This window comes from Hemiscyllium ocellatum, chromosome 32 (assembly GCF_020745735.1).
Source record: "Hemiscyllium ocellatum isolate sHemOce1 chromosome 32, sHemOce1.pat.X.cur, whole genome shotgun sequence".
NCBI classification, from domain to species: Eukaryota; Metazoa; Chordata; class Chondrichthyes; order Orectolobiformes; family Hemiscylliidae; genus Hemiscyllium; species Hemiscyllium ocellatum.
The window spans coordinates 32,039,079-32,160,974 of NC_083432.1; the positions used below are offsets into that span (position 1 = coordinate 32,039,079).

At 41.1% G+C, this 121,896-nt stretch overlaps 3 protein-coding genes across 5 annotated transcripts; 2 read left to right on the forward strand and 1 right to left on the reverse strand.

Moving 5' to 3' along the window:
• Positions 1 to 5,666: 5,666 nt before the first annotated feature.
• Positions 5,667 to 6,626, forward strand: LOC132830764 (galactoside alpha-(1,2)-fucosyltransferase 2-like). Its single transcript, XM_060848603.1, has one exon. The coding sequence runs from the start codon at positions 5,667 to 5,669 to the stop codon at positions 6,624 to 6,626; it is 960 nt and encodes a 319-aa protein (XP_060704586.1).
• Positions 6,627 to 18,930: 12,304 nt separating this feature from the next.
• LOC132830765 (all-trans-retinol 13,14-reductase-like) lies at positions 18,931 to 63,455 on the forward strand. The gene is made up of 11 exons (XM_060848604.1): positions 18,931 to 19,087; positions 26,674 to 26,856; positions 34,081 to 34,322; positions 41,327 to 41,522; positions 42,879 to 43,076; positions 43,669 to 43,788; positions 44,870 to 45,008; positions 48,615 to 48,724; positions 53,303 to 53,469; positions 53,862 to 54,021; positions 63,310 to 63,455. Exons 1-11 carry the CDS (start codon positions 18,931 to 18,933, stop codon positions 63,453 to 63,455), a joined length of 1,818 nt encoding a protein of 605 aa, XP_060704587.1.
• An 8,711-nt stretch (positions 63,456 to 72,166) lies between these two features.
• Positions 72,167 to 118,708, reverse strand: LOC132830694 (abl interactor 1-like). 3 transcript variants are annotated; one of them, XM_060848505.1, is made up of 9 exons: positions 118,559 to 118,708; positions 115,565 to 115,732; positions 98,516 to 98,692; positions 91,581 to 91,672; positions 90,314 to 90,418; positions 90,065 to 90,183; positions 88,432 to 88,566; positions 77,402 to 77,533; positions 72,167 to 74,093 (listed from the first exon to the last, which is right to left on the reverse strand). In XM_060848505.1, exons 1-9 carry the CDS (start codon positions 118,673 to 118,675, stop codon positions 73,930 to 73,932), a joined length of 1,209 nt encoding a protein of 402 aa, XP_060704488.1. In that variant the 5' UTR covers positions 118,676 to 118,708; the 3' UTR covers positions 72,167 to 73,929. The 3 variants fall into 3 exon arrangements, with proteins under 3 accessions (XP_060704488.1, XP_060704487.1, XP_060704489.1); XM_060848504.1 differs by having other exon boundaries at positions 90,065 to 90,186; XM_060848506.1 differs by lacking the exon at positions 115,565 to 115,732 and having other exon boundaries at positions 90,065 to 90,186.
• Positions 118,709 to 121,896: the final 3,188 nt, after the last annotated feature.

Consider the following 121,896-nt stretch of genomic DNA (forward strand, 5'->3'; position numbering starts at 1 on the left):
TAACACCATTTTGCAATTTTGAAATCAGGCAACGGCTAATCTTTATTGTCAAATTTTGGAACTTGACCTGGAGTAACATTCAATACTGCACTCTCTCACCTCAGATAGGAAATCCATTATAACAAATGCACAATTAAAATTATGTTTCCTGTTCCAGTCCATTTTAACTATGGGATCATTCTGATTTATGTTAAGAGTTTCATATGTCATTTATAAATTATTGAATTAAAAAAGAAACTATGTCCCAATTTTTTTCCCTGTATTTCTTGAATGCTTCCTATTGCTGGATAGCTTCATGCCCAGAGATATGTATTTCTACTTTGGATTGAAAGAGGTGGAGAAATGCTCTCAATCATGTTCCTCAATTCAAAGATTCTAAGACCCTTTAATTGGATCCTGTGGCCAATTGAAATTATGGCTGAGTGAAACGGTTACAGAACTAGAAATTCATCGGCCTGAACCAATGTTTGAGTCTTGAGTTAAATTGTTTAAACTCCATGTTTTTTAGAATTGTAGAGATTCATTTTCTTTATAATTCTCTAATCTTTAACAAAAGAACGACTTTCTGCTAGTAGGCCTTTGCTCCATGCTAACTTTGCTCAATGTGTTTCTCTTTCCTACTTTGATTTCACACTTGCTCAGCTTTTTATTTTGGTGATTACAAACTGGAAATCTGAAACAAACACGGAGTTTGCTGGAGACATTCCCTAGTCTGGAAATATTTGTGGAGAAAGAAAGTGGGTTAATGGACAGAGTGGGGGGTTCAGTTATCGGGGAAATTACAAAACTCAAAATAAAGGAGGTGGGACGAGTACTTTACTCTGGAGAGGTTATTAAAATCTACAGCACAGACGTAAATAGTTCAGTGTGTTTGGAAAGGGTTAACGATCAAACTTCAAGCACACTGGACAAACGAATGACAATGAGAAGAGGGATGATTAATGTAGGATTGAAGGTTTTATATCTGAATGAACACAGTATAAGGAGCTGGTGGCACAGCATGAAATTGGCAGGTATGACGTGATGGGCGTCATGGAGGCATGGCTGCAAGGGAATCAGGACTGGGAGCTGAATACTCAAGGAAATACATCCTAACAAAAAGATAGGCAGGTGGGCAGAGGGTGGGGTTGCCTTATTAGTAAGAAATGAAAGTAAATCAATAGTAAGAAACTAAGGAGGGTCGGATGGTATAGACTTTTTCTGGGTAGAATTGAGGAACTGCAAAAGTTGAAAAACCATACTTGGAGTTATGTACAGGCCTCCAAAATGTAGTCAGGAGCTGGGGCACAAGATATACCCAGAGATAGAAAAGATGTGCAGGAAAGGCAAAGTTACAGTGATCATGGGCGGTTTCAATATGCAGGTGGACTAGGAAAACCAGGTTGGCAACGGATTGCAAGAAAAGGAATTTGTGCAATGTCTACAAGATGACTTTTTGGAGCAGCTTGTGGTGGAGCCCACTAGGGAACAGGCAATACTGGATTTAGTGTTGTGCAGTGAGGCAGACTTGATAAGGAAACTTCAAGTGAAGGAACCTAGAGGAGGCAGTGATAATTATATGATTGAAATTACTCTACAATTTGAGAGGAAGAAGATATAATCAGAGGTAATCGTATTCTAGCTGAATAAAGGCAAACAGAGCCACAAGGGAGGAGCTGGGTAGAATTGACTGGGAGAGAGCCAAACAGGAACCACAGCGGAACAGCAATGGGAGGAGTTTCTGGGAGTAATTCAGTAGACACAACTGAGATTCATCCGAAGAAAAAAGAAGCATGGTACAGAGAAGATGTGGCAACTATAGCTGACTAGGGAAGTCAGGCATAGCATAAATGCAAAAGAGAAAGCATATCATATGGTGAAGGGCAATAAGAAACCAAAGGATTGGGAAGGCTATAAAGACCAACAGAGGACATCAACAAAAAAGGAGGGAGAAGATTAAATGAGGGTAAGTCAACCAGTAATATAAAGGAAGACTGTAGAAATATACGGGGCAAAAGAGACGCACAAGTGACTATTGGGCCACTGGAGAATGATGCTGGAGAGGTAGTAGTAGGGAATAAGGAAATGGCTGGGGAACTGAATAATTACTTCATGTCAGTCTTCACATAAGTAATATGCCAAAAATTCAAGAGAGTGAGGGGGCAGAGATGATTGAGGTGCCCATCACCAAGGAGAAGGTGCTGGTAAAACTGACTGGCCTGAAGATGGATAAATCACCTGGACCAGATGATCTAGGTAATTCTCTGAAGAAGTAACGAGCAGATTAGACCGAGGAGAGCAAATGGATGTTATCTACCTGGATTTAAAGAAGACCTTTAACAAGGTCTTGCACAGGAGGTTACTGAGTAGAATAAGAGCCCATGGTGTCAGAGGTAAGGAGTTAGCATGGATAGAAGTCGAGTTGTCTGGCAGAAAGCAGAGAGTGCGGATAAAAGGGTCCTTCTCAGGGTGGCAATCGATGACAAGTAGTGTTCTGCAAGGCTTAGTTTTGGGACTATTACTTTTACCTTTATACATTAACAATCTAAATGAAGGAAGCGAAGGCATTCTGGCTCAGTTTGCAGATGAGACAAAGATAGATAGAGGGACAGGTAGCATTGAGCAGGCAAGGAGGCTGCAGAATGATTTGGAAAGGTTAGGAGAGTGGACAAAGAAGTGGCAGATGGAGTACAATGTGGGAAAGTGTGAGGTCATGCACTTTGCTTGGAAGAATAGAGGTGTGGACTATTTTTTAATTGGGGAGAAAATTCAGAAGTTTGAACTGCAAACAAACTTGGGAGCTTTAGTCCAGGATTTTCTCAAGGTTGAGTCAGTAGTTAGGAAGGCAAATGCAATGATGGCATTTATTTAGAACGGACATGAATAAAAAAGCAGGTCAAGCCACATTTGGAGTATTGTGCTCAATTTTGAACCACATGTCTCAGGAAGGATATACTGGCCCTGGAGTGTTCAGAGGAGGTTCACGGGAATTGTCCCAGGAATTAGATTACTTACACTGTGGAAACAGGAAAAACTTTTTATATGAGGACTATTTGAGGATTCTGGATCTGTTCTCAATGGAGTTTAGAAGGAAGAGTGGAGATCTAATTAAAACTTACAGAATACTGAATGGCCTGGACAGAGTGGACGTTGAGTAGATGTTTCCATTGATAGGAGAGACGAGGACATGAGGGCACAGTCTTAGAGTAAAGGGAAGACTTTTTAGAATGGAGATAAGGAGAAACTTCTTCAGCCAGAGAGTGGGAATCTGTGGAATTCTTTGCCACAGAAGGTCTTCAGACTGAAATAGATAGATTTTGGATTGTAAAGGAAGGATCAAGGGTTATGGAGAGAAAGTGGGAGAATTGGTTTGAGAAACCTATCAGCCATGATTGAATGGCAGAGCAGATTCGTTGGGCTGAATGGCCTAATTTCTTCTCCTATGTGTTATTTTATGGACTTCTGGTCTAATATTTTGAGTCTGCTGTGATTCTGATTTTGTTTGTATAAAAATGAGAAGAGTAAATTGTAAGTTCTGTTTCTGGAAAGGGATTCTGCTGATTGTGAAAGTAGCCAAATCTCTGAATTGCTCCTTCTTGAAAACAATGGAGCAATCATAAACTCCTTCATCTCAAACTCAGAGAAATGAGATTGGAAGAAATTATTATAAATTTGGAGATAATATAGTGTCATTACTTCCCAAGCTGGTAAACTGAAATATTAAGTCCAGTTGACAAATAACCTTTTGAGCTGTGGGAAGAAATAAATGGCAAATCTGTTCAGTCAAAGCTACGAATCTTCATTTTCAGTGGGGAGAATATGGCCAAATGGTATTGTCATTGGATTGTTCATCCAGAGAACCAGGCAATGTTCTGGGGACTCGGGTTCAAGTCGGGTCGATGATGGAATTTGAATTAAAAGAAAAGCTGAAATTAAGAGTCTTATGATGGCCATGAACCAATTGTTGTGAAAAATCCATCTGATTCATTAATGTCCTTCAGGGAAGTAAACTACTGGTCTAATGTACAAAATCTGACCTATGGGCGGCATGGTGGCTCAGTGGTTAGCACTACTGCCTCACAGCACCAGGGTCTCAGGTTCAATCCCAGTCTCGGATGACTGTCTGTGTGGAGTTTGCACATTCTACGCGTGGGTTTCCTTTGGTTTCCTCCCACAGTCCAAAGATGTGCAGTTCAGGTGAATTGGCCATGTTAAATTGCCCATTGTGTTAGGCGCATTAGTTAGGGGGATATGGGTTTGGGTGGGTTACTCTTCAGAGGGTCGGTGTGGAGTTGTTGGGGGCTGTTACCACAGTGTACGGAATCTCATCTAATGTAATCATCTGATTTCACTCCCACAGCTATGTGGTTGACTCTCTACTGTCCCCTGAGCAACTGGGGATTAGCAATAAACGCTGACCTGATGAGTAATGCCTTCATCCTGTGAATGAATAAAATGGCTTTGAGAATATAGCATCACTATAATTAATTTTAAAACAATTTAGCATCGATATTGTATACATGCTGTGTCATGGTATTACTGCCTACATACAGATCCATTGCTTGCAGTTTCCATTAATTTTGCTCCTTAGAACATAACTACAGCTTTATGTTTTCAGTGCTGGCACTTGTGTGTTGAAATGACGTGACCACAAAGCTGGAGAATACAAACAGGGACACCGGATGCCTCAAGCAGGGAATTTGGTAAGTGAAGGAATTTGGTGCAATGAAAGTAGAGATGCCACCTGATTATTTCCACATGAAATGTGGCCCAAGAGGAAGCAAGGGACATCGAGGTTCCAAGAGAGGGAATCACAGGCCGTAAGACCTGAAGGTTTACGTGTGGAGGCATTGGTTAGGAGTACAGTGTTTCAAGTTTGTCCCCAAATGAAACTGAATGCAGTAACTTAACCAAGCACTGAACAAATTTAACTTATTATAAATTTCAAGTGTAACTCATTAATTTTAAATTGTAACTGTGGGAAACTGAGAGATATTGTAAACTCCAAATTGATCAGTAACATTTTAAAATGGCAGGGAACTGCAAGTTGATACTGCAAAGGCTGTGGGCCCTGGCAACATTCTGGCAATAGTACCAAAGATTTGTTCTGCCCTCCACTGGATTGCCCATATCTGTCCTTCTGTACCTTGACCATTCAGCAAATAGAAGATAAAACCAATTCTCCTCCACAGGACTCCTTTTTTTTTACCAAATCAATCGATCTGAAACAGTAAAAAGCTGGAGAATACAACTCATGCCAGATGTCACATCTATCATTTAAGTGATTTGCCAAGTTTTCATGCACTAATTGTGCAACTACATTTTCATTCCCTATCTATCCTGTCACTTTCTATCAATTTGCAGAAAGATGTTAAACCCTCAATTTTATCAATTATGCGTCATATTTATTTCTCAAAAGGAGCTTTGTTAAATAAATAATCCGACAGCAATATTTGGAAACTTGTCCTTCATCATTGTTATTGTATTAATAAATGATTTCTTGATTTTCAGATACTCCACTTGAGGAAATCATAAACTGCGACTCACAACGTGAAGAATCTCTGGATATGGCTCTTTTGAACAAACGTTGTGCTGATCCAGCCATGAAAGTGATAGCCTTTCTAACATTCTTTTATTTCATAATGACAGTTTCTGTAATGTATAAATATCATTTAAAATATCACGCAATGTTCAAATATGTCCAATCTTTGGAAAATACATCCATAATATTGGAAAGTGAAGCAGAGAAGAATTCTTCAAAGGTGGTGATTTCTTCAAAGGGATTTTGGACAATTAACTCCATTGGACGACTTGGCAACCAGATGGGGGAGTATGCAACACTATATGCATTGGCAAAATTGAATGGTTATCAAGCATATATTTTGCCTTCCATGGCCAATTACCTGTCCCCTATCTTCAAAATTACCCTTCCAACCCTCCATGATAGTGTGAGAAAGAAAATACATTGGAAGAATTATAATCTTAATGACTGGATGGAGGATCGGTACTGTAGTATTCAAGGAAATTATGTCAGCCTCTCAGGATACACGTGTTCCTGGACATTCTATCATCATATCCGTTCAGAAATTCTTCGTGAGTTAACTATGCATGATTTTATTGTAGAAGAGGCTAATGCATTCCTAAGACACATTAGAGGTGAGCGAAAGAATGTGACGTATGTTGGTGTTCATGTTCGAAGGGGAGATTATATACATGTCATGCCAAATATTTGGAAAGGAGTTATAGCTGATAAGAAATATTTAGACACAGCAATGGCCTACTTCAGAAATAAATACAAAAATGTGGTTTTTGCAGTGACAAGCAATGGAATGGACTGGTGTAAGCAAAACATTAATAACTCCAAAGGAGATGTTTACTTTTCAGATGATCCCAAGCAGGCTACTGTCACTTTTGACTTTTCTATCCTTGCACATTGTAACCACACAATAATGACAATCGGGACATTTGGTTTCTGGGCTGGCTACTTGGCAGGTGGGGAGACAATTTACCTCACAAACTTTACTTTGCCTGAGTCACCTTTCCTAAAGGTGTTTAAATATGAAGCAGCTTTCTTACCTGAATGGATTGGGATTCCTGCTGATCTCTCACCTCTTCTGCATGAAAATGCTTCAGACTTAGTCCATTAGCTGCATGTCCCAATATTCTTCGAAGCTTGTTGATTTCATGCCTCTTGAATTCAATCCATTTTCATTGATCAAGAAATTAAACTAAATACCTCAAACACATTGAGTTTCCAGAGAATAAGTTCGGAAATCAATATGTCCAAAAACATACATTGAAATTTTTAGAAAGTGTAGTTGTCTTTGCTTTGTCAAAGCCATTGCTAAATATATTTCAGTTAGTAACAGTTATGTTGCTGGAGTTCTTTAATGGGCAGCATTAACTGAGTTCACAATATATACATCACATCTAACTAGACAGTACAGCAGTGGAATTAACAATTAAAAACATCTGTACAGGAGGCTCTCTTCAAGAAACCTGTAAATATGGCTCTATGTGTTCCTTTATTTTTTTTTATGAGTCTACAATTCCACAAGGCTGCCATTATCTCACTATCACTAATAGCAAGTTAATATATCCAGAGTCTAGGAACCTACATTCTTTAATATAGAAAGAATATTTCAGATCATTGCATTTATCAGTACAGAAGCATATGACTGTTGGTGCTGGCAATCTGGAATAAAGAGAAAATGTTGCAGAACTTATTTCCCATATTTACAGCTTTTACAAGTCTGTCTTATACTGCTCTAATCTTCAGCACACAGCAGGACTAGAGTAGGTCCTGACTCCACCTCAGCCAGGATGGGGATCAAGCCCTGTGCTATTGGCACCCACCTAATCCACACCAACGTAGCCAAAAGCGTCATCACCCCCAAGGAGTCAGTATTGTTGTGGGAACATACACTTTTCCATATTGGATGTAGGTTTGCTCGCTGAGCTGGAAGGTTCATTTCCAGACATGTCTTTGTTTGGCTTGTCTTAGGATGGATGTGTTGTCCCAGTCGAAGTGGTGTCCTTCCTCATCCATATGTGAGGATACTAGTGAGAAAGGGTCATGTCTTTTTGTGGCTAGTTGGTGTTCATGTATCCTGGTGGCTAGTTTTCTGCCTGCTTGTCCAATGTAGTGTTTGTTATAGTGCTTGCATGGTATTTTGTAAATGACATTAGTTTTGCTTGTTGTCTGTATTATTTCCTTTCGCCGTTAAGTCCCAGTGTGGGACTTGTTCGAGGAAATAGCTAAACAGGAATCACTCCCAATTTTGCTGCCTCTTTTAGGGAATTAATGGAAAGAGTTACAGGTTCATACCCAACATTTCTGGCCACCTCATGAATACATTGCTGTTAACCTTCAAGTCCTTGGGTTGAACTTAAACCAGACCTTCTGCTGCAAGGCAGGAATACTACCTCCTGTTCAGCAAAACCTCCAATCATTTAAACTAATATACCCATTGATTGCTGGTCTACCGAACAGCATTAGCCTGAATACCACAAAACCAGAAGTGTTTTAGTCATGCTACAACGATACAAAGCCTTGGTTAGACCACAGATAGACACATGTCTGTCACAAGGTGGCACTACCTTTGTGTACAGTACATTAGCTTTAGAGGGAATGCAGATTCGATTTGCTTGAACGCTATCTGGACACACAAGGAATGAATTACAAGGTGAGACTAAACAAACCATGGTCAGAAGGTTTTGAACTTAGAAATTAGAAGATTAATAGATGATTTGATTGGAGCTCTCAAGATATTTGGGCTACTGATTAGCAAAGAAAATTTCTCCTGCTGGTTTAGGAATAAAGAACTAGGGCATACAGTCTAAATATTCAAGATTTGGAAGTGCCAGTGTTGGAGTAGAGTGGACAAAGTTAAAATCAGACAAAACATTTATTTGGAAGCATTAGGTTTTGAAGTGCTGTTTCTTCATCAGGTGATTGTTGAGCAGAATCATAAGACACAGATTTTATAGCAACAGGATTGCAGTGTCATGGAATGTGACATTAAACAAACTTAGATTAAGTCTTTCATCTTTTAGAATGACCACGTTAGCTTCAGTTCCTTCATATGTAAATCACAGAGCTTTTTCAAAGTTACATTTTCTACATAGCCTTTAGCAATAGGTGTCATCTCAGCTTAGATAGTGCATTGAAGATGTGAAGTTAAAGTCTGTCTGTTTCCCAAAGTTAGGTCAGGCTGGTTCTATTTCTAAAGTGGGAGTTACAGAAACTTATTTGGATTTATACAGCTTTTGAGCAAAATAAAATGTAATTCTGCAAGTACTTGTGAGACAAATCAAACCAAGGTCATTAGGTTTTGAACTTAGAAATTAAAAGATTAAAAAGTGATTTGATTGGAGCCTTCAAGATGTAATGGGCTACTGATTAGCAAAGAAAATTATTTCTGTTAGTTTACGAATCAGGAATTAGGGCATCCAGCCTAAGTCTTCAAAGTAGACCTTTCAGGAGTGACATCAGAAACAAACTTCTATGTGAAAGAACGGTACAGGTTTAGTACTCCCGTTTTCAGATGGTCATTCTGGTCTCATTGAAAGGTGGAGCAGACTTGAGAGGCTAAATGACCGACTATTTTCTATAATGAATCAAAAGGAACATAAAGCTTGGTCTGTTTCCATGAGCACTGCTATCTCACTAACTGCAATGAATATCGTGAATATTTTCAAAGGGAAATGCTAATCAAGAACATTGCTGTACTTTGACAATGTTGGGTGTACATTGACTCATATATTTGCAATAGCATTGTGTGGAGAAACTGAGGTGATTCTGTGACTTGATGTTACAAGCAAAGTGCAACGCATATTAAGTACATTGAGGAAATATCGCTGATAATTGTTTTGTCCATTTATTCTGAAGTGTCAGATTTAAATTGATCAATTGTACAGATGTTTTTAATATACTTAGAAAGTTCAAGCCTGACTGGACATACATTCCATTTTTGTCACAAATACTGACAACATTTCAAATAAAGCTCCCAACTCACATGGAAAATGTAAGACATTGATCTACAAATCCTGTGGTTTATGGTAACAGTTTTATCATAATTCGTGCTGTCAGAAATTGTTCACATTTACATTGTCAAACAAATGTTCAATCATTTGATCTTTGTCACAATTGCTAACTGCTAATAATGTGTAAGTCTTTTTCTGTAAATGATTAAGGGTGTTATTTACATAATACTGCATGAGACGATCCAAGACGGAATAGAAAATTCCAACTTATTTATAATCAGTCTCTTAAAGTACTGATAATGCTTTCCAATCACTCATGCTTGGTAGAAATAGTTTCCTAAAAATAAATAAATTTCTGAAAGTATGTTAAAGATTGATAATAATTTTATTCAGGTGTATAACCAGTACTGTACATGTGACACTGACATTGACGTGAATTGACTTGAGAAGAATTCCTGTTGTATTCATGACAGTAATTGGACAGCAAATGAGCACAGTGACAGACTGCATTGTATTTTTGCTGAAAATAGGAACCTAAGGTTCAACACAACAATCTCCTTGTGTCAGTCTATCTATGTCTCTCAAATGTTCCTACCAGAGCTGCTGGGAGATGAAAAAGGAAGCCCAGCTCGTCTTCCTCTAAGGCATCAGTGCTCGCTTCCTCAGAAGTGGAAAGCAGTTTGTCTTGAGCAGCTGCCCTGTTGAGAACAGAGGCTGTGAACTTGCTGCTTTTACCCACAGGAGACCAAAGAAAGAAACTGTTCACAACCAAGAAGTAGATGTTGTGGCAATGATAATCGTGCAATCCCAGTGGGGGAAATGGGAGAGTAACACAACAAGGAACAATGCTTCTTGATTGGTGCAAGAACATGGAGGTTTAGGTATCTCCACTGAAGGGATCTGAGACAGGGCCAATATCGTCTCCTCAGAGTGGATGAAGAGACATTGTGGGTACCTCTGGTAGGAGTGAGTGGGAGAATTGTGCTAGCAAAGAGTCATGTTATGGTGTTACTGAGGTAGGTTTGGGGCAATCATTGGTGAAACTCGCTCGACCCCTCAGTGAGGAACCTTCTATGAAACTTGACAAAACTGACACTTAATCAATTTCTGGTAAGATTGAGCCCTGTATTCTGTAATGTTAAATGGTAATTATTTCCAATAGTTATATGCTTCTCATGCAGTTTTACATATCTCCTGTTCAATCTGTTCAGACATATCGGTATATACCTCTGGATCGGTTGGGGGGAGGGGGGGCACTTGACCTGAAGCATTCATGGCTCAAAGACTAGGGGCACTGCCAATGCTCTACCACAAGAGTCCCACCCCCAATTCATTTTAATTTTCTTCTTTATGTTTGCAAAAGATCTCTTACAAACAAATGACTGTTTTTGTTCCCCATGAACAAATCATCGCAGAAATTGTTCTCGTCGATTAACCACAACCAGTAAATCTACTGTATTTCCAATGGATTCATTTATTGGGCAAACTCATTGAGAGCAATGCAGGCCTCAAAACTGAAGCAGAGTTAGAGAGAGGGGAAAGGATCAAAATCAAATGGAGTTATAGATTCCTCTACAGGGTGGAAGCAGGCCCTTCGGCCCAACAAGTCCACACCTACTCTCTGAAGAGTAGCCCACCTAGATCCATTTCCCTCTGACTAATGCACCTAACACATGGCCAATTCACCTGAGCTGCACATCTTTGGACTGTGGGTGGAAACCCACGCAGACACAGGGAAAATGTGCAGACACCACACAGACAGTCAGCTGAGGCTGGAATCAAACCTGTGTCCCTGGTGCTGTGAGGCAGCAGTGCTAACCACTGAGCCACTGTGCTGCCCTTATAGTGTCATAGAGTTTTAGAGCACAGAAACAGACCCTTCAATCCAACTCAGCCAAGACGACCAAATTCCCCAAACTAAACTCGCCCCACTTACCTGCATTTGGCCCACATCCCTCTCAGCCTTTCCTTTTCATTTACCTGTCTAAATGTCTTTTACATGTTGTAATTGTACCTGCATATACCACTTTCTCTGCCAGTTCATTCCACATACGAACCACACTCTGTGTGAGGAAATTGCCCCTCATGTCCCTTTTAAATCTATCTCCTCTCACCTTAAAAATACGCCCTCTTGTTTTGAGCCTCTTCTGCCCCCCTCCCACCATAGGGAAAATACTTTTGCTATTCACCATATCCATGCCTTTCATGATCTTACAAACCTTTAATTGATCATCCCTTAATCTCCTTCTCTCCAGTGAAAAATGTCCTGACCTACCCAACCTCTCTTTATAACTCAAACCCTGCTGTCCTGGCAAGATCTTGATAAATCTTTTCTGAACCTGCTACATTTTAATAAACTGCTTCCTATAAGATGCTTTTATGGATAATTATACTAATTACAAATTCATTACTACTGATTATAATTTGACTTTTAATTTTATTTCAGAAACAGAAATTGCTGGAGATACTCCAAAAGTATGGCAGCATCTCTGGAGAGAAAACAGAGATCATGTTTTGAGTCTAGTGGTCCTTGTTCATTTCTAGACCAGGAGGAGAGCTGGGGCCAATCCCAAACTGCTCAAGAAGTATTCAATAGCATCGCTGAACAGAATTAATTAGAAAATAAATGCAAAGTGTCTCTGATCCCATTGGGAGTCAGCTGTTTTGGAGGGTTCTGTGAGAGTGTCCCTATCTCTGAACCAAAAGGCCAGGGCTCAAATCCCATCTGCTCCAGAAGAATATTCTAGCATTTTTGAATAAGTTGAATAGGAAATATAATTGCAGGCTTCTGGATAAGTTCCAACAAGGAACTGTCATATTGAATTGATGTTGCAATACAGCGATACCTAGTAATCATTATGTAAATGCACTCTAATAGCAACTGTAGGCAACGAAACACCTGACCAGTTTTAATTAAAAATGCCAGCATGTTGCAATCTATTAGGGATTAACCATTCAGTGAAAATTAAACTAACCCTTCATCTCCGGGAGCAATCTAGTGAACCTCCTCCAGACTGCCTACAGTGCAACTATATCCCTCCTCAAGCAAAGGGACCAAACTTTATGCAATACTTGAGGTGCAGTCTCACTAATACCCTGTACAGTTACAGCAGCACCACCGTACTTCTTTACTTTATTCTTTGAGCAATGAATACCAAAATTTTATTTGCCTTCATTAAACTAGACACTTATACAGCATGAGAAGAGAATAATGATTGGTTTGACTATGCTTGACATGAGGTGCAGCAGAAACTATTGATTGCCTAAGTTTCCACATTGAACTCAAACCGTGTCAGATCAACTCTGATTGGTCAGAATATTACAGTGGGGTTGAAACAGCTATGAGCAGTTCCCATTGACCCATAAATCATAGAATAATGTGCAGAAATATATTCCATTTGCCGCTCAAGAAGAGGGACCTAGCTGTGAATTATATCATAGCTTCTGGCATCTACAAATTAGTCACATTGCAAACTCAACTGCTCTCAAATTGATTTCCAGTACAATTCCTAACGCAGTCAGGATTATTTCACAAATGTTTTCCATTCCTGGTTGGACAATTTGGTCCAGATATTTCTAGCCAGACAGGTATTGGAAAAATATGTTGGGATCCTGCTGAATACCAGATACAGCAGACCCCACGAGAATTGTCTGGAAAATTCTTCTGCATCGTGAGTGGCACGGTGGCACAGTGGTTAGCACTGCTGTTGGACCCAGCGCCTGAGACCCGGGTTCAATTCCTGACTCAGGCGACTGACTGTGTGGAGTTTGCACGTTCTCCCCGTGTCTGCGTGGGTTTCCTCTGGGTGCTCCGGTATCCTCCCACAGTCCAGAGATGTGCGGGTCAGGTGAATTGGCCATGCTAAATTGCCCGTAGTGTTAGATAAGGGGTAAATGTAGGGGTATGGGTGGGTTGCGCTTCGGCGGGTGGGTGTGGACTTGTTGGGCCGAAGGGCCAGTTTCCACACTGTAAGTAATCTAATCTAATCTAATCATCTGGAAGACTCAACAAAACCCTTAACATTGGAGAATTTGGAGGAGCCTGTTTCCTTTAAGTTAATAGTAAACCAGGACAAGTTGAGAAATTCAAAGATTGCACAAAATTCCCAGCTATTAGACTGACCTCCATCCAAGGTACCACAAACCATCCACAGCCACCTCATCTCACCACCCCCACACACACACTTCATCTCCCCAGCCTTCTTACAACACTACAACCCCTGACAAACAACCTCCCCAAATGCCAGCCAGATGCTTCCCAATGCAACACAATTCCAAACCCATCCTGAGACCTGAGAACATCACTTCACTGACCCTGACACTACCACACTGCTGCCCACACACACACACTCTGTATCCACCAGCCATAAAACATAACACATGTTCCCCAGCCCCCACATTTAACAGATGCACAGCATCCCCAACATCCCATCTACACCACATCTCCACTGATTCCAACTTCCCCATTCCATCACTGGAACTATGAATTCTCCCCACTCCAGAGCCAACAGTCTCAATACCTCCACATCTCCAAACCTATTGTAAGCTCTACCTCACCCATATTCACTCAGCACCCTATCCACTTGGCATCTTTCACCCTACCCATCTGGCAACTTAATTCTCTGGTATCCTACCTACCTGGTACATTAACACCCTACCTACCTGGCATCTCAATCCCTTAACCAACTGTCAACCCAACTCAGCATTTGCCTTCCATATCTATCCTATCACAAAAGTTGTCAAAGTGGCTGTGTTTGACCAGAGCACACTGACAGCTGCAAAAGGGCTGATGGCTTGACCTTCCCTGACTATCCAGCATTACTGGGGATCTGTGTGATTTCAACTAGTCTCCACATTTCTAAAGAAGCCAGGATCTGAACTTGAGACTAGAAATGAGGGCTTCAGTGTGAACATTAAACAAAAGAATAGAAGGACAATCTGACTATGATTGGGCTGGTGAGCAAAGTTAGTATGTTGGCTGCTGCAGATGGGTGTTTGATACAGTCTGTCACACATTGGGATGTATTGCCTATATTCCTAGCATCACAACAGCAATAATATGCATAGAGCACATTTCTCATCTGCTAGGCAGAACATCTCTGTGTCGAATATTTACATCATACTCAAACAATGGAAGACTGCAAGGAAGCGAGTGGAACATATGAGAACACTTGGGAAGTTATAAGCAAAACATTCAACCTCCAATTTTTTTCACTTCTTCATTAACTAAAATCACTTCCTCCCCTAAACAGCCACCGCCTCTGTTCAAGTGTAGAATTCTGCAAAAATACAGATGAATTTGCCAATATAAGAGATAGCAACATCTTCCATTATTATTGCATGAATCCCCTTGCTACGAGGCAGCACTTGATCACTGCCATGGATGAGAGTATTGGAATGAGTGAAGCATGTCTCTGCTGATATTTCAGCTTGTCCCCTAAAAAGCATTGGTTGAGTCCAGAACCTGGGTAACTTGAGCTGTGTTTCTTCCTGTCCCATTGAAGGTAGTGACATTAACCAGCCATGATCAAACAATCTCTGAGCCACTTACAACAATGCATCAGGATAGCTTGGAAACCATCACACAGAAAGCTGATGGGAAATTAAACTTACTTCATCTGAGGAACAAACACCTAATATTTACTGTAACTCTGTCATAATCAGTCCATTTACCCCCTCAAACAGATCATCTTCATTTTAAATAATTGCAGGGAAATCATCATTAGCTGTTCATAAGAAGTTGGTAAGACAAAGGAAAATGACAAGGCCATTGTCCCCCCCCCCCCCCCCCGCCCCCAATCTGGGATTCATCATTTAATACAGTTATGACTGAACTGCTACCTCAATTCTACCTCTTATACTATCTCCATAACCCTTACTAACATAGTGCCCAAAAATCTATCAACCTCAGTCTTGAATATATCCAAGGATGAAAGATCACAGCTGCTGGTATATCGAATTCCCAGGAGTCACAATCTTTCAAATGAAGAAATTTCTCCTCTTCTCAGTCCTAAACAGCCAACCTCTTTCCCTGAGCCACTATGTTTTGTTGATCCTGGTTCATGTTGAACTCAGAGGATGATTCTGTAATCCAATGTAGTAGTGGGAAGCAGAACACATGAAGCACATTGACAATGTACATTCTGTTTCTATGAATTAGTTCAACACTTTAACGTTGAGATTGATTTATCATAGCTCTTTGAATAGATTTAAAAATAGAAGCATGATTGCCAAGCATTTTAGTTTTGGCATAAATAATGGCAGATTATTTGACACAATAACATAATGACACAATAATAAACACACCCAAGACACAAACAAATAAAAGGAAAATCCTGGATATTGAGCAATAGTTGCTGCCATAAATTCTTTCTTAGTATTTACACACCTAAATTTTGATTACACCCTGCCCTTACTTTCATCAGGTGTAGCCTATCTATCCAATAATGCAATGTCTGGCACAATTGATAAAATGATTGTTCAATAATGTTAATGTGTTACCTTTCTGTTTGGAAAATTAAACAAACATTTTTAATTCCAATGCTATTAGGCAGGAACTGTGGAGCATAAGCTGGGAACAGATATTCTCAGGGAAATGCATGACAGAAACGTGGAAGTTGTTTCGGGAGCACTTGCTGCAAGTGCTGGATAGGTTTGTCCCACTGAGGCAAGGAAGGGATGGTCAGTTGAAGGAACCTTGGGTGACAGGAAATATGGAACATCTTGTCAAGAGGAAGAATGAAGCTTACTTAAGGTTGACGATGCAAGGATCAGACAAAGGTTTGCAGATTTACCATGTCGCCAGGAAGGAACTGAAGAATGGACTGAGGAGAGCTGGAAGGCAGCATGAAAAGCCTTGGCTGGTAGAATTAGGGAAAACCTTAAGGCATTCAACACTTGCGTGAGGAACAAGAAGATGGCCAGAGTGAGGGTAGGCCCAGTCTGGAATAGTGAAGGAAACCTGTGCCTGGAGTGGGAGCAGGTCTGGAATATCCTTAATGAATACTTTGCTTCCGTATTCACTACTGAGAGGGATCTTGTCATTTGTGAGCACAATGTGAAACTGTCTGATATGCTTGAACAGGTTGACTTTAAAAGGTGGATGCGCTGGAAAGTTTGGAAAATTTTGAGGCTAGATAGGTCCCTGGACCAGACGGTTTATACCCAAGGTTCATTTGGGAAGCGAGGGAAGAGATTGATGTGCCTTTGGCGATGACCTTTGCAGCTTCACAGTTGTACTAGACGATTGGAGAGTTCCAAATGTTATTCCCTTTTTCAAGAAAGGGACGAGGGATAACTCTGGGAATTATAAACCAGTTCAGTCTTACATCAGTAGTAAAATTGTTGGAGAGGATTCTGAGAGGCAGGATTTATGATTGCTTGGAAAAGCATAGTTTGATTAGAGATAGTCAGCGTGGCTTTATGAGGGGCAGGTCATGCTTCACAATCTTTATTGAGGATGTGACAAAACGCATTGATGAAGGTAGAGTAGTAGATGTGCTCTGTATGGATGTTAGCAAGGCGTTTGATAAGGTTTCCCATGGTAGGCTCATTCAGAAAGTAAGGAGGCATAGGAAACATGGAAATTTAGCTGTCTGGATACAGAATTGGCTTGCCCATTGAAGACAGAGAATGGTAGTAGATGGAAAGTATTCAGCCAACAGCTTGGTGACCAGTGGTGTTCTGCAGGGATCTGTTCTGGGACCTCTGTTCTTTGAAAGTTTTATAAATTACTTGGATGAGGAAGTGGAAGTGTGGGCTAGTAAGTTTGCTGTTGACATAAAAGTTGGTGGAGTTGTGGATAGTGTGGAGGGCTGTTGTAGGTTGCAACAGGACATTGACAGGATGCAGAGCTGAGCTGATAAGTGGTAGATGGAGTTCAAAATGGAAAAGTGTGAAGTGATTCATTTTGGAAGATCAAATTTGAATGCAGAATACAGGGTTACAGGCAAGATTGTTCGCAGTGTGGAGGAACAGATGGATCTTGGGGTCCATGTCCATAGATCCCTTGAAGTTGCCATCCAAGATGCGAGGGTTGTTAAGAAGATGCATGGTGTGTTGGCTTTCATGAGCAGGGGGATTTAGTTTAAGAGCTGTGAGTTTATGCTGCAGCTCTATAGAGCCCTAGTTAGATCACATTTGGAATATTGTGTCCACTTCTGGTCACCTCATTATAGGAAGAATGTGAAAGCTTTAGAGTGGATGCAGAGGAGATTTACCTGGATGCTGTCTGAAATGGAGGGCATGTCTTATGAAGAAAGGTGAAGAGAGCTAGGGCTTTTCTCATTGGAGTGAAGAAGGATGAGAGGTGACTTGACAGAGCTGTACAAGATGATGAGAGGCATAGATAGAGTGAAGAGTCAGCCTCTTTTTTCCCAGGGCAGAAATAGCTATCACAAGGGGGCATAATTTTAAAGTGATTGGTGGAAGGTTTAGGGATATGTCAGAGGTTGGTCCTTTACATAGAGAGAGGTGGGCTTGTGGAATGCACTGCCAGCAGCGATAGTAGAATCAGATACATTAGGGGCATTTAAGTGACTTATGGATAGGTAAATGAAGGGTATATAGGTTAGTTTGATCTTAGAGTAGGACAAAAGGTCAGTACATCAAGGGCCAAAGAGCCTGTACTTTACTGGATTGTTCTATGCTCGATTCAGTTCCCATTCCTGGTCACCCTGCAGCCAAGTCTCCATAATCCAAATTATATCGTACCACTTTACATCTATCTGCAGAATTATTTCATCCACTATATTGCAAATGCTCTGAACATTTCTTCAATGCACTTTTCCTCTACAATATATAGATCCCTAAATGTGGTTAACCATTGGTTGATTTGGTGGCCAGTAAAGTTACCTCATAGTGCCAGAGACCCGGGCTTGATTCTAGCCTCGGGCAAAAGTCTGTATGGAGTTTGCACTTTCTCCACTGTCTAATTGGGTTTCCTCCAGGTATTCTGGTTTCCTCGCAATCCAAAGATATGTAGGTTACATGAATTGGCCGTGCTAAACTGCCCATACTGTTTCGGGATGTGTAGTTAGTTGCATTAGTCGGGGTAGATATAGGTTAGGATAATGGGTCTGGGTGGGTTACTCTTCAGAGGGTCTGTGTGGACTTGTTGGGCCAAATGGCCTGTTTCCACACTGTCGGAACTTCTGAATAAAGAAGTGGCAGCATTGAGACCTTGTTTATTAGAATTGTTGATGATAATGTTATTGATTTTGTCAACAAAACACTAGTTGTTTTCAAGTCATGCTTTGATGTTATAGCCTTTGGCAGGGAAGGAATGACATTAAAATGATCTAAAAAGATTTCTTTATTTTAAATTTTATTTACAGATTGCAAAAAATGTGCATGAGATTCTGCTTTCACTCTATGTCCTTATCTCGCTTCAGCTGGCCCTTGCTCATTATGTATGTTTGACTTTGACTCCTTGCTGTTTTGCTGTCAACATTTAGTTCAATCAGCATGTTGCTGTTTCTGTTTCTCGTGTTTCTTTTACTTCTAGTTATTTCAGTCTATTTGTTTCTCACTACAAGTGCAAATCCTTTCGCTGTTGATGTCAGAAAACCCCCTCAACCTTTGGTAGTGGACAGAGCTGCCAGGAACAAAATCCTTAAGCAAGGTACGTCATTTAACTTTGATTAGTATCTTCCATATCCACAAGACCATGTAGGTTCATGACACAGAGTACAGAGCCTGAACAAAAATAATTTTGTGTTATAATTGTGGTCAAACTAAGACTGTATAACCTTTAAGAACATTAGGTAATTGATGGTTAAAACTATTTGGCTGATTGATTTGTTTCTCAATAGTTTTACTAACTTTGACTGATAAATATATGGAATACAAAGCTGGCTGTAACACACTAACAAGCGTAGACAGAATTTAACTACTTTCAATTCTCATTGACAAATATAGGTCACAATAATGTGAGAAGTGGCCATTACATTCTTGTTTCAGCTGTCTTTATGCTTCAGTTGTGACATGCATTGCCTGCTGTAGAACTGAGTCTAACTCGCTCTGAAACCGGGGAGTCCAGGGTTTGGGATTGGGATTGAGGCCTCAGACCTAATTCATTGATGGAATGTGAGTGTCTTTGGTGAGGTCAGCCCATTCCTAATTGCCCAAAGGGCAGCTAAGAGTCAACTGTGAATCTGCAGTCACATGGAAGCTAGACTATTTAAGGGCAAAAGATTCCTTCCTTAAGGGACACAAGTAAACCAGATGGGTTTTTTCTTGACAATCAACAGTGGTTTCACAATCATCATTAAAGACTTATTCAAGATTTCTTCTAATTGAATTACAAATTCCGCTACGTGTCATGGCAGGATTTGAACCTGGGTCTCCAGGACATTACCTGAGGCTCTTTTCAACTTCAATTTAGAATCCCTACAGTGCAGAAACAGGCCATTCAGCTCAACAAGTCCATACCAACCCTCCGAAGAGCAACCCACCCAGACCAGTTCCCCTACTGCATTACTCCACATTTACCCCTGATTAATGCACCTAACCTATACTTCCCTGAACACTATGGGCAATTTAGCATGGCCAATTCACCTAACTTCTACATCTTTGGATTGTGGGAGGAAACCCACACAGACACAGGGAGAATGTGCAAACTCCACACAGACAGACGCCCTAGGTGGCAATTGAACCCGGGTCCCTGGCACTGTGAGGCAGCAGTGCTAACCACTGAGTCAACCTGCCGCCCATGAATGGAAGGAATGCTACCACATTAATATTTAAGTAAACTTGCAATCGTTCTTTTGCCTTTGACTACAACTGCCAGTAATGTAAAGGCAGGCAGCAGTAAAAGTTGGAGACATGTCTCTGTTAGTTAGTGATGAAATTAGTAAAATGAATAGAGATGACCTAAATTCCACTATCTGCCATGGCAGGATTTGAACCTGGGTCTCCAGAATCTTATCTAAGTCTCTAGGTTAATAATACCACTAGGCTGCCACCTCCCTGATTAGGGGCCATTGATTAGAATGAACAATTCTGAGAAGAGAGAAAATGGGTCAACCTGGTGTTGAAAACTGTCAAGTGTGGTCTCGATGGAAAGACTGATATATCTACAGTGCTCACTAACTGAAGAATGTGTAAAGCTAGATAAGGAGGCTCATTTAATGAAGAACCAAGAGGATTAGGAATCATGTGCAAGGTCTCCATAATCTCTTTTCCATTATAGCCAAGTATAGCATGCTACAATCTCTTATTCTAATTCTCCTACTTGACAAGCTCCAAAAAAATGACTGGAGGATGGCCCGATGGATCGGGACCTCAGCAATGGCACATCATCCAGAGGGATTGATACGTCCAATCCAGGTTGTAGCTGTTTATTTTAACTTCTGTTTGCAAAAGTATGGCCTGGGGGTGTGTACCAAGAGGAAATGATAATTAACTGTGGACATGTCACATTCTCAGGAAGAATATGACATCCTGACTTTGTGCATCCCATCTTGCAGAGACTCCCACGGTCTGCCGTGGTCTGTGTTTAATTTTCTGTGTTTCCACTGCATTACCCCGCCTCTCTCTTTGCAGTTACAACTCTATGAAATCAAGTCACTGTGAAGTTTCTCTGTGGACTGAAAGAAACTGTTCCTTCTTGCACTGACTCTCAGTATATTTGTTGAGTCCTCCTTTCTGCCTTACTTCTGTGAATGTTTTCACTTCTGCTTTAGTTTTCGTAATGTGACTCATAGATTTCTACCTGTTCCTAACTGTGTACTCTATCTTGAGCCTTTTCCCTACAATTTCTTCAATTTCTGTGCTGTTTTAGCCATTCTTCAGATCACTGCTTAGGTCTCCCTCCAGGTCTATTGCTAGCCACACCCTGTCACTGCTGAGTTTCACTTTCCCCATCTCTGGGATGGCTATGTGGTTTATTGCCCCCATGTTTCACTTGGGTCTTTTTCCACTAGTTCTGTGGATCCAGTTATCATTGCCACTGTATAGCAATCTGAGAGCTACACTCCTGTGAGTGCATAATGACAGGCTAGATTGAACATTACTCAATACAGAGGGGTTCTGCAGACCAAGCATCCACTTCTATGAAGTCACTATATGGCATAGCTCAGTAAGTATACCCTGAATGAAAATGGAATCACTGCAGTGTGGAAAAGAGCCATTCAGCCCATCATGTCTGCACTCACCCTCCAAAGAGCATCCCACCCAGACCCAACACCCTACACCCAAAACCCCACATTTACTATGGATAACCCACCAAGTTGCACATCGCTGGCCACCAAGGGGCAATTTAGCATGGCCCTTGCTATCCAACCTGCACACCTTTGAGGTTGGGAAGAAACCAGAGGAGGAAACCCATTCAGACACAAGGAGAATATTGCAAATTCCACTCAGGCATTCACTCAATGTTGGAATCAAATCCAGGTCCCTGGCACTGTAAGGCAGCAGAGAAACCTTTGAGACACCATGTCACCCTAGAAACTAAGTACCAGGTCCTGATGAAGGACTTTTGTCCAAAACATTGATTTTCCTGCTCCTCGGATGCTGCCTGACCTGCTGTGCATTTCCTACACCACTCTAATCTAGACTCTGATTTCCAGCATCTGCAGTCCTCACTTTTGCCTGCCTGACAGGTTCTAGGTACAACCTAGGACTTTTAAAACTGACTTCCTGCCCACCGTTAAAATAATTAACACTACTTTGCAATTTTGAAATCAGACAAAGGTTAATGTTTATCTTTAGATTTTGGAATTTGACCTGCAGTAAAATTCACATACTGTACTCTCTCATCTCAAGTAGTAACAAATTAGATTAGACTTACAGTGTGGAAACAGGCCCTTTGGCCCAACAAGCCCACACCGACTCGCCGAAGCGCAACCCACCCATACCCCTACATTTACCCCTTACCTAACACTACGGGCAATTTAGCTTGACCAATTCACCTGACCCGCACATCTTTGTGACTGTGGGAGGAAACCGGAGCACCCGGAGGAAACCCACGCAGACACGGGGAGAACGTGCAAACTCCACACAGTCAGTCGCTTGAGTCGGGAATTGAACCCGGGTCTACAGGCGCTGTGAGGCAGCAGTGCTAACCACTGTGCCACCGTGCCGCCCACAAACGATAACTCACCCAGACCCAATCCCCAACCCTATATTTACTCCTGACTAATGCACATCCCTGAACACTATGGACCATTTAGCATGGCCAATCCACCCTAACCTGCCCATCTTTGGATTGTGGAATCCTTAATTAAAATTATGTTTCCTGATCCAGTCCTTTTTACCTATAAGATCATTCTGATTTATGTTAAAAATTCCATATGGCATTTATAAATTATTGAATTACAAAAGGAACTATGTCCCAATTTTCTCTCTTTATTTCCTGAAGATTTCCTATTGCTGTATAGCAGCAAGTCCAGAGATATGTATTTCTGCTTTGGATTGAAAGAGGTGGAGAAATGCTCTCAATCATGTTCCTCAATTCACGGACCCTAAGAGGGTTCAATTAGATCCTGAGACCAATTGGAATTGTGGCTGAGTGATACTGTTATGAACTAGAAATCTATCAGTCTGAACCAATGTTCCAGTATTGAGTTCAATTATTAAACTCCAATTATTTTGTAGTATTGTAGAGGTTAATTTTCTTTATAATTCTTTAATCTTCAGATTTTTTTCCTTGAAATGTGACTATTACTGCCAGCATTGACTGTCCATCCCTAATTGCCCTGGAGAAAGAGCTGGTTAGTCTGTGGAAAGCTGCCAGTTCAATGAAGTGCTCCAGCGGCAATTAATTAATAATATCGGAATTGAACAAGGCAGTGGCATATTTGTACAGTCATTGCGTTAGTAATCCAGAGAGACAGTCTAATGCCCTGGACACAAAGGACTGCGAATGCTGGAAATCTGCAGCTAAAACAGAAGTTGCTGGAGAAACTCAGCAGGTCTGGCAGAATCTGAAGAGAGAGAGGGCAGAGTTAACGTCTTGTGTCCAGTGACCTTTCTTCGGAAATAGGATAGGATCTGTATATAAATGCCGAAGGAGGGATGTATAAAGTTGGGAAGGAGTGAGCAAATAGGTAGAGACGGAGCCCAGAGAGAGTCAAAGATAGGCAGACAAAGGGGTAGATAATGATAAACCAGGGAGGAAGAGAAGCTGACAATGGAGACCATAAGTAGGTGAAAATGAGTTGGCTGTGCTGAAAGCATCCCATGTCATGACAGGGCCAGTGGTTGTGTATGGGGGGCAGGGGGTAGGGTTTGGGGTTGGGTAAATGACAATTTATTGGGCATGGGAGTTCAAATCCCACTGAGGCAAATGGTGAAATTTACACTCAATACAAGTCTGGAATTAAAAAGCCAGCCTGATGGAGATCACCGTTGATGGCCATTAAAAACCCATCCGATTCACGAATGGCCTGTCGGGTGGAAAATTTGTCAACCTAATCTGGTCTGGCCTACAGTAATTGTGGTCAAATCTTAACTGTACTCTGTGCAATGAGGAATGGGCAATAAACATTTACACAACCAACAACACCAACATCCCAAGATCAAATTTAAAGAAGCATAAACTACTATAGGACTGTCTTTAAAATTCAATTTTTAAAATATAAATCACATTGGAACATTCCCACCCTTCCTTGTTCAATACATCTGTGACTCCATACCCACAGCAAAGTGATCGCCGTCTGTTATGGTTCAGATAATATTCAGATATATCAGGAAAGTCCTGCTACAGGAAAGTCCAACACTGTGGCTAGACCTACATTAGTTGGACTGCAGCTATTCAGAAAGATAACTCACCATCACCTTCCCAGGGAACTTGGGATGAGCGGGAAATGCTGGTCTTGCCAGCAATGGTCACATCTCGGGAAAAAAATCTAAAACCTGAAGGAACTAAAAAGAAATAAATGTCGACAATCCAAAAAAAAATCTGGAGTTCAGAAGCGCAGATTGATTTTCAAAGGTCTATGGGGGATTTGGATATGACATTGTCACCCATTGAACTATTGGACAAATCTGCATCTTTATATACTTGTTATTAATTGGCAAAAATATCAAAACTTTTAAGGTCTTCTCAGTATCATTAAGGAAATTCTTAGTGCTGAATTGCTCATGAAAGAAGATCTCCTGAAGGTAAAGCTGATATATGATACTGAAACATCAGCAAGCTTCAAACATAATATAAATTACTTTGTGTTTAATTAAAAACCAATTTGCTGGGGTCCTGCTGAGGAACTCAAAGCCATATATCTCCTGGCTGTGACAGAGTTCATGCTAAATACATCTAATATTCAACTAATCTGTTTTTTGCGACTGCATCTGAATTAAATGCATCTGTTTACTCAGCAGAATGCTGCCATTGGAAAATTCCATTAAATGGTTAGAAATGGCATCTCTCGCGGGAGATCCAAGATGGCGGTGACTCAGCAAGTCTGAGTTTACAGAGCTCTTCCCAAAACCTGGGTAAAGTGAGTTACTCACCCCCACCACACTTACCAAACCACCCAAAAAAATTTTCTAACCTTAATTAGCTGCTTACTATTATATTTAAGCAGTTTAATATTAAGTGGATAATGAGTAAACCAAAGGGATCCCGCAGCTCTCAGAAAACAAAGACCCCTCCCCCACCCTCCTCTCCTCCTCCGGCTGCAGCTGATGTAAAAACAGGCCTTGAAGAGATGATTGCCAGGCTGGAAACGACACTCGTCAATTTCATCGCAGAATCCAGACAGAGATGGAACTCATTCGAAGAAAAGCTACAAAAGCACAGCCAGGCTATTGAGGAGCTACAGGGCCGAGTGAAGGGGGCGGAGCTAAAGGCCACGACCTCCGAGGCTGCAGCACAAACAGTTGCAGAACAGGTGCGAGCTCTGGAGCAGAGAGTCCGGGCCTTTGAAATCTACATGGATGACCTGGATAATAGAAATCGGAGAAAGAATATCCGTCTTCTGGGCCTCCCTGAACAAGAAGAGAAGGGACAGTTAGCAGTATTTCTGGAGCGATGGCTGCCCCAGCTTTTAAACCTGGGGGCTGAAACTGACCGGGTAAGGGTGGAGTGGGCCTACCGGGTCGCAGCACGCGGATCTGGCCCAAACCAGCGCCCACGCCCGGTCCTGTTCCGGCTGCAGAGTTATAGGGAGAGGCAGATACTCCTGGATGCCTCCAGAAATCTTGGAAAGGATCCTAAAGCCATGATCCATGAAGGATCCAAGATTATGTTATTTCAGGACTTCTCCCCGGCTTTGGCACGAAGGAGGAAGGCGTTTGATGAGGTGAAGAAATGTCTAAGGAACTTAAATATTCAATACACCTTACGCTACCCAGCGACGTTATGCTTTAACCACGAAGGATCCGAGTATAATTTTAGATCACCAGAAGAGGCTAAGGAACTTTTAGACTCGTTTAAATAAATCGTAAGAGACAATTTATGTTGGCTTGCCTCTTCCACACTCCATGGGGAGAAGTGGATACTTTACTCTACTTTACTTTTGCTTCTGGGAGCAGGGTTGTCTTCCCTTGCTATTTTATGTTATTACACTTAACTGTAATTTGTTGGAGTTGTAATTTTATAGTTATGTGTGTTTGTACGTGGCATTGATGCTATCAGATATACTCAGGTATGGGTGGGGAGGGGTGGGGGTGGGGCGCTCACTGTTAACTCTAGCTCGGTATTATATCTAAATCCTATTAAGGAGCGCCCGGGTCAAGGGTGGGACACTGTTTGGGAGAGGATATGGTGGACCTTTAGAAAGGAAGTAAGGCCCCCTGAGAACAAGGGGGAGGATCTCCATTCAAACATTTTTTTTTGTTCTTATTGTTTGGAAATAGTTTCCTTTTTATTATACAGTTATGAGTGTATTAGAGAACATTTTCTCTTGTTTGAAGGATGTAAGTGACTCAACTATACACTCTGGATAATTGTGGATTAGATTAGTAGTTAACTGAGTTTCATTGTTTTTCTTTCTTCTTTAGTATCATTCCTTTGAATTTTGATGATTATATATTTAAGATCTATTTTTATATTAATGTTTGTGCTTGAAAGTTCTGTTTATTTTTGTAAATCTGTCAAAATATTAAATTTCTAATAAAAATATCTTTAAAAAAAAAGAAATGGCATCTCTCAACTTAGAAATCTTCAGGAAGGGCCTGTACATTTGCTTGTTTTAATCCAATATAAAATGTGTGCAGCAAATATTGTCACAAGTACTACAGCAGTACCTTTGCCTGTCTTTCCAGGTTTTTCCACAGGCAAAGTGCCCGATCATCTTGATGCCATTGTGATTGGCAGTGGAATTGGAGGACTGACAGTGGCTGCAGTTCTGGCCAAAGCAGGCAAGCGTGTTCTAGTGTTGGAGCAACATGACCAGGCTGGAGGCTGTTGTCATACCTTCAGTGAAAAAGGATTTGAGTTTGATGTTGGTAAGACATTTCTAAAATAGTGTATTCTCTGAATCCAATGTGGTAGAGTCAACACAGTCCCAGAGGGCCACTCTCACATAAGAGAGAGAGAGAGAGAGAGAGAGAGAGACAACTGTTGGTGGTTTAAGTTGACCTTTTACCATGCCCCAGGTAAAGGTCAATGTTAAGAAGGCAAGGCCTTCAGTGTGATCTCAACCAGTGCTATTGGTGTTACCCAGCCACGCAACCAACTGAGCGAACTGACCTGCTATCTCTGGTAACTTCATGATCTTTCATTATAGTCATGGAATTAGATGAGCTCTTAATAACGTAAGCTAATTCCTTATGAAAATAGTTTAGACACACTACCTCTTGACCTCCATCCATTGTTACCTTGTTTCATTCAGTTAAAGTCAAATATCTCATGACACCGGGTTATAGTCCAACAGATTTATTTGAAACCATAAGTTTTCAGAGCATGAGGAAGGAGGTGGAGCTCCAAAAGTTTGTGGTTTCAAATGAACCAGTTGGACTACAACCTGGTGTCATGTGATTTTTGGCTTTGTCCCACCCCAGTCCAAAAACAACACAGCCACATCATTTACTTGAAGATTAACCTCCGTCCTTTCAATGAATCAGTTATCTTCTTTGATCTGATTGTTAATCTTATTCCTATTGTGTGAAGCAGCAATGACTAAGAATAAGTTCTTATAATTAGATTCTCTATAGTGTGGGAACAGGCCCTTCGGCCCAATGAGTCCACACTGACCTGCCAAAGCGCAACCCACACATACCCCTACATTTACCCCTTACCTAACACTATGGGCAACTTAGCATGGCCAATTCACCTGACCTGCACATCTTTGGACTGTGGGAGGAAACCGGAGCACCCGGAGGAAACCCACACAGACACAGGGCGAACGTTCAAACTCCACACAGTCAGTTGCCTGAGGCGGGAATTGAACCCAGTTCTCTGGCGCTGTGAGGCAACAGTGCTAACCACTGTGCCACCATGCCACCCACAACGTACTAAAGCATTCCACAGACTGCACAATAAAAGGAGCAGACAAGAAGTAGAAGGGAAAGAAAAGATTGCGAACATCATTGAGAAGATTGCTGCTGAGGCCATTTTAATAGGATGGGCAAGTGCTTCAGTAAAATGTTCAGAAGAGCACTGTCATGATACTATGGCTTTAAGATGTGAATTGTATATTAGAGACCCTTCGGTCCATGCCGACCAGATATCCTAAATCTGGCCTCATCCCATTTGCCAGCATTTGACCCAGATCTAGAGAGATATGCCCATCCAGTTGCCTTTTAAGTGTTGTAATTTCACCAGCCTCCACCACTTCCTTTGGCAGCTCATTCCATACACGTACCACTCTCTGTGTGAAAAAGTTGCTCCTTAGGTCACTTTTAAATCTTTTCCCTCTAGTTTTGGACTCCCCTACCCTCCAAAAAAAAACCTTGGCTACATACCTTATCCTTGCCCCTCGAGATTTTATAAACCTTTATAGGGTCACCCCTCAGCCTCCGGCACTAAAGGGAAATCAGCCTCAGCCTTTTCAGCCTCTCCCTAGAGCTTAAACGCTCCAGCCCTGACAACATCCTTGGAAATCTTTTCTGCACCTTTTTAAGTTGAACAACATCCTTCCTACAGCAGGGACAGCAGAATTGATTGAGTACTGCAAAAGTGACCTAACTAATTTCCTGTATAGCTGTAACATAACATTCCCAAATGGTAATGTCAAGATCTCCCAGAGGCAGGATTTTTAATTTCAGTTTTTCAGGAGCAGTTGCGGGGGTCTTGAAGCTGGATTTGGAAGCTGCAGTATATCTCTTCCTGCTTCTTTCTCTCTCTCTCTCTCTCTCTCTCTCTCTCTCTCTCTCTCTCTCCCCAAGAGCCCTGTCTTGATGTTTTTTCCTCCTGGACTGGGGAATTGCCGACAAGACTATCTAGTTTACTGAATTTGCCTTTGCCAAGGGTGTGTTTATGGGATGTTACTACATTGAAACAGTTAATTAGTAATAGTTAATATGCCTACATTTTAACATCATTTTGACAGTTTAGTCAATTCTTTTCTTTTTAATCTTAATCTTGTCTATATTTTAACTGTAGTATAAAAATAAATGATGTTTTGCTTAACAATGAGTAGTTTGACCAATCGAATTGCAACTGGAACACAACATCTTACATTTAACATTAAATTAAGAAAAAGTTAGGGTCCAGACTATCTTCTGAATATATCTGGAGGGTATTTGGTCTGGTCCATAGCAGTAGGATCAAGACAACTGAAGTCTCTACCTCTAAAACATGGGATACGGATGTACAGAAGATCAAGCTCCAAGAACAACAGACCTGGAGATTAAGGGTGGAGGTGGCTGCAGTGATAGAAATATTCAGGATCATTAAGGGATTTGTAAACCAGAATAAATAATTTGAAATCAGTGTGTCACAGAACAGAAGCACACGTCTAGGATGCAGGTGGCAAGGGCTTGTGTAGGACTGGCAGTGAAAGTACTGAAGGCCTTGAGATAAAGATTTGTATAACAGTTCATAGTGATGGATGGTGTCTGTGAATGGATGAACAAAATAACCAAGGAGGAACCAAATGGCATTTGGACTTCAGGACAGCTGGCCCATCCTCCTGAAGGCTTGCATCTATTTAATATCTTATCTTCTTTCTGAAGTAGTAAATTTTGTTTGTGATTGTGGCAAGTGAGATAGTTCAAAGACATTTCTTCCAATTTTTTCCACAATAGGCCACACTATGAAATTTTTGTCCAACACTCTAGTATATCCAGGAGACCTTAGAATATCCACTGAAGATTGTTAAATCTGTAGGGTTCTAGTTTGCACGCAGTAATTTGCTGATTTTAGGTGGTTCGAATCAGCCCCAGATCCCTGGTTCTAGACACTGGACGTATTTAGAGAATGTGAAATGAAGACAGCAGTAACCAAGTGTTTCGGGGCGGAAGAATCTCTGCATTTATTTGCAATGCAAAAAGTAAGTATAACACAAGAAATAAAGGCGAATGTAATAAACAATGAAATTAACACAATTATACAGAGATCAGTAATACTATTACATATACTATTTACTAGATAAAACACTATTAGAAATTAAAACAAGGGTTTTAATCACAGAAACTTTAATCAGGCTTCCTACCTTTGGGGTCCCATGCACTGTCACCATCCCCCTTCCACTCCCTGCTGGCTAGATTGGAGACTTTGAGTTCTTGGGTGTTTAAGCTCACCATGGAGGAAAACGCGGCATGGAAGTATTGCTGGCTGTTCCTGCTTGCCGTACCCAGGACCTGGATGAGGACTTCGGGCTGAAAGGCCTTCAGTCAGAGTTGAGTCGACTGATGCGATGGGATGGGTAGTGGATCTGTCGAGTAAGTTCTTGGTTTTCCTTATTTTCTGCTGGTTTTGCAGGCCCAATGTTTACCTCAGGATGTGTCTGATGCTTATGGTGTCGTTTGGGTAAGTGGTTTTCGGAGTTTGTTGTTTCTTAGATGTGCTGGTCGTGATCTTTTGCCGTGGGTTCCCCTGGTTCACAATAGGCCTGTGTCAATCTCCCAGATCTCCCTTCTGGAGGTAGCTCTGGGAAATAGCCATTGGTGTCAGCTGTTGGAATTCTTCTCCTGGCGATAGTTCTTTGGAACACTCCTCCAGAAAAAGCTCTTGGGATCTCTCCTGGGGATTGCCCTCGGGATAGCTGCATGGGATCTCTCCTAGAGGTAGCTCTGGGGATTGCTGCCTCAGGTAAGACCGGGCCTTGCAATTACACTGATTGTAGGCCTCTGACCTTTGCGCCAAATCTATTCTTGTCATTGTGTTACTGGTGTTCTTTTTGAAATCAATTGGTTTCCTGATCATAAAGCATGTGTACAAAAGGATTTTTATTGAAGATGTACGTTTGGTATCTCTGTAGGCCCCAAACCTGTTGTGTCAGTCATTCACTGTCACCATCTGTTTTCGATGAGACCTTAAAGGAGATTTTGTCCTTAACAAAAAGGGATGTAATCAGGCTGCTCAAGTCTAAGCTGCTGATAAAGCTGCCTTTCCAAATGAAATTCTGCTCACTATTTACAACTGTAAGCTTAACCTGAGGCTGTACATAAAATCTCTCCAGAGTTTGCTGTCATCTCTTGCATTAGTACTGCAGTACTATTTACCCAGCTGAGTATTAACCCTGTACTCTAAATGGCCTGCTCGCAGACAGAGTGATGCTTTCAGTCCTAATGTCAGTAAAGGATCTCAATGTCCAAGTAGCAATCATATAGAATGAAGAATGTTATGTTACACCTCCTTTACAGTCAATTGTTTAAATATTGCCTGTCTTGACAGATTGTGAAGGAAGATAGTTATATGCCATTATATAAACTAGAGACCACGCTTTATTTTCTGAAGAAAGTTATTGTGAACAAAACGTCCACAAATTGAGCATTTTCCTGACATAACACTGGTTGGATGATTACCATAGCAAATCTACCCCACTGTCCTGTATATTTTCTCAATTTTAAGTTAACACTGCCAATAAAGGCCTTCTCTAGGCTGAGGAAACTCTCTCTTTTCAAATGATCAATGTACTGAAGCAGCATGAGAATAAACAATTTAACCATGTATTATTTGCAGCTAAAATACATATCTTCAAGCCATTTAAAAACCAAAATGAACAAAAAACCTAATCGAAAGAGATTGTGCCAAATCCCTATCCTATATGTCTATCTCTTTAACAATGGGGTGTCATGGGTTTTGGGGGTTTTCAACAAAGATGATCAAAATTGTGAAGGCTTTCAAGATTTTGATGGAATAAATAAGAAGGCGTTCTTTCCAATGTCAGTCAAAACTGGAGCACAAAGATTTGGGAAAAGAGCCAGAAGTGAGATAGAAGGTAAAAGCAGGGACAGGAGGAGGTCATTCAGCTCATCGAGACTGCTTCACACCCAACATGGTTATAGCTGTTATAGACCAGGCCAGAACACCCAGATAGCCTAGACCTTAAGTTATATATTGTTTAAAATATAAGTGTAAGGCTCCTGTGTTCCAGATATAATCCAATTAGTCCACCACTAAGCTTTAACCAAAATACACTTTATTCCTGCAACACTGTTAAAACAGAGCAAAAAGGAGAATCAGCATAACTGTACTCTATTTAAATACTGAACAAGGTTGTGTATTTTTAACCGCTAATCAACAACTGTTCGAATCCAGGCGGCATCCCATAAACACATCCTTGGCAACGGCAGTTCCGCTGCTATGCCTGAAAATAATCTGGTAACCCTTTGGGTAATGATTGTAACAAGGTCAGCCAGGTGGATCCCATAGAATTGTACCTGGTCCAATCAGGGAGTCCTGGCTGACAGATAAAAACAGGAGTGTCAGACATCCTGTTCATGCTGACAGCTGGCTCTCAGGGAGCTGGATCAGTGTCAAGGACTCTGCACATGTAAGTAAAGGGTGACTTGGTGATAGGATACCAGTCTCTGTGGAGTTATTTCACTTTGCTTCAATCCTTCTAGGCTAGTACATCTTTTCTTAGTTAAGGAGGCAAAAGTTATACCTGTAATCTAGGTATGGTCTCACCAAGCCATGTTCAGCTGCAGGAGGGTATCCTTGTTCCTGTACTCCAACTCTCCTTCATTGAAGGCCAACATACTATTTGCCTTCCTGTTTGCTACTCATGTATGTTTGCTTTCAATGATTGGGACACCCAGATGCCTTTCTTCCTCAACATTTCCCAATCTATCACCATTTAAATAATACTCTGCCATTCTGTTTTTCCTACCAACATTGATAACTTCATGCTTTTCCACGTTACACTGCCCCTGTAATGCATTTGTCTACTCATTCAACTTGCCTAAATCACCTTGAAATCTCTTCACTTCCTCCTCACCACTCTCAATCTGATCTAGGTTTGTGCCATCAGCAAAGTTGGAAATATTATATTGGATTCCCTCATCCAAGTTGTTGATTTACATTGTGATTAGCTGACGCCACTGTGCTATCTCATTATTTTTTCTTCTAAGTGGGCCATGACATGTGCATAGCAGGGAATTCTAGACCTACATGTGATCCATGTCAACACAGCAATCATCATGTGTGGATTAATCTACCACAGTATTATTGCACTGTGGTTTTCCCAGTCTAAATGTAGATTAACATCATCCCTAAGTAATGGATCATCCCTATGGCCTGCATCTATAATTTCCTGTTTAATGCCATCTACTAATCATCAGCGGCAGTATAGACAACTCGCACAAATGCTTTCCGCCCTTGTTCATTCTTAATTCCATACAAGCTGAATTTTCATCTAGATCTTCTGAGCCAATGTCTTTCCTCATGGCTTCACTCATTTCCCACTTTACAATTAATACCATCCCACCTCCTTTTCATTTATGTCAATCCTTCCTTTGTATTGAATAACCTTGTAATTTTACTTTCCAAACTTGGTCACCTTGTAGCCATGTTTCCATAACCATAATGATATTGTACCCATTCATAACTATTTGCAGTGACATTTCCTCAATCTATTGCAAATGTTCCAAACATTCAGATATATTAGCTTAATATTTATCTTAAGATTTGTTGTCTGTCATCAGCTCACCCATGTTTCACCTGCCTTCTAAATTTACTTTCTACTTTTCATATTCGTTTGACTCTTATTTCTCCACTCAGGTTCCCACCCCTTGCTTTTCTTGCTTCAAGCCTCCAGCATTCTCAAATCGCCCTGTGAGAATATTTATTCTGGAAGATGAAGCCTTTTTTTTAATGTAGAAAAGCACATAGAATACAAGACAAGGAGGTGATGTTAAACTTGTATCAGACTCTCATTAGAACTCAGCTGGAATATTGTGCACAGTTGTGGGTGGCACCTTATGGGGTGGATGTGAACGCACTGGACAGAATACAAAAGCAATTTACAGTAATAATTCTAAGAACAATAAAGTTCTGTTTTGAGAATAGATTGAGAAAGTTGAGACAGTTCTCCTTGGACAGAAGGACGTTAACAAAATATTTGATGGAGTAAGTCATGAGTGGGTTGGATGGAGTATATCGGGAGAAAGTGTTTCCATTGGTAAAAGGGACAAAAACAAGATGGCTGGACGAGCATTGTAATTTTCAAATTCTGTCGATGGCTGTTCCAATCCTTGGTGCGTCCAAAGATTCAAACTCTCTGACCTTTATGGTAAATATCAGATATCATTTCTATTGATGCAAATCTCTTGTGTTTTCAGGTATTCATTATGTAGGGCAAATGCATGAATGTGGACTCCTGAGAGTAATTATGGACCAAATCACTGAAGGACAACTGGAATGGATTCAAATGGACAATCAATATGATACTATCATCCTGGGTAAAAATGAGAACTTTCGTAAGTACGAGCTCCACAGAGGGAAACAAGAGTTTATTGATGCATTAAAGAGGCAGTTTCCTCAGGAGGAACAAGCGATAGACCAATTTATGAAACTTGTGAAGGTAATGTTGTGACATATTCATTAATTTTGTATCACTAAAACATTGATGATAAAACCATAGGAAATAGGTACAGGAGTGGGCTATTGAGCCCCTGAAGTCTGCTCCACCATTCAACAGGATCATGGCTGATCTGACATTCCTTGCATCCACATTCCTATATTAGCAATTTGTGAGAAGTTTTGTAGCTCAGGTTGGTGATAAATATGTAATTTAGCTCACTGAGCTGGAAGGTTTGTTTTCAGAAGTTTCATCACTATACTAGGTAACATCATTAATGAGAGTCTGGTGGTTCAAATAGAGAGGCGGAACCTACCACCAGCCCTTCACTGGAGACTCTCACTGATGATGTCAGCTTGTATGGTGACAAAACGTCTGGAAACAAATCTTTCAGCTCAGCGAGCTAACTTAAGTATTTACTTTCCTATATTTTCCTCATCACCCTTGACCAACCGATGAACAATCTCTCTACCTGATCCTTAAATATACAGACATTGTCCTTAAGAACACTGAGATTTAATTAGTATGAAAATATACAGCCTCGTCAGAGTTTTTATTTACACATTTCTGGACTGTTTCTCTCACACAAAGTTTATTTAATCATGTCAACATCATTGATTTTTTGGTGATAACACATATCGTATGTATAATTCATTTAAGTTTAAGTTGTTGGAGTCTGGGAAAGTTCAGTTGAAAAAATGCTAGAACTTAATTCTTTAAATAACTTTAAAAATAAATTATCTGAAGATAAGAAACTTAAATGGTAATGGACAAAAATGTAGGAAAATTGGTCTAAGCATGATTAGTCTTTCAAAAGGCCAGCACAGGTACATTTGGCTAAGTGGCCTCCTCTGCACTGGAGGATACTGTGATTCTGAGTGGATTTAATTTACAGCACATCCTGAAGTAATCTTATTTCCTGAGGGATTGAATATTAGCATAATATTGACCTTAGAATTAGCATAATATCTATTTCTCATTAATGTAATCTAAACAAAAGCACAAAATCTAAATAATGTGAATATTTACTGCCTGTTTTGTTACTTGTATTCTATTCTAAGATTATTTTGTCTCAAAAACAGTTAGCAAAAAAGCAAAATATTCTGAGCCTGACCTAGTAGTCTTCCCTCCGGTAGCCCATCAATGCCATCTGGTGGCCACTTACTGTGCTTCAGAGTTTTCTGAACTGAAAAATTGGAGCATTTTTTTGAATAGTTCAGAATATGATATTAAATTTAAAATGCAGATGAAATGAAATGACTAAGTGCATAAGTATTAACATACCAAAATAGTTTGGCAGAATATTACTATTTAAGCTATTTCAAAATATTTGTACTGTTTGTAGCATACAGAGTTTTATACATCAATAAACTCCTTAAACATCATGATGCAGGTGAGAGAATAAAATTGAGTGTTCCTTGAAATTAAAATGAAGGGAAACCTGCTATCTGAATTCGTGTTGCTGTAATTCACAATTTGGTGCCCAACACTGATTTTTGATGAATGTCAGCAAAGGCTATTTGGGAGTATGCAAAACTGAAATTTATCTCTTTGCATTTTAGTATGGTTTACTGCAAGCTTAGGCTCTTTGCATTCTGAGTGAAATACATGGGCTCGCCTGTGTGTTTTGAGTTAACCATTACCTTTTAAAACTGCAATACATAGGTGAAAGGAAGTTACCCAGAGTTCCCAGGAAACTAGGCAGAATGCTTGGGGGAGAACCTTCCAGAGTCTGATGTTAATTTTTGAGTCTGTGATGAGAAGTTGTTTGGGAGAGAAACATGTATCAAACAACGAGAAAACTTGTGCTAAGCAGCATTCCTAAGAAAATAAGTTTAAAGTAGTGAAATTATTTTAGAATAAGAAGTTATTATTTTTCCCAGACTGGAGTGTTGGGATGCTGGAGTGATGGAAAAGAAGTGAAGTGCTTGATTTCTTAAAACAAAATACAGGTTTTGATGCTCCATCAAGAGTAATATGGCAATGGATGGAAGAAAGCGAAGTCTGGAGATAATAATAATAACTAAAAAAAGGAGTTGCCTACAGTTCCTGCAGATGAGATGTAATTTTAATTTCTTCAAGTATTAAAATTTGGGAATGAGCTGAACTGGACCTTCCTAGAGATACCAAATGCTCTCAGAATTTTGGTTTGCAGGAACAAGGGGGCCTGGATGGGTATGTGCACTGATCATTGAAAATGTTAGGACAATTAGAGAGCAGTAAATGAAGCATCCACAGTGAAATAATTCCAAAGGCCAGTATCTGGCACCAAGTCACCCTTGATTTACACGTGGAGAGTTCTGGGCACTGAACCATATCCCTCAGAGGCAGCTTGCAGAGTGAACAGAACCTCTGACATGCTATTTATATCTGTCAGCCAGGGCTCCCTGATTCAACCAGATTAACAGCCCAATCTGGGAACTCATATTCTATGAGGCCCACCTGGCAGACCTCATTACAATTACCGCACACGGTTTTATGAATAGGGACATGGAGTATAAGAGTAAAGAGATGGTACAAAACTTGAGTAAGTCACTTGTTGAAACCTCAGCTAGGCAATTCTATACAGTTTTGAGCATTTCATTCTAGGAAGAATGCAATAGAGAGAGTGCAGAAACAGTTTGCAAGAATGGTTCCAGGGATGAGGAACTTCCTTTATAAAGATAGATTGAAGAAGTTGGGACTGTTGTCCTTGGAGGGAAGATGACAAAGACAGAGTTCTGATTGAGGTTTACAAAATCATGATCATGTTGGACAAATTAGATGGGAAGAAACCATGTCCACTCATAAAAAGGACAAAAACAAAAGAACACAGGTTTAGAGTGATGTGCTAAAGGAGCAAGAATGAAGAGAGGAAAAGCTTTTTCAGTTAACAATTAGTTAGGGCGTGGAATGCATTGTCTGAAAGTATGGTGGAGTAGACAAGCAGGAGGCTGGAAGCCAGGTAGCATCGGGAGGTGGAGAAGTCAAAGGTTCGGGTATAACCCTTCTTCAGGACTCAGGTTTAGTTGAAGCATTCAAGCAGCCATTGAATTATTATTCTGGTAGAAATAATATGCAAGGGTGTGGGCAAGAAACAAGACATTGGCCCTCGGTAATCATACTCATTTAACAGCCAATACAGGCACAATGGGCCAAATGGCCTCCACTGCCTCATAATTCAACTGCACTTCTGCAGCACTGTTTGTGACTTGTACCATTCTCCCTCCACTCTGTCTGTTGGTCCCTGTTAGGACATTATACATTTTGATCAGATCTCCTCTCAACCTTCTAAACGCTAATGAATACAGGGCCACACACTTCCCATTTCATCCCATTCTCAGGATGGCAATGCATTGGTTCTTGCACCATCTTCTCAACTAGGACCAGCTAGTGGCACTGCCATAGGCACTGTCACATCCTGAAGGACTGGAGCTTCTGCAGTCAAATAAAAATCATTGATTGCTTGATTTATCTGAGGTTCATCTAAGTAGCCTTCCACCTCCCTCTCCATTACCACTGAGAAATATCCTCCTGACAGGACCATAGTAGACAATCAGATACCTACAGTTAAAAACTGGGTTTGCAAAGGGTGATTGTTAGTTCCCAACACCAATGAAAATGCATTTCCATTGGAGTGTAATCAACCAGCTTGTTACGTCGTTTTATTTACTTCGTATTAAGTTCAAGACTAAAACATGACTCAGCTCAGTGGTTGTGAAGGTTGTAGGGCCTGTTATTGGCATTGGAGGGTGAGATGAGACGAGTCATTTCATTCATTAGTTTCTTTCACAGGATTGTGAAGTCTGGCATCATTGCTCGGCTTGTTCTCTCTCCTGATCCTCAGCTGCCTAGTAGCCCATTTTAACCTACTCCTCCACATCTTCTCAGCAAGATGGGGAGGTGACAGCCTAGTGGTATTATTGCTGGACTATTAATCTAAAGACTGAGATAATGTTCTGGAGACCTGGGTCCAAATCCTGATGTGGCAGGTGGGAGAATTTGAATCCACTAAAAACCAGAATTTTTAAACAAGTTCTAGTGTGAAAACTGTCAGGAAAACCACCAACTGGTCCCTGATATCCTATACGGAGGGAATCTATCATTTTTACATGGACTGGCCTACATATGACTCCAGACCAAGTCAATGTGGTTGACTCTCAACTGCCCGCTGAGTAATGAATACTGGCCTAGCCAACAATGCCCTCATCTTGTGAATGAATAAAATAGTGTCTCCAAGTTCAAGTTGTTGAGGATGTATCACACTAAGTTGAGTTTAGAGGTCCTTTGGGGGTTACTTAAGGCATCTGACCTCCAGACATTGGAACCTTTACTTTGGAATGATAATGGCTTGCTCTCGCAGAGCTCTGGTTTCTAGTAAGTTTGACGTGATTAGTTTTCTGACACAATCCACAAGCCAGGAGTCAGGGGAGAGTTCTTGCCCCCACATGGCCAACCTTTCTTCTGACGAGGTATGCAGTTGATTCTCAACTACCCTCTTGTTTCATAGAACAACAAGGAAGTTCTCCATTGTATCCTCACCAATATTTATCTCTCAACTAACATCACTGAAAAGCAAATAATCTGGTTATGGCCACATTGCTGATTTGTGAGCATTTCTGAAGCTTGGAGCCAAGAATTATTAAGTGAAGTAAGGAAAAGATGAAATGTTGTTTCCACATTTCGAACTGAATCATTGAAGGACCTTTATTTGTGTTTTTAATTTAACACTCCTTTCAGCTAATCACCTGGGACAATCAAGGATGATCCAAGCCAATACAGTGAGATTCTGGGGGAAGATGCTATGTCCTTTATTTGAAATATTTATTGTCCACCTCCAATTATCCTTCAGAAGGTGGTGGTGAGCTGTCTTCCTGAACCACTGCAGTCCATTTAGTGTAGATAGACCCACAAAGCTGTGAGGAAAAGAACTCCAGCATTTTAACACAGTGACATTGAAGGAACAGTGCTATACTGCAGCTGGTGGTGTTCTGATACACCTGCTGCCCTTGTCTTTCTAGATGTTAGGGGTCATGGGTTTGGAAAGTCTGTCTCAGGAACCAAGGTGAATTTCTACATACATCTTGTAGATGGCACACACTGCTGCTACTGTGCATTGGAGGTGGAGGGTGTGAATGTTTGGAATGTAGTGCTAATCAAGTGGGTACTTTGTCTTGGATGATGTCAAGCTTTATGCCACTTGTCTGGATATTGACGAGGCCTTTCTGCATTTGGACATGGTCTGTTCAGTATCTGAGGAGTCACAAATCATGCTGAACATTGTGCAATTATCAGCGAACGTCTCTATTTCTGAACTTATGATGGAGGGAAGGTCATTGATAAAGTAGTTGAAGATGGCTGGGCCTTGGACACTACACTGAGGAACTTTTGCAGAGATTTTTTGTAGTTGGGAGGTCTAACCCTGCTCATTACAACAACCATTATCCTTTGTATAAGTGGGGAGTTTTCCCCATGATCCCCATTGAGTCTAGTTTTGCTAGGGGCCTTCACTGCAGCATTGGGTCAAGTGTGGCTTTGACGTCAAGGATAGTCACTCTCACCTCACCTCTGGAACCAAAGCTGGGAAGACATCAAAAGCTGTGTGGAACTGGCAGAATCCAAACTGAGCATCAGTGAAAAGGTTATTCCTTTGCACCGTTGGTGTCCCCTTTACTGATGAGCAAGAGTAGACTGATGGCCAGGTAAGAGTTTTCCTACTTCTTGCATACAGGACATACCTGGGAAAATGTTCACATTATCAGATAGATGCCAGTATTGCTGTTGTCCTGAATCAGCTTGTCGATGGTGTGACAAGTTCTGGAGCACAAGTCTTCAGTATAATTCTGGAATGTTGTCAGGCCCATACACTTTGTAGAATCCGATGCCTCCAACAAATGTTTCATGGTCGGTGTTAAACTTTTACTTCCAGGTTCTTGCCCTTTTGAATTCAGATTCCATATATGGACTTTAACCCAGAATATTAGCTGGGTCTCTGGATTATTAGACTTCTGATAACACCCCTACACCATCACACTCTGAGATTGGACATGATACAGACCAATTTATCTGCCCACATTTGGTGTGACAAACTGAGAAAAGGCCAAAATCATTACTGTCTCACTTTGTTTTCATTTTGCACATGTTAAAGTAATTACTGCACATCGTCCTATCTGATTGTCAATAAGAGATTTGTTCTTGCGTAATCATTTTTAAATCAGCACAGTCAGTTGAAAGTATGCTTTGACCTTGTTTGAATGTTTTGGGGTACTGGCTGATAACTTTTTTTTAAAATTGGAAGTCTGTGTTAACTGCCGATATTAAAAACAAAATTGACGATGCAAATTCTGATAAAGTTAAAAATCAAAAAACTCAATGCCTTCAGATGATGAACAATGGGAAAAGACAAACAACAGCATTACTATCAACAGCAGAGATTGATAGATTCTTGTTGTCTCAAGGAATTAAGGACTACGGGGAGAACGCTGGTAAGTGGAGTTGAAATGCCCATCAGCCATGATTGAATGGCGGAGTGGACTCGATGGGCCGAATGGCCTTATTTCCACTCCTATGTCTTATGTTCTTATGGTCTATTTCCCTTTTAATGACTTTTTCTCAGTTGCTGTTTCTTCAATTGCCTGAACATAGCTGGAACAAGGAATCTGGCAAACCTAGCTCTCCTTCAATCTTATATTGAAGCACAGTGAATGCATTCAAATCAAGTAATGTTAGATTTCACGTTTAAAAGTAGGTTGACCTCTTGACTGCTCTCTTGAGACCTGAGACAACTCCGCACAGACCTGAAATATAACAGTGATACATGATGAAGAAACATGTTTGTTTCCTGTTTTGTTGACATTCGTAGTGAAAGGTAACCTAACTTAAGAACGCTGTGGGTATTGCAGTTGTAAATTCCTTTGGTAAATATTCTTCATGGGGAGTTTTTTTCTAAATAATTGAAATATACTTTAGAAGTCACCTTACAGAATGCTAAATGGGAAGAATTTTGTTATCTCTGTTCCATTTTACAGCAAGTTTCAAAACAAGTACCTCTGATGGCTGTACTCAAGATGATCCCCTTTCCCATAGCCAAATTTCTCGTCAGGACAGGCATTATTCATTGGATTTCTACAATATTTAAGGTTGCAAGCACTAGCCTTACAAAAGTGGTTAGTGAACTAACAGATAACCAGGATCTCCAAGCAGTCTTTTGTTACATGTTTACTGGTAAGAGGAATCTTTTACTTGCCTTGTTATCCTTCTCTCCCACACTAACAGATGAATAAAGATAAAGCCCTTTGTGTTTATGATATACTAATCAATGAATGTGTTACAGATACTGGTGTGTGTGTGTGTGTGTGTGTGTGTGTGTGTGTGTGTGTGTGTGTGTGTGTGTGTGTGTGTAAATATCCTACCTTATCCTATCACTGACCAAATATTTATTTTCTTATCAGTTTCTTCCTGATCATTATGCCTAATTCGAAAATGACATACACAAGCTGTTCAACATCACCCAAGATACAGCAGCTCACTTGATCTCTGCCCGTTATCACCTTAAACATTTATTTCCACTGTACCTGTTTACTGTATCTGCAGAATGTTACATTCCTGAACATTGACAAAACCTCTTTATTGCCTCTTTCTATTTGCCTGGGGAAGATTGCAGTGAGTCTGGGTGGGTTGCTCTTCGGAGGGTCGGTGTGGACTTTTGGGCCGAAGGGCCTGTTTCCACACTGTAACTAATCTAATAGCCTATCTGAAAACCCAATTGACTCGATCACAACTTAATGATGATGTTCCAAAAACTCGCAACATCCCTATAAACACACCCTTGGCAAAAAAGGTAAAATCAAACGCAAGTTCTTACAGGAGCGAAGTCAGAGAGACAGTCGGCCAGAAAAGCTTGGTTGAATCCAGCTAAGACCAGCAGCTGCAAACAGACTGCTTGCTAAAACCAAATCAAAATAAACCCTGAACTGAGAGAACTGGCCTCTCCCCTTTCATTGTGCAAATGTTTTAAAAGAATGACTTAACAGCCTTCTCAAGTAGAATATTTCCAGACATATTGGAACTTCTGCCTTTACAACCCCTTTTGATAAAACCAAGGACAACATAACTTTGTTAAAAGAGCAGCATCATCGCAGTATATCACACTCCTAACTTGTGCATTATCGAGAGTCAGGAGATGAGTTACTCACTGCAGACTCCCGGACTCTTACCTACTCTTTTAGCCTTTATATGGCTAGTTCAGTTCAGTCTGGTGAATACAGGATTTTCAAGGTGATTATCCTACTGAATGACAAAGGAAGTAAATTAGGTTATCTTTTGTTGGAGATGAACGTTACAGAGCTCTGACACGGCGCGATGTTCATAAAATTGAAAGTGTGCACAATTTAACACATGCATGCAAGGTAATTATTATAGTGTTGATCACAGAAGCATGAAAACAACTGTATGACTGTATACATTCTACATTTGTAGCAAATATTATAGTTTTCTTATACTTTGTGATGACTCCGAAAAGATTAGTACAGTGGTTACAATGCATTTGGAAATTTTTTTAAAAATGATTTGCCTTATCAGGTGTTGCTCCCAAAGACACCAGCTTTGTAATGAATGCATTACTGGTACATCACTATAGACGTGGCGCATGGTATCCAAAAGGCGGGGCCAGCGAGATCGCCTTCCATATTATCCCGGTCATACAGAGGTCAGGTGGTGCTGTTCTAGTGCGTGCTCCTGTTCAACGGATATTGATAAACAAGGATGGGAAAGCCATTGGTGAGTTTAAATTCTCAGTACCTTACTTTGGTTAATCTTCAGTTTCTATCCTGTGCCACCTCTTAGTCAGAAAGGTAGTGGGCAGCACGGTGGCACAATGGTTAGCACTGCTGCCTCACAGCACCAGAGACCTGGGTTCAATTCCCACCTCAGGCAACTGACTGTGTGGAGTTTGCACATTCTCCCCATGTCTGCGTGGGTTTCCTCCGGATGCTCCGGTTTCCTCCCATAGTCCAAGGATGTGCAGGTCAGGCGAATTGGCCATGCTAAATTGCCCGTAGTGTTAGGTAAGAGGTAAATGCAGGGGTATGGGTGGGTTGAGCTTCGGCAGGTTGGTGTGGACTTGTTGGGCTTTCCACACTGTAAGTAATCTAATCTAATCTAATCAGTAGGCCATTCTTGCTTTCACCAATCACCAAAGGCTATTCATCGGTCAACTCACCTTCTGTGGAACAGCCTTCAACAGGCCAATGTATTCTGCTTCTCAATGAGGTGTTCATTCACTTCATGAAAACAATATTTGTTCCAATCATTTTTATGACACAGTTTACTGCATTTGAAATATCTTCACAGTAAGTATTTCTCCCTGTAGGAGTAGCTGTAACAAAAGGACAGGAAGAAGAATGTATATATGCCCCTTCAGTGATCTCTGATGCTGGAATATTCAACACTTATGAACACCTTTTACCAAAAGAAATTCAAGCAAAACCTGGTGAGAAGATGTCTGCTTTTCTAATTATACAACTTCAGGAGCTTGCTTCCTGTGGTTAATCAATATATTGTGATCTCCAGTATGTGAGATTGCCAAACAAGTGATCTTTATTGGCTATGTATCACTTGATATAAATAGAACAATATTCATGTTTCTCTGCCATTTGAAAACCATCAAATGGCCTTACCAATAACAGGCCTTTGCCACAAATATATGAACAAGGAGCAGAAGTAGGTTATCCCCAGAACGTGTTGTTCCAACAAACGACCCTAAATACATTTGATGAATTCTTCTCCTCAGCTATGTTTACCCAACAAACTTTTACAGTTAATGTATAGATTAAAATCTCTCATGATTTTCATCAGGTATTTCTGACAATCTTCTATTATTTCTTCCTTTATGCTCCACACCACCATCTTTAATTTCTTGTCTATATCATTTCTCATCTTGACCCAACTATTTACCTTCTGGCTTCCTGAACTTAGGCCATCCCTTTTTATTTTATTAATTTCATTATTAACTAACAAAGACACTCCTCCATCATTTACTGGCCGCCTGGCCTTACTTTCCTGAATGTTGCTAATATTACTGAAGGCATAAGAGAGATTGCAAGGTTATCTAAATGTTAATATGGTAGCATTCCTCCCATTCATAGGCAGCATGTTGGCTCAGTGGTTAGCATTGCTGCCTCACAGCGCCAGGGACCCAGTTTGATTCCAGCCTTGAGTGACTCACTGTGTGGAGTTTGCACATTCTTTCCATGTCTGCAAGGGTTTTCTTTGGGTGCTCCAGTTTCTTCCCATAATCCAAAGATGCCCAGGTTAGGTGAATTGGCCATGCTAAATTGTCCAGAGTGCTCAGGAATGTGTAGGCTAGGTGCATTAATCAGAGGGAAATGTAGAGTAATAGGGTTAGGGGAATGGGTGTGGATGGGATGCTCATCGGAGGGTCAGTGTGAACCTATTGGGCCAAATGGCCTGTTTCCACACTGTAGGATTCTATGAATATGAAGTGTGTGTATGGTTTGTCATGCAGTAGAACACAGCAGTAATTATGCTAAGTGGTGTCTTTTCTCTTGCAGCCATTCAATCCCAGCTTGACATGGTCCAACATAGCATGGGATCATTCCTTGTCTTTGTTGGTCTCAAAGGCACAACAGAAGACTTAGGACTGAAGGCAACCAACTATTGGATTTATCTACACAACAATCTGGATGAGCTGTAAGTTACTGCAGGCCATCTCAGTGTTAATTCCAACAATTAAATGCTGCTTGTGGTGAGGGATGACAGTGATGGGAACTGGAATATACTTTTGCCACTGTAGATAGTAGCCTATAAGTCAACCTCTGAAGGCTTTAAATATCATTCCAGAAAATGGAGTCAACTTCTATGTTGAGTATAAAATATGAATTGCTGGTGTTGATGGTTACCATTTTAACACAAGAATTGATTCTGCAGACATACCTTTTCTCATGTTCAAAACATTTTGAAAGCCATTCGGTTGATTTGTCTTTGGTGTCTAATGGAAAGGGTTAATCAAATTCATTCGGAGTCACATTGGCCACAGCAACATTAAGTCTCTCCCTCTGAACTTGATGCTTTCAGTTTCAGGGTCATCCTCACCAACGCATCTTCCTATCCATCTATTCTATTGGATACTCTGCATTGACCTGATGCATTAATACTAGACCATGACTGGATGATAATTTCAGACTTTGTGAAGGTTATTTTTTCTCCTCCAATAATCCACCTGTTCTATTTGTCACGAACATAATCCTTGAATGGATTCGATAATGTGGAGATGCGGGTGTTGGACTGGGGTGGACAAAGTTAAAAATCACCCAACACCAGATTATAGTCCAACAGGTTTATTTAAAAGTACAAGCTTTCAGAGCTCTGTTCCTTCATCAGGTAGCGAGTGGGGCAGGATCATAGAATACAGAGTTTATATAACTGGACTTTGTGAGTTTTAACCTTGAATGGATTGTTGAAGCACATTTCCAAAGGTTAAATTACAGTGATTGAAGCCCCTGTGTAACAGTATTGTGGGTGCTGCTTCTTTTCAGGTGCTTCCTGATTGTACTGGTTACATGGGATCTGGACACGTCCCTCATGAATACACTGCCAGAGGCCCAGTCTAAATGTCTGGGGATACAGGTTTAATTCCCACCACAGCAGCAGATGCTATTTAAATTCTGCTAATAAATCTTGGAGATCAAAGCTAGTTTCAGTAAAAGTACCATGGAAATTAACATCAGTTGATGTAAAATCTCATCTGGTTCATGAATGTCCCTCAGAGAGGGAAATCTGCCATCCTTACCTGGTCTGTCCTACATGTGACTCTTGAACTATGGCAATGCCATTGACTCACAATTGCTTTCTGAAAGATCTGAACAAACCATTCACGACAAGTGTAACTAGAGAGGGTTGACAAATACTGACCTTGTCAGCAATCCTCATATTTAGTGAAAGGAAACATTTTTTAAAACTCTCATCTTTTTCAGTTTCTCTGCCCATGCAATGCAGCCTTGTAGTCTTTCAAAATAAAATGTTAATTTATTGAAATATAGATTATTTCTTGTGGGGATGCACTCCCATTACAAACCGATTATTAGATTACTGACAGTGTGGAAACAGGCCCTTCAGCCCAACAAGTCCACACCAACCCACCGAAGCGCAACCCACCCATACACCCCTTACCTAACACTACAGGCAATTTAGCATGGCCAATTCACCTGACCCGCACATCTTTGGACTGTGGGAGGAAACCGGAGCACCCGGAGGAAACCCACGCAGACACGGTCAGTCGCCTGAGTCGGGAATTGAACCCAGGTCCCTGGCGCTGTGAGGCAGCAGTGCTAACCACTGTGCCACCGATTATGGTTTGCACTAACTTCATTCACTCAAAATCTTTAAAACCATGAGAGAGAGGATTCTATCCCCGTTTGCCTGTGCCATTGGTGAAGCTGATTCCCAGTTTGAAACAATATTCTTCAAACCCATTGCATCAAGTTACATTCTACTTCAATCCACTAAAATATTTGCATTCCAGCTTGTTTTTTCCAGCCATTTTAATTAGACAGATTCTTTTATCCACAAACATTGAAGAGGCGATAGCCTGGTTGTATTATCACTGTTAATGCAAAGACCCAGGTAATGTTCTGGGTTTGAATCCTGTCAAGGCATATGGTGGAATTTGAATTTAATAAGCATCTGGAATTAACATTCTCATGGTGACCAAGAATCCATTGTGGATTTTTGGTAAAACTAATGTCCTTTAGGGAAGGAAACTACCATCCTCATCTGGTCTGGCCTACATGTGACTCCAGACAGACAGCAATGTGGTTAACTCTTAGCTGCCCTCTGGGCAATTAGTGATGGGCAATAAATGCTGGCCTAGCCAGCAATGCTATCATCCTATAAATCAATTTTTTTTAAAACCCACCTTTTTTAGGATACTGTTTCAATTTTTTTTATTCTGTTGCAGGATGTGAGTGAAGTTGACTAAGCTGTTTCCCAACTAATCCCTAATTGCCCTCGTACTTAAAGGCTTGTCGGGCAGTTCAGAATCAGTCTGAACCATATTACATTGTAGATATTCAATGGAATTTAATGGAAGGTGCTGTTTGATATCTGGGAAAGAAGTGGACCTAGGCAATAAAATTGTAATGTGCACAACCAAGAGCTTTATAGCACTTTGCAGAGGAGGTGAGGATGTCATTCCAATTTAGACCCAATACACATTCAGGCTAATTCCAGTGAACAAAGGCACAATATATTCACAAATACAATCATAAGCTAAATATAGTTTAATAGATCATGACCTTGGCAGGGTGCAAAATATAATCTGCCAAATGGCAGCACAATAGAATGAAGTTAACAAAATCAGTGGGTACATAGATTCCCTACAGTGTGGAAACAGGCCCTTCAGCCCAACCCAACTCTCCAAACAGTAACCCACCCAGACCCATTTCCCTCTAAATTGCCCAAGCACTATGGGCAACTTAGCACAGCAAATTCACCTGACCTGCAGGTCTTTGGACTGTGGGAGGAAACCTACACAGACACAGGGAGAATATGCAAACTCCACACAAACAGTCACCCAAGGCTGGGATCAAACCTGGAACCCTGGTGCTGTGAGGCAGCAGTGCTAACCACTGAGCCACCAAGCCACCCACACATTTTACTGATTTTTCTTCATATTGAATGCAGCAACAATAATTTGCATAAAACAAACTTACAGAACCGCGCTCATTATTAATTCACCTCTTCATTGTTATTTGTCAGTTGCAGTGAAAATGCTTCAGGATAGATAGGTTGCAAGAGGAAAGCTTTTAATCAGTGTGACACAACACAATATCTTTACCGAGCTGCAGCCAAATTAATTAATAGTTAATTAACAATTGGCTATTTCCCTTATAGCTTCTTTGCAATTAAACTGTTATATAATGACTTTTTAAAATTCTTTCAAATGCTGTGGACATCACTGGCTGGATTAGCATTTATGGCCCATACCTTGTGGTGAACTGTCTACTTGAACTGTTGTAATCCATGGTGTGTAGGATGACTCACGGTGTTAGTTGAAGGTGAGCTCCCTGTAGTAAAGCAATTCAAGGAGGAAAAGGTGAATGCCTGGTTTATAGCAGGAATGTTGTGCTTATTAAATTAAATTTAATTAAAGAGAAAATGGGAACTTATATTAGACTTCTACCTGTCAGTTTTGTAAACATTTCACTGCATATTCTATTAAGCTTCTCCTTTGAGCCATTCAAAAAGGTGGAAAAGGAATTTGGAGAGAAGAACTCTTTCCTATAACTTTTGTTTCAGAATGAACTACACCGTTTCTGCAACCAGAGAGGAATTTACAGAAACAATTCCAATGTTATTTGTTACCTTCCCATCAGCCAAAGATTTCACCTGGAAAGAACGCTATCCAGGTAACACCATAAGTCTATTCACCAGAACAACTAAAACAGCTTTTGTGGTATGTGCTATTGTCTTATTGGATAGAATCTGATTCATATTGTAAGTTTTTTTTCATGGTGCAGTGTTTTCATGTAGCCATTGAATATTAACATACTTGTTTCCCAAGTTTTTGGGTTTTTTCTTACATGCTTAGAATGTCTGTTTGGGCACAGAACCACTGGTGCTCCCAGCGACGTCTTTTCTCCCCTGTATCATGCGTCAGCAAAGCCTTAATCTAGAGATTAGAATTAGTGAAGCATAGTTAGTTAATTATCAAAAAACTGCCAGCAACTAATTTAATTAGCAAAGGATCTAAATAGTATGCAACGCTCTACTGATGTACCAGTATTGCTGCAGGCTACAGTTGGTCTCTGGGATCTCACTCAAGTGACTATTACTTGCATTTGTACGTAGTTACTTAGAGATGACATCGTACCCACCAGCAGTAGCTGTTCCCAGATTGAAGTCAATAACAGGAATGGTGCCTTATTATTTCCCTGGTTTAATAACTCTGAGGCTCATACTAGTGATCCTCTGGTGCATTGATTAGATTCCCTACAGTGTGGAAACAGGCCCTTCAGCCCAACCAACCCACACCCCCTCTAATGCACCTAAGACTATGGGCAATTTAGCATAGCCAATTCACCTAAGCTGCACACCAGAGCAAACCCACACAGGTGGGGAGAATGTGCAAACTCCACAGACAGTCTCCTGAGGCTAGAATTGAACCTAGGACCCTGGTGCTGTGAGGCAGTAGGGCTAACCACTGAGCCACCATGCCGCACTATCAGCTAGTTTAGCTGAAAAACGTGGGCTCAAACTTGGGACCTACTGGTTTGTATAGCTTAGTGGCATAATGACTCCACCAAGACCACTTAATTATGTTGCTTTTCATGCACCGTTTGGAAAAGCAGAATGCAGGATTGAACAGGACACATGCAACCTTTCGGGGTTTGACAAGAATACAAGGAAGGTAATGATAGTTCTAGTATATGGCCACAGGAACTGCTTGGATAATGTTAAAATAAGTGAAGCATGCATTAAAATGTATGTATGAATTACCAAAACTATTTTGTATGTAATTATAAATAGCACCTGTATCACCTGCAATGGCAAATTAATAATAATTATTGTAATGTATTAAATTCAGAAGAATACAGCTCAGGGCAAATCCATCAGACACGCTGGTTGTGTATCCTCTCCCAAAAAATTACCAGTCAGATTTTGCTATTAAACATTCTGTTGTGTTTTATGCCTTGGCAGTCTCTATAGATGACACACCAGGTTATATATGTATTCACTTTGATTTAAAAGATCTGCTCTTTCCTGCTTCTAGCAACTTGCTACCAGCTATCTTCACTTTTCTCTGAGTTCACACCCAGACTTAGCCAATCAAATGAGCATCAATAGTAAACAGGCTCACTTAATCAAACAAAGGTCAATTGAACATTACATCTTAACCCCTTTGTTAAGATAAGAGCTTATTTTAAGTTAAACCATCCTATATTTTCAGATTCAACGGCATTGTCACAAATGTTTTTCTTGGGGGTGGACGGGGAGGTGATTGTGCAGCAGTCTCCATCTTACTATTAAACGTGAATTTAATTCACTTCAATGAAACAAGGCAAATTAATGATTGTAATGTTTCAAGTTAAACACACTTGCAGGAAAAGGGGGTCAAAGGCATAAATGGTTGAAGCCACATTCAGGACTGATGTTAGGAACCATTTCTTCATGCAAAATGATTACAACCCAGAAACATCTTGTTGATAGGATAAACAGAGTCCAAATTCTTGGAATGATACATGGGGCACGTGGTTGATGGGTTTTTCTATGGAAAAGAAAGTGAGATTGAATGAATGATGTCCCTTAATTGTGCTTATTGTATTTTAATACCTTGTGATGAAGCACACAGATTGAGATGAAGTGGAATTTTTTCTCAGAGGATTGAGAGGCTTTGGAACTACTTACCACATAGAGCTGTGGGGGTAGAGTCCCTGTGTATATTTAAGGTTAAGATAGATTGATTCTTGATCAATCTGGGAATCGAGAGTTATGAAACAAGAATACAAAAGTGGACATGAGGAGTGTAGGAGTGTTGGACCAGTCCTATTGACTGGTGGAGCAGACACAATGGGCCAAATAGCCGACTCCTGTTCCCATTTCTTATAATCTAGGTGCATAAGGATAACTTGAAACCACACTTTTAAAGATGGGGACTGTTTCCACTGCATAGATGGGAGTATTAGAACACTGCCAGTAATTGAAAGCAACTGTAGAATGGTGGAGTTATTAATTTACTGTCACTGGTTGAAGACTAGCTGAAGAGGGAAGGACTTAGAATGAAGAAGAGGTCACAATAACATTAAAATCGATGGATTTTTAAAAATAATTCAAATCAAAATACTATTGCTCATTGTCTGTGTAAAAGAGAAAAGTTATTACCTCTTTAAATCAACCATGTTTTATTCAGACAATCTTAATGGAGTATGCAAGGATGAAAATGTCTTCATTCTTTGACCTTTTATACCTCCTGTGACACCAATCTATAACAGTCCATCTTCCACAGCTACACTGGCACCACCCCCCACCTTTTCCTCCGCTACATCGATAACTGTATCGGCGCTACCTCGTGCTCCCACGAGGAGGTTGAACAGTTCATCTACTTTACTAACATCTTCCACCTCAACCTCAAATTTACTTGGACCGTCTCAGACTCCTCCTTCCCCTTCCTAGACCCCTCCATTTCTACCTCGGACGACCGACTCAACACAGACGTTTACTATAAACCGACTGTCTCCCACAGCAACCTAGATTACACCTCCTCCCACACTTCCATCTGTAAAAACTCCATCCCATATTCCCGATCCCTTCGCCTTCACTGCATCTGCTCCCAGGAGGACCAATTCCAATACTGAACAACCCAGATGGCCTCCTTCTTCAAAGACCACAATTTCCCCTCAGACGTGGTCATCGATGCTCTCCACCGCAACTCCTCCACTTCCCGCTCCTCCGCCCTTGAACCCCACCCCTCCAATCACCACCAGGACAGAACCCCACTTATCCTCACCTACCACCCCACCAACCTCTAGATGCATGGTATCATCCTTCGTCATTTCCACCACCTCCAAACAGACCCCACCACCAAGGTTTTATTTCCTTCCCCACCCCTATCAGCGTTCCAGAAAGACCACTCCCTCTGTGACTTCATCAGATCCACACCACCCACCAACCCATTCCTGGCACCTTCCCCTGCAACCGCGAGAAATGCAAAACGTGCACCCACACCTCCCCCCTCACTTCCCTCCAAGGTCCCAAGGTATCCTTCCATATCCATCAGAAATTCACCTGCACCTCCACACACACCACTTACTGCATCCGCTGCACCAGATGTGGCCTCCTATACATTGGGGAGACAGGCCGCCTACTTGCGGAACGTTTCAGAGATCACCTCTGGGACACCTGCACCAACAAACCCAACCGCCCCATGGCTCAACACTTTAACTCCCCCTCCCACACTGCCAAAGACATGCAGGTCCCTGACCTCCTCCATCGCCAGACTATGGCAACACAACGCCTGGAGGAAGAGTGTCTCATCTTCCACCTAGGAACCCTCCAACCACAAGGGATGAATGCAGATTTCTCCAGCTTTCTCATTTCCCCTCCCCCCACCTTTTCTCAGTTCCAACCCTTAGACTCAGCACCACCTTCTTGACCTGCAATCTTCTTCCTGACCATTCCGCCCCCACCCCCTCTCCGGCCTATCACCGTCACCTTAACCTCCTTCCACCTATCGTATTCCCAACCACTTCCCCCAAGTCCCTCCTCCCTACCTTTTACCTTAGCCTGCTGGACACACTTTCCTCATTCCTGAAGAAGGGCTTATGCCCAAAACATTGATTCTCCTGTTCCTTTGATGCTGCCTGGCCTGCTGCGCTTTTCCAGCAACACATTATAAAGCTCTGATCTCCAGCATCTGCAGTCCTCACTTTCTCCTACCAATCTATAACAGCAAATGTCATCAGTTGAAAAGCTGAGGCAAATTTTCTTTTAAATTATCATGACTAAATCATCTACAGCAGAAAGCAGATCACAGAATAATTTTACACAGAAACCTGAACGCATTCAAAACTTCATCGTTGATGACTTCACTTGCAACAGGTCTTGTTTCTCCATCACCTGTGGTCACTGACCTCCATTGTCTCCCAATGAAGCAACATCTTGATTTTAAAACTCTCACCCTTGCTAGATGTTCCTCCATTGAATTACCCCTTGATCTATCTACCCCCCAATCACACCACTATTCATGGTTCCACATTCAATTGCTGGGCTCAAACTTCTTGAATACATTTCTGTACCTTTTGGCCATTTTCCCAATTAAAACCCCTTAAAACGTATCTCTTTAATGCAGATCAATATTACCTCAGTCATTATCTCCTAATGTGACTCAATATCATGTGTTGCTTTATTGCACTCTTGTGAAGAGCCATTCATCATTTCATTTCATAAAAGGTGCTATATAAATACATATTGTTGTTTTTGATTGTCAGGAAATTCCTGTATGACTATTCTGACCATGGCCCGTTATGAGTGGTTCGAGGAATGGAAGGACACAAAAGTAAAGAACAGAGGAGTAGATTATGAGAATTTGAAGACGGCTATTGCCAGACAGCTAATAAACTGGGCGTCTGATATATTCCCTCAGCTCAAAGATAAGGTATCACCAAACACATGAACTTACATGATAAATATTTACTTTGGAGAATTGATTAATCCAATTGTCTGAAACAAGTATGCAAGTTAGCAATGTAGAGCTAAAGGGATTAGAATTGCTACTTATTTCACATCTCAACCAATTCTATCTTACACTAAAATAATAAAGGAATCCAACAACATTAAAATCAAAATTCACATTTGTTTAGAAAATGGTCTTAGAAGACAACCAAAATATCTATTCTCAGATAATTACCCAAATGAGAGTGTCTCTTTCAAGAAAACTATCGACCAGCTGCAATTTGACAGGACTGCCCAACAATATCAGAAAACCAACACTGTCGTGTCAATAGTATTTTGAGAGGTAACTGTGAACTGTAAATGTGAAAATTCCAGGTTGAGTACATTGAAGTTGCAACCCCGCTCACTAACCAATACTACCTTGCTGCTCCTCGTGGAGAGATGTATGGCACAGACCAGAATCTCACCCGGTTCACCCCTGAAGTCATCGCCACCATCAGAGCAAAAACTCCCGTGAAAAACCTCTATCTAACAGGTAAGCAGTTCATTGAGTCTTTTGTTGAAGTGATGCCAAGCTAAAGAACTGATGGACCTGATGGGCTAACTGGCCTACTTCTTTACAATAATGCCTCTGTGGAATGTGGGCATGTCTTGTGGACTCTCCCATAGGTTCAGAACCACACTCTACATGTGACAAGAATGAGTAACTCAATATGAAGTAAAACTGAAGCCCTTCTGAGGAAGGGTCACTCAACCCGAAATGTTAAGTCCGATTTCTCTTCACATATGCTGCCAGATCAGCTGAGCTTTCTCAGCAATTTCTTTTTTTTTGTGTCAATGTGAAATAATATGTTGAGACAACAATTGTATTACATAATGTACTAGGTTTCCAAGTAACCTTAAATAGGGCTGGACTCTTTGGTCAGTCATTCTATTAATATCCTATGATCTATAGTCTGTGATATTTGAATAGATCACTATGGCCGCACCAACAAACCCTCGAGGCTGTGTTCCTTCAAGTCTAATTTCTGGCCATCATTTCAGCCTTTTGAGGCCTTGTCCAGGCTTTCTTTAAACAAGAGTCTGGCAACTTCTTCTCTTTGTAAAGTGTGCAGTCTTCACGTAACACATTCTTGATAATGTGGCTCTGGCATGCTGTCAATGAGGTTATTCTGTTCATCAATCAAAATTGCCCTCCTTTCTGAAGAAGGGTCACCAGACCTGAAATGTTAACTCTGCTTTCTCTCCACAGATGCTGCCTGACCTGATCAGTTTATCCAATTTTGATTCTGATTTCCAGCATCTGCAGTTCTTTGGATTTTTTTTTCCCTTCCATATAGTTGACCATATTATATCCAAGGTTATTCACTGTCCTGCATTGTAGTTCAAGGATAATCAGGATCCATATAGTGAACAGTTCCATTTTTAAAACTATTTCCTGCAACAGGGAATCTCAAGGAAACCATAGCTCAGTCAGCCATTGTTAACATTGTGAGCATGCTCAGTAAGAAACCACTGTGGGAAAAAGTCAACAGTTAATATTAGTATTATTTATTACATGATTGATTTAGTGCTGACTTAACCAAAGCATAATCACACTTAATTTCTAATCAGCCAAGTAGCATTTTAAATGATTCAGTATATATTTAATATCAGTTCTCTTAAAATCAAAACCAAAGCATAAATGAAATGAGAATACATAAATTACAAAATAAAACTAGTGATTGCAGGCTACAGGCTGACAAAGCTATCTTTTTGTTTAATGATACTCAGAAAATAATTCTGTTTTGAGGCTGTCCCTCGGAGCATTACAATTTCTTTTGCATTGTAATCTTGGATAAACTTTGATTTAAAATAATCCATTTATTTTTAAAGTGTTGGGGTGAGTGTGTTAGGTGACAATGAAGATAGTGTCCCCCTCCCTCAGGGAGAAACCTCACTGAATCACCAATCAGCTCACTGTCAGCTGATAGGTGAGCAAGGCTAAATACTTCACTCAATTACAGGCCTCACCACTGACTGTCATCCAATCAGAAGCCTCTGGGTTCTGGGTACTAAAGTCGACAAAGATTTTCTTTTCATACTATGTATTTCTATTCATTCATATACTACTGAGCAAGCAAAAGTTTTCACAACGTGTCGACTAAAATCCTGTAATTAGTATTTTCATCATATTGTTAAAATATGTAGATAGAACACATCTTATTTTATGTTTGAATTTGTGTATCGCTGGACATCGGAGTGCATCTGGGAAACTTAACAAACAGTGAAATTCACAACTGATCTTGGAGGAACTGTTGGGCGAAGTTCACAGCACAGAATCAGATAAGTTAATTGTTGTTTTAAGTCTGTCCAAGAGAAAGGCTGCAGTATTGGGTATAGTGGATTCTTTCTTGATTATGTTTTTGGAGATAAGTCTCTTGATTAAACTTAAAATATAAGCCATTGTTATTCATTTAACCTGGAGCAGTGTTTGTAGAGGAATAAGACGGTGTTATTTTCTGGGTCTGTACATTGTGCAGGAGCAAAAATAGCCTTTGCAGTGATATGTACTTCTTGTCAGATGTGGGAGTTTAAAGAGAATTTAAGGGTTACTGTGGATTATATCTGCCACAAATCTGTTCGTTGCGAATCTTATCAGATCGAGTGGATCAGTTCGAGAGACCGATAGAAGCAATGAGGAATTTGCAGCAGCAACAGTATGTGATGGATGGCAGTTATAGAAAGGGGGGAAATGTCTCGGATACAGTCACATAAATGGGTTAACTCCAGGAAGGGTAAGAGAGGTAGGCAGCTAGAGCAGGTATGCTGTTTTGGAAAATGTAGGGGGTGATGGATTCTCAGGGGAACGTAGCACAAACAGCCAAGTTTCTGGTATTGAGACTGGCTCTAATGCGATGAGGGGTATGTCGGCTTCCAAGAGATCAATTGTGTTAGGGGATTCTGTAGTCAGAGGTACAGACAGATGTTTCTGTGGCCAGCAGCGAAAAAGCAGAATGGTGTGTTGTTTTCCTGCTGCCAGGATCAAGGATGTCTCCGAGAGGGTGCAGAATGTTCTCACAGGGGAGAGGGGCCAGCAGGAGGTCATTGTCCACATTGGAACCAACGACATTGAAAGGGAAAAGGTTGAGATTCTGAAGGGAGATTAGAGAGTTAGGTAGAAATTTAAAAAGGAGGTCCTCAAGGGTAGCAATATCTGGATTACTCCCAGTGCTATGACCTAGTGAGTGCAGGAAAAGGAGGATAGAGCAGATGAATGCATGGCTGAGGAGCTGGTGTATGGAAGAAGGATTCGCATTTTTGGATCATTGAAATCTCTTTTGGGGTAGAAGTGACCTGTACAAGAAGGACAGATTGCACCTAAACTAGAAGGGGACTAATAGACTGGCAGGGAAATTTGCTAGAACTGCTTGGGAAGATTTAAACTAGTAAGGTGGGGGGGTGGGACCCAGGGAGATAGTGAGGAAAGAGATCAATCTGAGACAGGTACAGCTGAGAACAGAAGTGAGTCAAACAGTCAGGGCAGACAGGGACAAGGTAGGACTAATAAATTAAACTGCATTTATTTCAATGCAAGAGGCCTAACAGGGAAGGCAGATGAACTCAAGGCATGGTTAGGGACATAGGACTGGGATATCATAGCAATTATGGAAACATGGCTCATCTGCTGTATGTTCAAGGATGCAAATGCTGCAGGAAGGATAGAAAGGGAGGCAAAAGAGGATGGGGAGTGGCATTTTTGATAAGGGATAGCATTACAGCTGTGCTGAGGGAGGATATTCCTGGAAATACATCCAGGGAAGTTATTTGGGTGGAACTGAGAAATAAGAAAGGGATGATCACCTTATTGGGAACGTATGATAGACCCCCCAATAATCATAGGGAAATTGAGAAACAAACTTGTAAAGAGATCTCAGCAATCTGTGAGAATAATAGGGTGGTTATCATAGGGGATTTTAACTTTCCAAACATCGACTGGGACTGCCATAGTGTTAAAGGTTTAGATGGAGAGGAATTTTTTAATTGTGTACAAGACAATTTTCTGAATCAGTACATGGATGTACCTACGAGAGAAGGTGCAAAACTTGACCTACTCTTGGGAAATAAGGCAGGGCAGGTGACTGAGGTGTCAGTGGGAGAGCAGTTTGGGGCCAGCGATCATAATTCTATCCTTTTTAAAATCATGATGGAAAAGGATAGACCAGATCTATAAGTTGAAGTTCTAAATTGGAGAAAGGCCAATTTTGACGGTATTAGGCAAGAACTTTCAAAAGCTGATTGGAGGCAGATGTTCGCAGGTAAAGGGATGGCTGGAAAATGGGAAGCCTTCAGAAATGAGATAACAAGAATCTAGAGAAAGTATATTCCTGTCAGGATGAAAGGGAAGGCCAGTAGATAAAGGGAATGCTGGGTGACTAAAGAAATTGAGGTTTAGTTAAGAAAAAGAAGGAAGCATATGTCAGGTATAGACAGGATAGATCGAGTGAATCCTTAGAGTATAAAGAAAGTAGTACTTAAGAGGGAAATCAGGAGGGCAAAACGGGGACATGAGATAGCTTTGGCAAATAGAATTAAGGAGAATCCAAAGGGTTTTACAAATATATTAAGTACAAAAGAGTAACTAGGGACAGAATAGGGCCCCTCAAAGATCAGCAAGGCGGCCTTTGTGTGGAGCCACAGAAATGGGGGAGATACTAAATGAATATTTTGCATCAGTATTTACTGTGGAAAAGAATATGGAAGGTATAGACTGTAGGGAAATAGACGGTGACATCTTGCAAAATGTCCAGATTACAGTGGAGGAAGTGCTGGATGTTTTGAAATGGTTAAAGGTGGATGAACCCCAGGACCTGATCAGGTGTACTCGAGAACTCTGTGGGAAGCTAGAGAGATGGTTGCTGGGCCTCTTGCTGAGATATTTGTGCCATCAATAGTCACAGGTGAGGTGTCGGAAGACTGGAGGTTGGCAAATGTAGTGCCACTGTTTAAGAAGGGTGGTAAAGACAAGCCAGGGAACTATAGACCAGTGAGCCTGACCTTGGTGGTGAGCAAGTTGTTGGAGGGAATCCTGAGGGACAGGATGTACGTGTATTTGGAAAGGCAAGGACTGATTCAGGATAGTCAACATGGTTTTGTGCATGGGAAATTATGTCTTTCAAACTTGATTGAGTTTTTTGAAGAAGTAACAAAGAGGATTGATGAGGGCAGAGTAGTAGATGTAATCTATATGGACTTCAGTAAGGTGTTCGACAAGGTTCCCCATGGGAGACTGATTAGCAAGGTTAGATCACACGGAATACAGGGAGAACTAGCCATTTGGATACAGAACTGGCTCAAAGGCAGAAGACAGAGGGTGGTGGTGGAGGGTTGTTTTTCAGACTGGAGGCCTGTAACCAGTGGAGTGCCACAAGGATCAGTGCTGGGCCTTCTACTTTTTGTCATTTACATAAATAATTTGGATACGAGCATAAGAGGTACAGTTATTAAGTTTGCAGATGACACCAAAATTGGAGGTGTAGTGGACAGCAAACAGGGTTACCTTAGATTACAACAGGATCTTGAGTAGATGGGCCAATGGACTGAAGTGGCAGATGGAGTTTAATTCAGATAAATGTGAGGTGCTGCATTTTGGGAAAGCAAACATTAGCAGGACTTATACACTTAATGGTAAGGTCCTAGGGAGTGTTGCTGAACAAAGACCTTGGAGTGCAGGTTCATAGTTCCTTGAAAGTGAAGTGGCAGATAGCTAGGATAGTGAAGAAGGCGTTTGGTATGCTTTCCTTTATTGGTCAGAGTATTGAGTACAGGAGTTGTGAGGTCATGTTGCGCCTGTACAGGACATTGGTTAGGCCACTGTTGGAATATTGCGTGCAATTCTGGTCTCCTTCCTCTCAGAAAGATGTTGTGAAACTTGAAAGGGTTCAGAAAAGATTTACAAGGATGTTGCCAGGGTTGGAGGATCTGAACTACAGGGAGAGGCTGAACAGGCTGGGGCTGTTTTCCTTGGAGCGTCAGAGGCTGAGGGGTGACCTTATAGAGGTTTACAAAATTGAGGGGCATGGATAGGATAAATAGACAAAGTCTTTTCCCTGGGGTCAGGGAGTCCAGAACTAGAGGGAATAGGTTTAGGGTGAGAGGGGAAAGATATAAAAGAGACCTAAGGGGCAACTTTTTCACGCAGAGGTGGGACGTGTATGGAATGAGTTGCCAGAGGATGTGGTGAAGGCTGATACAATTGCAACATTTAAGAGGTATTTGGATGGGTATATGAATAGGAAGGGTTTGGAGGGATATGGGCCGGGTGCTGGCAGGAGGGACTAGATTGGGTTGGGATATCTGATCTGCATGGATGGGTTGGACTGAAGGGTCTGTTTCCATGCTGTACATCTCTATGACTCTGACTCTAAAATGTATCAATGAGAACAGCAAAAAAAAACTAAAATCTATGAGTTGAGGGATACTCCTCAGGGGACCCAGAAATGGGAAGGCAAGTCTTTTATTGTTCTTCTAGCAGGATGGGCCTGTGGGCAGAAGGCTTTTGGGGGTGGGGATCAGAGCAAGGACAGGGAGGTAACTATTGTTTCCCCATCTCATCACCTCCAGAGAAGGAAGCACATTTAAATACTTGTATCTACAACTCACTCCAGATTGACATCTAGAATGTGTTGAGTATTGAGAATTTTGTTAGGGATCATGAGTTTATATCTGGGATTACCTTAGTCTGTAATATCTGGGTAAGGATGTCATAGCATACATCATGAATGCCCAACATGACTCAATGGCACAGAGACAGTTGTGACCATCTTAATAACGGTCTCATTGTCACAATGAGTATCCTGATTTCAAAGAGAAATACACACTCACCCAATGTTCTCAATCCAGGGGGTGACTGAACCAGAATATGTGCTCTACCAGGACCACCTCTATAAAATGTGGAGCCACTGAGTGTTTTGCTGTGATGCAGAGATAAATCCCAGCCTCTTTTCTTATACAGATACATAATGAAAGCTGGTGCAACCAAATATACTCTTTCACTTTACATTTCTCCTCCTCACTTTTTATTGATCCTTTCTCTATTTCTCTTGATTGGTTTGATTTGATTTACTCAGAGTCCCTGTCCTATCTCACCACTCCAGTAGGGAATAAATGTCTAGTCTGACCTCTGATAAGTGGAAGTTTATCTTCATGCCTCGATCATCCCAAATTCCTGTTTTTGAAAAGCAGATCTAATATAATCAAAGTATAATGAACAATAAGGAGGAAAATATGAACTAGCTGCACCACAACCTTGAGATCGCTGAAAACTGTCTGAGGATGTGGACTGGATAAGCTTCACTTCAAGAAGGGATTACCACTCTCTGTTCTAATGTTCACGTTTCTTCTTTTTGTACTGTCTGCCTGATATAAGCAATACTTGGCCATAACTAGCTGCTCCTGGCAAGAGAAAGTGAAGCATTATTTCACATATATTATTTGCACATTATTTCTCATCAGTCTCAGCCCTGCTCCAAGTTTTGGGACCCTTCAAAATACATGCTCTTCAACCTAAAAGAAACCAATTTCATCAGATTGCTGATTTAATTGATTTTTGAACGGAAGGTAATGCACATTTCTTCCTGGCTTACTTATTAGATAACCACCAAAGCATCAATTATAATATTATTGTTCTCATTGTGCTGCTAACAAAGAGATCAATCAACAGGGAAAACATTAACTTTATTTAAGAAGCATCTCACTATGGCTTCATCTTGCCACAAGTCTGCAAAACAGAGTAAGATCATTGCATTGCATCACTTTCTATGATGATGCATTTTGTGTCTCATTAGATATCAAACAATCAGATTTAAACCCTTATACCACAACTATGCCTAAGGAGTTGTTACTCAAAGTATAAAGGTTCATCTATTAGTAATTTACAAAGTTATTAGCAATATTACACACTTCGACACATTTAGATTAGATTAGACTTACAGTGTGGAAACAGGCCCTTCGGCCCAACAAGTCCACACCGACCCGCCAAAGCGCAACCCACCCATACCCCTACATTTACCCCTTACCTAACACTACGGGCAATTTAGCTTGGCCAATTCACCTGACCCGCACATCTTTGGACTGTGGGAGGAAACCGGAGCACCCGGAGGAAACCCACGCAGACACGGGGAGAACGTGCAAACTCCACACAGTCGCCTGAGTCGGGAATTGAACCCGGGTCTACAGGCGCTGTGAGGCAGCAGTGCTAACCACTGTGCCACCGTGCCGCCCAAAGTTTCTGAGTTGGCAATTTCCTCAGGCCCAACTAACACTCCGGCTTAAAACTTTTGGCACAATAAACGTCTTCTCCGCTGTGACAAAAATAGTGCAAGAGATCCAAAATCCTTAGTCCCACTGCTGAAGAGAGCATTTCCCATTTTTGCAGGGGAGTGATTGGAAGTGGGCTGTGGTTCACACACGTGCAGTTTATGGAAGTGATTGGCCATTGAAATAATTAGCTGCTCCCAATGAAATTGTAAAGTTCCTGGAGTGTTAAGAAATGTCAACATTTTCAAGCAGTGTCAAAATAGCTGACACAAATCAAATGTGTTTCTATGAATGAAAATGCTTTTCCCAATAGAGTTGCATTATCTGAATTTAAGCAGGATATTTTGTTTTCCTGTCTGCCTGTGTAATGTTGGGTACTAGGTGCATTGATATGGTCAGTGAAGGGGAAAGGGTATTATGTGAAAGTAAGGACTAAGTCGGCATGAGGGGAGTGGGGTGGGGTGGTGGTGGGGGGGTGGGGGGCAGTCTGAGAGCTCTAGGAGTGAGTAGAGGACCATATCATGGAGTAGGGAGTATGAGTGGACTTGAGATGGGCAGAGGGATATGGGATGGCATGGATAGGGAATAGTTTGTGGGGGAGAGTGACAGATGTGAGGGCTGAGGGAATGTTCTGTACCTTCCTTTGATTTTTGGTTGGTGGAGCCCTGAGACAGGCTTTGAGCTCAGACCATCTCAGGAACTGACAGCCTCCTCAGCTCTTCCCAGGTCACTTGACCAAATTCCAAGCAGCCTGACCCTCCACTTGAAAATAGGAACTGCAGATGACCAGACTTAAAGTTTAGATTTGAGGCACAGGAATGCCTTCCATTTCAACGCACTCCATTCTGCAATAAAAAAAGAGGTGTGGATCTGAAACATGTTAGTGGGCGGCATGGTGGCACAGTGGTTAGCACTGCTGCCTCACAGTGCCAGAGACCCGGGTTCAATTCCCACCTCAGGCGACTCACTGTGTGGAGTTTGCACGTTCTCCCTGTGTCTGCGTAGGTTTCCTCCGGGTGCTCCGGTTTCTTCCCACAGTCCAAAGATGTGCAGGTCAGGTGAATTGGCCATGCTAAATTGCCCATAGTGTTAGGTGAAGAAGTAAGTGTAGGGGTATGGGTGGGTTGTGGATCGGTGTGGACTTGTTGGGCCGAAGGGCCTGTTTCCACACTGTAAGTAATCTAATGTTATTTATTATGTCCTCCTTCTCCTGATGTATACAGAAATATAACCACATGCACATAAAGATGCACCACAACAAGAGAGGTCAAGGGTTTTGATTTTGACAACTATCCTCATTACTTAGACTTTGCTTACCCAAGTCCCTTGTGACCAAACCTGAAACATCAACAAACAAAATAACCGTGGTGCATCTAAAATCATCATTGTTTCATTGTTCATCTTCAAGAAGAAGAAATTCCCAAATGATCTCGGACAGTTTCTCAGGTGCTGTTTATTTCATTTCTATAGTGTGTCCAGAGCTGCAGTTAATGACATTCTCTTATCTGTGTGCACTTTCTTACAGGTCAGGATGTTTTCTCGAATGGATTGGCTGGAGCCATCCATGGAGGCCTCATCTGTGCCTCTGCCATTTTAGGTCGAATTCTGTATGTGGACCTTCTCCTTCTTAAAAGAAGACTTAAGAAAGAACAACTTAAAAAAGTGCTGTGAAACTTTGACAGTGGGCTAAATTAGTGTTATTTCTCTGCATGTTATTGTGACACTTTGCATTGTAAGTAATTTATGGTTGCCTTCAACATGACTTGCTGTTGACAATGTTGAAGTCTACACATTGCCATTTCTTTTTCTACCAAAGTCACACATTGTGAAAAACCAGAGAGGGGAGGGGAGGGTGAGCTGTCAGGGCATTGGACTCTGGAGGCTAAAGTAATGTCAAAATTCAAACTGGAAGAAATTTCTAGATATTCTAGTTTAAGGGACAGTTTCCAGACATCAGAGTGAAATTAGCAGGGTACACTATCTCAGTTGAATCTAGTTTGAATTCCAGCCCATTCCATATGCAGCAGAATTTTTCCATTTTGATTTAAGCATGAAGATATGTGATTTTAGCAGCATCTGACACTACTGTTACCTCCAAGAAAACTTGGTCAATCCTCTGCCACCCATTTAGAGCTGACAGGCAAGCATGGGTGTGTTTCTTGATGAGTTAAAGATTCAATACTGATGTCATATTGAGTACTTTCTGTAAGATAGGGTTTGTGGGAGACAGTGAGTCAGAGGCGAGAGCAGACGTCATCTGGTTGTCCCACCCCACCACGTTTCTCTGATTGTCCCCAGGTTAGGGGGAGGGGGTGGTGGCACCCAGTTCTGGCATACAAGGTGTCATGGTTCCCCAATCGGAAAAACCCACTCACCTTCTCACCCACTGGGCTACAAGTTACTCTTCATTAACTTATTTAGCTCGGTGCTTTACAATCAATTTGAATTCCAGGTGGCTTCAAACTACTTGTCACACTCGCGTGCAGAGAGGCCGAATGGCTATCAGTGTTTCCCTGTTTTTGTCTGTCTGCTTTTTGAAATGGATACACTTGCTCATTCAGTGATCATTTAACTGTTCACATATTGTGGTCATTAAAAATGTAATCAAGTTTTCTAGAATGTTCTATGAAATGAGAAGAGGCTTGAATTAAGTAAAATAACTTTTAAAAATGACACTCCAACTCTCTTAAAGTTCACACCGACACAAAGTTTACAGGGTGGGAGGATAGATTAGGCAATTGAGAGTTCAGTAACTTTTAAAGTGATATTAAGGTTCCTGACTTGGCTGGAGAGGGTTGGTGGTACTGCTGCCTTTGGCATCAGGGTGGTTTAAAAATGTAACCAGCTCATTAATCAGTCCTTCTGGAGACAGTAGCTGCTGGGTTGAACGTAAGAACTAAGAGCAGGAGGAGGCCATTTGGCCCTTCGAGCCTGCTCTGCCATTCAATAAGATCATGGCTGATCCTTCTGTGACCTCAGCTCCACTTATTTATGCTTTCACCATAACCCTTAATTCCATTATTGTTCAAAAGGTTATCTATCTTAGCTTTAAAAACTTAGCAGGGAAGTCCACAAATTCTCAACCCTCTGGGTGAAGATGTTCATTCCTAAATCTGCTCCTGTAATTTTGAGTCTATGCCCTCTTATCCTAGTTGCACCCACCTGTGGAAACATCCTCTCTACATCTATCTTACCTATTCCCTTCATAAGAGCCCACCTCATTCTTCTGAATTCCAATTAATATAATCCCAATATACTCAGTCTCTCCTCATAAGCCAACCCCTTCAACTCCAAAATCAATCTTTATACTTAAAATCCCTGTCCACAGCACCAGGAGAATAAAAAGTAGCAGATAGTTTCAAATCATCTGGAGAGCAATAGAACGAAGGAGTGTTCTTGTTCTTCCTGTGTCTTATTTATTTGTTCTGGTCTGCCAAGTAAACAGCTGCTTCAAAATACAATCAGCTAGTCAGCTTGTTAAATGACCCTTCTCTTCAACTGACCAATAACTGGCTTGTTTATTTTAGTTACTTGGCTTGATAACATTACTTGAGCACATTACTTTCATAACCAGAGTCCAATTCCACAATAGGTTATGTTTAATGGATTTTCTTCATTCAGTGCCATGCCCAGCTGGTTGTACTGGTGCTTTGCTATTGGTGTAGGAGATGGTCCCCCGTCATATGCCTGAAAGGCAATTTTTCTTGATACAACCTTAATAGCAGGTTGCTTCCATTTCAGTGGTGTTGGAATGCATAAGATACAGTGATGCAGAAATCGTCTTTGATCGCAATCACTAAAAGTTTTAGCTTTTCAAAAATTAAATTGGGGTTTCCAGCTGGTAAATTCTATGGCTGGCTAAAATGCTCTTTCACTTCAGTAGCTGCATGATGGTTTCTGCTAATGCTCCTACTACATGTCTGTGCAGCAATCATTATTCAACTCTCTGCATTGGTCTCTTTATCTTCCTGTTTGATGCTCTCATGTTTTAGCTTCTGGGATGGTCTTGTTCTCTCTTACTATGTAGATATTTTTAAACCAATCTGTTCAGACAGGTAATAACACTTTTTTCTGGAGCAGATGGATCTTGAATCTGGATCTTCTGGTCCAGAGATAGGGGCAATACTAGTACTGTTTTATAAACATAGAAGATAGGAACAGCAGAAGACCCATTCAAAGCTGTTCCACCATTTAACCCCATCACAGCTGATCATTCAACTCAATACCTTATTTCCACTTTCACCCCATACCCTTTTAACCTTTTGCCCTTCCAACTCTTGGAAAACATCCAATGTTGTGGCCTCAACTGCTTTCTGTCAGAGAGATTTCCACAGGCTCCTCACTCTCTAGGTGAAAACATTACACCTCACCTCGGCGCGAATTGAGGCTGGGAACATCTCACTATAGATGCTGTCCTGCTTTAGAATTTCAGAAAATGTATTTTGTCAAAATGAAGGTCTAGTCTATCAGACCAGGTGGTTGGTTATTTCAAAATATAGATTCACTGGTCTAGACTATAAATGAAAGAAGTGAGAAGACACAAATGTGAAGGTCAGAGCTTTGCAGATTTGAAAAGTGTTAGCTCAAATCTTTCAGTCAGGATTGAAACCCTGTTTCTGATCCTGATTAGAAAACCAAATTGAAAAAAAATATTCAATGAATTTCCTTGATTTCATTCATTTATTGTCATGTTTTTTTTGTCACTCTATGGCGCCATCTTAAAACAGAGAAAAAGAAAATAGAATATTGAATATAAAGGCAGAAAAATAAATAGAGAAAAAGTGTTCAACTTAACAATAGTAATGTAAAGTGTTGGTCATGCCTGCTCCGTGAATGCTGCTTGATCTACTGTGTTTTTTCCAGCACCATTCTAAACTTGACAAGGGCCTGGTGGTCAGGCACAAGACCCCTTCATCGTGCACCCACTGCTGAAATGAAAGTCACCACTCATCAGTGCTATCTCGCCTCCAGGGACACCCTTGTGTTCATAAAACAATGCAGACTTTAAGGTTGACCCTTCTTTAAATTCCTATCAATGAGTGTTCATATTCTGACGGCTCACCATTGCCACCGTCAGGAGGTTACTGGTACTGCATCTTTTAAAATGCACAGTAAAACTAAATTATCAATTTTATGTGGAAAGAGTAATCAAAATGGCACCAAACATAATTCAGGTGGACCCAGCACTTGCTTTCTGAAAAGATATTTCTGAATTGATGGAAAAAAAAACTGTGTACTAACAGTTGCCCTATATTACGAAATGTTTATATAGAACATAGAACAGTACAGCACAGGAACAGGCCCTTCAACCCATCATATTGGTACCTACCAGGACACCATTCTAAATAATCCCATCTACATGTACATGGTCTGGATCCCTCTATTCCCTGCCTGTTCATGTGATTGTCTAAATGCCTCTTAAACATCACATCCACTGCTTTTAGTGAACATGGGAGGTATGGTTAGTGAATTTTAGATGACACCAAAATTATAGGTGTAGTGATAGCAAAGAAGGTTACCTCATTACAACGGGACCTTGATCATATGGGCTAATGGGCCAAGGAATGGCAGATGAAGTTTAATTTGGATAGTGTGAGGTGCTGCATTTTGGAAACACAAGTCAGGGCAGGACTTATACACTTAATGGTAAGGTCCTGGGGAGTGTTGCTGAACAAAGAGACCTTGGAGTGCAAGTTTATATTCTTAGAAATGGAGTCACAGGTAGATGGGATAGTGAAGAAGGTATTTGGTATGCTTGCCTTTATTGGTCAGAGCACTGAATATACGAGTTAGGAGGTCATGTTGCGGCTGTATAATACGTTGGTTAGGCCACTTTTGGAATAATGTGTGCAATGCTGGTCTCCCTGCTATAGGAAGGGTGTTGTGAAACTTGAAAGTCTTCAGAAAAGACTTACAAGGATGTTGCCAGGGTTGGAGGGTTTGAGTTATAGGAAGAGGCTGAACAGGCTGGGGCTGCTTTGCCTAGAATGTCGGAGGCTGAGGGATGTCTTTATAGAGATTTATAAAATGATGTGGGCATGGATAAGGTGAATAGACCAGGTCTTTTCCCCAGGGTAAGGGAGTCCAAAACTAGAGGGCATAGGTTTAAGGTGAGGGGGGAAAGACTTAAAATGGACCTAAGGGGCAACGTATTCACACAGAGGGTGGTGAATATTTGGAATGAGCTGCTAGAGGAAGTGGGTGAAAGTGGGTACTGCAGATGCTGGAGATTAGAGTCAAGATTAGAGTAGTGCTGGAAAAGCGCAGCAGGTCAGGCAGCATCCGAGGAGCAGGAAAATCATCATGAAGTGCTTTTGCCTCAGACTTCGATTTTCCTGCTCCTCAGATGCTGCCTGACCTGCTGTGTTTTTCCAGCACTACTCTAATCTTGATTGCCAGAGGAAGTGTGGAGGCTGGGACAATTACAACATTTAAAAGACATCTGGACAAGTATATGAATAGGAAGGGTTTAGAGGGATATGGCCAACTGCTGGCAAATACGACTGGTCAGCATGGACAAGTTGGACTAAAGCATTTGTTTCCATGCTGTACAGCCCTATGGTTCCATCAAATCTGCTTTACCATGCAGCACAAACCAGGCACCTATTATCCTCTGTATAAAAATCTTGCCTCCCACATCTCCTTTAAACTTTTCCCTGCTCATTTTAAATCTATGCCTATGAACAAGACATTGACTGTCCACTCTATCCATGCATCTTATACACTTCTGTAAAGTTGCCCCTCAGCCTCTGACAAAAACAATCTAATTTTGTCCAACTTCTCCTTATAGCTAATACACTCCATTCCAGTTTATATTCTACAACACTGGGACACTTTGGAATTGTGGTATGTTGGAAACTAATCCCAGTTGCTTACCTTATTGTAACCTTGTACTAACCATTTACTGATAAAACTGATTGTCTGCATCATCACATTTAATTGTGAACCATCTGAATAGAATTCTGGTAGATGCACTCTAATAAAAATATTAGTTATCTAATTCTTAAGATATTTTATTTTACAATCTCATTTTTCTCCTTTGGCACTCAGAGAGTGTTAACTCTTGCTGGAGGGCTATTCCACTTATACAAAGCCCCTAGATGATCCTGGGCAGTGCCTGTCAGTAAACTAAGGGCCATCAAAGCAAAGTCTGTCTGATCCCTGCCCAGTATCTACAGACATGCCCACTTTCCAACATGGGGATTTATTGAGAATAAGAAAAGTGGCTGATATATTGACTACTTAACTGTGAGGTTCTCGGATTCATTGCAGCCTCAGTTGACAACATTTGACTGAGCAATTCCCTGAACAAGCCATCCCTGTCTGTATGGTTCAGTTACATACATATAAACATTCACATCACTAAAAACAGAGAGAGTGTCCATAACCCAGTTCATTCAAATTAATTTAAAGCCTTATACCTTAAGTAATGGGTGTTGTTATATATCTTCCTCAAATGAATAAAAAGTTCAAGAAGGCAGAGCTGAGTAGATATAATAATAAATTCAATTTTATCATTTCTGCTAGGAATTCTGATAAATTGTGAATGATGAAATATCTGATTTTCTTCCTGTGAAGTAAATTGACATTGTTACTAAGACACTCCATCAGTCAATTTGTTATTGGAATCATCAGAAGATATCAGTTTCATAATGTCAGAGAGAATTTTATGTAATAAAATGTGAACACTTTATATTGGCAAAATAACATAAAATAAATTACATTTCAAATCCTGGATATTGATTCTTTAATCTTATTGAATTATTCCAAATGTTTATTTACTCAAAATCAAGAAGTGACCGATTACAAGGTGCATGCCCATGTTATGTTACAATTAATTTTCCTTTAATGGGCACTGCTGCATTATTACAGAAATGAAATAGAATTTAATTACACTACTTAAGGCCTGAAGTATAAAACATTCATTTAATTCTACTTTCATGTAGAGAAAATTTAATTTTGCAAATGTTACACAAAAGAGCAAAAATTCTTTCAGTACTCTGTGTGTTAATCAGACGTACGAAAATAATCATTATATATGATGCAACCTAGAAATTGCTGATGGCATGCTCTCCAAGTATTTAAAATAGTCCATGGCATTCCATTACTCACTATCTTAATATTATTCATTTTAAAGCAGACAGGTTAACATATGTTTCAATACATAGAAATCCATACAGCAGTCTTAAACAAAGCCAACACTAATTTCTGTGCTTTAAAGAAAAACTAAACTATATTTACATCTTTCACCTGTAGCACAGAAAATAAGAGAAGATCAGTAAAAATTAAAATAGAACTAGGCAAGAAAAATATTTTACATTTTAGCATGTGAGAATCCAGTGGAAGGGAAATTCCATAGTGTACCGAACTTACTTAGATAAACCAGAGTGTCTATTGACTTCACAGCATCAATCAATGAGTTGTAGATGGGGTGGAAACTATGGCAGGATTCAAATCTATTTACATAACCACAGTTTAAACAATGAACTACAGCAGATACAGTCTGCAGAGTTGATTTGTAAAGAGAAATACAGCAAAGAGAACTCATGCTCGAAACCACAATTACCGCTCCTGATAAAAGAAGGATCATTTTTCCCCAGCACAATAGATTGACAGTTACTTTATACCTACTAATTATTTTTACAATGAATAGCAGTGCAGTTGTTTACACTGTTTTAAAATCAATCCAGATCATTTACAGCAGTGCAATCAGCAGGCTTGATGAACAAATTAATTAATTAATCATCTCCAATGTAGGGGAGAATACATATTAAAGCAGGCAACTGACTAGGTGTGGTTGCTTATTGGCGACAGCATTAACTTTTCTTTATTGGTAGACATTAACAAGGAGGCAATTGATTCAGCATCAAGTACAAAAGCTGTGTTAGTATGGGAGGGAGGGGAGAGGTGTAGAGAATATGGGACTAGTGGAAATAGCACAATATGCTATTATCAGAAGACATTGCCAGTTAAATGAAACAAAGGACACTACCACTCAAGGGCTGGAGATGCAATCAAAAACTTCAAACAAAAACCATTATGCCTGTCGCATGCAACTACAACATTACCTGAACTCTCGAGAACCATCCTCTGAGACTCTGCAATAACATTGCACAAGGTTTAACCCTGCTTCACGTATATAGTAATTCACATTGCACTGGCAATGAACTAATAACAATTGCAATAACAGTTTGTAAATGTTCATGGAATCATAGAATCCCTATTATGTAGAAACTAGCCATTTGGCCAAACAAGCCCACATTGACCCTCCGAAGAGGATCCCACCCAGACCTATTTCCCTATCCTATCATTCCACATTTCCCCTAATTAATGTACCTGCCCTACACATCCCTGAACACTCTGGGCAATTTAGCATAGTCAATTCACCTAAACTGCACATCTTTGGACTGTGGGAGGAAACCAGAGCACCTGGAGGTAACCCATGCAGACACTGGAAGTTTGTGCAAACTCCACACAGACAGTTGCCCGAGGCTGGAATCGAACCCGGGTCCCTGGTGCTGTGAGGCAGCAGTGCGAACCACTGAGCCAAGATGTTGTTGATGGTTTATTCAAGGATACAATTTTTTAAAACATATATTATATATACATATATATATATATATATTCACAGCAGAGTAAAAGATGAAGTGGTAAATTAAAGTTATTTTGCATGAGAGATTTGATGTAATTTTGTGATTCGTTTTCCCTTTCATAAATACTAATCAAAAAGAGCAAACTACTTATAATCAGGCCATTCATAGCACTATTTATATTGATTACTTACATACTCAGAATTAGGGGATATTTTATTTGATTAAACAAAAACCACAACTTTCAAGTTTTACTTGTTGAAGTGCATTCATTTCATATGCCACCGATTGCAAGCATGCTGTCCTAAGTCCACACCTGCTACTAGCTGATCTTTTTTTGTGATTAATTCATACTTCAATTTTGTTAGGTAAGTCTGTATATTATTTGAGAAAGTTTGTTGTGGTTAGCATTTATTTGGAGAATAATAATGCCAAGACTACACTGGTACATGATAGAATCCAATCTAATCTTTTGTCAGTATACAGTCATTGCCTCTTTACTATTGTTGAGATATTGTTATGTGCAAATTGCCTACTTTACAATAGTGAAGTAAAAAAAATTCTTCAGTCACTATCAAGCACTTTCAGATATCTTGAGTTTGTGGAAGGCATTAAACAAATGCAAATGCTATTTTGAGTTCTACTATTTGCCCAGTGTTCTAGATTTCCAAAAGGTTGAACAATTCAGAACTTTTTAAAATTTAGGTTTATCATTAATATCACGAAGATATAGATCTTACAAAACTAATTTGGTGTCAGAAAAGAACAAGATTCTACAACATGGTAAGCTATTTCATCTTTCTGCACATTTCTCATGTTTATTTTTGTAAATTTGCAATTTTATTTTGGTAATTTTGGTTTTGCATTTGACCAAAGATGTTTGTGTCTTTCATTTGCAGATCAGAGTTCAGATGTGACAGGTGTAATCTCAATGATAGTCAATGCTTGGGAACGTTTCTGGATCCTGTCCTGGTACTTGGTGGTAGCGCACCCTTTGCTGTGATCTTGTGGATGTAGCCTCCTGATTGGCCACCTCATACCCTTTGTCCATTAAGGAGGGCAAGCAAAATCATGAGGCTGCAGACCTAACCAAAGGAAGTGGATGCTGGCACTGTTGCTGTTGCTGAGGTGGACTACAACGGCACCTCCATCTTGAGGCTCCAACTGACGATGTCTCAATTTCATTGCAATGCACTGTGTCCACAGCTGAGCTTCCCAATTCTTGCAGCCCTGCTAGATGAGAAGACATTTCACAGGCCACCTACCAGCAAGTCTACTCTAGGCATCTCTGATTTTGATTCAGATGGTGGCCTGTCCCCTACGAAGAAAATGCCAGCAGTGATCCAGTCTTTGGGCACTCAAATTGCCTAATGACCAATATTGGATGAGTCGCTCTTGCCTAGCTTTCCACCCCATATCTGGCAAAAGTAGCTGAGGGCTCCACAACCAACCAAAACCTCTCTAGGATGACCTTTCTCTCACCAAAACTGCCCTTGTAGGATTTCACCCATATAATTAACAGGAGTGTGCTATGGACTGAGCCAGACCACTCAAAACATTCTAAAGCAGGCAGCCTAGACCGTAACTTTGCAATTTGTTTTTATAAGTGTACAGTGAAAATTACCCAGAGTAAGTTAGCTAGATTGACCACAAGGATTTAAAACAGACAAAGATTTATTCACAAAAGTACAGAATGAAACACAAAGAACAGAATAAAGAACACCTACAGAACTCAGTCTATCCAAAACCAGATTAAATTATACTGTTCCAAATATACACAAAAGTGCCAATAAACAAACCCCATACACACAAAGCAAAAAATGAAACAAAGGCTTACAGGTCGAAGTTAGAAGGGCAGAAGGTGAGAGAGTCTAGCAGCCTTTTACCACAGCTCCACAGCTGAACTCCTAACTAAAATTCTGAACTGAACTGCTTAGTTAAAGTGCTGGCCATGCCCCCTTGACTTGTACAGGTTACTTCTAAAAACATAAAAGCTTTGGCCTAAAGACTCATCTGTTAACATACAAACAAAAGGCCTTTCATCTCCGTACCAAACCGGTCGATTCAGAGCCTGAGTGATTTACGACCCCTCTGGAAAAAACCAAGGACACAATATCCTGGAGAAAAGAATCAGCTTTAAAAAAAAAGACGAGCTTTGTGGCAGGAGATTACACCTCTGGCAGGTTGTGGTTGCCTTTCACAAATCCAGTGGAACTTCATCCATGGAAGTAAATAGATGGCCAAGCCAATATTCCAGTTTCTCTTGGTTGGTTTTAGGATTTAGAATTGCTTTTTGACAGTTAGAACACTTAAAAACTACAGGGAGGAACACACACTAAGCTTTACCAGGTAAAGTTCTTCTTTAGATTTATTTTCAGTCAGTTTCAAGGTTTGAGGAATAGCAACAGCCCTCACAGAATGGAAGGAACATGACTGTCCTTTCCAGGGGTGTTTGTTGCGAAAGCAAAACTATTTGTTCCACTTTGTGCCATGACTAATTTACCCATTGCTTGCAGTCCCATGAACATGCGATGTCCTTTTTGTATCCTGCTGTCTTAGTCCAGGCACTGTACATAGTTTGAAGGGAAGAAGCCTGTAGCTCCATTGATAACACCTTCATACCATCCATTTTCACTCTTGGCAGTGACATAGATGATTTCTCCTTCTTGAAAAGTCAAATCATCACCGCTCTGTTTGTCGTAGGCATAGAGTGCAACAACTGAGGAAAAAAGAACACACAGATCCATTTATGGCTGACTGAGGGAGATATTTAAAGTACAGGAGGAGGGCATTCAGTCCATCATGTCTACAGGACACACTGAACAGGAATCCAATCAGTTTTATTCCCCCATTAAAATTGAATAGCTCTGATGCTGCCTGGCTTGCTGTGTCCTTCCAACCTCCTGCCTGTCTAGTTTGGATCTGCAGTTGTTTTGTCTCTAACCAAGTGAAGCTTGGTGACATCCCTCACAAAAAAAATGACAAAAAGCAACAGACTTCTGAAAGTCAATGTAAAAATACACAGTAAGTAAAAGAAATGTAATGCAGGGGGTATACATATCACTGTTATGTTTTATTTGCAGCACACATTGCGGTAGATAAATATATTTGAGTTTTTGCCAGTTCATCTCAGCCAGACCCACAGGGGCCGACCGGACCTCTCAGTCACAGCCCATTTCAATTCCGCCAACCACTCCCTTTCTGACATAACCATCCTTGGCCTCCTCCATTGCCACAATGAATCACACCATAAATTAGAGGAATAACACCTCATCTTCCACCTGGGCAGCCTACAGCCAGGAGGACTCAGCTTTGGCAAATAGAATTAAGGAGAATCCAAAGGGTTTTTAAAAATATATTAAGTACAAAAGAGTAACTAGGGACAGAATAGGGCCCCTTAAAGATCAGCAAGGCGGCCTTTGTGTGGAGCCACAGAAAATGGGGGAGATACTAAATGAATATTTTACATCAGTATTTACTGTGGAAAAGGATATGGAAGATATAGACTGTAGGGAAATTGATGGTGATATCTTGCAAAATGTCCAGATTCCAGCGGAGGAAGTGCTGGATGTCTTGAAATGGTTAAAAGTGTATAAATCCCCAGGACATGGTCAGGTTTACCCCAGAACTCTGTGGGAAGTGAAGGAAGTGATTGCTGGTACTTTTGCTGAGATATTTGTATCATCGATAGTCACAGGTGAGGTGCCGGAAGACTGGAGGTTGGCAAACGTGGTGCCACTGTTGAAGAAGGGTGGTAAAGATAAGCCAGGGAACTATAGACCGGTGTGCCTGACCTCGGTGGTGAGCAAGTTGTTGGAGGGAATCCTGAGGGACAGGATGTACATGTATTTGGAAAGGCAAGGACTGATTCGGGATAGTCAACATTGCTTTGTGCATAGGAAATCATGTCACACAAATTTGATTGAGTTTTTTGAAGGAGTAACAAAGAAGATTGATGAGGGCAGAGCAGTAGATGGACTTCAGCAAGGCGTTCAAAAAGGTTCCCCATGGGAGACTGATTAGCAAGATTAGATCTCATGGAATACAGGGAGAACTAGCCATTTGGATACAGAACTGGCTCAAAGGTAGAAGACAGAGGGTGGTGGTGGAGGGTTGTTTTTCAGACTGCAGGCCTGTGACCAGTGGAGTGCCACAAGGATCGCTGCAGGGCCCTCTACCTTTTGTCATTTACGTAAATGATTTGGATGTGAGCATAAGAGGGACAGTTAGTAAGTTTGCAGATGACACCAAAATTGGAGGTGTAGTGGACAGCGAAGAGGGTTACCTCAGATTACAACAGGATCTGGACCAGATGAGCCAATGGCTGAGAAGTGGCAAACAGAGTTTAATTCAGATAAATGTGAGGTGCTGCATTTTGGGAAAGCAAATCTTAGCAGGGCTGATACACTTAATGGTAAGGTCCTAGGGAGTGTTGCTGAACAAAGAGACCTTGGAGTGCAGGTTCATAGCTACTTGAAAGTGGAGTCGCAGGATAGTGAAGAAGGCATTTGGTATGCTTTCCTTTATTGGTCAGAGTATTGAGTACAGGAGTTGGGAAGTTATGTTGCAGCTGTACAGGACATTGGTTAGGCCACTGTTGGAATATTGCGCGCAGTTCTGATCTCCTTCCTATCAGAAAGATGTTGTGAAACTTGAAAGGGTTCAGAAAAGATTCACAAGAATGTTGCCAGGGTTGGAGGATCTGAGCTACAGGGAGAGACTGAACAGGCTGGGGCTGTTTTTCCTGGAGCGTCGGAAGCTGAGGGGTGACCTTATAGAGGTTTGCAAAATTATGAGGAGCATGGATAGGATAAATAGACAAAGTGTTTTCCCTGGGGTCGGGGAGTCCAGAACTCAATGGCATAGGTTTAGGGTGAGAGGGGAAAGATATAAAAGAGACCTAAGGGGCAACCTTTTCATGCAGAGGGTGGTACATGTATGGACTGAGCTGCCAGAGGATGTGGTAAAGGCTGGTACAATTGCAACATTTAAGAAGCATTTGGATGGGTATATGAATAGGAAGGGTTTGGAGGGATATGGGTCGGGTGCTGGCAGGTGGGACTAGATTGGATTGGGATACCTGGTCAGCATGGACAGATTGGACCGAAGGGTCTGTTTCCATGCTGTACATCTCTATGACTCTATGACTCAACATAGAGCTCTTTGATTTTAAATAACCTCTCTTCCCATCCCCCAACTCCATTCCCAGCCCGTCCTCCTCCCTTTCACTGCTCCTTCGCACCAACAAATTTATTCCTCCCATTGACCAACCAGGTCATACTCTCTACCTGTCTTCACCTATCCCCACTTCAACACCCTACCCACGTCTTCCCCCCCCCCCCCCCACTTTATCTGCAGCTCTCCCTACACCTACTCCCAATCCTGAAGGGCTACGCCCAAAATGTTGACTTCTCCAGCTCCTGATGCTGCCTGCCTTGCTATGTTCCTCCAACCTCCTGCCTGTCCATACAAGCTTCACTTGGTAGGGTTTACTGCGGTTAGGTGTACCCATTGATTAGAATTAGAATTAGAATCCCCACAGCGTGGAAAGAAGCCATTTGACCCAACAAGTCCACACTGACCCTCTGAAGAGTATTCCACCTAGACCCATTCCCCTACACCTATTACTCTACATTGCTCCTGACTATTGCACCTAGCCTACCTATCCCTGAACAGTATGGGCAATATAGCATGGCCAATTCACCTAACCTACACATCTTTGGACTGTGGGAGGGAACCGGAGCACCTGGAGGAAACCCAGGCAAACACGGGAAGAATGTGCAAACTCCATACGGACAGTTGCTCGAGGCTGGAATCGATCCCAGGTCCCTAGCACTGTGAGGCAGCAGTGCTAACCACTGAGCCACCATGCCACCAAATTATCCAGAATATTTGAACAAACGGCAAATTGGTCACTACGTGCCAGTTAATAAAACTTCTGATGTGCAATTAACCAAAAACAGTATCAAAGTTTGGATAAAAAGAAATAATTTCCATAAGAACTAAAAACAAAAGTCCTACCAATACCTTTTTCGATGTAATTAGGTGGTATCCACTGAGGCTCATCTAGGTAGTCTATTGGAGGTGGCGGTGGTGGCGTCATTTCATTAAGATCGACCATGAAGTCAGGAGGAGGTGGTGGGGGTGGACAGTCAGTGACTGAAATGACAGAGCAAGGTTAAAAAAAGAATCAGATCAATAGGATAACGTAAATATGACAAAAGGTAAGTGCGATCTTTCAGCAAGTAAACCAAATCATAGAGAATAAATGCAAATGATTTTCAATAGTGAGTCCATAATTCCGTATGTTGTAAGCCTCAACTTTAGTAATTGTAACCTACTAATTGTTATACACTTCAGGTGGAAATTTAAGCCATAAGTTAAAAATCTCACAACATAATGTTATAGTCCAACAAATTTATTTGGAAGTACTAGGTTCCAAATAAACCTGTTGGACTATAACCTGGTGTGATGTGATTTTAAAACTTTGTACACCACAGTCCAACACTGGCACCTCTAAATCAAAGGCCATTAGTAATATTGTAGAATGGGTGATATTGAATCAGTCATCTTTTATAGATTTGTCCAATTTTCCTGTGGTATATACTATGGTGTACGATGGGCAGCTGTATTAATGTCATCCATTTTACACTTGTCTAAAGATAAATGATCTGCATCCCCTTCATTATCCTGCTGGTGTCATGTTGGATGTGCAATAGCTCAATAACACAATACAAATCTAATTTCAAAATGGTGAAGTGCATTTCTGGGACTCACAACAACATTGCAAGTGGCTAATGTAACAGCCTTGTTTAAGAAGACAGAGAGGCAGAAGACATGAACTATAGGCCAGTTAGCCTGACCTCGATTGGTGGTAAGATATTATAGTCCATTAATAGGAATGAAATTGCAGAGTATTTGGAAGTGCATAGTAAGATAAGGTAGAGACAGCATCACTTCAAAGGCAGGTCATGCCTGACAAATCTGTTAGAATTCTTTGAGGTGATAACAAGCAAGGTAGATAAAAGTGAGCCAGTGGATATGATCTATTTGGACTTTAGAAGGCCCTTGACAAAGCACCACACAAGAGGTGACTAAGTAAGACATGAGCCCATGTTGTTAGGGTCAAGGTACTGGCATGGATAGATGATTGGCTGACTGGCAAAAGGCAGACAGTAGGGTTAAAAGGAGTCTGTTCCAGGATCGCAGTTGGTAACTGGAGGAGTTAGGGGCCAAATTTAGGACCACAACTATTCACATTGTACATTATTGTTGCTATGTTTGCAGGAGACACAAAGATAAGTGGAGAGACAGGTAGTGTTGAGGAAGCAGGGAGACTGCAGAAGGACTTGGACAGGCCAGGACAGTGGAAAAGTGGCAGACAGAATAGAATGTAGGAAAATGTGAGGTTATGCACTTTGGTAGGACGAATAGAGGCATTGACTATTTTCAAAATGGGGTAAGTCTTCAGATGTCTAAAGCACAAAGGAGCAGGACTCTTAGGTCAGAATTCTCTTAGGATCAACAGGCAGGTTCACTTGGCAGTTAGGCAGTCAAATGCAATATTACATTAATTAAAGAAGGCTCGACTACAAGAGCAGAGATGTAATGTCAAGGCTGTATAAAGGCTCTGATCAGACCGCATTTTGTGAGCGGTTATGAGCCATGTATTGAAGGAAGGATGTACTGGTCTTGGAGGGTGTCCACAGAGCGTTACTAAGAATGATCTTAGGAATGGAGGGCTTCTCATATGACGATCAGTTGAGGACTCTGGGTCTGTATTAAATCGATTTTAGAAGGATGATAGAGCATCTAATTGAAACATACAGAATACTGAGAGGCCCACACAGAGTGGAAATGGAAAAGATATTTCCGGGAATGGAAAGTTTGAGTTAAGGTTAGATAGCATGAGATGTTTTCACTGGAGCATAGGATATTGAGAGGTGACCGTATAAAGTTTATAAAATCATAAGGGGTTTAGATAAGGGTAGATGTCTTATCCCTAAGATGGGAGATTTCAAGCCTGGGGGTCACATGTTTAAAGGTGAGAGGAGAGATTTTTACACAGAGGGTGCTTAACATGTGGAACGAACGTCCTGAGGAAGTGGTGGATGTGGGAACAATTACAACATTGAAAAGACATTTGGATAAATACATGAATGGGAAAGATTTGGAGGGATATGGGCCAGGAGCAGGTAATTAGGATTAGTTTAGCTTGGGATTATGTTTGGCATGGACTTGTTGGACCAAAGGGTCTGTTTCCATACTGTCTGACTATGACTAGTAGGAGAGACTAGGATTTGAGTACACTGCCTCAGAATGAAGGGATGACACTTCAGAACTGAGATGAGAAGGAATTTCTTCAGGTGGACCGTGGTTAACCAGTGGAACTCATTGCTGCAGAAGGCTGTGGAGGCCAAGTCATTGAGTGTATTTAAGATATAGATAGGTTCTTGATTGGTTGGGGATCAAGGGTTAGGGGAGGAGGCACGTGACTGGAATTGAGAAACCTCTCAGCCGTGATCAACTTCTTCAGGAAATGTCGATTCTCCTGCCCCTTTGATGCTGCCTCACCTGCTGCGCTTTTCCAGCAACACATTTTTCAGCTCTGATCTCCAGCATCTGCAGTCCTCACTTTCTCACAGTAGTTACACAGTCATTCCCTTAGGGTTTGCTTTTCATTCCAGTTTATTTTAAAATAAAAACTTCCTCATCTATCATTAAGGGATTGGAATCCATTTCCTGGGACGCGGGATTACTAGCCCAGTGATATTAATACTGCACCAGGACTTTGCCACAAGATACAAGACAGTTTTATTGCTTGTAACATAAGTATATATGTGTTCATATGCAACATATATAAAGAAATGCAGCATTAGAATAAAATACAATATAATTAGAATGTGTCAAATTTTGTAATCTTTAGATATTACAGTGTGTGGCTCTAATGTACTTAATTAAATTACATTTTACAGATCTGTTGTGCATCACCACCTAAACACTAAAGTATACCACGAGAATACTTTTTGTTTTGGTGTTTTATTCCCAATAGTTTTACACTTCAGTAAGTACAGGGAAATAACTTTCAAACTCCCAGAGAGTTCTTGTTTATGACATCAAGCCTGGGGGAAAAAAAAATCATAGCACTTCAAATTTTTCACTTTAGGGAAGAAACATTCAGCCTACCTTTCAAAATGTAATTTTCGGACACAATATTCCACAATGGATCGTTTTATTTAGGGCCTGGATATGAACTCAGTTTCACTCAGCTGAGTAATTCACACTCAGCTAGATGAAATAATTGAGTTTTTTTTACAGTTTCAACCGTGCCACTAACGGGTTCAGGAGTGGTGACCTTTCAATAAGTTTAGACACACACCAACAATTAAATGTAAAAGCCTAGTATTAAAAAATCCATTTCACTGACTGATAATTATTTGCAGACAGAAATCAAACGAGATCTCATACATCTACATGCAAAGCAGGCACGTGCAGAATATAAAAACTTACTGTTCTCCTGAAAGCGGGCAACAAAACCAGTCAGGGGGATCTGTGGAATAAACTGCAATAAAGAGGGAAGGATAGGTGCTGGGGAGCAGACTAAGGAAATGGTGGGGATACATGGAAGCTTTTGTAAGTCATTAGCACAAAAGAATGAGATTATAAATTGCACAAAGCTGAATTCTGAAATTCACACGGAACAAGGAAGCTTACTTGAAAGTGGAGAGGACAGTGACACATCATTTACGGGCGGATGCAGGAAGGCAGGAGAGCTGGCAGAGCACCTGCACCTGAGACTTGCAGGAGGTGTAGCACTGTGGTCACGCCGAGGACCCTGCCACATAAAATGGTTATGACAGCCTGAAGCAGAGCTAGCTGCATTAAAGATCAAGAGGACAGGAGATCAGTCCATCACTATCCATAGGCACAGGAACAGTCTTTTCAGCTGACTTTCTAGCAAGTTGTGGTATTCAGCACAGTGTTCTCATAACTAAGTTAATGGATTGTTCACGTACTGGATTCACCCTGCTCCATATCCACATTTTCAGTCTGTTATGTATGGGCAGCACATGTGCGCTTGAGTTCACTTTTTCAATGTGTAATGCCACTAAGTTGCAAAGTTTTAGTTATAGCCCTCTGTGCTCCCACTCATGAGTGCCTCCAATCCTTACTCATTCCATTGACTATGTTCAGTGCTGGTCAGCCAGGGAGATAAATGGGGTATTTTTCCATCAATCACTTCAGGCAATAGCTATACGTGACCACACTTAGAGTCACAGAGAGGTACAGCATGGAAACAGACCCTTCGATCCAACCCGTCCATGCCGACTAGATATCCCAACCCAATCTAGTCCCACCTGCCAGCACCCGGCCCATATCCCTCCAAATGCTTCCTATTCATATACCCATCCAAATGCCTCTTAAATGTTGCAATTGTATCAGCATCCACCACTTCCTCTGGCAGCTCATTCCATACATGTACCACCCTCTGCGTGAAAAAGTTGCCCCTTAGGTCTCTTTTATATCTTTCCCTTCTCACCTATGCCCTCTAGTTCTAGACTCCCCTACTCCATGGAAAAGACTTTGTCTATTTATCCTATCCATGCCCCTCATAATTTTGTAAACCTCCATAAGGTCACCCCTCAGCCTTCGACACTCCAGGGAAAACAGCCCCAAACTGTTCAGCCTCTCCCTATAGCTCAAAACTTCCAACCCTGGCAACATCCTTATAAATCTTCTCTGAACCCTTTCAAGTTTCACAAGATCTTTCCGAGGGGAAGGAGACCAGAATTGCAGGCAATATTCCAAAGGTGACCTAACCAGTGTCCTCTACAGCTGTAACATGACCTCCCAACTCCTGGACTCAATACTCTGACCAATAAAGGAAAGCATACCAAACTTCACTATCCTATCTACCTGAGACTACACTTTCAAGTAGCTATGAACCTGCACTCCAAGGTCTCTTTGTTCAGCAACACTTCCTAGGACCTTACCATTTATGTGTATAAGTCCTGCTAAAATTTGCTTTCCCAAAATGCAGCACATCGCATTTATCTGAATCAAACTCCATCTGCCACCTCTCAGCCCATTGGCCCATCTGGTTAAGATAATGTTGTAATCTGAGGTAACCCTCTTTGCTGTCCATGACACCTCCAATTTTGGTGTCATCTGCAAACTTACTAACTGTACCTTTTATGCTCACATCCAAATCATTTATGTAAATGACAAAAAGTAAAGGACCCAGCACCGATCCTTGTGGCATTCCACTGGTCACAGGCCTGCAGTCTGAACAACAACCCTCCACCACCACCTTTGAGCCAGTTCTGTATCCAAATGGCTAGTTCCTCCTGTATTCCATGAGATCAAACTTTGCTAATCAGTCTCCCATGGGGAACCTTGTCTAACGCCTTACTGAAGTCCATATAGATCACATCTACTGCTCTGCCCTCATCAATCTTCTTTGTTACTTCATCAAAAAACTCAATCAAGTTTGTGTGACATGACTCCCCATGCACAAATCCATGTTGACTATCCCTAATCAGTCCTTGCCTTTCCAAATACACGTACATCATGTCCCTCGGGATTCCCTCCAACAACTTGCCCACCACCGAGGTCAGGCACACCGGTCTATAGTTCCCTGGCTTATCTTTACCACCCTTCTTAAACAGTGGCACCACGTTTGCCAACCTCCAGTCTTCCGGCACCTCACCTGTGATTATCGATGATACAAATATCTCAGCAAGAGTGTCAGCAATCACTTCCTTAGCCTCCCAAACAGTTCTCCAGTACACCTGATCAGGTCCTGGGGATTTATCCACGTATACCCATTTCAAGACATCCAGCACTTCCTCCTCTGTAAACTGGACATTTTGCAAGATGTCACCATCTATTTCCCTACAGTCTATATCTTCCATATCCTTTTTCACAGTAAATACTGATGCAAAATATTCATTTAGTATCTCCCCCATTTTCTGCGGCTCCACACAAAGGCCGCCTTGCTGATCTTTGAGGGGCCCTATTCCCTCCCTAGTTACCCTTTGGTCCTTAATATATTTGTAAAACCCCTTTGGATTCTCCTTAATTCTACTTGCCAAAGCTATCTCATGTCCCCTTTTTGCCCTCCTGATTTCCCTCTTAATTATACTCCTACTTCCTTTATACTCTTCTAAGGATTCACTTGAACTATCCTGTCTATACCTGACATATGCTTCCTTGTTTTTCTTAACCAAACCCTCAATGTCTTTAGTCATCCAGCATTCCCTATACCTACCAGCCTTTCCTTTCACCCTGACAGGAATATACTTTCTCTGGATTCTTGTTATCGCATTTCTGAAGGCTTCAGCTGTCCCTTTACTTGCGAACATCTGTCTCCAATCAGCTTTCGAAAGTTCTTGCCTAATACCGTCAAAATTGGCCTTTCTCCAATTTAGAACTTCAACTTTTAGATCTGGTCTATCCTTTTCCATCACGATTTGAAAACGGATAGAATTATGGTCGCTGGCGCCAAAGTGTTCCCCTACTGACACCTCAGTCACCTGCCCTGCCTTATTTCCCAAGAGTAGGTCAAGTTTTGCACCTTCTCTTGTAGGTAGATCCACATACTGAATCAGAACATTGTCTTGTATGCACTTAAGAAATCCCTCTCCATCTAAACCTTTAACACTATGGCAGTCCCAGTCGATGTTTGGAAAGTTAAAACCCCCTACCATAACTATCCTATTATTCTTACAGATTGCTGAGATCTCCTTACAAGTTTGTTTCTCAATTTCCCTCTCACTATTAGGGGGTCTATAATACAATGCCAATAAGGTGATCATCCCTTTCTTATTTCTCAGTTCCACCCAAATAACTTCCCTGGATGTATTTCCAGGAATATCCTCCCTCAGCACAGCTGTAATGCTATCCCTTATCAAAAATGCCACTCCCCCTCCTCTCTTGCCTCCCTTTCAATCCTTCCTGCAGCATTTGTATCCTGGAACATTAAGCTGCCAGTCCTGCCCATCCCTGAGCCATGTTTCAGTAATTGCTCTGATATCCAATACCATGTCCCTAACCATGCCCTGAGTTCATCTGCCTTCCCTGTTAAGCCCCTTGCATTGAAATAAATGCAGTTTAATTTATTAGTCCTACCTTGTCCCTGCCTGCTCTGACTGTTTGACTCACTTCTGTTCTCAGCTGTACCTGTCTCAGATTGATCTCTTTCCTCACTATCTCCCTGGGTCCCAAACCTCCCCCCCCCCAACTAGTTTAAATCCTCCCAAGCAGTTCTAGCAAATTTCCTGCCAGTATATTACACCCCTTCTAATTTAGGTGCAATCCATCCTTCTTGTACAGGTCACTTCTACCCCAAAAGGGTTTTCAATGATCCAAAAATGTGAATCCTTGTCTCATACACCAGCTCCTCAGCCATGCATTCATCTGCTCTATCCTTCTATTCCTGTCCTCACTAGCGCGTAACACTGGGAGTAATCCAGATATTACTACTCTTGAGGACCTCCTTTTTAAATTTCTGCCTAACTCTCTGTAATCTCCCTTCAGAATCTCAACCTTTTCCCTTCCTATACACCATCTGCTTTTTATCTGCTGGTCACAGAAATGTCTGTCTGTACCTCGGACTACAGAATCCCCGAACACAGTTGAATTCTTGGAAGCCAACGTATCCCTCATTGCATTAGAGCCAGTCTCAATACCAGAAACTTGGCTGTCCATGCTACGTTCCCCTGAGAATCCATCACCCCCTACATTTTCCAAAACAGCATACCTGTTTGAAATGGGTATATCCACAAAAGATTCCTGCCCTTGGTGCCTACCTCTCTTACCCTTCCTGGAGTTAACCCATCTATGTGACTGTATCTGAGATTTTCCCCCCTTCCTATAGCTGCTATCCATCACATACTGTTGCTGTTTCAAATTCCTCATCGGTTCTAACTGTCTCTCCAACTGATTCATTTGATCTGATAAAATTCGCATCCAACAGCATTTATGGCAGATATAATCCATAGTAACCCTTAAACTCTCTCTAAACTCCCACATCTGACAAGAAGTACATATCACAGCAAAGGCCAATTTTGCTCCTTCACAATCTACAGACCCAGAAAATAACACCATCTTATTCCTGCACCAGGTTAAATTAATAGTTATGGCTTATATCTTGATCTCATGTTTATACATAATTTGTATATATTTTCCTCCACTTGCTTCATTTTGCAGAGGAAATCATCAGTTTGAATGATGTAACTGTCCACCACTCACTACACTTGGCTGAAGAAGCTAACCTGGTTTTATCAGGAGAAATTGGTGCCAATTTCAAGCATGTTCTTTGCTTCCTGTATTTCATAGAGGATTTTTAAGTAGAGTGTATGGATTGTTTGCTGGAGTGTTCTAGTTAAGTAGACACTGTTTGCTGAGTAAATTGACTGTTTACTGTGAATCCTGTTGTAAATCCTGCCATGCATTTATCTCATTAGCTGCCTATGCTCTACTGCAAGCAACAGCAACTGGTGCTACCTGCTTCTCCACAGAGAAGGAGAAGTTCAGGATGTCAATCATCATGGATCCTTCTGTGTACCATCAGCTACTGGTCTCAGAGACTCAAGAGCTGCTTTCTTGCCAGCTGCCTTTCCTAGAGTTGGTGAAAATAAAACTCAGAGACAAGCGCAAAACAACTTAGTCTCAAAAAGAATAGCTTTCCCTAAATCAGCTTTGGAAATAACGTGAATGAACACTTTGTACATTAACAATCTAGGTGAAGGAACCGAGGGCCTTCTGAATAAGTTTGCTGACAATACAAAGATCGGTAGAGGGACAGGTAACATTGAGGAGGCTGCAGACAGATTTGGAAAGGTTAGGATAGTGGGCAAAGAAGTGGCAGATGGAGTACAACATGGGAAAGTGTGAGGTCATGCACTTTGGTAAGAAGGTTAGAGACATGGACTATTTTCTAAATGGGAAGAAAATTCAGAAGTCTGACGTGCAAAGAGACTTGGGAGTTCCTGTTCAGAATTCTCTCAAGGCAAACTTGCAAGTTGAGTCAGTAATTAGGAAGGCAAATGCAATGATAGAATTTATTTTGAGAGGACTTGAATATAAAAGCAGGGACATACTTCTGAGGATCTGTACGGCTCTGCTCAATCCCCATTTGGAGTATTGTGTAGTTTTTGGCCCCATATCTCAGGAAGGATACACTGGCCCTGGAGCATGTTCGCAGGAGGTTCATGAGAGTGGTTCCAGGAATGAAAAGCTTAACATGTGAGGATTGTTTGAGAACTCTAGGTCTATACTTGATGGAGTTTCGAAGGATGAGAAGGGATCTAATTGAAACATACAGAATACTGAATGGCCTGGGACAGTGTGGATGTTGAAGATATTTCCATTGGTAGGAGAGACTATGATCCAAGGGCAGAGTCTTAGAGTAAAGGGAAGACCTTTTAGATTAGAGATAAGTAGAAACATCTTCAGCTACAGAGTGGTGAATCTATGGAATTCACTGCCACGGAAAGCTGTGGAGGCCAGGTCATTGAGTATATTTAAGACAGAGATAGATAGATTCTTGATTGTAAAGAGGATCCAGGATTAGTGGAAGAAAAGTGGGAGAATGGGGTTGAGAAACTTATCAGCCATGATTGAATGATAGAGCAGACCCAATGGGCTGAATGGCCTAACCTATGCTCCTATGTCTTATAGTCTTATCATATCAGTAAATCAAGGTATTAAGAGTTAGGTAATGCATCCAATCTACAGAAATTGTGCATCAAATTTTCAACTCACTATCTGCATATAACACTGCTTTTCTGGATGAATGCCCATTATAGCTCCAGCCTGATTCCAGATGAAGTCAACAGATATGAAAATCAGGTAACTTCTACAACAGGTGTCTGACATATATTATCAGTTTGGGAAAATGTGTTGCTGGAAAAGCGCAGCAGGTCAGGCAGCATCAAAGGAGCAGGAGAATCGACGTTTCGAGCATATGCCCTTCTTCAGCTCCTTTGATGCTGCCTGACCTGCTGCGCTTTTCCAGCAACACATTTTTCAGCTCTGATCTCCAGCATCTGCAGTTCTCACTTCCTCCTATATATTATCAGTTTGTCTTGGCAGCAATTTGAAAGTCCAGTCTGCATATGTTGGGCACAAGAGCTTTTTTTTTGTTAAGCCTAAGGGTAAAACCCATGATGTAGAAAGAGTTTTCTTTTTAATTTTACTTTAAGTTTTGGGTAATGCTGTGAGGTCTGAATAGGCCAGTGCTTTTGAGGAAATAATGGAACTAAATTACTTGGTTATTACTATTAGTGATAGTCCCAGCCTGGAAATGTTGCAACAAAAGCCTAAAGAGAGGTTCCTTAAAGCTGAGTATGTTTAAGCTCAGCAGTTTCAGTATATAATTACAACTGGGCTTAAATCCTTTGAGATATTAGAGACATTGAGTCTGGTGTGAGTAATGTATGATTGGTGTCTTTTATTACTTTTCAAGATATGCATTGCATGTTCTGTTTTGGATGCAAAATTTGTTTTACTTTTCAATTTATAAAGTGCTTTGGGATTAATCAAATTATACTAGACCACAGCGGTTCAGGAAGGCAGCTCTCAAAGACCAACCAAGGAAAGACAGCAAATGCTGACACAATTAGGGATGCCCATGTCCCATTAATGTATAATAAAAATGATTTCTACTGAGTGTCTCAAAATCTTTGAGTTTGTATTTTACATAGATAGTTTGGAAAGGAGGTTATGAAGGTTCACTGAACCCGAAACATTAATTCTGCTCTCTCTTCAAATTTGCTGAGTTTTTCCAACAACTTCTGTTTTTGCTTCTGATGGCCAGCATCTGGGGTTCTGTTGTACCTTAATTTCCTTCTGTTAATAAATTTCTCTACTTCATTATTAATAGAAATAGCATGCTTATGTTTTAGTGTCAGAGCACTTCCTTAAAACTACAAGGAAACAAAATATAATCCATCAAGCCAGGTTTCAGTACGAGATTTGACGTGTCCATAACAACATTTGCTGGGATCCTAATGAAAGACAGTGAGTACTAAACAAAACAGAGCATGTCTCACCTGAAATCGGAAGCTCAGATACTAATGGGGGAGGTGGAGGCAGACAGACCTCATTGAAAATCTGCGGAGGAGGAGCAGGAGGTGGAGGCAGTTCCATTGGAGGAGGTGGTGGCATGTCTAGGAGACCATTCTCACCTTCAAAGTGTACACACAATAAGCTGTTAATTTCAGTGAGCAACAACTTGAACAATTTGTTTTCATGTCACATCACATAAACCCTTTTGACTTAAGTCCTTATGTTATATATTTAATAATATCAGACTATAGACAATAGACAATAGGTGCAGGAGCAGGCCAGCATGCTATTAGCCTTCTTCACTACCTGCTGTACCTACATGCTTGTCTTCATTGAATGGTGTACAAGAACACCCAGATCTCTCTGTAACACCCAGATCTCTCTACACTGACTGACACAAGACCCCTAGTAATATGTAAGAGATGACATTCAAATATGGAACAACTCCTTACTTGAGGGACATGGTCCCATTGGTGGTAGTTCAGAAAGGTTTCACTAGATTGATTCCTGCGGTGAAGGCATTGGATCGGCACTCATTTAAGTTTATAGGGCTGAAAGGTTATCTTAAAAATATGTAAGATTTTGAATGGGCTGACAGTTTAAATGTACAGAGAATGTTTTATTTCTTTTTAGAGGACTGTAAAACCATGGTAAAAAGAAGAGGTTAAAAATAAATCTGATGCAAGTTTTGCTTCCAGCAGCATACTTAAACTGAAGTGTCAGTGCCTCTGTTAACCTAGATAACATAAGAGACTAAACCTTGTTATTGTGATATTAGAAATCCAGCAGACATTTCTTACAGCTAACACAATCTCTGAATCTCAGGCACATCAGTGGCTGGGCTAACATTAAGCTATTAGGTTACAGTTGAGAAGTATGCTTCAAGTAGAGTGTCTTGCTCCGAGTTAAGGTGACACTGAACTTTACACCCTCATCCACTTGCTTTAATGCAGTAATGATATCTTGTGCATGTTTCTTAAAGATATACTGATATGCTGTGTCTCTTAAAGGTGTACTGACATACCAAGCATGAGACATAACACAATAAAGGAATCATCTGTTTAAGACAGAGAAGATGAGGAATCTCTTCTCTTGGAAGATATTTTGTAATTCTCTTTCCCACAGAGCACTAAGGAAGGGGCAAAGACTATATTCAAGGGAGAATTAGGCAATTTTTTTTCAGACTGGAAGGACGTCAAAAGTAATGGACATAGTTAGAGAAGTACTGTTAAGGCAACAGCCAGTTCAGCCATCATCTTATTGAATTGTATTACGGTTTATTTGGTGAAATTATCTATTTCTGCCTCCTATTCTTTATGATTTTATGATCATATTAGACTGAAAATTACTTTTGCTATTTTGATAGAGGCTTTAAGAGTAATTATGATACTTTGCTATACGATAAATTAGTGTTCCTCTCCTGATTTTCCTCCTCATCGGCTTCTTGTTTAATGCTATTGGCTAAAGTTTACAATTTGGAAAAATTAATTGTCTATTAAACTGAATGAAATTTATTATGTTGTACAAAATTTGATCTTCCAATGTTTTATTGAGACACTGTTCACATGTATTCACATGTACACACACACACACACACACACACACACACACACTGACCTAGTTCAGCTGCCACTGAGAGTGCTGGTGCTGGTGGTGGTGGAAGCATTGACACAGGTTCAGACACAGGCATCACCATGTTTTCAATTCCACAGCTATTCCTGTTTCTATCAACATCACTGCTTTCAAACAACAATAAAAAAGGAAAACACAAAAGAGGTGTCATTGGTGTTTTTTCAGAAGTATCAAAATATTTTCTTGTGTCTGTAGAAAATGTTCACACTTTAGAATTTTCTTAACTAAATGTACCTGAGCATCGGAGGTCCCTCTGATGACGGTGAGTTGGTCACGGGATTGCTATATGCACTTGGGACAACAGGAGGCTGAACAGGTCTTGCTCCTTTAGCACTCCTTCTGAAGATGACAGAAACAGGAAATTTCTTCAACATGAACATTAGACAGGCAAAGAATGAAGTGGACCAAAGATTGGTCTATTACCTCAGAAATCTTTTTCTTATTAAATATGATTTATTCCACTACTTAAAATAATTGGAGCTGGCGTTTTCTCCACTACACTGTCCATAATCAAGTAATACAGCTGTGGAGGGAAGACCCAACAGAACAATAGAAGCTTGGAATAGTTGCAGTGCTGAACAAAGAGGTACCCAGTTGGTCCCTCTCCCACCTTTTCCTCATCAACCTGTATATACTTTCACTTCAGAAAATTACCCACTTTCCTTTTGAAAGGTCTACTGAATCTGCCCTTACCACATTCTCAGATGCTGCAGCCTAGATTCTAACCACTCACTGCATGAAAAAGGATTTTGCTTATGTTACTTTCACTTCTTTTATCAATTATTCAAAATCAGTGCCCTCTGGTCCTCAATCCATTCACCAAATGAGCTGTTTTCTTCCTGTCTACACAGTCCAGCCTCCTCATGATTTTGAGTAGCTCCATCAAATCTCTTCTCAACCTTCTCTCTCTAAAGGAGAACAACCATGACTTTACCAATCTATCTCCTGAAGTCCTCTCCTAACGCCCGAAATTTGATTTCCCCAGCCCTCTGCCATAATGGATAGGATAGAGGCATATTAATGAAGCTAGTAGATATCTTTGCACTTCCCCCTCCCACCCCAAACTGCATTATTACTTCTATGCAATTTCACAGGGGGGAGGAGGTCCATCTTGTGCAATTATTAGGAAATTTGCAGGTGACAAGAAGAGGGCATCTGTCTCTTCTGCATCCATACCGTCGATTACCTCAACCCAACATGTAGCCACCCAGCATGATCTTTAAGGCCCAATTTAAAAGGCTCCACCAACTGGAGCTAAATATTGAGAAGGCAGTTCTCACAGTGTAACTTTTGGTTAAATTCACTCATGGGATGAGGGTATCAGCAGCTGGGCCAAGATTTTTGCCCACACCTAGTTGCCCTTGCAAAGCTCACGGTGAGCTTCCTTCCTGAACCCCTGCAGTCCGATTGATGTTGGTATACCCACAATGCCAAACAGCCACTCTCCCAAAGGTTGTCCTTCAGTTATCTACCAGTATGTTATTCTATAATGTTCACTTACCCTAAAGTTCCTTGTGAAGTTGAACTAGTCATACTTGAATGTCCGTACCTTCGTGATAAAGTTCCAACTCTCACAGGATGATTACTAACTTCCTACAAAGCAAAAATAAAAATGGTTACATCAGAGCAAAGATCTTAAATGTACTCAACCTCTTCAAACATCTTTGATATATGTAAAACATTATGGGAGTTTAATTGGTTAGTCACTAAAATTGGACACAGCAATTGGAAGAGTAACCGAACAAACAGACCTTGGGATGCAGGTGCATAGTTCCTGGACTGGGTGGTGAAAAAGGAATTTGGCATGTTTGCTTTCATTGGTCAGAACATTGATGATAGGAGTTGGGACGTCATGTTGTGGCTTTACAGGGCACTGGGTGAGGCCACTTTTAGAATATTGCCTTCAATTCTGGTCTTCCTTTTATTGGTAAACTGCTGTTAAACTTGACAAAAAGTATTTACAAGAGTGTTGCCGAGGCTGAAGGGTTTGAGTTAGAGAGAGAGGTTGAATAGGTCTGGGGTTTCTCCACACAAGGCTGAGGGGTGACCTGATATAGAGGTTTATAAAATCATTAGGGGCATGGATAGGGTGAATAGCCAAGGTCTTTTTCTAGGGTGGGGGAGTCCAAAACTAGAGGGCATAGTTTAGGTGAGAAAGGGGAAAGATTTAAAAAGGACCCGAGAGGTAATGTTTTCATGCAGAGGGTGGTGAGTGTACGGAACAAGCTGCCAGAGGAAGTAGTGGAGGTAGATTCAATTACAACATTTAAAAAGCAAAGGATGGCTACAGTATTTGATTAGGAAGGGTTTAAAGGGATTTGGGCCAAATGTTGGCAAATGGGACTAGGTTAGGTTCGGATGTCTGGTCAGCATGGATGAGTTGGACTGAAGGTTCTGTTTCTGTGCTGTATGTCTCTATGACATTAATTACAGTGGACAGTTAACCTCTCCCATTGGACTGGAATAAAAGCAGCTACCAATTTCATCCTCGTTGCCATTCATTAAGACTGTTGTGTGCAATCATTGTTCATTGCTGCATATATCTTCAAGCTAACCTGCACTAGTTAAAGAAAATCTCTAGCTCTTGAAATAAAGCAAGAAAAGGCTGACCACAGGAGGGAGCAACCATCAGACACAGCAATAGACCAGTTGGTGAAAGAGGTGGAAAAAGGAGAGGGACATTCTGTATCCTCAGGGATGCTGATGAGAAGGCAATGGGAAAGGATGTTGAAGCCAGAGGTGTAGGTGAAAATCCTGGAGTAAAAAATGAGGTCTGCAGATGCTGGAAATCACAGCTGAAAATGTGTTGCTGGTTAAAGCACAGCAGGCCAGGCAGCATCTCAGGAATAGGAAATTCGACGTTTCGAGCATAAGCCCTTTATGCTCGAAATGTCGAATTCCCTATTCCTGAGATGCTGCCTGGCCTGCTGTGCTTTAACCAGCAACACATTTTCAGCTGTGAAATTCCTGGAGGCAATGTCACACAAATGATCAGTGACCTCAATGCTAGATTTTATTAACTTACCCAGTAACATCAAACATTGTTTATTTTCCCACATCCCCACAACTCATCTATTAACAAGTTCTATCATGCAGGATTCATACTGACCATTCTTAAGCTACACCTCACCCTCATCCTTAAACACTTAGCACTACAGCAAACCTCATACCCACAACACTCAGATTCACTTGTCAGCCTTTGTACGACAATGTTTACATCAATTTGGAAAGCAGAGTTCGATAGATTGTAAGCTTTGATATTCAATCTGAAATCATAGCATTTAAGGGTTTTAATTTGTGACAGGCTGAAAAAGTCCCTTCCAATGCAGAAATGAGTTGATGAGATGGCAGGAGGGACAGGAAGACTGGCATTATCAATGTGCCTGATTATTTGCCCTTTCCACTACATGCTCAGCCACCTCTAGCAAAGGGAAAAGGTTGCCCAAGATTTCAATGTACAGGCAACGTTTCTGCTGCATCGAACAGATGTGCAAAATTTCAGAATTTAGTTTTGGACAATATTCCTCTTCTCTCACTACCATTGCTGACAAAACAGCAAATAAAACAGCAAACTGATTGAAAAGGAACAGCATGTTCTTCATCATAACTGAGTGGGGATTTGCTGTTCCTGCATTTCCTACTATATATGTTGAAATTTACATAGGAATCCTAGGCGTGTTGGGAATAAGCATATTACAGTATGCCTGCAAGTGACATGCTAGCCATAATCAAACAAACCTAGCTCCTTGAAAGTGGAGTTGCAGGTAGATAGGATAGCAAAGAAGGTGTTTGGTATGCTTTCCTTTATTGGTCAGAGTATTGAGTACAGGAGTTGGGAGGTCATGTTGCGGCTGTACAGGTCACTGGTTAGGCCAATTGTGCAATTGTGGAATATTGTATGCAATTCTGGTCTCCTTCCTATCGGAAAGATGTTGCGAAACTTGAAAGGGTACAGAAAAGATTTACAAGGATGATGCCAAGGTTGGACGATCTGAGCTACAGGGAGAGGCTGAACAGGCTAGGGCTGTTTTCCCTGGAGTATCAGAGGCTGAGGGGTGACCTTGTAGAGGTTTACAAAATTATGAGGGGCATGGATAGGATAAATAGGCAAAATCTTTTCCCTGGGGTCGGGGAGTCCAGAACTAGAGGGCATAGGTTTAGGGTGAGAGGGGAAAGATATAAAAGGACTTAAGGGGCAACATTTTCATGCAGAGGGTGGTACGTGTATAGAATGAGCTGCCAGAGGATGTGGTGGAGGCTGGTATAATTGCAGCATTTAAGAGGCATTTGGATGGGTATATGAATAGGAAGGGTTTGGAAAGTGCTGGCAGGTGGGACTAGATTGGATTGGGATACCTGGTCGGCATGGACTGGTTGGACCGAAGCGTCTGTTTCCATGCTGTACATCTCTATGACTCTAATTAAATTTAGACATTGCGAGACTCAGCAGGTCTGGTGACATCTGTGTGGAGAAAGAGTTAAATGTTTCAGGTTCAGTGATCTTCATTAGGTCAGTTGCTGCCAGCTGGTTGAGGTTTGCCAGTAATTTCATTTTTTTTTGTTTCAGATCTCCAGTATCCACAGTTCTTAGTTTATATTTAATGTGAGGAAAACAATGAATGAATGGTAGAAGAACATTTCCTACTCTTTAATCCTTGCTACAAAATCATTACTATATCTTTTAGTTTAGTATTTGAGTTTATGATGCAGACAAGAACAGGAAGTGAGCTGAAAATGTGAAAAAATAGAACTTTATTTGCTCTATGAATGCTACACAGTGTTGTATCTCATTGACCATTTTAGCTCCATGTTGCTACATTAAAATCTGATGGTTCTATTTTAAGGGCTCAGTTCCCATTTTTGCTCTGTTAGAAATATTGTCTGATTAATGTTACTGGATAATACACATCATGATGATCCTAACTGGTAAGAACATAAGAAATAGGAGCTAGAGCAGGCCATTTGGCCCCTAAAGCCTGTTCTGCCATTCAATAACATTCTGGTTGATCTACACCAGGCTTCAACTCCTCTTTTGTTCCAGCTCAACATAGCCATTAACTTCCTGATATTTCAAACATCTATCAACCTTCTCTTGAAATTTTTCAACATACTGTTTCCACTACTCTCTGGGATGGAGAATTCCACACATTCACTACAGGCAGGTAGAAGAAATTCCTTCACACCTCACCTCCACTGGTTTGCCAGCATCAGACATATTCCCTACCCTCCCTGTTAACATTTTGCAGGGGCCATTTTCCCCTTTTGTTCCCAAATCTCCTTAATAGCCACAACACCTTCCTACGCAACATTTGCCTGTTTACTTCATCCCTCCTCACTAGGCCCCAGACACACTTTCCAAGTGAACCAGCAATTTACTGGCACTTCACTCAGTCAAGTCCACTGTGTTCACTGCTCACAATGTGGTCTCCTCTGCATTTGGGAAACGAATGCAGACTGGACAATCACTTTGTGGAACACCTACATTCAGTCGTGAAAATGATCCTGAATTCCAGTATCCTGCCACATTAACACATCACCCTATTCCCTAGCTAGCATCTGTCTCAGGCTTTATGCAGTGCTCCAGCGAAGCTCAGCACAAGCACCTAATTTTCCCCTTTCAGAACATGCAGCCTTCAATATAGAGTTCAATAATGTTAGGGCATGAGCACCTTTTCCCATGTCCTTTATCCACTATTCACATCCCAGGCCTGATCATTACATGAGCTGCTTTCAGCTACGTATGTGCCCATTCACAGCCTTTCTTCCTTCCTGGCTTACTATCATCCATCCCTCTATCTTTCTATCACTCTGGGCTCTGTCCCCACCTGTCCATATACTCCTTTGTTTTGTTTTTGTTTTGTGTTGAAATAGTCACATGAGGCCACAGATATTCTTCAACAATAGAATATAAGCTTATTGTGCAAAGAAAGAAATCAGATAAACCAAACTATGTACGAGCTATAAAGATCTTAACATTAAAACACAGTTTTGTTTTGTTTCCCAACACTATCCATTATGGAGACTCAATTCCACAAAAATTATACTCCTATCTCAACTCTTAGAGTTTCTACTTAAACCAACTCCTTCCAGTCACTCTTTCTTGAAGTGTTGAAATTATTTTATGATTTCTCTCCAAGTCTGATGACATAAAGATTTTACAGTTTTGATGCCATAACCACTTGCAATTGCATCACCCTCAGGATTTCTATTCAAACTCTCCTGGTTTGGAAACTTCACAACCGAGAGAAAAATTTACTGCTGCAATGACTATTTTCCTTTGAACTGAGCTGAACAAACTTCTACCATGAGAGAAGCTAAAACCTCATTCAGAAAAACTTGTTTATGAACTCAACTCTTACTGAACTCTGTAAGTTGTGCTCTGAAGTCAAAATAGAACTAAAAGCTTAATGCGATTACACTGCCTATCCTAAACCCAGGATCAGAAACATCTTATTCCATTACACTGTAGTGGTGCTCCCAAGCCTTTGTTTACAGTCACATATCTTCTTGGACCGGATACATTTAGGTCACTATTGCAGAATAACTTTCTCACTTTTCACAAAAAAAAAATTCCATTGAGTCATAGAGATGGAAACAGACCCTTCAGTCCAAACCGTCAATGCTGCAATTGTACCAGCCTCCACCACTTCCTCTGGAAGCTCATTCCACACACGTACCACCTCTGCATGAAAAACGTGCCCCGTAGGTCTCTTTTATATCTTTTCCCTCTCACCCTAAACCTATGCCCTCTAGTTCTGGACTCCCCGACTCTAGGGAAAAGACTTTGACTATTAACCTTATCCATGCCCCTCATAATTTTGTAAACCTCTATCAGGTCACCCCTCAGCCTCCGACGCTCCAGGGAAAACAGCCCCAGCCCGTTCAGTCTCTCCCAATAGCTCAAATCCTCCAACCCTGGCAACATCCTTGTAAATCTTTTCTGAACCCTTTCAAGTTTCACAACACCTTTCCAATAGGAAGACGTGTCCGTGTTCCTCGCAATTTTCCAACAGTGGCCAAACCAATGACCTGTACAGCCGCAACATGACCTCCCAATTCTTGTACTCAATACTCTGATCAATAAAGGAAAGCATACCAAACGCCTTCTTCACTATCCTATCTACCTGCGACTCCACTTTCAAGGAGCTATGAACCTGCACTCCAAGGTCTCTTTGTTCAGCAACACTCCCTAGGACCTTATCAGTAAGTGAATACGTCCTGCTAAGATTTACTTTCCCAAAATGCAGCACCTTGCATTTATCTGAATTAAGCTCCATCTGCCACTTCTCAGCCCATTGGCCCATCTGGTCAAGATCCTGTTGTAATCGGAAGTAACCTCCTTCGTTGTCCACTACACCTCTAATTTTGGTGTCATCTGCAAACTTACTAACTGTACCTCTTATGCTCGCATCTAAATCATTTATGTAAATGACAAAAAGTAGAGGACCCAGCACCGATCCTTGTGGCACTCCAATGTTCACAGGCCTCCAGTCCGAAAAACAACCCTCCACCACCACCTTTGAGCAGTTCTGTATCCGAATGGCTAGTTCTCCTTGTATCCCGTGAGATCTAACCTTGCTAATCAGTCTCCCATGGGGAACCTTGTCGAATGCCTTACTGAAGTCCATATAGATCACATCTACTGCTCTGCCCTCAATCCTCTTTGTTACTTCCTCAAAAAACTTAATCAAGTTTGTAAGATATGATTTCCCACGCACAAAGCCATGCTGACTATCCCTAATCAGTCCTTGCCTTTCCAAATACATGTACATCCTGTCCCTCAGGATTCCCTCCAATAACTTGCCCACCACTGACATCAGGCTCGCTGGTCTATAGTTCCCTGGCTTGTCCTTACCACCCTTCTTAAATAGTGGCACTACATTAGCCAACCTCCAGTCTTCCGGCAACTCACCTGTGACTATTGATGATACAAATATCTCAGCAATTTAATCTAGCACGAACTCACATTTTTATGCCTGTTTCCTTAAATTCTGTCTAAGTCCAAAAATGATAACAACACATTTTACTTGGCATTGATTACAACACTTCCATGCAAAAACTTACTTTGACTTATTGGAATTGGAGTTGAGAGTATGGTGCTGGAAAAGCACAGCAGGAGAGGCAGCATCCGAGGAGCAGGACAATCAATGTTCAGGCTTTTGCCTCCAAAGTTGTTTTTCCTGCTCCTTGGTTGCTTCCTCTCCTGCTGTGCTTTTCCAGCATCACACTTGCGACTCTAATCTCCAGCACCTGCAGTCCTCACTTTCACATATTGGAACTGGAGTCTGGTTCCAGCTCTAAATAATAAGCAGATACTTTTATAAAAATCTGTCCTGTTAAAAATCGGCAATTCTTTTAACGGCGGGCAAGATAATACATAAGAGTTTCAGACACACATTTATTTTTAGTAATACAATTTTGAGTTAATGTTCTCACCTTTACTCCGTGTCCAGTATCATCTAGGAGTGTATAGATAATGGGCTTCCTGGTGTACTTTTCTCGCTGTACAGGGTTTGCTGGAGGAATGATTTTGGTCATCCTTGGTGTAGATTTAGCAACAGCAAATGCTCCAATCTCTCGCCGAGCCACTTTCTCTTTGTGCATCTCTACTTTCTAAAGAAATCAAATTGAAAGGAAAAGGTAAATAAATGGTGCTTCATCTGTGTTGGTGAGTGTGAACTATTTTTTTTGTACATTAGAGACCCAACTACCCTGACTCTTTACTGCCCTTTAGACAATGATAAACGCTAGCCTCATCCATGTGGCTGCCATTAATCCCATGAAGACTCTTCCCAATCCTTTACAGTACCCTAACTGGACGATACTACTGTATGTCTCAACCTCTCATTCTAACCAGAAAGCTAAAAAGAACTGTATTTATCTAGCTAGGAGAAAGTGAGGACTGCAGGTGCTGGAGATCATGTGAGATCAGGAGTCTCAGCAGTACGTGGGATAAGTTCTTGCTCTTTTTCAAAGTCATTTGTGAAATCTTTTCCCCCATCTGCCTGAGAGTGTAGAGAGGATCTCAGTTTAATATCTCACCCTAAAGATGGCAGCTGGGATCATGTGAAATTCTGTCTGATAGTGTGAGAGGTGGATAAAAATAAAATATTGGAAGCTAATCATTACTTTTAGTACATATTTAAAAAGATGATGGTGAATCTTTAACTAAGGATAATCCCTTGTACATAATTTCTCCAGTTTACTTATGTTTATTACAATACATTAGTATCAACATCTATGTGGAATCAAATATTTAATTTCATGGAGGTGGTTTCTCTCCCTCTCATACAGAAATTTAAAAAAAAATATGAAAAAGACTCATATCCCATTGTTAGTAACAAAAGAGCTATTTCAGACCTATAGTAAGTAACCCCAAATTTATCAGCACCACTTTTATATTCATTGATGGGATGACTGTTATTCTAGCAAATAGTTCTTGTCCATCCCTAAAAGTCCGAGCAATGGCTGACAAGCTTTCATTCTTGAATTAGTAAAGTTCTTAGGGTGGGATCCAGGTGTGTTTGACCGAGTGACAGCAAAAGAATGACAAAATAGATCCAAGTCAGCTTGGTATGTGGTAAATCAGGTTGCACTTTTGCTTCTTTGGAATGGTAATACCCAGTTGACAAAATGACTTTTACCAAAGCAATGCCAGTCCATAAGACTATAGCATATAGGAGCAGAATTAGATCATTCAGTCTGTCACAACTGCTCCAACATTCAATCATGGCTGATAAGGTTTCTCAACCCCATTTTCCTGCCTTCTCCATCTAACCTTTGATCTTCTTACTAATCAAGAACCTATCTATCTCTGTCTTAAATATACTCAATGGCTGAGAGGTGACCTTAATAGAGTTTTTTAAAATCATGAGGGGCATTGGTAGGGTAAATAGACAAGGTTGTTTTCCCTGGGGTGGGGGAGTACAGAACTGGAGGGCATAGGTTTAGGGTGAGGGGGAGAAATTTCAAAGAGATCGAAGGGGCAACTTTTTCACGCAGAGGGTGCCGTGTGTATGGAATGAGTTACCAGAGGAAGTTGTGGAGGCTAGTAAATTACAACATTTAAAAGGCATCTGGATGGGTATGTGAACAGAAAGGGTTTAGAGGGATTTGGGCCAAGTGCTGGCAAACAGGACTAGATTAGTTTAGGATATCTGGTTGGTATAGACAAATTGAACTGAAGGGTCTGTTTCTGTCTGCACATCTCTATGACTTTGCCTCCGCAATTTCTGGTGGCAATCAGTTCCACACATTAACAGCCCTCTGGCTGAAGAAATTCCTCCTCATCTCAGTTCTAAAAAGTCATCCCTTCACTCTAAGGCTGTGCCCTAAGGTCCTAGTCTCTCCTACTATTGGAAAGATCTTCTCCATGTCTACTCTATCCAGGCCTCTCGTTATTCTGTAAATTTCAATAAGAAGCCCCACTTATCTGTCTAAATTCCAAAGAGCATAGACCCAGACTCCTCAACCACTATTCATACAACAAGCCTTTATTCATAGAATCATTCTTGTGAACCTCCTCTGCACCCCTCCAAAACCAGTCCCTCATTCCTTAGATAGGGGGCCTAAAACTCACAATATTCCAAATGGGGTCTGACCACAGGCTTATGCAGTCTCAGCAGTACATCCCTGTTCTAATGATCCAGCCCTCTCGAAATGAATGCTAACATTGCATTTGCCTTCCTAACTTCCAACTGAACCTGCATGAGAGAATCCTGAACAAGGATTCCTACATGACTTTGTGCTTCAAATTTCTGAAGAGCTTGCCCTGTTTAGTAAATTTTATCGCGAACAGCCACAATTTATTCTGACTGTGCAGGCACCAGTGAGTCTGTCCTTTGGTCTGCATGGACCTTCTCAACCATGAGAAACAGGAAATAAAACAGTTGCAGCCTTGTAACAGACATGCACACAGACAAGATCAGTTCTTCTTGTGGCAGTTCCTGCAAAGAAACCATACCATTGCTGATTTAAAGCAAAACTGCAAAATGCAAGAAACATGAAATAAAAAAAGAGAAATTATCTGTATTTAAAAGAGGAAATCTTACCCAATATTTCCCCTTCTAAAACTTTAACCTTTTTTCACCCAGCAGATGATGGACATTGCAGTCTACTCCCAACATTTTATGGCTTTATAAAAGATGTTATTTACACATTGCTTCAGAAGCACATAAAAGGCATGGGTTTTTTTTATATATTAAAAGGCTTTAGCCAGAGATGGGTTGTTACTTATAAGCTTTTCTCTTGAAAGAATGTGGTATCTTATCCCCTTCATGCATTGTAGAACAAGCAGTGTAAAGATAAACAGTGGAAATCAGGATGTTTTGCATTGCTCAATCTGGCACTTCAGTGGATTTTCACTGTTTTCACAGCAGCCAGAGCCAGTGTCACAATAGCAGCTTTTCATTGAAGGAATTGAGCTGGGAAAAAGATTAAAACCTTTGTCCTCACTAAGCTATGTGTACTTGGAATAAACCATGAGGGTGGTGTGCACACAAGCTGTTACACTCTGGCAGTGATTCTTGTCCCATGAACTTTATTAACATCAATCCTCTTTGTGCTGTGCATGAATGAATTCTTGTTAATTACAGCAGGATATTCTATTAACTATTTGAAGATAGGAACCTTGCAATAAATTGCTTCTTTTCTTTGAAAGCAAACCACAGTACCCACAGACATGCATGTCATTGCAGATGAGTTCCGTTAATTATTATTCCCTCACTGGCACCCTCCTTGTTGGTTTAAAGTACATTTTCATTGATAGATGGCTAGCTAAATCAGAACGCAAGCTCATCGGGCTTTCATGCATTGGAATTTCTGAAATACAATATACAGCCAAAAAGGCAATAATTTCTCAGGTTGTCCATTATTGATATTGTTGCTGTGTCATGGATAGCATTAAAGGATATTTGCCAGCAAAAATGCTGCATTAAGATATGCTGAAGAACTGCACAAAGATGACAATAATACATAGGTAAGGAAGTGAATGGGAGTGTTTGAAACAAGTGAAAATTAGAAGAAATAAAATATATGAGTGACTGATCTGATATTCCTCAGTTTCAGTGCCACACAGAGTCTTAAGTGGCCACCAAACACCTTTTGACAAGATCAAGTACCCAGTGGGGCTGTTGTTTCGGTGGAAATCCTGCTTACCAGGAGCTGCCAACCAGAGGTCAATAGCTACTTTGACTGGATCTGGGGAAGCCAAGGCTGCTGCCAGAATGACAGCCACTGGAGGCTTGGGATTGAGAAACAATCCACACCACGTGCAAGTAATAGCAGAAAGGTTTCCAAGTGTCAGACATTGTTGGAGAAAGGTGCAGAGGGATCGACAGCAAAATCGGGAGGTGGATCTCAGTAGCTCCCCATCCTCCTTCCAGATATTGTACACTTCAATCAAGCATTGTTTACTCTTGACCAAGGGGGCATTGCCCATCTGGGAGAGCACTCAATTTCATAGAATCCCTATAGCATGAGAGCAGGACACTTAGCCCATTGAGTCTACATCAACCCTCTGAAAGACATCACTGCCCAAAACCACACCCCCCACCCTTTCGCTGTAACTCTGCATTTACCATGGCTAACCCACCTCATCTGCACAACTTCCCATGGCTAATCCATTGAATCCGCACATCTTTGGACTGTGGGAGGAAATCCGCGCAGACACGGAGAGAACATGCAAACTCCACACAGACAGTCACCTGAAGCTGGTATCGATCACAGGTCCCTGGCACTGTGAAGCAGCAGTGCTAACCACTGAGCTGCTGTGCCACACAAGGACAGGCCTGCCCATGACTGGATTTGCTCTAATAGAGGTGGGAGGAGGGCCCTAAATGGTCATTAACTGCTCACTGAAAGGCCTCAATGGATGTTGGGCATGACACCCAACTTCTGGCTATCTGCATGGAATGCAACACTTTTGGAGATGAGGAGAGATGTAGTTATAAATGACTTCAAACTCGCAAAGAAAGAGGCTATAAATTTGCATTCCAAGATCACACATATCAATCCAGTATAAGCCAGCAGCTAGGGAAGCAGGCAGGTCATCTGGAAGTATTTTGAATCAAACTGTGCAGGAATATCTCTGGCACAGGTGGAACTATAAACCTGGAGTTCCTGATCCTAGCAGGAACACTACCGCTGTGCCACAGCAGCCCTCAGTGAGTCAGTTGTAGATATTTTCAAATCAACCTGTTCAGACATGTTATTGTACATGTCAGAGGTAAGTGGGCCTAAGACCATGAGCATAAGCCTTTATTAAATTAGATTACTTACGTTAGATTAGATTAGATTAGATTACTTACAGTGTGGAAACAGGCCCTTCGGCCCAACAAGTCCACACCGACCCGCCGAAGCGCAACCCACCCATACCCCTACATTTACCCCTTACCTAACACTACGGGCAATTCACCTGACCCGCACATCTTTGGACTGTGGGAGGAAACCGGAGCACCCGGAGGAAACCCACGCAGATACGGGAGAACGTGCAAACTCCACACAGTCTGTCGCCTGAGTCGGGAATTGAACCCGGGTCTCAGGCACTGTGAGGTAGTAGTGCTAACCACTGTGCCACCGTGCCGCCCTAAAGTACAGGGGTGGCCACGCAGTCCAGGAAGGTAGTGAAGAGGTAAAACTGGTAGTTTCCAGCATAATTCAGAAACCAACATTGAGATTGGAATTTCCAAAGGGCCATAACATTGGAAACTAATGTGTTGACCTTAGAAAATCACAATGCTGGAGATCATGTTGGGATTTCGATGCATCCAGGACAATTTCAAACTTTCAACTGATGACCAGTGGTTAGGAAAGAATGGAGGAAAGCATTCACCTCCAATTACAAGACCTTTAAGCTTGTTCAAGAGTTTTTTGAAATGCCAGTCTGAAATGACGAGAAACATTGAAAATTCCTCCTGCTGATTCACAACAGTTTAGCGCAGGATTCACCATGCAGCTCAAAGACCTTGTTTTCTCCAAGTTGATCAGGGTGTTCAATGACAGCAGCAAGAGTAATACTCCCTCCCATTTCATCTAGACCCAGTCACAACCTCAAGGAGCTGCCTGCTCTCATCCAACACAGAGCCAGACTCACATTATGTTCCATTGATAATATCACCAAGTGGTAGTATAAAAAGATTGGCATTTCAGGTATTCCTGAAGGAACTGTGCGGGTCAGGAGGAGAAGTCATTGTTTCAAACATGCTAGTCCTATTGGCACAGGTGGGAACAGAGTAAGCACAGGCCAGCGCTGCATAGGTAGACAACTGAGAACTGGGGGTGACAGATAAATGGTGTAGACTTCTTCATAAGAAATATGAAGAGGTTAAATGGATAAGGACAAATAGCATGTCATGTTAACAGCCACATAGCACATGGCTGGTGACCAGAACTGGGGCATTCTTGATTCCAGATGCAAAGCAAGATGTGAACTGAATGGGTTAGAAATGGAAATTGTGAAGGAGTGGGCACACACTTAAAAGGTAACAATCTTCGAGATATACAAGCGTAAGAAATGAGAAGGTGTTGAAAGGATGGGAACTGCGAGTGGGCTCTTTTAAAAGAGATGATGACTGCAGTTTCAAAAGGAAAGAATATGATGATCTGAGGGAGGGGGAAATTTAACATCAGCACCACCAGGAAAAACTGAGCAAGTGGGCAGGTAAGGTTCCCCATGTCACTTGTCTGCTGGTGAAGCAGCCACATACCACTATTCATGGCTTGAACAGACATTTCTTTTTCGGCAGCAAAGCAGCTTGCCAAAATGGGTAGGGTCACATAAAAGTACAAAAACAGAAGTAGTTCATTCAAACCTGATCCACCATCTAATTGTCATCTACCTCAAAACACCATTTTCCTGACACTATCTCCATATTATTTAATGTAAGTAGTTTCCAGAAATGTATCAGATTAGATTCCCTACAGTGTGGAAACAGGCCCTACAAGCCCACACCAACCGTCCGAAGAGTAACCCACCCAGACCCATTTCCCTCTGACTAATGCAATTATGGGCAATTTAGCATGGCCAATTCATCTGACCTGCACATCCTTGGACTGTGGGAGGAAACCCACATAGACACAGGGAGAACGTGCAAACTCCACACAGACAGTCACCCAAGGCTGGAATCAAACCCAGGTTCCTGGTGCTGAGAGGCAGCAGTGCTAACCACTGAGCCACTGTGCCACCCATATAGATTTCACTTTTGAATGTACTCAATTGAGAATACTCGAGGTTCCACAGCACCATAGAGTTCCAAAGATTCACCATCCACTGAAATTATTTTTCCTTACCTCAGGTTTAAATGTTTTCAGTTTTTATTCTGCACCACACCCAAGTCACCAGCCTACAGAGTTAACTGACCCTCCCCTTCCCTCCCAACCCATACATACATTTGGATGCGCACATTATAAAACTAAATTGCAGATGGCCCATTGGAACGTAACTTTTTCAATGCTAAGTTTTTAAAACTTCATTTCAGCTTCTGAAATTAATTGAAAATGGCAACAATGGTACCTGTATGACTATAAATGGAAGGTACATGCTTTAAAACTCCAAACCAAAAATAAACAAAGAAATAACAGATAATTAACATTAAGAGGCAGTAAGACATTTCTAGCCATCTACTTTTCTCCAGGGTCAACGTCGCCTCTGCATGTTTTTCAATGTTTTATTTTATGCGAATTCCATAAATCCCTTTTGTGAAGCACAAGTTAGACTGCCATGACCTTCAGAAATTTTATCTAAAGTTTAACAAAATAGCAAGAGAAATATTTACTCATCAGGCCAATGTGCATTTGGCTTTTGAGCAAGCATGAATTAAATTTCATTCGAAACTGGAAGCTGTAAAGGAAAAAACCCAAAAGTGTTTACAGTTTGCATGTCAATGCCAAAATAGAATTTTTTTTTGGTGGGTGGCTGAAGAGGGTAACAGCGTCTAAATTCTAAAAATGCCTATCTTGCAAAATGCCTACCTTGCAGAAACTGAAATCAATCTCTGTTTTGGCACACAGTAATGTAAGTTCATACTGACTCTGTAAATGAAGTTTCACTCACCTAAATCTTTTTACAGCCTGAGATGATCCATATATGTTGCTGGGTACTAATTAACAAATATCAATTGTAACATATTATGTGATCTTTCTGCCATCTCATCTTCCAATCCCCATTTTAATTGGCCCTATAAAAGAGCTCACTCATCTTTCCATTGGATTAATGAAGGGTTACTACATGATAACTTGTTCTTTTTAGACACTGATCTGCACGTGTCATTCTGCTTCAGATTTCAGTTTTCCAGTCTTTTCTTTTTAAATCATTGTTGAATAGAGATACAAAGTGCAGGTTTAAACCTCTTTGAGGATTTCATCACAAGACATCAAGCAAAGCTTATATTGATTGTAGCTGAAAATGTGTTGCTGGAAAAGCGCAGCAGGTCAGGCAGCATTCAACGAACAGGAAATTTGACGTTTCGGGCATAAGCCCTTCATCAGGAATGAGGAAAATGTGTCCAGCAGGCTAAGATAAAAGGTAGGGAGAAGGGACTTGGGGGAGGGGCGATGGAGATGTGATAGGTGGAAGGAGGTCAAGGTGAGGGTGATAGGCTGGAGTGGGGTCGGGGCGGAGAGGTCAGGAAGAGGATTGCAGGTTAGGAGGGCGGTGCTGAGTTCGAAGGATTCGACTGAGACAAGGTGGGGGGAGGGGAAATGAGGAAACTGGAGAAATCTGAGTTCATCCCTTGTGGTTGGAGGGTTCCCAGGTGGAAGATGAGGCGCTCTTCCTCCAGCCGTCGTGTTGTTATGGTCTGGCGATGGAGGAGTCCAAGGACCTGCATGTCCTTGGTGGAGTGAGAGGGGGAGTTAAAGTGTTGAGCCACAGGGTGGTTGGGTTGGTTGGTCCGGGTGTCCCAGAGGTGTTCTCTGAAACGTTCCGCAAGTAGGCGGCCTGTCTCCCCAATATAGAGGAGGCCACATCGGGTGCAGCGTATGCAATAGATGATGTGTGTGGAGGTGCAGGTGAATTTGTGGCAGATATAGAAGGATCCTTTGGGGCCTTGGAGAGAAGTAAGGGAGGAGGTGTGGGCGCAAGTTTTGCATTTCTTGCGGTTGCAGGGGAATGTGCCAGGAGTGGAGGTTGGGTTGGTGGGGAGTGTGGTCCTGACGAAGGAGTCACGGAGGGAGTGGTCTTTTCGGAACTGTTCATGGAGAATTCACAGAATATAAGTTAATGCAATACATTGTCAGCTGGGCTTCAAAATCACTCTAAAATAGCCACAGCAGAGATAACACTAACCTTTTTTTAAAAATGTATTCATTTTTGTGGGATCTGGGTGTCACTGGTTGACTAGCGGTTATTGCCCAAACCTAGTTGCCCTTGAGAAGGTGATGGTGAACTGCCTTCTTGAACTGCTGCAGTCCACCTGCTGTAGGTAGACCCACAATGTCATTAGGGAGAGAATTCCAAGATTTTCATCCAGCAATAGTGAGGGAACTGTGATATATTTCCAAGTCACTATGGTGAGTGGCTTGGAGGGGAACTTGAATGTGGTGGTGTTCCCATATATCTGCTGCCTTTGTCCTTCTAGATGGTTGTGGGTTTGGAAGGTACTTTGAGAATTTCTGCAGTGCTTCTTGTAGGTCGCACACACTGCTGCTACTGAGTGTCGATGATGGAGAGAGTGGATGCTTGTGGATGTGGTACCAGTGCAGCCAACTGCTTTGTCCTTCAATGGTGTCAAGTTTCTTGATTGTTTTTGGAGCTGCACTCATCCAGGCAAGTGGGGAGTATGTGCCTTATAGATGGTGGACAGGCTTTGGGGAGTCAGGAGAGGAGTTACTTGTGGCAGTATTCCTCACCTTTGACCTCCTCTTGTAGCCACTGCATTTATGTGGAGAGTCCAGTTGAGTTTCTGATCAATGATAACTCCAAGGTTTTGGTAGTGGGGGATTCAGTGATGGTAACACCACTGAATGTTAAGGGCAGTGGTTAACTTGACTATTGTTGTTAATGGTCATAGCCTAGCATTTGTGTGGTGCAAATGTTACTTGCCACTGGTCAGCCCAGGCCTGGATATTGTCCAGATCTTTTTGCATTTGGACATGGACCTCTTCAGTGTCTGAGGAGTCACGAATGATGATGAACATTGGCAACCGTCCCCACTTCTGACGTTACAATAGAGGGAAGATCATTGATGAAGCAGCTGAAAATATTTGGAGATAGGACACTACCCTGAGGAACTGCTGCAGAGATAGAGTCCTAGAGTCATAGAGATGTACAGCATGGAAACAGACCCTTCAGTCCAACATGTCCAGGCCAACAGATATCCCAACCAAATCTTTATTCCCACCTGCCAGTAGCCGGCCTATATCCCTCCAAACCTTTCCTATTCATATACCCATCCAAATGCCTCTTAAATGTTGCAATTGTACCAGCCTCCACCACTTCCTCTGGCAGCTCATTCCATACACGTACCACCCTCTCTGTGAAAAAGTTGCCCCTTAGGTCCTTTTATATCTTTCCCCTCTCAACCTAAACCTATGCCCTCTAGTTCTGGACTCCCCGACCCCAGGGAAAAGACTTGGGCTATTTATCCTATCTATGCCCCTCAATTTTGTAAACCTCTATAAGGTCACCCCTCAGCCTCTGATGCTCTAGGGAAAACAGCCCCAGCCTGTTCAGCCTCTCCCTGTAGCACAAACCCTCCAACCCTGGCAACATCCTTGTTAATCTTTTCTGAACCCTTTCAAGTTTCACAACATCTTTCCGATAGGAAGGAGGCCAGAATTGCATGCAATATTCAAACAATGACCTAACCAATGTCCTCTACAGCCGCAACATGACCTCCCAACTCCTGTACTCAATAATCTGACCAATAAAAGGAAAGCATACCAAATGTCTTCTTCACTATCCTATCTACCTGCAACTCCACTTTCAAGGAGCTATGAACCTGCACTCCAAGGTCTCTTTGTTCAGCAACACTCCCTAGGACCTTACTATTAAGTGTATAAGTCCTGCTAAGATTTGCTTTCCCAAAATGCAGCACTTCGCATTTATCTGAATTAAACTCCATCTGCCACTTCTCAGCCCATTAGCCCATCTGGTCCAGATTCTGTTGTAATCTGAGGTAACCCTCTTTTGCAGTCCTGGAGCTGAGATGACTGACCTCCAAGAACCACAACCATCTTCCTATTTTATCCCCTACTGCAAGGTTTTTGCAATCCTGTGGGACAATCACTTTACTAACATTTCTCCAGTACCATGAAATTCCTGTTGCTCTATTCTTCAGTGTTTGAAAATACCCCTTTTCCTTTCATTGACCAACCTAGCTGGGTAAAATGTAATTAATGTTCAAAGTAAGACATTGGGCTCACTACAAGTGGCCCTTAGTTCCAACACATGTCATATCATCCTGGCTTACAAGTAAGCCAGTAATATACTGCAACAATGATCAGAGTGATTTAGATTTCTTGAGTGGAATTGGAGCCTAAAGTTCCCACTGAGCAAGAAAGATTTTGACATTTCCCTTCGTTAGTTCACAGTTTCTATAGGTGCACTATACAAATCTGTATGCACTGACTAAGAATAAATGTTGCAGAAAATAGAATGTATAACGCCCTTGAATGATTTATTTTTCACTAGAATCCAATTAGCCAGAAGTATATAGTTTTACGTGGAATATATAGCACAGAAACAGACCAGTTGGCCCAACCAATCTATGTTGGTTTGTTATCCATTCACACCTCCTTCCATCTTTTCTCATCTAAATCTATCATCTATTGCCTTTTCTTTCAAATGCTTAGAGTTTCCTCATAAATGTGTCTATACTTTGTGCTACATCCACTACCTGTGATTGTGGGCTCCACATTCTTCTCACTTTTAATGAAAAGGCTTCCTCTGAATTCTCTATTGGATTTCTTGGTGACTATCTTACACAGATGGCTTCTAGCTATGCTCATCAGTAAAGAGAAAATAATGTCTCTTTAGCGAATTTATCAAGATCTTTCAGTATTTTAAGTACCTGTCATAGGTAGGGTCCCTTCAACTGTCACTCTACAAGACTGAAGAGACCAAGTTGGTCAATCTTATGCTAATGTATACCCTTAGACAATTCTGGTATCATCCTTGTAAATCTTTTCTGTACCCCTCCAGTACCTCCATGTTCTTTTTATAACATAGAATAAAAACTGCATGTGATATTCTAAATGTGATCTAGATTAGATTAGATTACTTACAGTGTGGAAACAGGCCCTTCAGCCCAACAAGTCCACACCGACCCGCCGAAGCGCAACCCACCCATACCCCTACATTTACCCCTTACCTAACACTACAGACAATTTAGCATGGCCAATTCACCTGACCCGCACATCTTTGGACTGTGGGAGGAAACCGGAGCACCCGGAGGAAACCCACACAGAAACCCACACAAAATCACTGTTCGAACAGGTTTTGTATAATTTCTGTATTTTTTAAATTCTAGCCATCTAGAGATGAAGCCGAGTGTTTGGTTTGCCTTTCTTTCAAATAAAATATAGACTTGCTGATGTGAGCATTTCTTCAAATCTTTACTAAATACTTGCACAGACAGAGTTGAGATCTCACAAAGAGCTCACAAGCGTTCAATGAATCCATCAACCCAACCCTTTAAGCCCATCCTGCCCCACATGTGACAGAGTCTACAAGTTGTGAACTGGGACTTGTCAGTCATCTTAGAACTAGTAGAACCGGAATGAAAGCTTATCTTCCTCTACCCTTGACAAAATGCAATCTGGGTGAGCGCGAAGCGGAACACTTACATTCTGTCTGTAAAATTGACCCTGACCTTCTAGAGGTAAAAAATGAGGTCTGCAGATGCTGGAGATCACAGCTGAAAATGTGTTGCTGGTTAAAGCACAGCAGGTTAGGCAGCATCCAAGGAATAGGAAATTCGACGTTTCCGGCATAAGCCCTTCATCAGGAATGGATTCCTGATGAAGGGCTTATGCCCGAAACGTCGAATTTCCTATTCCTTGGATGCTGCTTAACCTGCTGTGCTTTAACCATCAACACATTTTCAGCCCTGACCTTCTAGATACCTGCCACTTCAACACACCATAGTGTTCCCAGGCCAACATTTCTATCTCAGCCTGCTGTGGTGCTCCAGCAAGAATCAGCTCAAGTTAGAAGAACGACATCTCGTTTTCCACTTGGGGACCCTGCAGCCTTCAGGATTCATCACTGAGTTCAATAATTTGAGAGCTGGAATATCTTCTTCCATGTGCTTTAACCATCCCCATATGCCAAGCCCTGTCATGACATGGGCTGTGTAAATATATGGCTTACTTGTAGAATAGATTGCTGGCTGCGAGTGTGGATGTGCTCGGGGTTCGGAGGCCTGTGGTGGTGCTGTGTTTTGTGCGCGCGCAGAAGGAGATCACATGATGCTCTGTTTCGCGACCCGGAAGAGTGCGAGGAGGTCACGTGGTGTTCCGTTTCGTGGGCCGGAGGAGGTCACGTGGGGTCGGACATCCGGGAACACGAGGAGGTGGAGAATGGAGTCAGGTCAACAGCCAATCAGAAGACAATCCCACCTCAGTGATTGCATGACGTTTTTTATTGTGTAAAAGACTGGGTCAGGGGCAGGAATACGTCTTTCTTTGCGAACTGACACACTTTGTAGTTTGTCAGGGACAGAAAGATCTAGACCCAGAGCTCTGTATACTTTATCTACTTACTGCTAAAATAAACTAAGAGTGTGAGACCGAATATCTTCTTCTATTGCTTCATTTAAAGAACACGCAGGACTGGGCTCACACATAGAAGAAAGTAAGTTGGTAGATTGAGCCAAAGTCCAACAGCTGCTTTCAGCACAGCCAAACCATTTTTGCCTATTTATGGCCCCCATTATCAGCTTTTCTTCCTCATCCCTTTGTGCCCATCCCTTTATCTGCCTGGCTCTCTCTCCCTGGGCTCCATCTTCACTTACCCTCTCACTCCTACCCCCATCCCCATCATGAGCATATATGCCACCTCTTCATAGCTGCTATCAGTCCTGAAGAAGGGTCACTGGGCTCAAACCATTAGCTCGGCTTCCACTCCACAGATGCTGCCAGACCTGCTGAGTTTCTCCAGCAATTTCTGTTTTGGTCATAGATCTTCAGCATCCGCAATTCTTTGTTTTGTTTTATCTTCCTCCATCCCAATGGGCTGTCTAAAAACAGGAGGTTAAAAACCAAATATGACCCTGAAAATCTGCGCGGAGCACATCCTGTGTGCAACTTACTCAGAACTCTCAGGCTTAAATCAGGTCAAAAGACAGGATGGATGGACCATACACGGTTATTTTGATGAAAGAATGTGAACAGGCATAAAGTGGGTGACATGTGTATTTGAAAGTCGGATGTTGTATACAATTTAATCTAACTACTGAGTTGCATAATTTGAACTTGACTGAAGATGTCAAAACAGAATTCAGATTTTGGCATTTTCAATCTGATTTCCGGTGTAACAGTCAGAATGGTATTAAATGGAGGTGATAGGACCAACCTGACTGGGGAGCTAGCAAGAACACTCCAGCGCATTTTTCCAGGGAAGCTTACCACAAATCATACTCAAAACTGGTTATAGCAATTCACTCAACAATTTGACCAGTTCCTGCTATGTAAAACCAGGCAAAGATGAAGATAAGTAGAAAGGGACATCACGTTCCTGTGTCTTGTACATGGACACATGAAGCCACATGGACATGCTGAAATATTCAGAAGTCCAAACTCCTCTACTCTCAGCTATCTGCCCACAAATCAGCATCCACTAAAGTCAATGAATTCTTTAAACATGCCTGTTTGATCTGGCCTTCATACATTGAGAGATTTTGAACAATGTGTTTGATTTTCACACACAACACGAATGTGTGGCACTGTCATGAAGCTTCAGGGACAACTTGGAAAGACCGATTAGTAAACCCACAGGGACGGAAATATTCATTCAAACAGCCGCGACTTTAAATCAATAAAATGCCATTTTTTAAGATTGATCTAGCTTCCCTTCCCTTGGTCCTGCCCCTCAGAATGACCTTGCTCCAAAGAATTTTTTTTAAAAAAAGTTTGCTCAGTTTGTAAAGAAAGGAGCTAACTGCAGTGTATATATATCGGTCCTCATGATTATTACATCCATGCATGTAATTCACTGCCCAAGGCACAAGGAAATGATGACTAGTGCAGCAAAATGTGAACTTTGGTATTTCTTGCAAATTGTCCTGAGTACAAAATGAGAGGTTTCATCAAAATATATTTTCATAATTGCTGTAATAAATGCTAACAAGTGTTCATGGGATCTTAATAAAGTGTCCCAAAATGTTCTTCAAACTATCAGCAATAAGTGAACAGTGAAAGACGATGGCTCACAAAATCCTCTGTATTGCTGGGCCCCATGCGAAGATATTTGTACCATCAATAGTCTCAGGTGAGGTGCCAAAAGACTGGAGGTTGGCAAACGTGGTGCCACTATTTAAGAAAGGTGGTAAGGAGATGCCAGGAACTATAGACCGGTGAGCCTGAACCTGACGTCAGTGGTGGGCAAGTTGTTGGAGGGAATCATGAGGGACAGGATGTAAATGTATTTGGAAAGGCAAGGACTGATTAGGGATAGTCAACGTGGCTTTGTGCATGAGAAATCATGTATCACGAACTTGATTGAGTTTTTTGAAGAAGTAACAAAGAGGATTGATAAGAGTAGAGCAGTGGACGTGTTCTATTTGGACTTCAATAAGGCGTTCGACAAGGTTCCCTATGGAAGACTGGTTAGCAAGGTTAGATCTCATGGAATACAGGGAAAGCTATCCATTTGGATACAGAACTGGCTCAAAGATAGAAGACAGGGGGTGGTGGTGGAGGGCTGCTTTTCAAACTAGAGGCCTGTAACCAGTGGTGCACCACAAGGATCAGTGCTACTTTTCATCATTTACATAAATGATTTGGATGTGAGTATAAGGGGTAGAGGTAGTAAGTTTGCAGATGACACCAAAATTGGAGGTGTAGTGGACAGCGATAAAGGTTACCTCATTTTACAATGGGATCTTGATCAGATGAGCCAATGGGCTAAGAAGTGGCAGATAGAGTTTAATTTAGATAAATGCAAGGTGCTGCATTTTGGGAAAGCAAATCTTAGCAGGAGTTATACACTTAATGGTAAGGTCCTAGGGAGTGTTGCTGAATAAAGAGACCTTGGAGTGCAGGTTCATAGCTCCTTGAAAGTGGAGTTGCAGGTAGATAGGATAGTGAAGAATGCATTTGGTATGCTTTCCTTTATTGGTCAGATTATTGAGTACAGGAGTTGGGAGGTCATATTGCAGCTCTACAGGACATTGGTTAGGCCGCTTTTGGAATATTGCGTGCAATTCTGGTCTCCTTCCTATCGGAAGGATGTTGTGAAACTTAAATGGGTTCAGATAAGATTTACAAGGATGTCGCCAGGGTTGGAGGATCTGAGTTACAGGGAGAGGCTGAACAAGCTGGGGCTGTTTTCCCTGGAGCTTCGGATGCCGAGGGGTAACTTTATAGAGATTTACAAAATTATCAGGGGCATGGATAAGATAAATAGACCAAGTCTTTTCCCTGGGGTCGGGGAGTCCAGAACTGGAGGGCATAGGTTTAGGGTGAGAGGGGAAAGATATAAAAGAGACCTAAGGGGCAACTTTTTCACGCAGAGGGTGATGCACGTACGGAATGAGCTGCCAGAGGAAGTGGTGGAGGAGAGTATGATTGCAACATTTAAAAGGCATCTGTATGGGAATATGAATAGGAAGGGTTTGGAGGGCTATGGTCCGGATGTTGGCAGGTGGGACTAGATTGGGTAGGGATATCTGGTCAGCATGGACAAGTTGGATTTAAGGGTCTGCTTCTGTGCTGTACATTTCTATGACTATATGACACTCCTGCAAGTCCTTCGAAGCAATCTGTTAAAATATACATCTGTCATGGGTCGGACATGTACCATACCTCAGAGGCAGGGGACACTAACTCTGTGCCAAATAGCTCAGAGTTTACCCTATCATTGGTGCTGCTGAGACAACAGTACGCTCAGCACCAGCAACCAAAATGTGACATGTGTTTTATGAGCACTAACAGGCAATTTAAGTGGCTAGCAGCTGCACAATAATTTCTGATTAGGCCGTTCTTAGACTTGAACATTTTTTCCACTCTGAGATGGTACCTTCAACTAAATGAGGGCCAAAATGGGCATATCAACTCATCTTAGACATCTCAGAGACTCCTTGACACCCAGAATGCAAAGGGAAATCTGTCACCCAAACACCGGCTGGGAATGCTAAATTATTGCTTGACTCTATTTGGCACAGGACATATTTCCAATTCTGTTTAGGCATCTGACATGGTTCCTCTGTGAAACCAAAAATCAATAACTTCCCAATTTCCAGGAATCTTTGAAACTTGAATTATTGCAAAAATAAAGAAAAAGAATCAATGAGAAAGAATGGCAATTAAATGAAGGCTTATTATCACCTGAGATATGAAGTTGACAGAAGACTCCATTTTGGAGAGTTCTGAGGCCTGTAGATCCAACAATTTGCATACTTTCTCAGCCAAGCTATTGATTTGACTAGCAACACTTGCGAGAGATTGTGCAGCATAGGCCTTGGTCTCCTCCAAAGCTTTTGTTTTGTCTTGAGCCTGTAAAAATTATAAATACTTTAGGGTCAGATACTGAGAAATGTTTATGGTATGTATTAGTCCACCATTTTTGTAAAACTCCATAGCTATGGGAATCATAGAAAACAATAACCATTTTTTTTGTTAGAATAATCAAAACTAAGAGCAAATTGTTGCATTATTCTGTACTAGTTTTGTGTCAACATATTGAAAATAAAGTTTCACTTTTAGCTCTTAGTTATATATGTGAAACAAATAATATTTTATTTTTCCAGATGTAGAGAAGTGGTACAAGTCCCTCTAATTGCTCCCGATAACATTCTTAAAAATGATTTCACGGAAGAGGTGCAGCACTGACATGGCCAGCATCATTGCCCATCTTCTCTTGCTTTTAGTGACTTAGAGTCACTGAGTCATAGAGCATGGAAACAGACACTTCGATCCAACCATTTATGTCAACCAAGTTCCCAAACTAAACTAGTCCTACCTGCCTGTGCTTGGCCCATATCCATCCAAACCTTATCTATTCATAACTTATCCAAATGCCTTTTAAATGTTGTAACTGTATCTGCATCCACCACTTCCTCTGGCAGTTCATTTCACACACCAACTACTCTATGTAAAAAAAAAGTCCCTCCTGTCCTTTTTTATATCTTTCTCCTCTCACCTTAAAAAAATCTGCCCCCTAGTTTTCAACTCCCCCATCCTAGGGAAAAGACCCTTGGCATTCAGCTGGTCTCTGCCCCTCTTAATTTTATGAAGTTCAATGAAGTCACTCTTAAACCTCCTACGCTCCAGTGAAAAAACATCCCAGCCTTTCCTGTCTATTCTTATCTCAATCCCTCCATTCCTGGCACCATCCTGGTAAATTTTTCTGAACCTTCTCCACTTTAATAATATCCTTCCTACAGTAGGGCAACCAGAACTACACACATTGTTAAGAGTCAGCCAACATGCAGTGGGTCTGCATTCACAAATAGGACAGATTGGACAAGGATAACAGATTTCCTGTCGGAAAGATTGCTAATGTGTTCTTCAATCATAGACTGATCTTTCTCTCAATTTCTTTGAAACTCTCTCAATTACCCTTGACATTCCTTCTATTACCATCTATCACATTTGATTCTTCCCTCATTCACCCTCCTTAACCTTCCCTCAGTCACCCTCATCCATCCTTGGCCCCCTCTGACCTTCACTCAGTCAGCCGCAACCCACCCTCAGTCATAGTTGGGTCTCCTCAACCTTCCCTTAAAGATCTTTGACCTTCTCTCAGCAACCTATGACCTTTCCTTCAACACCCTCAACCCTCTCTCGGTCAGTCTTGAACTTCCTCAAATCACACTCATCTCTCCCTCAGTCAGCCTTGACATGCACTTGGTTGTCATGTCAAGCTTAGCTGTGGCTTCCATTTAACAGCCCCATTGAAACTGCTCTAGATAATCAAAGAATTCATATTAATTGAATTAGATTGCAAACAGCATATTATTTCCATAACCTTTCATGGAACAATTAGGTAATAAATCACTGAGTGTGAACCTTTCCAGAAGATGAAAATCTATTTATTAAATCAACAACTTTTCCATATCGGAAATCAACAGTAAAAAAAAGCCCAGATGGATAAAATGGTGTTTGTTGCATTTTGTTCACAAACAGAGCCCTCTGTGAATTGGAAAATCAAAAAAAAGTCAACTTTTTTATTGCTATTGACATTAGGCAGAAATGTTAACATTTGCATTTTTACAACTTGCATCTTAAAGTGAAACCTCCAAATGCTGATAGAGATCAGAATGGAAACCTCAGACTTCTGCCGTCACTCGGGTTTATGAGCAGTCATAAAGGTCCATATCTGGTCACATGTTTTAAACCATAAAAAAAATTAATCTTTTCAGCTTTACCTCTTACAAAAGAAGTCAGAACATTACAAGATAATATTATTATTTCTCAGTTCAACTTGGTATTGATTTCCAAATTAGTGCAAGGTTTTCTGGTAATTTCAGTTTCCTGAAATAATTGTTAATAGTGAGGAAACTGAAGTACTTCTGTGTTTGGCTAATAATTCATGCTCCACTGATTTGTTTTAGCAACTATAACAAATTGTGAAGTGTTTCTGAAATCATTCATAGATGATGCAATCTAAACATAGCATCAAGACCATTACTTCAAGATTGATGGTAATAATTATTGAGTCTTTTTTTAAATATATGAACATTTACTTTGTTCTAATCAAGTGGGTAAACATTTGAAAGTCCAGACATTGTTTCCTAATTGTCATAATTCAAAAAAAAGCATTGAGCCAATTTTCATGTGTATCCACTAGCTACAGGGATTGAAATGCAAAGCACACATCTGCATGGAAACCAGAAACATACTCTGCCAGTCTTTTAATGCAAAGCAGTACAGAGTTGAGGAAGGTATATTTGTGCAGTAAAGTCTTTGCTTACCAGCACTTTTTAAAATTCTCAAAACACAAACTGTCAAATACACTTCTGATTCTGTAAGTGAATAAACAATTTATATTTAACAAGTACATCAAAAAGTTAGCATTTAATTCAGAGTCTATCTTCCAACTTTTGTTGAGAATATCTTTAGCTATCAGTTAAGAGAACCTGAGTCCATACTCACTGAAGTGTTGAGCTACTATCAGAATAGAATGTTATGTCAAATATATTAAAAAGCAATATTCTTCAGAAAAACATAAAACTAGCAAGGTGTCAGAAAACTGATCAAAAAGTATAAGTTATTGAATGTGAATTACCAAATCCACAGTCCAAGTGAAGAAGGTGTGCATTGAAGTTGTGGTTAGGTTTGTGGTAGCTACAAATAAATTAATTAATTTAATTCACGTACCTGGATGTAGTTATTCTCACAGTATTCAGCCACTTTCTGGAGATTTGTGACGCTTTCCAAAAGAAGTTTTCTATCTGCAGGAATGTCTTGTTGAAATAAGCTCTGCATTTCTGCCATTTTGCAGAAAGACTGTTTTCATTTCCTTCTTTCTGTGAGCACTATGGTTTTTAACTTGAGGTTTCCCAGCCTGCGCTTATTTATTGTGATCTTTCAATCAGAAGCATTCTGGGCATTTTTGCACAAAGAAAAAAAAGTGCAGTTCTTCATACAAAAGCATTGTTGATTTAAAAAGGTAACACCAGACGTTCTCTTCAGCAAAATTTCTGATTGAACAGCACAGTAAATTGAAAAATGCAAAAATGGAATGAGTCTACATTTGACATAAAAATAGAATATTTTATTACATAACACAATTTTTTGTTGGATCAATTTATTTTCAAAGTCAAAAATCAAATATGTTATTTCTGAACATTTTGTGGAGGAGGTTACTTACCCTTTTTAACAGCAATGATGCAAGACAAATAAATCGTTTCATCAATGTTATTAGTGGGTCCCACCAATTTAGTTGAGTAAAGAAAATCACATTTAACAAATGCCCTGACTTTCATATCACCTTGAATGTATTGTGTTCATATTCTTGTAATTGGAAAATAGAATATCATATATTTTTAATATAAGTTACATCAAAGCATTTGCTAATTATATATGTGCTCTAAATGGTCTTCAGGAAATGGCATATAAACTTTAAATCTTTGAAGAAGCTGTTTGAGTAGCACTGAGCTTTGGGGATGAGGATAAGAACGTTACAGTGAGCAAGACTTTGAGTTCTTTATAACTGAAGTAGTGAGCAAGAAATAGAAATTATTCAAAATGGCGCCAACTTTGGTTCTACATCATTTGGTCCCAAAACTTAGATTGGTTTTCTGCATCACGTAGACGAATAAGGTGCCAAAACACATGTCACCCACTCTATTGGGGAAGGATCTCTTTTGCACAACATTCACATATTTAGAAAAGCTGAGTTTGTCACAACCTGAATTACCTTGTTTTCCCTTTTTAGCTTTAGGAGTTCAGTAAAACAGGAATTGCCTTTCTCCTATTGCATTCTTAATAAATTTAAATTGTAATGAGCAAAGTGCAAAGGGTTGAGATATTAAAACTCATATTTTGTGTTGCTACCTGGACTCCAATGTTTGCTCCAGAGTTAGGGGCACAGAGTTGGGAGAAATCCCAGCTCCATGAACCAGCCATTAAAAAATGGCTGCCTGTGTTTCCAGTGTTTAGATCAGGGGAGTGTGGAGATGGGTTATATTGAGAGCTGGGCTAGGCAACATAGAGAGACGATTGGTTGACAGGCAGTAAGCAGAGAGTAAGGATAAAGGGATCCTTTTCAGAATCATAATGGAGTTCCACAGGATTCCATGTTGACATCACGACAATTCATATTATACATCAACAATCTTGACAAAGGAACTGAGGGCATTGTTGCTAAGTTTGCAGATGACACAATGATAGGTGAAGGTACAGATAGTGTTGAGGAAGTGAAGAGGCAGTAGAAGGACTTAGAAAGGCTAGGAGAGTGGACAAAGAAGTAACAGGTGGAATGCAAATGGGGAAGTTTGGAATTTGGTAGGAAGAATAGAGGTATAGACTACTATCTAAACTAGGAAAGATTTCAGAAATCTAAAGTACAAAGAGACTTAGAAGTCCTAGTTTACATTTCTCATCAGGTTTACATGTAGGTTCAGTAGGCAGTTAGGAAGGCAAGTGCAAATTTAGCATTCTTTTCAAGAGCTGAAAATGTGTTGCTGGTTAAAGCACAGCAGGTCAGGCAGCATCCAAGGAACAGGAAATTCGACGTTTCGGGCATAAGCCCTTCATCAGGAATGAGGAAAATTCTTTTCAAGAGGGCTGGAATGCAAGAACAAAAAGTGCTGAGATTATATAAAGCTCTGGTCAGACCTCATTTACAACATTGTGAGCAGTTTTGTGCTCCGTATCTAAGGAAGGAAGTGCTGACCTTAGAGAGGGTCAAGAGGAGGTTAACAAGAATGATCTTGGGGACAAAGGGCTTGTCATATCAGCAGTGGTTGAAGATTCTGGGTCGGTAATCAATGGAATTTATAGGATGAGGGAGGATTGCATTGTTCCTTACAGAAAACTGAGAGGCCTGGGTAGAGTGGACATGGAGATGATGTTTACAATGGTCAGAGAGACAGGGACCCATTGGCATCACCTCAGAGTGAGAAGAGAAAGAATTTCTCCATCCAGAGTGTGGTTAATCTGTGGAACCCATTAATGCAGAAGGCTGTGGAGGCCAAGTCATTGACTGTATTCAAGACATAGATGGATAGGTTCTTGATTGGAAAGGGGATGAAATGTTAGAGGGATGAGACAGGAGAATGAGGTTGAGAAACATTTCAGCCATGATCGAATGGTAAAGCAGATTCAATGGGCCAAATGGCCTAATTCTGCTCCAGTATCCTATTGCCTTATGGTTTTGTGCTCATTGTGAAAATTGTAGTTTGAAAATCAGCCACACGTAATGAATCTTCTAATGGTTTTATCTGACCAGACACTCTAAAATAATTAACACTTTTTAAACTCAACATTCTTCTTTGTATGTTCCTTGGATATGGGCATCACTGGCATCACATTTATTGCCCATCCATAATTGCCCAAAGGGCAGTCAAATTCAAATCACATTGCTGTGGGTCTGGAATCATATATATGCCAGACCAAGCATGATGGCAAATTACCTTCCATAAATTTCCTTGGAAATGATGCATTTAGATCATTGTTCCAGCTGAATTTCTGACCCTTTAAAAAAGTATTTTTGCAGAACTGACTAAAATCCATCTACTTCTTTCTGAAAATTCAAATCCCAAATAATAACAATATACCTATTTATTGCAATTGCTTCTTTTCCTAACCTTAGCCACAGTTGGCGAGTGTTTAACTGTCATCCCAAACTCCCCCATTCATTACACACCTCCCTCAGATTGTCAAGCTGAGAAATGTTCTGTGGCATTGTGTTAGCAAAAGGTAAGGCCTTTATTTCACACAGTGGGTAGGCCTAGCATTTTCATGTCGTTAAGGTTTGGGTAAATTCTACATGGGTGATAAATAATCTCTCACCATAATTTTAAAAAGTTGGTAGTCATCTACTGGATGTATAACTTCTAGCGGCTTCCCAATCCTACAGAACAACTTGACACTGCCTTCGGGGAGGTCACCAACCCTGGTTCGATGGAAAGTGTTGCTCGGGTTAAGCATAAATCAAAATGGAGGAAATAAATGTAAATGGGCAAAGGGAGTCACCATCTCCTCTCCTCCCA

Bases quoted from the DNA above. Each gene is read 5' to 3' on its own strand.
- LOC132830764 (XM_060848603.1), top strand. From the start codon at position 5,667: ATGTTCAAATATGTCCAATCTTTGGAAAATACATCCATAATATTGGAA.
- LOC132830694 (XM_060848504.1), bottom strand. From the start codon at position 118,675: ATGGCAGAAATGCAGAGCTTATTTCAACAAGACATTCCTGCAGATAGA. The intron at 115,733-118,558 runs GTACGTGAATTA...TAATTTTTACAG, and splicing joins GTGAGAATAACTACATCCAG to GCTCAAGACAAAACAAAAGC. The intron at 91,673-98,515 runs GTGAGAACATTA...TTTGCTTTGTAG, and splicing joins ATACTGGACACGGAGTAAAG to GAAGTTAGTAATCATCCTGT.
- LOC132830765 (XM_060848604.1), top strand. From the start codon at position 18,931: ATGTTGCTGTTTCTGTTTCTCGTGTTTCTTTTACTTCTAGTTATTTCA. The intron at 26,857-34,080 runs GTAAGACATTTC...TTGTGTTTTCAG, and splicing joins AGGATTTGAGTTTGATGTTG to GTATTCATTATGTAGGGCAA. The intron at 54,022-63,309 runs GTAAGCAGTTCA...ACTTTCTTACAG, and splicing joins GAAAAACCTCTATCTAACAG to GTCAGGATGTTTTCTCGAAT.